We start from the raw sequence: 128,119 nt of genomic DNA on the forward strand, positions 1-128,119 counted from the left end.
AGGCCTACTATTTCTTGTTACTTTAAGTGAATTTTACATATAAATTTATGTTTCGCCTCAAAAGTAATGAATTCAGATAAACCCGCCACTAAATAGTTGTATTCATTCCTACCAAGAGTGGTATTTTTTTTTTGACTTTTGCAACTAAAATTCCCGTTTGAATCTGGCATCCAAATGGGCATTGTCATCCATCATCTTCACTGTTACTCTGTCAAACATGACCTATTGAATTTAATGCATCAGATGGAGAGGCAAAAATATTTACGTCATGTAGTTCAATATACAATATGATACATTATGTATTAATCTGGTATAAAATATATAATAATATATAAAAGATATTTATACTATACATAAAGTATGAGTTACATGGCATAAGTATTTTCAAAATAGACATAAAACGAAATTTATCCTTATATTTATTTTTATTCGGATTAAATAAAAAAACCAAATCGAACCTATCTTTATGATTTCTAAGTATGATTTCGGATGTTGATATTCAAAAAATAGAAATATTATAAAAGAATTAACTAGCATGGAATAAATAACTACATTTTGTTTTGGCTGTACTAACAAGCGTGTATGTTTATTCTTATTGACTTGTTGTTTTATGTATTTATAAGAGATTATGAGTGTTCTGGTTTCTTATCAAATATTTATTATTATATGGTATTATTTCAGTCATTACTACTACTCATTCGTTTTCATCATTTGATTAAATGTATTATTTGATCTATATTTTATCTTCTTTATATAATGAAATTGAAAAAAAATGAATAAAATAAAAAATAAATCAATTGTTATTGGTATCAATCGGTCGATATGTCCGAGTGGTTAAGCAGGTAGACTTGAAATCTGTTGGGCTTCGCCCGCGCAGGTTTGAACCTTGATGTGGACGATTTTTTTTTCTTCCTATTTTTTGAGTTTTTAATAAAGTATTGCACCGTCAAAGAAGGGTATTTCCGCCATTGGATGCAACAATAGGTACAACAAATAGGCTAGTATGATTTAATTCGACCTTATATATATAGCTTGAGCTTAAAATGAAATGATTGCACTGTTGACTTCTAAATTCATCCGTCAATTTAAAGTGAGGTGTGGGGAGGGGATTGTGTATGTCGACGTTACCCTTATCTTGGGATATTGCACCGTCAAAGAAGGGTATTTCCGCCATTTGATGCAACAATAGGTAGAACAACTAGGCTAGTTGGATCCAACTCGACCTTTTATATATATATACATGATTGTATTGTTGACTTCTAGATGCATCTATCAATTAAAAGTGAGGTGTGGGGATGGGATTGTATATGTCAACGTTATCCTTATCTTGATAGGTAGAGAAACTGATTCCGCTATATAGCTCAAGCTTAAAGTGACATGATTGTATTGTTGACTTCTAGATGCATCGTCCAATAAAAGTGAGGTGTGGGGAGGGAATTGTGTATGTCGACGTTACCCTTATATTAGGAGGTAGAGAAACTGATTCTGATGTTCCCTTGACTTTAAGAAGATAACAAGAATAAAGAAATCAAAGGCTAAATACTATCAGCTGCAACAAATTTGTTCTACAATTACTTTATGAAGCTACTAACTTGCCCAACATCATCAAGGCAAGCTGCCTTTTTGGTAACCACATTGACGTCTAAAACCACATACTCGATAAGCAACCTTTTTGGCTTATGTGACATTTAAACATTTTTCATGCGCTTTAATTATGTGTAGTCACGGAACGTAAGTCAAAAAAGGTATAAAATTACAAGAAAAATGAGTCCGGGGATAATAAGACCTTAGTTTAGTTGAAGCGTGCCTCTGAAATTTCGGTCATAGTTTATGGAGACTTGTGCTTTATCCCCCTAAAAGAAAATATAATCCACAACAAAACAAAAACAAATATTGAAAGAAAAAAATATTGAGCCCACTTAATGAACGGTATTTTAAAAATAGGGAAAATTGTATATAATAGCAAACTATTAATTCAAATTAAATGCTATAAATATAGTTTGATTTAATTGTACCTCGTAGCAAATTGTTGCTATTTCGCCTCTCTCCTGGTGAATCTCGCTCGCCACTCTCGTTCTCTCCCTCGCCTCTCTCGCTTTTATACAAACACAAATGTATAAAATGCGTTTGTGTTTTTATAAAGTGAGAAAAAATTGTATATATACGTATATTTTCGTTCCCTCTCTCCCCTCTCCCAGATCTCGTTCACCACTCTCCCAGATCTCGCTCGCCAGTCTCTCCCTTACCTCTCTCGCTTATACAAACAGAAATGTATAAATTGCGTTTTTGTTTGTATAAAGCGAGAGAAAATTGTATATACACGTGCAAATACATATATCTTCGTCCTATACACTTATAACTATACAATACAAATATTCCCCTGCCCAGTTCTCTTTTTGCCTTTCTCTCTTTCTCGCTTTATACAAACACAAATTATACAATTAATCTTTTGTATATGTATACCGAAACAGAACAAATTATATACAATTGCTTTCTTTTGTCTATGTATAGTGAAATATACATATTTATGTTTGCTATGGAGCACATTTATGCAAACTATAACTATAACATACAAATATGATTTTTGTGTTTGCTATAGGTGAAAGTTGCTCTTTTATTTATCTAACATTTTATATTCGATTAGAACAATAATGAAGTATATCGGTATTAACTAAACATTATAATTTATGAATCTGGTGATGACATATGTAATGATTTCACACCTTTAAAATATCAAAATATACGTTGATATATATCGTCCCTCATCTTGTTGCTTCTTAATTTACAAAGTAAAAAACAAAATGATTCACAAATAAATAAACAAAATGATCACTTTTAAACATTTATAATATACTTTTAACACATATTACAAAGAACAATTTATTATTCACACATAATACAAGTTTTATTGATGAATAATACATTTATCACACATTTTAATATACTTATAATACAATGTGTCAACTTCTTACCAAATATGCATAATATATTTTTAAAAACAGTTATAATACATATATATTGCATACTTAATTCACTTTTAATACATATTGCAAATTTAACATCGTAGTGTTGTAAATGGTAATAAATAAAAAATATTGCTAAAATTGATAATTATTTATTAAAAGACACCCAAGTAATTTTTCCATTTTAAAATATGTTAACGGATTTGAATTGAACCAATTTAAATTATCAACCCAACCCATAAAATTTTGGGCGGTTGGACGAGTTTAGTCCATGACCATTATAAAAGGGGAATTAAAATATGATCGGGCAGGTAAATGAAATTTTGCATCGGAAGCAGCTTCTCGTAATCGTAAAGTCTTTTCCTCCGCTTTTCAGATTTACCAATCCGAATGAGTATGTTTACTCATCAAATTTTATTAAGTTTTTCTTGATTAAATTCTTCCCGTAATTTTGTTGGAATTGTAAAATTCTTACTCAGATTTTATCAGTACTAAAAGAAGAATTCAAAGTAGACATTAGTGATGAACTCGATTGGCATGAATGGGTTGAATTGAAAAAAATGGAGATTGATTTGGAGATAAGGAATCTATGGTATATAAATTTTCCTTCTTTTATCTTTTGGTAGTTTTTTCCATTTTATTTTCTGATTTTTTACAGGGCAAAAGATGTTGATGGCCTAAACAACAAAGGCAAGAAAGTCTTGGAAGGAGAGGTATCTGAGAATGCAAAAGTAGATGGAGAAGGAGATGGCAGAAAAGACATTAGATTCATCATGAAAGGAAAAGGGAAACAGGTTATGAATGATCCGAAGATGATAAAAGGATTCCAACATTGTCCCTTCAACATGTATGACTTCTCTTTGGATGATTTATTAAGTCTAACATTACTTAATTTTCTATTTATTTCGAAGGCTGATAGTTTTTTATTTTATTTAGGGTGCAGCTATGGAATATGCTTGGTCCAACACTTCAATGTATCCAATTGAGAAGGAAAAGGAGAAGGTATATCTGAAATGTTTAGTAAATAATAGCTAATTTTGGGTCTAATAATTTATTTTTGTATTGAAGGATGAGTTATTTGAGGCAAAAGCTCATCTTGAACACAAAATTGCAAAAAAAGAGGCTAAGCTCGAGCATATTGAGTTGAGAATTGCCAAATCCGAGGCACATCGTCAGCGGATCAAGAATCGTATTGCTAAGCTGAAGCAATGTCACACAGATTTAGAATGACATTTTTTTCAAGTAGTCATTTGTAGCTGGACTGTAGCATGGTTTTAAATATAGTTTCAGTATAGTAGTAGTTCCATTTGGTGATAAATTGGTTGTTTTCTTCTGTTGATGATTTGATACCTAGTTTTCTGAGGGGTATCGTACTGCATGTCAGTTTTTTGAAAAGTGGGAGCTGTAAATACAAGGCCTTTGCGGATTGTTTCAAGTAACCTTTTACTTTCTTGTTTTGTGTGTTGATTAAAATGATAGGGTGTTGAGGCTACTGTTTCTGCATGTGGGCAATTATGCTAGTTAGTCTCTGAAGGGTTGACCTATGAGGTTCTTACTGTTTGTTTTATTCTTTTTTTTTTGCACTAGTGGTGGTTTGTTGTCTAGGCTTAGCTTAATAAGCGATTTATTGGAATAAATTTGCTGAGGATGTCTTCAGCTGACATAAATATCCTCTGTAGCATGATTAAAGTCACCGTTGGAAATAAAAAGATCGGGATAAGAAGTGCTCTTCTGGAAGAGAAAACCTTGACATGTCATATGTTATGCTGCTTTGCAGCTGAGTTAAAGGAAATGGTGCATTTATGGGTTAATGAGATCTGTCTAGAATATAATAGGTCATAACTCATGTTTATTACAAAGCTTACAAAGGAGCATGCATATTTTTACCTAACTTATGATTTGTCCAGGTTGTTAGTGCTTTAGTTCTGAATCTTACCTTTGAATTCAACGAAGAAGTAAGAATGGTTGCCATTTCTGGTATATTTTCTACAATTGTCTTTCTTCTAATCATTCATTTTCTGGTAAATTTTCTACAATTGTCTTTCTTCTAATCATTCATTTTCTGGTAAATTTTCTACAATTGTCTTTCTTCTAATCATTCATTTCCACATCATAAAACCAAATCTGATGTAGAGACCGCATTTTTTGAAGTTAATATTGGTGTTGTGTTTGAGTCTATGGTGAAGTTAGCTGAGAATTTGAAGTTAGGGGAATGAAAAGTTAAGACAACTTGCTATAGAGTTTGTTGTTACTGTGGCTGAGAATAAGGAGATTGGGTGTGGGATGATGGAGATTGTACCAAAAGAAGAAGTTACTAAGTTGCTTAATGTGTTGATTATGATGTTGATGCATATTGAAGATGACCCTTGCTGGGGAAATGCAATTAGTGACGATAAAAATAAAGGGGAGTTGAGTATGTGCAGAGGCATATCCAGAATTTTGAGATGATGGGTGCATTGTTATAAAAAGATTGATCTATGATATAAATTTAATCGGTTCGACATTTAGGTTTTTACTATTGAAAACCGTTAAAATTTTAAAATTATAGGTCTAAAATTAATTACCAATTACCACTTAGAGAGGTGTTGTCTAATTTTAGAAAAAAAAATAAAACAAGAAAAATATAAAATTCAAATTTCTAACCTCTCAAGAGAGGTGCAGCCATTCATAATCGCATTATGTGATACTTCACGTGTGGGTTCACACATTTATATTTCAATATATTTTTTAAAAATATAACACTACTATATATAATCTCGGGAGGGGACCATGGGTTCACGTGAACCCGGTGACCCCCCCTTAGATACGTGATACGAATGCTCCTTTAAGGACTTACTCTAGAAGAAAATATAGGCGAGCAACATGTGGAGATAATCTATCTTAGTTTATCTGTCTTACTTTCTTTGTATTAAGTAGGATAAAATATATAAGCAGTAATTATCTATAGTAGTTATAAAGTGTAAAAGTAGTACCAGCAGGCAACATCAGTTATTTATAGCAGTAACTGTTTCTATTTATCTGTCAGGAGTTATTTATGTTTACTACAAATATTTGTATTTTAGGAGAATTTTGGGAGGGAAAAATATTATTATTTCTTTATATCTGGAGATTTGTCCACTCCATACATACATTGTTATTGGTTAAGGCAGTGTTTAAGATTCTTGCACTTTATTTAACCAATAAAGTTTCATTTTCATTTCATTTCATATCAGTTTCTATCATTTTGGTATCAGAGCAGACTAATCCAATATGGTTAATACCAGATCTTCTACTTTGCAATCACAAGAAGACATTCGTTGAAACCCTTGCGCAACAACTATTTGCTATTGCATCAAAATTAAACACAATTGATTCATTGGCAGCAGATGTTGCTTCACTGAAAGTCCAGACTAGTAACATCCAACAAGAGGAAACCAATTATCGAACTCGTAACAGAGGAAAAAGTGCAAATGTTTGGCAAAAAGAGAAAGGAGACATAGATAATACAGGGTGGCCAAGAAATCCTCCCCGGAGGCCATACACGAAGATGGACTTTCCCAGATTTGAAGGAGGAGACCCTAGGGGTTGGATTTTGAAGGCAGAAAAATATTTTTGCTACTATCAAACTTCAGATGAACAAAAAGTTGACATTGCTGCTATGTATCTGGAAGGTGATGCGCTTGATCTCTTCTCTTGGATTAATCGTGAACGAACTTTGCTCTATTGGGAAGTACTTGTTAAAGCATTGTGAGAAAATTATGGGCCTGCAGAGTTTCAAAATCCGAACGAGCATCTGTGTAGCATCCGCCAAACTGGTTCAATACAGGAGTACCGTCAAGAATTTGCAAAACATTCATCTAGAGTCACAGACTGGCCAGATCATTCTCTTTTAGGGGTTTTCATGAATGGGCTTAAAGAAGAACTCAAATCAGATGTGAGAATTCATAAGCCTAGAATTGTTTATAAAGCCACGAGCCTTGCAATGGAATTTGAGTAAAAAGTTGGTTCTAATCATGGGCATAAGTTTCAATGGTCAAATTTGTCACGATCCAACACAATCCAAACTGGTTCTGCATGTGATGTTCCTTACCAATCAGTAGGCAACCAACACGTATCATGAACCAATCCGAATTCTGCACAGATGTCTCCTCGTCCTTCTCCGAATCGTGCTTGGGAGATAGAGACGCAAAATCGCATAGCAAAAGGACTCTGTTTTAGGTGTAATGAAAAATTTGCACCAGGTCACCATTGCAAGACATCATCTCTCACTCTTATGGAGGCAAATGACAACATTGAAGGTGGTGAATCCGGAGAACAAATGTCAAGTGACATTATTGATGGTGATGCAGACACAAATGACCTTGCTGAAATTTCATTCCACGCCTTTCTAGGTAACAGAACTTCAAGGGACTTTAAATGGACACAAGGTGCTGCTTCTGGTTAATAGCGGGTCATCCCACAATTTTATCTCGGAAAAGATTGTTGAAGAATTACCGTTACCTGCTCAAGTTGTGCCCTATTTTGGAGTTCAGATTGGCAATGGAGATATCATACGTTGCAACCGTTTGTGCCAAAATCTTGTTGTGAAATTCCCTGGATTAACTATTGATCAAGATTTTTATCCTTTCTCTGTTGGAGGAGCAGATTTGGTGCTTGGAATTAAGTGGCTTGCTTCTTTAAATATAGTTCAAGAAAATTGGAATGAGATGTTTTTGATTTTTAATTTAAATGGGAAGCGATATAAACTTCAAGGGGTTCCACAAGAATCAAATGCACTAGTTGCTTTTCAATATTTCTCCTCTCCAAGGAGGCTGATACTTCAGGTAATTCTCTACCCATAGATATTTAAAGCTTGCTTCATAAGTTTGAATCAGTTTTTGAAGAACCCAATGACCTACCACCTTTTCGTCAACACATTCATTCTATCCCTTTGATTCCTAACTCAAGACCACCCAACATCTGTCCGTATCGTTATCCGTATTTCCAAAAATCAAAAATTGAAAAACAAGTTTGTGAAGTACTCCAAAAGGGTTTTATAAGGTCAAGTACCAGTCCATTTGCTAGTCCCGTCCTTTTCGTCAAGAAAAAAGACAATACATGGTGTATATGCATTGATTATAGAGGTCTCAACCAAATCACTATTCTAGATAAGTACCCTATTCCAATATTGATGAGCTTTTGGACGAATTGCATGGAGCAACTATTTTTTTGAAGATTGATTTGCGTTCTGGTTACCACTACATACGTGTCGATCCAGTCGACATTCATAAAACTGCTTTTAGTACTCACTCTGGACATTATGAGTTTACTGTTTTGCCCTTTGGTCTCACTAATGCTCCTTCGACGTTCCAACGTGCTATGAATGATTTGTTCAGACCACATCTACTCATTCATGTATTCTTTGACGACATCTTGGTATACAGTCAGACCTTTGAGCAACATATCAGTCACTTGGAACTTGCTCTCCAACTTCTGAGAGACAATTGTTACTATGCCAAAACTTCTAAATGCTCATTTGGGTAAGTCCACATTTCTTTTCTGGGTCATGTGATTTCAGAAAAGGGGTTGGTGTTGATCGGGATAAAGTTCAAGCTGTGTTGGAGTGGCCAGTACCAATTAATGTGAAGGAGTTACGTGGATTTCTTGGGTTAACAGGTTATTATTGCAGATTTGTGAAGGGTTATGGAATGATGGCTCGACCAGTCACTGAACTTACCAAGAAAAATGCTTTTCAATGGTCGAACTCAGCAGAGAATGCTTTCCGATTACTAAAGCAAGCTCTAGAAACTGTTCCAGTACTACAACTTCCTGATTTCACTCAACCATTTGTGGTGGAATGTGATGCTTCTTCAGAAGGAATAGGGGCTATTCTTCTTCAAGATGACCATCCTATTGCTTATTTTAGTAAGAGACTTTCTTTTTCCAGTCGTTTGAAGTCTACTTATGACCGCGAATTGCTTATTTTTGTTTTAGCCTTGCAGAAATGGAAACACTACCTCCTGGGCCATCATTTTTATGTCCGAACAGATCATTGCAACCTCAAGTATCTCCTTTCTCAGCGTATTACTACCAATGAGCATCAAAGATTATTAATGAAATTGCTTCCCTTCGACTTCACAATTGTTTACAAAGCTGGGAAAGACAATTTGAGAGTTGATTCTCTTTCAAGGAGGCCATTAAATGCTGAATTTCTGGCTCTTGCTATTCTTGTGCCGATGGATTTTTCCAATTGGCAAAATGCTCTCCAAGCAGATACATATACTCGTGAGATTATTCAAGCTATTCACCATGATCCTTCTTTACAACCAGATTTTCATCTTGTGGATCAGAAACTTTATTTCAAGGAAAGGTTGGTCGTTCCGGATCAATCTTCTATTCGACAAAAGTTTCTTTCAGAGTCTCATGATACACTTTCTGCCGGTCATGGAGGATATTTAAAAACCTTGAAGTGCCTTTCCTCCAACTTTTTCTGGCCAAGGATGAAACATGATGTTAAGATCTTTATTCAGAATTGTTTGGTTTGTCAACAAGCCAAATACCAAGCTCTAGCACCTGTTGGACTTCTACAACCCTTGCATGTATGTACCTGAAAGAATTTGGGAAGATGTCTCACTTGACTTCATTGTAGGACTTCCCAAATCTGGTGGTTTTGATTCAATTTTGGTTGTCGTAGATCGTCTCAGCAAGTATTCTCATTTCATCCCACTTTCTCATCCATATACTGCCAAGATTGTTGCTAAGGTTTTTTGCAGAGAAATTGTGCGTCTTCATGGCATTCCTCGGTCAGTTCTATTTGATCGGGATGCTATGTTTCTCAGTGCTTTTTGGCAGGAGCTTTTTCGACTCAGCCAAAAAAGGCTAAGAATGGGTACTTCTTACCACCCACAATCTGATGGACAAACAGAGGTGGTTAACAGATTCTTGGAATCGTATTTACGATGCTTTGTTATGGAGCAGCCTCGCACACGGAGTCAGTATCTACCATGGGCAGAGTTTTCTTTTAACATGGGTTTCCACTCATCCACAGAAACTACCCCATTCAAAGTTGTTTATGGTAGGGACCCTCCATCCATTTCTCCTTATGTTCACGGAGAAACACGCATTGCTGAACTTGAAGAACAACTTTTGAATCGTGATGCCATGCTGAAAATTCTCAAGGATAACCTTTTAAAGGCTCAAACTCGAATGAAACAGCAAGCTGATTCTCATTGTCCAGATGTTACCTTTCAAGTTGGAGATCTTATCTTTCTACGTGTTCAGCCTTACCGTCAACGTTCTTTGGCTCATCGCAGGTGCGAAAAATTGTCACCTTGATTTTTTGGACCATATAAAATTGTACGGTGTGTTGGACCTGTAGCTTATGAACTAGAGCTTCCTGCTTCCTCCAAAGTACATCTGATTTTTCATGTATCTTTGCTCTGTCCAACTCATGGTTAGCAAGCTGTTATACCACCAGCCCCTCTTTCTCTTAATGAAGATTAAGAACTCACCATATCTCCTGCCAAGATTCTTGCACATCGATGGGTTAAATAAGCTAGTTCTTATTCTTTGGAACTGCTCATTCACTGGGTTGACCGTCCGCTTGAAGAAGCTAGTTGGGAAAACTATGATCTCATTGCAGATCGGTTTCCTTCTTTTCGCCTTGAGGACAAGGCGACTTTTCAGGGAGGATGCACTGATACGAATGCACCTTTAAGGACTTACTCTAGAAGAAAATATAGGCGAGCAGCATGTGGAAATAATCTATCTTAGTTTATTTGTCTTACTTTCTTTGTATTAAGTAGGATAAAATATATAAGCAGTAATTATCTATAGTAGTTATAAAGTGTAGAAGTTATTACCAGCAGGCAACAACAATTATATACACCAGTAACTGTTTCTATCTATCTGTTAGGAGTTATTTATGTTTACTATAAATATTTGTATTTTAGGAGAATTCTGGGAGGGAAAAATATTATTATTTCTTTATATCTGGAGATTTGTCCACTCCATACGGACATTGTTATTGGTTAAGGCAGTGTTTAAGATTCTTGCACTTTATTTAACCAGTAAAGTTTCATTTTCATTTCATTTCATATCAGTTTCTATCAATACGCCTCTGAGTATGTGTAGTTATGGTATGGAGAGTTTCTAGAGGTTAGCAATTGCATTAGGGGGAGATGCAACTCTGCCTAATTGCCCTGTGTGCTTGTTTAAGTTCTTGCATGATCAAGATTAGAGAATTCATCACACTGCCGTTACTGCTATTGGACTTATATCAGACGGATGCTCAAAGGTAGTACATAGTACATCTTAAGTTCTAGGATTACTTTTGGCAACTGAAATATGTTTTTTGAGTCTGATTTCTGGTTTGGAAATTCCCAGGCATTGTTAGTGGAGATGGTGAAATTTGGACAGTCTATTGTGAACCTAATGCAGGATAGCCACCCTCGAGTACGTTGGGCCAAAATTTGCACAATTGGTTAGCTATCAAACTATCTGAGCCTGCAATTTTGTTGGAATTGTAAAATTCTTACTCAGATTTTATCGGAATCGGGAAAGCAGTACTCTCGAAATTCGATTTTCTTGGAACACATCGTAAAATTCTTACTGATTTTAGAATTTACCATGTGTTTGTAGCTGTTGGATACAATTATTTTCATTAGGATTATATGTGTTCAGTTGTTGAACAGCATACCGATATCAAAATCGATTTTGAATTATTGCCCTTTGATTTATCATATTGTAAATTTCCTTAATTGGTTTTGTCATCTTGTGGGCTGCGTTTGCGTTTTGATATAAACTATGTGACACACTCTCATGAATTGAATTTGTGTTCTACTTATATGCTTAGTGATTATATTTAGTTCTGCATAGTCTTAATAATTAATTCATATCTTTTAGTTATTTAGATGCATGATAAAGGAATAGCTTCTGCATAGTCTTAACAATTAATTCATATCTTTTAATTACTTAGATGAATGATAAAGGCATAACTTTACTCTTTTTTCTCCATTCTGCCATTCATATGCATGTTCTTCGTTTACATATTATTCTAATTTCTTTTCCCAGGATTACATCTTGCATTCTCTCTCTTGTTTCTTTTCTTTATCAGAACCCTAATTTTCGATGGAATTCATATTTTATCCGTGCAACAATTCTGGACGTACTTGCAAGGATGTGTGTTATCACCGATATTTTATGCTCAAAACATAGAGGATTTTGAATGAATGGTTCGTTATTACGATGATTCTATTGTTTCTTTAAAACAGAAACTATGTGATATTCGTCCATATTTGAGGAAGGCGTGATTATATAATTCATGTAATTTTTTATTTATATAGTTTTTATTCTTTGTAGGCCTAAGCAGCAGGTTAGGCAGTCTGCCCTCTCCTGGCGAGACTGTTATCCATGCTGGCGGTTTGATCCGGATCTTGGCTGTGTACATTGTCCGTTAGACAGAGTATTCACTGAAAAAAATATCTTGGATTTTGAAATCCTTCTCCTTTCCCACGGAGGGAGTTTATCAGTACTAAAAGAAGAATTCAAAGTAGACATTAGTGATGAACTCAATTGGCCTGAATGGGTTGAATTGAAAAAAATGGAGATTGATTTGGAGATAAGGAGTCTATGGTATATAAATTTTCCTTCTTTTATCTTTTGATAGTTTTTTCCATTTTATTTTCTAATTTTTTACGGGGTAAAAGATGTTGATGGCCTAAACAACAAAGGCAAGAAAGTCTTGGAAGGAGAGGTATCTGATAATGCAAAAGTAGATGGAGAAGGAGTTGGCAGAAAAGGCATTAGATTCATCATGAAAGGAAAAGGGAAACATGTTATGAATGATTCGAAGATGATAAAAGGATTCCAACTGTAACACCCTGTATCCGAAACGGACCAAAAATGCAGATTTTGAGAAGTTGCAGGTGAAACTTACGGTCACCATCCACGGACCGTAGGTCAGACCACGGCCCGTGCTGGTGGTCCGTGGTTCACCACTGCAACCCCTCTCCAAACCAGCTCAGAAAATTGGCTAAGTCCTGACTCACGGACAGACCCACGGTCCGTAGATCAGACCACAGTCCGTGGTCTGTGTCTGTGGATCGAGACTTCCCTTACCAGCCTCTGACACAAACTACGGTTGACCAGCACGGACCGTCAATCGATCCACGGTCCGTAGGTCTGACCGTAGATGAGGATCAACAGCCAGTTAGCTGAAAATTTTGATGGGTCAATTTCAGATGGTCATAACTATTAGAACAAAATGAATTATGTGTCCCATGACCTATGATTAGATATATAATTGAATTATCTTTCCAACGCCACCAAGTTTGCTAAATTCCGACCTCCGAGTAAAAAGTTATGCCCGTTTTAGTGAAGCCCTATCGGGCAGACTCGACCTACGAACCCAATCGACGGACCGTCGATTGATTGACGGATCGTCAGTCACTCCGACAACAGCTAATTCAAGGGTCTTTTGGTCTTTTCCTGTTTCGTTTAACCCCTAAGATACGTCGTTTAGACCCTAAATCATGAGGTTTTAATTAGTTTAAGCCTAGAAACATAACTAGAACCTACCTAAGTCAAATTCATTAATCAAAACTTAGAAAATTAGAATCAAGAGAGGAGAAAAAGGTCAAGAACCATAGTTCAAGAACGCAGCGAGGTTTCTTCAGTTCCAGCCCCAAAATCTAAATATTTCTCCGTGGAATTCGTCACCAGGTATGTGGGATTTCACTAGTGGGTTCCTTTCGCCCATTAGGTCCCTAGAATTCAGTCAGATTCTTGATTTCTAGAATTTCAATAGATCATCATGAATTAGTTATTTAAATGTTCCAAATCAGATTATCATGTTATTGCTCAGTTTATCGCATGAATTTCAGAACCCTAGCTATGTATTTCTTTAGTTCTTGAATTACACATGCTAGGTCAAATATTTCAGTATTCAGTTATACATGCCTCAGTTTATGAATGCATCATTATCAGATTAATTGTTGCATTCTCAGTTTGCATGTTCAGTTCGAGCTATCCAGTATTTACAGAAATTCAGTCATAACCAGTTAACTACTTAATTCATTGGGAGTAGCATAATACCGAGTTGGACTAGGGTTTCAGCGTACCCATATAGTCCTAGAACTACGAGCCACGTAGGTGTAACTCCCCTCTGTGGGCAACATCAGTTTAGTGATCACGCCAGCATGCCTCTATACCTCTGGCAGGGTAAATTGGGTCCTCTCGATGGGGCGTATTCATCGGACCCCACATTTAGCTCATGTGGTTTTATGTCGGTTATTAGTAGCTCCCACAGTTCAGTCAGACTCTATTGCATTGACCACATTTACAGTTCATTCAGTATTCAGTCAGCATGTTATAAATTGGTCATTGCACTCAGTTAGCTCAGTATTCAGTATCTATATCATGTTCATATTATTTCATTGCTTTATTGCTTTGTTCAGTTATATGTTATTTCAACTTTACTCTATCTTGCATGCTTAGTACCTTTCAAGTACTGATGCATACGTGCGCTACATCTTCTCGTGATGTAGGTTCAGGTTCTCTGTATCCAGATCATGCTTAGATCGGTTCTCGATCTTCAGTTCAACAGCATTGGTGGTGAGTCCTCATTCTTTGAGGACTAGTGACATGCTTATCTTTATCGCTTTTAGTCTTTAGTTTCAGTTTTGCTAGATCTAGTTAGGGCATGTCCCAACATTTCTAGTCAGTTTAGAGGCTTATTTCAGACATAGTTAGATTCAGCTTAGTATCTTGAGTTTGATATTTCTTTTGTATTAAACTCTCAGATTTGATATATTCAGTTACAGTATATGGGTATTCCCCATCTTTTCAGATTTATTTATGATTTAGCTTCCGCATCAGTTTATTTTCTTTAGTATGCTCATGATCATGCCAGCAGGGTTAGCTTGGGATCACTTGTGGTCCTAGGTCCCGTGTCCGCGTCTCGGGGTAGCTCGGGGCGTGACACGGTTTGTAGTCATTTGTAGCTGGACTGTAGCATGGTTTTAAATATAGTTTCAGTATAGTAGTAGTTCCATTTGGTGATAAATTGGTTGTTTTCTTCTGTTGATGATTTGATACCTAGTTTTCTGAGGGGTATCGTACTGCATGTCAGTTTTTAGAAAAGTGGGAGCTGTAAATACAAGGCCTTTGTGGATTGTTTCAAGTAAGCTTTTACTTTCTTGTTTTGTGTGTTGATTAAAATGATAAGATGTTGAGGCTACTGTTTCTGCATGTGGGCAATTATGCTAGTTAGTCTCTGAAGGGTTGACCTATGAGGTTCTTACTGTTTGTTTTATCTTTTTTTTTTGCACTAGTGGTGGTTTGTTGTCTAGGCTTAGCTTAATAAGCGATTTATTGGAATAAATTTGCTGAGGATGTCTTCAGCTGACATAAATATCCTCTGTAGCATGATTAAAGTCATTGCTGGAAATAAAAAGATCGGGATAAGAAGTGCTCTTCTGGAAGAGAAAGCCTTGACATGTCATATGTTATGCTGCTTTGCAGCTGAGTTAAAGGAAATGGTGCATTTATGGGTTAATTCGATCTGTCTAGAATATAATAGGTCATAGCTCATGTTTATTACAAAGCTTACAAAGGAGCATGCAGATTTTTACCTAACTTATGATTTGTCCAGGTTGTTAGTGCTTTAGTTTTGATTCTTACCTTTGAATTCAACGAAGAAGTAAGAATGGTTGCCATTTCTGGTATAATTTCTACAATTGTCTTTCTTCTAATCATTCATTTCCACATCATAAAACCAAATCTGATGTAGAGACCGCATTTTTTGAAGTTAATATTGGTGTTATGTTTGATTCTATGGTGAAGTTAGCTGAGAATTTGAAGTTAGGGGAATGAAAAGTTAAGACAACCAGCTGTAGAGTTTATTGTTACTGTGGCTGAGAATAGGGAGATTGGGTGTGGGATGATGGAGATTGTACCAAAAGAAGAAGTTACTAAGTTGCTTAATGTGTTGATTATGATGTTGGTGCATATTGAAGATGACCCTTGTTGGGGAAATGCAATTAGTGACGATAAAAATAAAGGGGAGTTGAGTATGTGCAGAGGCATATTCAGAATTTTGAGATGATGGGTGCATTGTTATAAAAAGATTGATCTATGATATAAATTTAATCGGTTCGACATTTAGGTTTTTACTATTGAAAACCGTTAAAATTTTAAAATTATAGGTCTAAAATTAATTACCAATTACCACTTAGAGAGGTGTTGTCTAATTTTAGAAAAAAAAAAAAAAACAAGAAAAATATAAAATTCAAATTTCTAACCTCTCAAGAGAGATGCACCCAGTCATAATCGCATTATGTGATACTTCACGTTTGGGTTCACATATTTATATTTCAATATATTTTTTTAAATATAACACTACTATATATAATCTCGGGAGGGGACCATGGGTTCACGTGAACCCGGTGACCCCCCCTTAGATACGTGATACGAATGCTCCTTTAAGGACTTACTCTAGAAGAAAATATAGGCGAGCATCATGTGGAGATAATCTATCTTAGTTTATCTGTCTTACTTTCTTTGTATTAAGTAGGATAAAATATATAAGCAGTAATTATATATAGTAGTTATAAAGTGTAAAAGTATTACCAGCAGGCAACATCAGTTATTTACAGCAGTAACTGTTTCAATTTATCTGTTAGGAGTTATTTATGTTTACTACAAATATTTGTATTTTAGGAGAATTCTGGGAGGGAAAAATATTATTATTTCTTTATATCTGGAGATTTGTCCACTCCATACAGACATTGTTATTGGTTAAGGTAGTGTTTAAGATTCTTGCACTTTATTTAACCAATAAAGTTTCATTTTCATTTCATTTCATATCAGTTTCTATCATTTTGGTATCAGAGCAGACTAATCCAATATGGTTAATACCAGATCTTCTACTTTGCAATCACAAGAAGACATTCGTTGAAACCCTTGCGCAATAACTATTTGCTATTGCATCAAAATTAAACACAATTGATTCATTGGCAGCAGATGTTGCTTCACTGAAAGTCCAGACTAGTAACATCCAACAAGAGGAAACCAATTATCGAACTCGTAACAGAGGAGAAAGTGCAAATGTTTGGCAAAAAGAGAAAGGAGACATCGATAATACAGGGTGGCCAAGAAATCCTCCCCGGAGGCCATACACGAAGATGGACTTTCCCAGATTTGAAGGAGGAGACCCTAGGGGTTGGATTTTGAAGGCAGAAAAATATTTCTGCTACTATCAAACTCCAGATGAACACAAAGTTGACATTGCTGCTATGTATCTGGAAGGTGATGCGCTTGATCTCTTCTCTTGGATTAATCGTGAACGAACTTTGCTCTATTGGGAAGTACTTGTTAAAGCATTGTGAGAAAATTATGGGCCTGCAGAGTTTCAAAATCCGGACGAGCATCTGTGTAGCATCCGCCAAACTAGTTCAATACAAGAGTACCTTCAAGAATTTGCAAAACGTTCATCTAGAGTCACAGACTGGCCAGATCATTCTCTCTTAGGGGTTTTCATGAATATGCTTAAAGAAGAACTCAAATCAGATGTGAGAATTCATAAGCATGGAACTGTTTATAAAGCCATGAGCCTTGCAATGGAATTTGAGCAAAAATTTAGTTCTAATCATGGGCATAAGTCTCAACCAAATCACTATTCCAGATAAGTACCCTATTCCAATATTGATGAGCTTTTGGACGAATTGCATAGAGCAACTATTTTTTCGAAGATTTATTAGCGTTCTGGTTACCACTAGATACGTGTTGATCCAGTCGACATTCATAAAACTGCTTTTAGTACTCACTCTGGACATTATGAGTTTACTGTTTTGCCCTTTGGTCTCACTAATGCTCCTTCGACGTTCCAACGTGCTATGAATGATTTTTTCAGACCACATCTACTCATTCTTGTATTCTTTGACAACATCTTGGTATACAGTCAGACCTTTGAGCAACATATCAGTCACTTGGAACTTGCTCTCCGACTTCTGAGAGACAATTGTTACTATGCCAAAACTTCTAAATGCTCATTTGGGTAAGTCCACATTTCTTTTCTGGGTCATGTGATTTCAGAAAAGGGGTTGGTGTTGATCGAGATAAAGTTCAAGCTGTGTTGGAGTGGCCAGTACCAATTAATGTGAAGGAGTTACGTGGATTTCTTGGGTTAACAGGTTATTATTGCAGATTTGTGAAGGGTTATGGAATGATGGCTCGACCAGTCACTGAACTTACCAAGAAAAATGCTTTTCAATGGTCGAACTCAGTAGAGAATGCTTTCCAATTTCTAAAGCAATCTCTAACAACTGTTCCAGTACTACAACTTCCAGATTTCACTCAACCATTTGTGGTGGAATGTGATGTTTCTTCAGAAGGAATAGGGGCTATTCTTCTTCAGGATGACCATCCTATTGCTTATTTTAGTAAGGGACTTTCTTTTTCTAGTCGTTTGAAGTCTACTTATGACTGCGAATTGCTTATTTTTGTTTTAGCTTTGTAGAAATGGAAACACTACCTCCTGGGCCATCATTTTTATGTCCGAACAGATCATTGCAACCTCAAGTATCTCCTTTCTCAGCGTATTACTACTAATGAGCAGCAAAGATTATTAATGAAATTGCTTCCCTTCAACTTCACAATTGTTTACAAAGCTGGGAAAGACAATTTGGGAGCTGATTCTCTTTCAAGGAGGCTATTAAATGCTGAATTTCTGGCTCTTGCTATTTTTGTGCCGATGGATTTTTCCAATTGGCAAAATGCTCTCCAAGCAGATACATATACTCGTGAGATTATTCAAGCTATTCACCATGATCCTTCCTTACAACCAGATTTTCATCTTGTGGATCAGAAACTTTATTTCAAGGAAAGGTTGGTCGTTCCGGATCAATCTTCTATTCGACAAAAGTTTCTTTCAGAGTCTCATGATACACCTTCTGCCGGGCATGGAGGATATTTAAAAACCTTGAAGCGCCTTTCCTCCAACTTTTTCTGGCCAAGGATGAAACATGATGTTAAGATCTTTGTTCAGAACTGTTTGGTTTGTCAACAAGCCAAATACCAAGCTCTAGCACCTGCTGGACTTCTACAACCCTTGCCTGTACGTACCTGAAAGAATTTGGGAAGATATCTCACTTGACTTTATTGTAGGACTTCCCAAATCTGGTGGTTTTGATACAATTTTGGTTGTCGTAGATCGTCTCAACAAGTATTCTCATTTCATCCCACTTTCTCATCCATATACTGCCAAGATTGTTGCTAAGGTTTTTTGCAGAGAAATTGTGCATCTTCATGGCATTCCTCGGTCAGTTCTATCTGATCGGGATGTTATCTTTCTCAGTGCTTTTTGGCAGGAGCTTTTTCGACTTAGCCAAACAAGGCTAAGAATGGGTACTTCTTACCACCCACAATTTGATGGACAAACAGAGGTAGTTAACAGATGCTTGGAATCGTATTTACGATGCTTTGTTATGGAGCAGCCTCGTACACGGAGTCAATATCTACCATGGGTAGAGTTTTCTTTTAACATGGGTTTCCACTCATCCACAGAAACTACCCCATTCAAAGTTGTTTATGGTAGACCCTCCATCCATTTCTCCTTATGTTCATGGAGAAACACGCATTGCTGAACTTGAAGAGCAACTTTTGAATCGTTATGCCATGCTGAAAATTCTCAAGGATAACCTTTTAAAGGCTCAAACTCGAATGAAACAGCAAGCTGATTCTCATCGTCGAGATGTTACCTTTCAAGTTGGAGATTCTGTCTTTCTGCGTGTTCAGCCTTACCGCCAACGTTCTTTGGCTCATCGCAGGTGCGAAAAATTGTCACCTTGATTTTTTGGACCATATAAAATTGTACGGTGTGTTGGACCTATAGCTTATGAACTAGAGCTTCCTGCTTCCTCCAAAGTACATCAGATTTTTCATGTATCTTTGCTCCGTCCAGCTCATGGTCAGCAAGCTGTTATACCACCAGCCCCTCTTCCTCTTAATGAAGATTAAGAACTCACCATATCTCCTGCCAAGATTCTTGCACATTGATGGGTTAAAGAAGCTAGTTCTTATTCTTTGGAACTGCTCATTCACTGGGTTGACCGTCCGCTTGAAGAAGCTAGTTGGGAAAACTATGATCTCATTGCAGATCGGTTTCCTTCTTTTCGCCTTGAGGACAAGGCGACTTTTCAGGGAGGATGCACTGATACGAATGCACCTTTAAGGACTTACTCTAGAAGAAAATATAGGCGAGCAGCATGTGGAAATAATCTATCTTAGTTTATTTGTCTTACTTTCTTTGTATTAAGTAGGATAAAATATATAAGCAGTAATTATCTATAGTAGTTATAAAGTGTAGAAGTTATTACCAGCAGGCAGCAACAGTTATTTACAGCAGTAACTATTTCTATCTATCTATTAGGAGTTATTTATGTTTACTATAAATATTTGTATTTTAGGAGAATTCTGGGAGGGAAAAATATTATTATTTCTTTATATCTGGAGATTTGTCCACTCCATACGGACATTGTTATTGGTTAAGGCAGTGTTTAAGATTCTTGCACTTTATTTAACCAGTAAAGTTTCATTTTCATTTCATTTCATATCAGTTTCTATCAATACGCCTCTGAGTATGTGTAGTTATGGTATGGAGAGTTTCTAGAGGTTAGCAATTGCATTAGGGGGAGATGCAACTCTGCCTAATTGCCCTGTGTGCTTGTTCAAGTTCTTGCATGATCAAGATTGGAGAATTCATCACACTGCCGTTACTGCTTTTGGACTGATATCAGACGGATGCTCAAAGGTAGTACATAGTACATCTTAAGTTCTAGGATTACTTTTGGCAACTGAAATATATTTTTTGAGTCTGATTTCTGGTTTGGAAATTCCCAGGCATTGTTAGTGGAGATGGTGAAATTTGGACAGTCTATTGTGAACCTAATGCAGGATAGCCACCCTCGAGTACGTTGGGCCAAAATTCGCACAATTGGTCAGCTATCAACCTATCTGAGCCCGCGTTTTCAAGAGGAGTATCTTTGGCAGCTACTTCCAGCTTTGATAGAAGTATTGGATGATTTTGATTATCCCAGGTTGCAGGTACTGTTTATGACATTTGACCTTTGCATTAGTTAGCTTTTGAGCATCTGAACTCTTGACATATCAAAACTTGTCCGCTGCAAGTACATATAGTTGGCGACTGATATGCTTTCTGTATAGACACGTGCAGCTTCAGTGATACGGTTGTTCAGTGGCAATTGCAGAGCAGATGACTTGAAACTTTACCTGCACAAAATAGTGAGTAAATTAGTGTCACCTTTTACCAATCTACAACATACTTATTTGTTCACGTGTATTAGAGTAAATGATGTAAGCTTTTAACTTGCTGCATATTCTAGAGAGGACTGGCAATGACGAAAGAAGCAGCTCTTGAAACTTTAGCCTCTGTAGCTATTTCATCGCAGGTACTTCGCTTTCAGCAGCTCAAAAATAACTTCTTTTATTTAAATCTCTGGTGTTCTAAACTTCATTTTCCTGGGATACTGCAGGAAGACTCTGCTTACATATATGATTCTATAATTCCTTATCTGAAAGTTATCTTGGAAACTGCTACTAAAGATACAAGTCGCACGCTACTTGCCAAATCCATGGAATGCATTACCATGGTTACAATGGCTTTTGGAAATCAAGCAATCCATGGTTATGTTGAATAGGTGAATACATACAACTTATATCTTTCCATTAGTACTTAGCAGGCATTATATAAATGTGACACTATCAACATATCTGAAAATGCATTTACCTTATGTGATGTGCCATTTTAGGTCACTGCAGTACTCATTTCATTGCAAGAAACTCAAACAGAGATGGAAGATCCAATGAGGAAATTTTCGTTACTAGTATGTTGATACAACTTAGAATTTTGTGCAACTTCCATTTTCTTTTCAGTTTTTGGCTAATTTACACTTGATTCTATGACAGGCATACGGTAGACTATGCAAATGTTTGGGGGAAGATTTCCTTCCTTATCTAAGTCTTGCCATGCCCATTGTGCTAAAATCTGCTCAGCTAAGTGTTTCCAATAGTTCAGAGACAGATGATTCTGATGATGAAAGGTTGGATCTTCCTATAACAACTTGTACGAAATTTAATTTACATGGATGATGTAGGTATTAGTACTATGTAAAGATGTAGATGGTTGTGAGTTTTCGTATATTTGAATTTCATTTCACCATGTATTAAGAGTTCCACACATGCTATACCATATGAAACTACTATGTTGAATCAGAATGTAAAGAAAGTGAATCCGTTAAGTGACTTCTGCATATCTGCCTGTTTATTTAGAGACAACATCTCGTAGTCCAAGGAAAACATCTGGTCATTCCAGGCACTTAGGGTTTCACAGATGTTTTATGAGGTCATTAGTCACTGCACTTAAATAGCACTGTTTGATGAGATAAATTTCCATTACTAACCTGAAATTCAGTCTAATGGAAACAGCCTCTCTACCTTCAAAGGTAGGGGTAAGGTTTGTGCACACACTACCCCCCTCAGATCCCACAAGTGGGATTACACTGGGTATGTTGTTGTTGTTGTAACCTGAAGTTGGTTGCAGGAAAAAAGATCGGGATAAGAAGTGCACTTCTGGAAGAGAAGGCCTTGGCCTGTCATATTCTATGCTGCTTTGCAGCTGAGTTAAAGGGACGGCTGCATTTATGGGTTAATGAGGTCTGTCTAGAAAATTACAGGTCATAGCTAATCTCATTTACAAGGCTTACAAAGGAGCATGCAGATTTTTACCTAACTTATGGTTTATGCAGGTTGTTAGTGCTTTAGTTCCGGTAAATTCAGCGTAGAAGTAAGAATGACTGCCAGTTCCGGTAAATTTTCTACAAGAGTCTTCTTCTAATCTTTCATTTCCGCATTATAAACCAAATCTGATTGTTTTCTGAATTTCATTTATTCCTTTTGTAGCTATGCCGTTACTGTTAAATTCAGCTTCTTTTGTGCAATGAAGAAAGGGGTTCCTGTAACAGGTTATGGCAAGTCCCCAGTTCAAAAGCTATCTAACACTAATCATCCCAACTTTGCTTGACGCGTTAAAGAAGGTAAATAACCTAGTGTTGCAGCAAAAGTTTAATCAATATTGATACGATCCTAAGGAGGTTCTGCTTTTTAGGAGTCAAAGGTACATGTTCAAGCAAGACTATTGGAGGCATTCAACGAAAGCATTCAGGTCATTAACTCTTTTGTCTTCTGTATAGCTTATTTGTCTGTGCACTAAAAAGTACTTACTCACAGATTCCGGGTTCACGTCTAAGTAAACATCAAGCTGAAAAATTTGTTGAAGGCATATCAAAAGTTCTCTTAACTTGCTCATACCGCAAGACAGAAAGAGAGAAAAGATCTAAAGAACACACAGATTCAAGGGAGCAGGAACTACTTAAGGAGGAAGCTCAACAACACGTAACTATATGTAGAAACGTTAGTGTTTTATCTCAACGGAGCCTCTAATATATATATTACTTAACAGGATCTTAGACTTACCTTCGTTGGTTTTTTTTTTTTTTTTCCTGAATTCAGATTGGCATTTGCCTTGGAACGATGGTGAAAAAACTCAAGGCATCATTCTTGCCCCTTTTAGACAAGTTTTTGCCTTATGTATCACTTATGTGGGTAAGTGTCTCTCTCTTTATGATGTACTATACGTATAATTCAATTCATGACACCTCTTACTGAAGCATCAAAAGTGACTAAATTGATATAAACTGCTAATTCTACAGGGAATTGTTATGGTTTCTTTGGCCTTACACGTTTCTTTTTCACTTTTCTGTACAGAGTAATGATAGAACAGCAGAAGAAAGAAGAATTGTAGTGCACCTTTTCTGTGATGTTGCTGAGCAGTGTCGCGAAGAAGCATTCAGGCAAGTCTCTTATACATATTTTCAATGTCTTATTAGTCATGATAAGCTCAATTGGCTTAGATGAACGTCATTATTTATTATTATTTTAAAAATCAGGTACTACGAGGACTGGATACCTCTCCTGCATAGTTTCCTAAGGAAAGTAACTGGTGTGCCAACAAGATTTAAGCTTAAAGAGCTCGAAGAAGCAACCAATAACTTTGGATTGTTGGTAGGACGTGGATCATCAGCTTGTGTTTTCAAAGGTGTGCTTAGTGATGGTGCATCAGTAGCTGTGAAAAGGATAAATGGAGAGGAGCGTGGCGATAAGGAATTCAAATCAGAAGTTGCAGCTATTGCTAGTGTTCAACATGTTAATCTTGTACGTTTATATTGTAGTGTTCCTCCATCAGGACCTCGATTTTTGGTTTACGAGTATATAGTTAATGGATCACTTGATAATTGGATTTTTCGAAAAAGGGGAATTCGAGGATGTTTGTCCTTGGATTTGAGGTGTAGAGTTGGTCTAGATGTGGCTAAGGCACTTTCTTATTTGCATCATGATTGTAGATCGTGTATTTTACATTTCGATGTCAAGCCTGAGAATATACTTCTAGACGAGAATCATCGTGCTATTCTAGTTAATTTCGGGTTGTCTAAGTTGATGGGGAAAGTTGAGAGTAGAGTTGTTACAACGATTAGGGGTACTCGGGGGTATTTAGCACCCGAGTGGCTCCTGGAGAACGGGATTTCTGAGAAAAGTGATGTTTATAGCTACGGAATGGTGCTATTGGAGATGATTGGAGGGAGGAGAAATATTACTTTAACTGAAAATGGAAAGAGTATCAATTCAAAGAGTAAGTTCAGCTACCTTCCTAAGATTGTGAGTGAGAAATTGGAGCAGGGGAAGGTCATGGAAGTCGTGGACGAGAGGCTCGTCCACGAGGCAGCTATAGGAGGTGTAGCTGTAGAAATGCAAGTGAAAAGATTGGCGTGTGTGGCGTTTTCTTGCATCCAAGAACGGCCTAGTCTTAGGTCAACAATGGCACGAGTCGTGGAAATGTTGGAAGGTCGTGGGCCAGTAGAAGCGCCTAGACAATCGACAATGTTGATCCTCGATCTATTAGACGAGGGTGTGGATCATCATCCCGGGATACCTAGGGTTGCTGCAGCCATGGCAAGATCTGATACTAATTCGCTTCGCTCTTATACAATGTCTATCCTCTCAGGGAGGTAGTACCTACATAATACAAAAGGGATTTCGTATACTTTCTGTCAAATTTTTCAATATCAATAGGTTAATTGTTTCTCGAGTGTTGTATCCTGAATCCGAAAGAGAGTACTTGAATTCTCCCCATAACAAAAAAAAGTGTAAAGAATTTGCTTTTGTTTACACCAAAATATATAGATATATATATCTTTTCTACAACTCTTTTTGCTTCTTTTATTTTTTATTGCTTTTTTGGGATGCATATTTGCAATATTCTTGTTTACTTTTCCTAACCGATGTACATATAGATTATTTATTTTTTATTGTATTTTTTGGGATGCATAATTGCATCTAATGAGGATACAATATTCTTGTTTACTTTTCCAAATCGAGATACATAGATTATTTATGGATTATACTAGTTAAAAAGAAAGACGTTCAAATTAATTAGAGTTAACTTGAGTAACACCCCCACCCCCACCTCCACACACGGCAAGAAAACTAGAGTGTGGACAAGATAATATAGGGATCCAACATCGGGTGAAACAAGAATTTGGTAGGTCTAACACCATTATATTTTGTTATACATCTACTTTTACTCTCCATTATTAGAGACGGATTTAGAATTTAAGCTTTATGAGTTCAACCTTTAAGATTCTTAGCATTGAACTGATTATATTACTAAAGTTATTGTTTAGGCCTACTATTTGTTGACACTTTAAGTGAACTTAACATATAAATTTATGTTTTGCCTCGAAAATAATGGATTCAGATGAACCCGCCGCTAAATAGTTATATCCACCCCTACCCAAAGTGGTGTTTTATTGACTTTGGTGAGAACTTTCCTAGAACTTTTGCAACTAAAATACCCATTTGGATGTGGCATCCAAATGGGCATTGTCATCCGTCATCTTCACTCACTCTGTCAAACATGACCTGCTCAATTTAATGCACCAGATGGACAAAGCAAAAATATTTACGTCACGTAGTTCAATATACACGTGAAGAAAATTATTATATATAATGTATCAACTTTATATAAAATGTATTATAATGTATAGAAGATATTTATACACAAATATATAAGTTAAATCGTATGTTTATACATAAGTATGAGCTACATATCGTAAGTATTTTCAAAATAGACATAAAACGTAATTTTTCCTTATATGTATTTTTATTCGGGTTAAATAAAAAAAACCATATTGAACCTATCTTTTTGATTTCTTAGTATGGTTTTGGAATTTGAAAATAAAAAATTAGAAATATTGTAAAAAGAACTAACTAGAATGAAATAAATAACTATAATTCATTTTGGCTGGTACTAATAGGCGTGCAAGCTAATTCTTGTTGACTTGTTGCATTATACGTTTCTAAGAGATTATGAGTGTTCCGGTATCTCATCAAATATGTATTATTATTATTATAGGGTATTATTTTAGTCATTACTACTACTCATTCTTTTTCATCATTTGATTAAATGTATTATTTGATCTATATTTCATCTTATTTATATAATGAAAAATCGAATAAAATAATAGCTAAATAACAAAACTGATACAATACATTGGTATCAATCGGTCGATATGTCCGAGTGGTTAAGGAGACAGACTTGAAATCTGTTGGGCTTCGCCCGCGCAGGTTCGAACCCTGCTGTCGACGTTTTATATTTTTTTCCTATTTTTCGACGTTTTTCGTAAAGTATTGCACCGTCAAAGAAGGGTATTTCCGCCATTGGATGCAACAAATAGGTACAACAACTAGGCTAGTCTGATCCAATACGGCCTTATATGTATATAGCTTGAGCTTAAAGTGACATGATTGTATTGTTGACTTCTAGATGCATCCGTCCTTTAAAAGTGAGGTGTGGGGAGGGGGATTGTGTATGTCAACGTTACCCTTATCTTGGGATATTGCACTGTCAAAGAAGGGTATTTCCACCATTGGATGCAATTATAGGTACAACAACTAGGCTAGTTTGCTCCAACCTGACCTTATATATATAGCTCGAGCTTAAAGTGACATGATTGTATTGTTGACTTCTAGATGTATCCTTCCATTAAAAGTGAGGTTTGGGGAGGGGATTGTGTAGGTCGACGTTTCCCTTATCTTTGGGAGGTAGAGAAACTAATTATGCTATTCCATTTGCTTAAGAAAATAACAGGAACAAAGAAATCAAAGGCTAAATACTAAACAATATGAAAAAGGAACAATAACTACAACAAAATAATAAGATAATTAAAGATAAAGGTATATAGTAATAGAAATCAAAGAAACGTCGAAAAATAGGAAATAAAAATCGTCGACAGCAGACTCGGACATATCGACGTCATGACGCTTGAGTTTATTTAATCTTTTATAACATTTCTAATACTCCAAGTAATATCACAGAAAAAGAGGAGGATATACTATACAAATAATATTGTTGGAAAATATTTGTCAAGCATGTATTGTTTGAACTAAATCAACCAATTTAACCATATAGAAGAAAGTTGATGAACGAGCGAGGAGTCTTTAACTTAATCGGTCATGTGATCAGGAAGTCACGAGTTTGAGTTAATTATCAACAGTTGTTTGCAGAAATATAATGCAATATAAGGTTGCGTACAATAGAACCTTAAGGTGTTACCCTTCCATTCCATGTACCATGTGCATAGCGGGAGCTTAGCGCATTAGGTTGTCCTTTTTTTGGTGAATGGAGAAAGTCGTGGAGAAGAGTTTTGCCCGAAACTAATGATTCACTAATTGCCTTTCTAAGGCAACCTATACTTATTTAATCCATTCTTGAGTGTTTCCTTAATGATAGTCGCTACTAACAGTTAGCTAGTACTACATTACATGATCCAAAATTGACCAAAAATTAGGTCTATTGTGTTTAGCCTAGGAAAAGAGCTCTGCTTGAAACTAACGTTGTTGGATTAGAGTGTTTCCTTAATAACAGTCTCTACTAATAGTTAGTACTTCATTACTAGATCCAAAATTTGATCTATTGTGTTTATTAGAAATAGACAATAGAGTGATTATACTATATGTATTACAAGAGTAATCTTTTTCTCGAAAAAAATTGTTTATAAACAACTTTTATCTCACAAAGATTATCAATATTGTTCCAATTGAGAATCTTATTTTCCCATTTACCTTGTGGGTCTTTCATGCTTGTGAACAGAGACAAATGTAGCTTTTTTGCTATGAACTTCTTTGAATTCAGATTTTTCGACATGAGATATAGATATATTGATTCATATTAAATTTGTGTTCATGATTTCAACATGCAATGAGTTCAATATCGAAAAATCTTAAAAATTACACTCAAATCTGCCTATCTGCACCATCAAAACGTCCACTACATTAGATCGTAGAACCGATTTTAATGGATGGATACATGCATCTAGAAGGTTGCTTTAAGCTCGAGCTATGTATATAAGGTCAGGACGAAAAACATCGAAAAGTAAGTAGAATCAAATTAAAAAACCGTCGACAGCAGGGTTCGAACCTACGCGGGCGAAGCCCAACAGATTTCAAGTCTGTCTCCTTAACCACTCGGACATATCGACCTGTTGATGCTTAAGCTTGCCATTTTTAAGATAATAATCGTATCCACAAGTGCGGTTTGAGGAGTAGTATGTACGCGTATCTTATCATTACCTTCTGGAGATGAAGAGATTGTTTCCGATAGATCATCGCCTCAAATAAAGCAAAATCGAAGCAATTATATATATAAAAAAAAAAATTACTAAAGTAAAGAAGTCGAGATAAAAGATATGGAAAGCATTACATAACATTAAGACTCCATTCCTTATAGCCTAGTCTTATTATTTATATCAACGACAATTGACGTAATTCTCTTGATATATACGATTTAATGATGATTTCATAACTCTAACATTACACGTTGACTCCAAGGATGTACGCAAAAAATTTAATAAGCAATTTGATATCAACATTTAAAGAAGCATAAAACAAAAATGGACAATTTACTATGAAAGGAAAAAAATGAAATTATCAAGAAAATAGCTTTTTAAAGTAAAACATTTTCATGAAAACTATTTACTATGAAAGGAAAACAATTTTTCATAAAGTATATTTCGAAAAAACAAGTCATTTCCTAATGTTAGATTGCCAAAATAAACACCAACCAACATAATAAGATGAAAAATATTTTACAACATCATACTTAGACTAATCCCACAAATGACCTCAAGAGAGGGTGGTATGTACACAACCTTAATCCTCCTACCTTGTGAGGATAGAGGGATCGACCCTCAACTCAAGCAAAACATATAAAAAAAATAGTGCGAAAAGGAAATCAAGTAGAAAATAATGAAAAAAAAGAACAGTAGTAACAACATATTTTACGATAATCAAAGCAAAAATAATATGTACTAGTAGCACTGGGAAACTGGAATCAGCAAGCAAAAAAGAAAACCATTATACAAAAGATATTGAACCAAGTTTTCTTGTTAAGTACAAGATGATCTAACACTTGATAATTGAACTTTTACTAAAAATTTACAATCTTTTAATACTACCTGTCTATACCTTTTTGCATTTTTGTATCAACTAATTCGGCTAAGGTTGATGTAAAGGCCAAAAAAGGGGGACAATGATAAGTTGTCTTGTATGTCCCTTGACAATGGATTATGGTATGAGTATCATTCTTAAGATGATTCTGGCGTTAACTTCTAGATGAACGAGCAAATTGAACGTTGATCCGCTTCTTAATTGGCGTCCTACAAGAAGGACAGTCATTCATTCCTTGCTTTTCGTGAAGCACGTTGCATTGTGCACAAAGAACCTGATGAGCGCATGGGAGGAAAACCACTGTCATTTCCTCACTCAAACACATAACACACTCCCTCTCGATTTTCACACTACCAGAGCCAAGATTTTCCTCGAAGACTGCCAAGCTCTTTGTGAGTTTAGGAGATTGAGGCCTTGTGTTGTTGATACCTCTTCTGAGTGCTTCTATTTTTGAACCTTCAGACTGAAATCTTAATAGAGAGATTTCACTCTCAAGTTTTCGGATATCTTCTTTACATTTTTGCATGTTTCTCTCTGCCTTTTCTCTAATATTATCCTCCTCCATTTTACTCTGAACTCCCCGTTTCTCCCTTTCAGCTTTAAGGGAATCAGCCTGCTGAAGAACCCTTCGTTTCTCCCTCTCCTCCTGCTCCGACAGAACCTGCAATTCATGTTTTTATTGTGCAAGTTGAAAGCGTGCAGCACAGTATGGTAAAAATCACTTGAAATTGAATTAAATCAGTTCAAATAAAACCCTAACAGGTTTCTTCTTATGTGATAGCTTATACTAGAAAGAACATCAGATTGCAAATAAATTATCAAAAGCTGAACTGCTTGATACATGCTAGAGCAACTATTACAGGAAGTTATAAGTAAATCAGCACACCCAGTATAATCCCACAAGTCCACAAGTGAGATCTGGGAAGGGTTGTACACAGACCCTACCCCTACCTTTGTGGGGTAGAGAGGTTGGTTTATGATAGACCCTCAGATCAAGAAAATTAATAATACTTCTAATTGTATATCAGCAGACATTCTACTAGCTTTTGAACAAAAGGTATGTCATATATACTACTCCCTCCATTTCAATTTGTTTGCCTGATTTTGACTTGGCACGAAGTTAAAGAAAGTAAGAAGACTTTTGAATCTATTGGTCTTAAACTAAAAATATATAGAATGTACCAAAATCCTTTAATCTTGTGGTCTTAAACCATGAAAAATTGAAATTAAAGAGTTACCGAAAAAGGAAAGAGGCATTCTTTTGGAACATACTAAAAAGAAAATAAACCAAACAAATTGAAAGGGCGGGGGTAACAATATTTGTTAACAGTTACAACCTCAATCAAGCAGGCAAATAAATTTATTCCTACAAAAGCATACCTTCAACTGGTTCTGGCGCGTTTTGGCTCTCTCTAGCTCCTGCTCAAAATGAACTGCTTCTCGTTTCAGGGTTGAGAAATTATCCTGCAGTGAGCCCTTCTCCATCTCCCATGCTTGACACTTCTTCAGTATCTCCTGCTCCCTTGCAACGGCTTGGTGGAAGTTTGTAGCAGACTCCAAGGCAGCCAGCGTCGCAGCATCCATCTCCTTCTTTAGTGAAACATTCTCCTCCTTAAGTCTGTGAAGAGTAGAGTCGGCCATCTTACTCTGGCCACTGGCATTTGACAACGCATACTCCATTTCAGAAAGCCTCTTCATGTTGTTTTCTTCCACTATTTGCTTTTCCTTCTGTAATTTCTCGGCCTCTTCTTTCTCTTGCTTCAGCATTTTAAGCTCCCCCTGGTCCTTGCCAAGCCTCCGAGCAGCCTGCATAACCTTCTCATTGGCCCAATCAGTCCACCCTTGGAGCTCTTTCTGCAGTGTTTGTATACGGGCAATTCGCAACAAAACAATTTTGTCTTTCTCATTTTGTGGGACATGTTTCTCCAAAGACTCATCGTATGGGATACCAGCATAATAGTCTAGAACTTTAGGAAGGGCAGGAGTGCTGCCTGGGGTATTTGAGGAAGACTTGGGGTCCGGAGTCAGTGATGCAGCAATATTTGTGTTTACAGCAGGCAATGCACAAACAGTATCTTGGGTCGCTGGCACAGTAGCCGTTTCACTTGAAGGTGCAATGGAGGGGGAGGTGCTTGAACTATGAGAACTGCCTACTGCTAAAGGGCCATTGCTTTTAACTGTAGTAGTTACCTTAGAGTTAGTACTCTTCATTCCGAGACCAGAAGAACGAGATTCAGAGTTCAGCGTCTTGTCCAAAACCATACTGCTCCAGGTGGTGAGTTTTGCTTTAAAGGAACCCTTACCCATACGACCTTTATAGCTTTTCTCAAAATGAAATGTCTTTTGTCTAAGCATATCTTTCTTGGAGTTCAGAGATGACCCCCTTCTCCCAGTTCCACATTTTTCTTCTAAAATTGCTGCTTTCGTTATAGACAGTACACTCTCTCCGCTAACCCCTGCAGACTTGCTCTTCGCTACTGGAAGACGAGCTGAACTTCTGTTTGCTGTAATTTCCACTCCATGAAGATGTGAGTATATAGAATTAGACAATTGAGCGAATTGAGCGACTGGATCATCACAAGGAATTTCAGACTGCAAACTTTTAGCAATTGGCATTGAAGGTTTTGACAATTGTAGTTTATCCAGGCCCAATTGACTCACTACAAAAGCTTCCTTTGGTTGGGCAAGTTTTGAACCAGATGAGCTTTTTCTCGGACTTTCCGAACTGCATGAGTCAACCTGGAGATCTCTTTCTATGGAACATGCATGTAACAGGTTCAAATCACATATTAACAGACACCACATTGCTTCTGCAACAGTAAAATCTGGCTTAACCTCCCTCAGCACACATATCATCTCCAACATCGTGTACTCTACCAGGCTATTCAAATCCTCAAATATGAGAGACGTCGAAGTATCCAATTCTTTTTCCCTACTTAGTAAAGCCAAGGCACCATCCACGATAGTTGAGACAGCATCCTTGCTACCATGATAGAGGCCACTCCTCAAAAGGACCCGTTCAGCTATTTCCTCACTATATCCACATTCAACAATCCTCTTGATTGCGCTCTGGAAAGTTGCAGACAAGTTATGAAATAAAAGTTCCATTAGCTGACACGCTATTGTATCATCCCAGTCGGCTTGTTGTAAAGTTTCCACTCCCTGTTTCTCATTGGACTGATGACACCTGCCCTCAAGTGAACCGACCTCGTTAGGGGTGCTGAGGAGTTTTTCTTCTAATAGCTCATACCTTGGAAATTCTGTAAGGGATAGGACAGGTGTATCAATAGGAACGTCTAGAGGAAACTCAGATAAGAACTTCCTCTTGTTCCTACTACCTTTTTCCTGGGCTGAAATCACCAATGACTTCTCATTGGCACCATCACTGCTGTTATGATCACCTACATTCATTATCTTTTTAATGATAATTAAATGTTCTGCAGTAATCCTATTACTCGTATCTTTATCTGCAGTTCCAGAAGTTGCAGCGGAAGACCATTCAGAAATAATGTGGTAGGCGCAGGGGAAACAAACAATAAAAAGAAAATGTAGCAGCAAAAAGATAGAGACTATAGAATAATAGACATAAACAACTCAGGTCCCAACAAGTTGGGGTTGGCTAGGTGAATCACCACATCTTCATTTAAGCTCATTTCATAACGAATAAGACAAAGAGAGAAAACAAAGGGATAGATTTTTGCATTGACTGAACAATACTAGATTATTTAAATACAACTACACCTCATCCCAAAATTAGTTGAGGTCTACAAAATCATCCATATTCATTCCGCTCTATTTCAATACTCAACATTTGCTCTTTTAAGACAAACTAGGGGTTATCTATTTTAAAGATTCTCACCAGATGATCTGATTCTAGAAAAAAATAACAATTACGAGAAAAAAAAACAGAAACTTTTTTCAGAAACAAATAAATGAAGAGCAGGCATACCTCTGTAACACAGTACAGGTGAAGCTGCCAAAGAATCAATTTTCTGCAACAAAAAGCTCAAAATAATCAGAGGGGAAAATAGCCATAACTCAAGAATTTGCAAATAAGGCAATTAATCAAGCAGCAGTCAACCAACAAGCAAATCAAACATAAAACCCAATAAACCCTCAGCTCAAAATCTTGCACAGAACCCAAAAAAGTTCCAATACTTAGAAACCCAAAGTAACTTAGCTGAGAAATACAATCAAGGAACAAGAGGAAAATGGCCACAGTGAAATAAAATGAAAAGGAAAGAAAAAAGATTTTTCATACACCTATGTAAGACCACAGCTAGATACAGAAAAAATTCAATCTATAATCAAAAGGGTATTCAAAAAATACATTCTTTTGTGTATTTTCTGGTATTCTTCAAACATTTTAACAATATCATATTTCCAAAAAAAAAAATCTTTAATCAAAAGAACACTCACAAAGATGTTGTTCCAAAAGGAAAATCTCAAATGAGGTAAATTCTATTTCTTTTTGCTCTTGGTAGGCTATAGAGTGCAACAATACTGGTGTGTCTTTGCTATGCTTGTCCATCAGTGCGGTTTGGAGTCGTGTGGGATTGTGGGTTAACTTGACCCTCTGTCTTTGATTTTCTTTAACCAGGGTCAGGTCATTGTGTCTCTCCATTGATTTATGAATTTTCTTTTTATTACATATGAAATCGCGATCACTAAATGGAGGGGTAAGATGGTTGGAATCCTTTTTTCCCGAAAATTAAGAACTCCTTGACAGGAAATGTATCACCCTTCATAGGAAACTTATCCGACACAACTATGAATTAGTCGGGCTAGTATAAAGAGCATTTTACCTTCCATATTGAGCCTTCTCGGTGCACATCAATATTAGTATCACTAAACTATATGATGCTAATCTCAGTGTTTTTTAGGCATTGCTGATTTGTTAAGTCACCCTTTTCTTCTTCCAATTTATTTTAATAAGTTGCTACGAAAATAGCTTGACGTTCAAAAGTTCACATCGAATCATAGTGTATGAGTTTTTTATGTTAATTATTGTATATGATGGGATGGATGAAATCCTTTTCACCTTAACTAGAGGTATCGTATTTGCGATTTGGGAATAAAAAATCTCTCGTAGAGCCATAATAGCCGACATTTTTATTTTTATCTCCACTCACTCACCTCATTGTCCTACACATTTATAGTCCATGCCAATTAATTTCACAAAATTCATGCCTGAACAACATCAATTATATTTCATCTTCACTAGAGCCAAAGCCAGCATCCTATGTAGAATAAAGGGCAGCCCAGTGCATAAAGCTCCCGCTATGCACAAGGTCCAAGAAACGGCTGGAGCATAAGGGTCTATTGTATGCAGAATTACCCTGCATTTCTGCAAGACGCTATTCCCACAGCTCGAACCGTAACCTCCAAGTCACACGGAGATAAACTTTACCAATTACGTTAAGACTCCCTTTCTAAACCCAGCATCCTATTTACTTCTTAATCATCATTCTTTATACACTACTCAAAATTATCTACTGAATTGAAAGTTCTCAAAACAAGCATACCTCTATTACACAGTACAAGTGAAAATTCCAACGAATCAAATTTTCTGCAACAAAAAAGCTCAAAACAATCAAAGGGGGAAACACCCATAAATCAAGCAGTAGTCAACCAAGAAACAAATCAAGCATAAAACCCAATAAACCCTCAGCTCAAAATCTTTCACAGAACCCAATAAAGAATCCCAAACCCAAAGTAACTCAGCATAGAAATACAATCAAACAACAACAGCAAAAATGGCCACAGTGGAGTAAAATGACAAAAAAAAACAAGATTTCTCATAAACCCATGTAAGAACAAAGCTAGATACAGCATAAATTCAATCTAAAATCAAAAAGGGTATCCAAAAAACCACATTTTTCTGCATATTTTGTGGTGTTCCCCCACCCCCACACCCCCCAAAAACAACTTTAATCAGAAAGATCACTCACAGAGATGTTGTTCCTAACGAAAATCGCAAATGGGGTGAATTCTTTTCTACTTCTTTTGCTCTTTGAGAGGCTATTGAGTGCAGAATACTGTGTATCAGTGTGTATTTGTCTCTTTGCTATGCTATGCTCCTCTAATAGTGCGGCTTGGAGTCGCAATGGACTGTGGGTTAACCAACTTTAACCAAGGTTAGGTCATTTATGTTTCTTCCTAAAATGAAAATTAAAAAAACAGTTCGATACATTAAGTTCTTCAAAATTTCTTTTAATTAATATGTGATTTTCGTGACGTATATTCTTCTTCTACATAAAGTATTCGGTTTATTTCTGTTTATGTGATATTATTCCTACTTGAAGAGTTCAAAGTTTTTTCAACTATATTTCTTACACATTATTATGACTTGTATATAAATTTCTAAATAAGTAAATTGTATTTCAAAGAAGTTAAAGATCTATGTATCGGAATTCATTAAAAATATATTGTAAGTAGTTTGGCTTTCATATTTTGAATCTCGGAACATAAAATAAATGAAGGAAGCATCAAATTTAACTCTCTGAAATTCGTCTTTCATTTTAGGGAAAAGACATAAATTCACCCTTTAATTTGTTCCGAAAAATCAGTTACACATTTAATCTATCATGGTGATCTATTACACATCTATTCTTGTTAAAAATATAATTAATATCATCCCAGAACTGATGTGAAATAAAATTATATATCAAACTAAAATAGGCATGTCTGAGTCGAAAATAATGTCAATTTTTTTTTAACGCCCACTCCCTCTATTCCCCTTCTCTTATTTTCCTTCAGACTTATTCTTATTCATTTTTTTTATCACAATTATACGATTTATCACTCAATTTTCATTACCTAGAGATTTTTCACTAATTTTTCGCTAATTTGACTCATATTAACACAGAAAAATTGATCATATCAACGTGACTCACTAAAAACAGATAATTCTTTAATTTAAATTTTACAACGATTCAAAAAATCCAAAACTTTGCTCTCTAGGGGTGTGCATTTGTCGTTCGGTTCGATTTTATGTATTATCGGTTCGATTTATCGGTTTATCGGTTTTTGGTTTTAAATACATTAAACCAATAATCAAATCGATAAGATATTTTTTATCGATTTTCATGACTTATATTTTTCTTCTACCTAAAATATTCGGTTTGTTTTTGTTTATGTGAGATTATTCCTATTTCTTACATATTATTATGACTTATATATAAATTTCTAAATAAGTAAATTGTATTTCAAAGAACTTGAAGATCCTTGTGTCCAATTGATTCATAAAATGAAAAAAAGTAGTTTGACTCTCATATTTTGAACCTCGTTACATAAACAAATGAAGGAAGCAACAAACTCTCATAAATCTGTCATTCACTTTATTTAAACTTGAATTCATAATTAAAATGAAATATTTAGACCCTCCTACAATTTGAACCCCAATTCTCATAGATATATCACCATGTATCTCTAATTTTAGAGGTAAATTTCAGAATTTAAAGTTTTGAGTTCATCGATAATGTGGGTGATCTTATCTATATTAGTACATTTTAACATTTTTAGGATGTATTTACATAATTCGTATCATAAGAAATAAGTTTAGTTGAACCTGATGAAGGAAACATCAAACTCTCAAAAATCCACCATTCACTTTATTTATACCTGAATTTATAGTCCAAATAGATTATTTAGACCGTCATACAATCTAAACCCCAAATCGCATAGATATATCACCATGTATCTCTAATTTTAGAGATAAATTTCAGAATTTAAAGTCACGAGTTCATCAATAATGTGGGTAATCTTATTATAGATATATATATATACATATATTAGTACATTTTAACATTTTTTAGAATGTATTTACATAATTCGTATCAAAAGAAATAAGTTCACTTGAATCCGTTACACCCCTCTAGATTTGTTAGCTACGTCATATCTATTTAAGAAGGTTAATTTGAGTTCAGTTGAATCAGACAATCATTTTTAACACAAGACTTGTATATGTATGCAACAAATCCCTAAAATTTCAATAAAAACTAAATTATGAACCCCATAATTTTAAAAGTCCATACAAATGTTCTTCAATAGTAACAAAAACATAAATATTGAACCGTTCAAGTTAAAATTCTGAATTTGCTTCTTCTGTTAGCATGCATTATTCCTCGAAGGAATGCCTCGAGGAAGGATAGAGATCGTAAGGATCCCATAGATGATCAACAGTACATGGTTTTCTTGAATCCAATCTTAACCATGGTTTACCTGTAACACTTCAATGTAATAGACTAATAGGACCAGGATGCAAACTCCTACATTTTCCTTCAATATTATCACCAGCCAATTTAAACATTTTTTAGAATGTATTTACATAATTCGTATCAAAAGAAATAAGTTCACTTGAATCCGTTACACCCCTCTAGATTTGTTATCTATGTCATATCTATTTAAGAAGGTTAATTTGAGTTCAGTTGAATCGGACAATCATTTTTAACACAAGACTTGTTTATGTATGCAACAAATCACTTAAAATTTCACTAAATATTAAAGAGCAGTTTGACTCTCATATTTTGAACCCTGTTACATAAATAAATGAAGGAAGCATCAAACTCTCATAAATCCGCCATTCACTTTATTTATACTTGAATTCATATTTAAAATGGAATATTTAGACCCTCGTACCATCTGAACCCCAATTCTCATAGATATATCACCATGTATCCCTAATTTTAGAGGTAAATTTCAGAATTTAAAGTTCAGTTGAACCCTCTAGATCTGTTAACTACACTATATCTATTTAAGAAGGTTAATTTGAGTTTAGTTGAATCGGACAATCATTTATAACACAAGACTAGTATATGTATGCAACAAACCACTAAAATTTCAATAAATATTAAATTATGAACCCCATAATTTTAAAAGTTCGTACAATTGTTCTTCAATAGTAACAAGAACATAAATATTGAACCGTTCAGGTTAAAATTCTGAATATGCTTCTGTCTGCACATGCATTATTCCTCGAAGGAATGCCTCGATGAACGATAGAGATCGTAAGGAGCCCATAAATGATCAACAGTACATGGTTTTCTTGAATCCAATCTTAACCATGGTTTACCTTTACCACTCCAATGTAATAAACTAATAGGACCAGGATGCAAACTCCTACATTTTCCTTCAATATTATCACCACCCAATCCATGTTGATTCCATCTATGATCAACAGGGGTAATATCCCCAGCTAGGGTTAGCAAAAAAGGTGGTAAAGAACCTAAGTGATATATCCTTTTTTGCTTTTGTACAATCATCCAATCTTCAACTTTTTGTGTGTAATTCCCACACCTCCATTTATCAACATCCATAATCATAACACCTGTATTGAAATAACATGGTTTTCTACCATCAAATGTTTTAGGTAACTCAGAGTCATCCCAAAATGTGTTTGTGAAATAAGTTGTGAAATTTGCTTGACAATATTCAGGAGCAGCTAATACTTTGTCACCAAGATCAACTCTCCATAATTTAACAATGTCATCAACAATGACTATGTCAGAATCAAGATAAATTACGCGTTTTACGTCTATTGGAATTAAATCAGGCAAATAAATTCTTGCATAATTTAACGGTTGATCTAAAGCTTGACGAATCGACTTTGAAATTAGGCCACGGACCCTGTGGACATCAAATTTGTAGAGCTTGAAGTTGAGGTAAGGGAAAGTGGACTTAATGCTAGAAAATACCACAGGTTCATGTCTTACACATAAAAAGTGAAACATGACATCTTCTGGGCATGTTGAATGTTGTAGGATGGATAATACTGCAGCCATTGTACCTATACGAGACATAATATAATTAAGTAATTATATAATAACGTTTACTTTTATGTACTCACAAAATGTGATACATGGTATCGAGTAGGCACGAAGATCTCAAGTTCAAATATCGTCACTATACAAGAAGCTAAAAACAAAATATTTACGTGTTTGACACATGAAAAAAAAGAAAGATATTTTTAGTTATATACACTGGCAATGAAATTTTTTTTAGCAAACGAATGACTTTTGTGGCTAAACAACAAAAATCCACAACTTATATTATTTTACAATGGATTATCAAAAATGCATATAATTAGAGCTTCAGACTATTTATATAGCAACAGATTAGCGACGAATCTTATAGCTAACTCCTACTTTTTTTGGTAGTGCTAGTGACCTATTAATTAGGCCCAGACATAAAAAGACTTTTAGAAATGCAATATTTTAAAGTATTTAAATGAGGTGATCATACATTTCAACAGTACCTCTCAAGTAATTAGCATCAAGAGTCATGGCCACATGAATACGGTCCGCGGCAGATGAACCACAATCCCTCCCATTGCGAAAAGCAGGCGCCTCTCGAAAAACGGGAACATGTAGGAAAGTCGGTTTCAAGATAACGCCAACGCGGACATTGGTGGTGGTGATGAAGGAGATCTGATTGATAATAAGTAGAAAGAAAAACAGGAGGCCAAGGAGATGAGAAGTCCAAAAGGCCATCCTGCAACTTGCATTTAGAATAGTGCATTAGGAAAAAGGAAGTTGAAGCAGCCATTGGAGGCTAGGTTAAGAGAAGGTTTAGGAGAGGTTATAAATGATTGATTCATAAAAAATAAAGGATAAAGTTTGGTAAGATTGTGAGGGAGAGAATTCTATTTGTTAACTAATCTTATATTATCCTTTAAAAATGTAGTAATTAGTAACTCACTTTCATTGATTAACTAGAGTCAATGATTACTTTTGAGGGGCTAATCTTTCTTTTCCACAATTATAGCAACCCATCAATTTCTCTCATCTAAAAACATAATTTTTCTATTTGTAGCACTCATTATGATCATCATCGTCACTAATCAGTATATACAATCATCACTATCAATCATTATTACTACATTGTCAATTAATTATCACATATCAACAATCATACCATCATCAGTCATCACTATATATAGTCAACCATCGTTATCATTCACCATTGTTACTATATATATTACTAACCAACATTAGTAAATTATCATATACACTAATGAGGCATTCCCACAACATAAATGTGATTTTATAAAATAAAACAGAGATCAGTCTATCCACAACAACAACAACAACAACATATTCAATGTGGGGTCGAGAGAGGGTAGAGTATACACAAAACTTACCTACCTCGTAGAGATAGAGAGGTTGTTTCTAATCGACCCTCAACTTGCCTGCCAGACTTTTTATCAGTCTATCCACAATACAACAAAGGAAATTACAAATTATAGTTTGCTAGCTGGCTTTGTAATACTCCCCATAGCTTTGGCCCTCTGTCTCAAAACAAATTTTTGTGTCTTTCCTGTAGATGTTTTGGGCAAATCATCGAAAATTACTGTTTTCGGAGCCATGTAATGTGGTAAACGATCACGACAATACTTGATGATTTCATCCATAGTTGCATTGTTACCCTCCTTTAGTTTCACAAAGGCACAAGGTGTCTCACCCCAGTAATCATCTGGTCTTCCTACTACAGCAGCGTCGAGAACAGATGGATGGCTGAATAGTACCGACTCCACCTCAATTGTACTAATATTTTCTCCACCGGATATAATGATGTCCTTAGCACGATCCTTCAATTCGATGTAACCATCGGGGTACTTCACAGCTAAGTCCCCAGTTCGAAACCAACCCCCTTTAAAAGCTTCTTTTGTTGCTTTGGCATTCTTCAAGTACCCATTCATTACAGCATTTCCTCTAAACATTACCTCACCCATTGTTTTTGCATCGGGTAATACGCTCTTCATTGAAGCTGGATCCTTCACATCTACTTCCTCCATACCAATATGATGCAACCCTTGACGAGCCTTGATTTTCGCCTGCTCATCACGTGACAGAGAACTCCATTCAGGTTTCCAAGTGCAAACAGTTCCAGGACCATATGTTTCCGTTAGACCATACGAGTGAATAACATTAAAACCAAGGTCATCCATCATAAATAAAACTTGAGGAGGAGGTGGTGCACCGCCGGTCATCACTGCTACTTTCCTCGGAAGTGGCCTACGGATACTAGGAGGTGCGTGTATTATCATGTTTAAAACTGTAGGTGCACCACCCATGTGACTCACTTGGTGCCTATCTATGCTTGTAAAAATTCCTTCAGCAGTAACATTCCTAAGACAAATATTCGTGCCACCCTGTGCTGCCACTGCCCATGTAAGGCACCATCCATTGCAATGAAACATCGGAACTGTCCATAAGTAGACGGGCATTGAAGGCATTTCATTGAGAAGAACAGCTGACAGAGAATTAAGATATGCTCCTCTATGACTATAGACGACACCCTTTGGACTCGACGTTGTACCTGAAGTATAATTCAGGGAAATGGGATCCCACTCATCATTTGGCCATACTACCTCAAAATTAGGCCTTCCCGTAGCTAAAAAGGCCTCGTATTCCATAATATGAGAATTCGATGAGCATTTGTCACAGTCGGGGATTAGGATTAGATGAGGCAATTTAATATTTTCCTTCGAAAGAATCTGTAACGCCCCGTTAGCAACATCAAGGAACTGGTAATCTACAAGTATGACTTTTGCCTCTGAATGTTTGAGTAAAACCGAGACCATTGCTGAATCATGACGAACATTGAGAGTACAAAGAACTGCCCCAGCCATAGGTACCGCAAAGTGTAGCTCATATATTGCAGGAATATTTGGAGCCAAAACAGCAACCTGCTTATAAAAAGAAGAAAAAGAAAAACTATGAGCAACATGAGTATGAAGATGCACACTTCTAAACAAGAAGTTATTTATTTCTTAATTAGAAAGCATACGACAACAACAACATATCCAGTGTAATCCCACAAGTAGGGTCTGGGGAGGGCAGAGTGTACGAAAACCTTACCCCTGCCTCCTTTTGGTCGTGGAGGTAGAGAGGTTGTTTTCATAAGATGCTCAGCCCAAGTGCAGCAAATCAAAGGAAATACGGCAGTGGAGAAAACTAGTCAAAAAATACGGAAAGTAGTACAGGGTATCCAAAAAAATAACACTAACAACAACGAAATAATGTGGTAACTGAAACACAAAAGACAACATATGGTAACAACTATCTAGTTCTATTTAAATTCTCCATGCCATTAGTACTTGATAAAAGTTATCACTACTTAAACCAAGGTGTTTGTGTATGGTTTGGCTTGGAGACTAACCATGAATAAGTAATTTGAACAGATTGGTAAAGTTGTTGTCATGTGACCAGGAGTTCACAAGTTCGAGTTGTTGAAACAATCGCTTGAAAAATGTCTGTTAAGGTTGTATACAATAGACCTCAATTGGAGAAAGCAACTCCAATGAAAACATAAAAAAAATAAAAAATTTAAGCACAAAAGATGAAAGGAAGCATTTATAGCTAACGTTTGACATAGATTTTGCGAGTAGGCGTTGAAAATTTATCTTCAAATATGTGTTTTTCAAATGGGGTGTCACAACTAATTTGGATGGGAGAGGATAATCAGTGGCGTAGCCACATGTAGTGAAATGTGGCCAGTGTTCATCAAAAAATTAGTTTCTGCATATTAAAGTATATATACAAAATATATAGATCAAAAAATAATTTTCATACATATATATATATTTAAAAAATCCTTATTACAGCTAGTAGCTGCATTCAACTAATTGCCAAGTTGCTAGAGTTATTTCAGCTTTGACTCTGAGCCTAAACTAATTAGTGGGACTATGTCTAGTACAAAGTCCCTTTGCGTACTTAAACGAGCTTTTGACTATTAAAATTATAACTACCATTTTTGAAAAGTAGTAAATTCTATTTTCAAAGTTAAAAAAAAATAAAATTGAAAATTAGAATTGCGTTTTTTCCTTGTATTGAGTTTTTTTTTAAAAAAATAAAAATTGCAGTAATTTGAAGTGAAAGTAATTTTTTGGTATTTTTCTAATTTCATAACCAAAAGCCAAATTTCAACTTCAAAATGTATGATCAGATAAGCTATAATAAGCAGGGGCAAGTTCACAATGCATATCTAAAACACAACTTGAAAAATAAAAAATTCAAATTTCGAGGTTTTGAGTTCAAAATCTATGATAGAAATCCCAAATGTCAGTTTGGCCATCAAATATTTTCAAATTACCAAAAGACGATCTACTATATGATCAAACAAGAGCATATAATTTGTAAATTTCAACTTCAAAATCTATGATGAAACGGAAGCTAATAATAATAAGAAGGGATCGAAAGAGAACATACGACATCACCCCGAGAAATCCCAAAATGGGTAAAGGCAGAAGCAAGTTGTAAGCACCTTCGTCTTGTCTCCGCCCAAGTAAACTTAACATCGCCATAAACAATAGAAATTCTGTTGCTGTATACCACACCTGATCTTAACAAAAAGCTTATTGGACTCAACGGAACATAATTTGCAGAGCATCTAATCGTCCCCTCCATTTTCAAATTTCAAATTGAGAGCACTCAAGAAGAAGAAGAGAGAAAAATCACGACAAATAGAGTAATTATTATTTTAATCTATGGTGCTTGTACTTTTTATAGTGAACCCAATATTATAAACGGCACGTTTGGTAGTGGAGGTCATGTCATGCCTAAGTAATACAATATATAATTTTTTTAAAATTTTATGTGAATTATTAGTTTCATTTTTCAATTATTGATAGTGTTAAAAATATTTTTTTATTTAATTGATCGAACTTAAATATATTCATAATTTTGCAATATTAGTGAAATACAGTACCCCTAAGTTCTCGCGAAGTTTAGGGAGTTTAATAGCAACATGCTCTTATAAGAATTTGAGATCATTTGTTATGTCATGTGGCTGATCGGGATGCATCTAAGTTTGGTTACTCAAGTCAATAGTATGGGAGAGAAGATAATAACTTGCACCGAGTTGAGAAGTGCTTTCAATACTTCTCTTTAATATATATTATATTCGATAATTGATTGCGAGGTTAGTTATCATATATATATATATATAAAAGAGAACCTTAGGCCCGCCTACGTAGCGCCACCACAAATCAGAATTCCCTTTTAATTTATTTATTTACAAAATTAGTCTTCCCTTTCATGAAAAGTTGCGACTTTTATGAAAGGTTGTGACCTTTTCGAAGGGTTGCAACTTTTCCAAATAGTTGTAACCTTTCTGATAAGGCACAATAAATAATTGTTCACACTACCCTTTGTTGTCTATAAATAGAGGGATTTCCTCTTATTTGAACACAACGAAAATTCTGAACCTCTTCCTTCTCTTCTTCTTCCTCTTCCTCTTCCTCCTCCTCCTCCTCTTCTTCTTCTTCTTCTCAATTAAATATTTGTATACTTTGTGGATGTTGAGTGGCTCACTAACACTATGTTACAGATCCTGATATGTATTTTTACAATCATTAATTTATAATTTATGATTATGCTATTAAGGCAGGCTAAATAATAAGATGTAGTACTCCCTCCATTCCATATTAAGTTAATTTTTGAGGTGTTTCACACCCTTTAAGAAAAGTAGATTAAGACATAAATTCAACCTAGTTTTTCATTTTTACCCTTATTAATAATTGTCAAATTTATGATTAAAATAACTAAATATTAATTAATCACTAATTCCAATACTAACTAATGAAGGGTAAAATTGGAAGAACACTCTAAAATTAGTCTTGAAAACTGAACAATTAAGTTAATTTGAAAAATGGAAAATGTCTCAAAAATTAACTTAATATGGAATGAAGGGAGTAATAATTTTCATTTTCCTTTACATTATTAATGTTTGTTGCTACGTAATCTTGTATGTAAGATACTATAATGTTTTAGTTTTAATGTCTAATAGGTTTTAAGTATAATTTTATAAATTTTGTGATATTAAATTCCCGCGCGAAACGTGCGTAATTTTACTAGTTTATACATAAAAGTGAAAAAAATATTATTATTTTGATTTGTAATTTAAAAATTAACGTAACTGATATTCTATAATAACGACATAAAATAATAAATAAATTTCGTCGTCGAAAGAAAAAGAAAAGAGAATCACGAAAACAATATTGTCCTTATAGCACTTTCGGCAACCGTATTGATTATGCAGTAGTCCTATTTTAGTATTTCTTTTAAACGTGTGTTTTTAATATTCAACTCAATATTTTCTTTAGGAGAAAATTATATTTACGTATTTATGGTATTTATTGAATTTCTTTTTTTAAAAAAATTATGTGGTTATTTTTTTTTTGATTTTTTTAAAGTGAAAACTATGACTCTATCAGCGTTATGAAGAGTCGTTTGATAGTTGATTTGAAGTTTTGCATGAGTAAAATTATGTTTGATAAATGATTAGGAATTTAGTTATTTATATAAAAATTAATATAATTTTATTGGTAATTTCGTAATCTACATAAAAATATATGTATAAATTACGAAATACTTTATGTATTATTTTTATGTAAGATAAAAATTAAAATAACTAACTAATACATAAATAATAAATCTCTATATTTGTACAAAATTATAAATAATTTTTATGGGGTATCTAGCGATGGAGGAACAAGACAGTTACAAATAAATGTTGTTTTGAGATAATGGACCACAAATATTTGCAGAAAAATAATAAATGAAAGAAAAGAACTTTTATGTATAGCTGTTGGTTTTTGTAGATAGAATATTAAGTTTGCTAGAAAATTTTGTCACTTTATGCATCAACAAATTGTATGTATAAGGACATTATATTTATTTATATTATATTATACAAAATTGAAGAAGAATGAAATTCTTTTATATTCCTTTCTAGTATTTCTCTCTACTATTTTTTTCAAATTTCTTTATATTTAATTTGTACATTATTAATTTCTGCATGGCTTGAATCAGCTATTAAACAACTTCTTTCATGTTCAATTTCGAGTTGATTTGAGAAGAGTGGAAGAAAAAAAGAGAGAATCAATAATTCAGTGGTAGAAGTACTGTTTCACATCCTTAACTAAAGGTCTTAAATTTGAGTCATGAGTATGAAGAAAATTATGTTTAAAGCGTCATGTATGTGTGATCTCAATTAAATTAAAACTCCAATATAGATATCGAATGTCGAAAAAAAAAGAGAGGAGAGAATGACAAGACAAATTGAGTAGGTATAGCACTTTTTTCATCTAATGTATTGATTATGTAGTAGTTGTCCTATTTATGATGCAGGTCCATGTTATAATTATGGCACACCTTTAAATTAGAAGAGGACACATGATTGGTATTTGGCACTAACATGAACGTCTGTTGATTGAATTATATTTTAATTATAACATGGTGCATGTCCATGTAATAATTGTGGTTGTTTTTCACGACATAATACATAAATATGTTATTTAACTTAGTTTTAATTGATATTTATGTCTTTTTATTTTGTGTATGCACAAGTGTTGGTTTGTTAGCATTTTAATATATTAATTTGCTTTGTTTTGGAGTTAGAAGAATGTTGATTGTTTCAGCAGTAAGTGGGCAGTTTCATTCCTACCTTTGAATACGTTTGTTGACTTTCATTTGCAGAACATGGGGAGTAATGGCTTTTGGCCGTTGGTGGCACTTAGTGCTGCTTTACTCCATTTGGAGTTACTCTCTGTTTACAATTCCAATTCTTGAAGTAGCTCTTAGCCGTTGGTGGCCTTTGCCATGACTTCTCCATTATTCTTCCTCCATTATACCTTGTAATTTATGTAACTTCTAGGGCCATTTATCTTCACTATTTACCACTCCATTATCTTCCTATTTATTTCTAAGAAGACTTTTTTTAGTATAAATAGTGATGGTCTTCATTTGGTATGTTACATGCAACACACAAGGAAAGTATAGAGTGAATAAAGTTTGTGAAAAAGAGAGTTCTTATTAGTTGAAGGGATGTGTTCTTTTTTGTGGAGCTTTGGACTCAACTCTTGTCCAGAGTTGTCGAGTTATACTTTGTGAAGGTTGTTGTATCCTGGAGGGGACAAGTCAAAGAGGACTGCTGCTGGACCGGTGAAATAACATTTGCTGCAGTGGGCTTGAATCTCATTAAAAAGAGCGAGATATCCGCGACTCAGCCAGATTTTTGTTTCTTCATTTTATTTTTCAATTGTAATCTTGCAATTTGTTGTTATCTTGTAAGTTTTTCACTAACATAAATACTTAAATATAAAATTGAACGAGTAGACACATGTGTCCGACGTGACATAATACACGTAGGACGCCACATAGGGCACAAAATTTCATGTAAGATATCATGTGATACGAATGTGTCTATTTTTTCAATTTTATACCAACTTAAGTGTCGATTCACACACATTCAAAGTTGAAGGGAATAGATACAAGCTTAAACCAAATAAAAGGGCATATTTATGTATTACACGTTTTCCAAAATTTGATTTTTTTATGGACAAACACTATTTTTCAATATAAAATAATATTTTGGAATAAATAAATAATATGAAATATAATTTTAAAAAATTATGATCAAACACGTGTTGAAATGTCCATTCAAACTTTTCCAAAATGGTTCAATAATTACACAACCAATCAATTCACACTTGTTTGTTTTGATTGTTTTTTGCACACACTATTAAGAAATAGCTAGTAGTATTGATGTGGAAGGACTACGAGAAACAAAAAGATGAGCAGTGACAAGTAATCGGTGGGAATTGAAGAGTATTTGTATATAGTGGCAAAGTTAATATAATAAAGGAGATTTAATTACATTGTGTAGTAAGCAAAAATACAAAATATTTTGTATACATATAAATTATTGAATAAAAAAAAAACTTCTAATTTAGTGATGAAAGTGGGGCAAACATACTTAGATATGATATTGTGCAATTTTCGATTATTTTTTAAAATTTCTAACCCTGTCACTAATTACATTAAAGGGTGAAATATAATATCGATAGGAGGAATAGATCAAAATATTATAACAAGAAATAGGGTAAGGTGTGTTCATATTTGAATCCAAATATGTGATTATACAACATAATCATGTCAAATACATTAGATTAAACATTATTTTCACGACTTCAATACAATACTATATATTATAAAACAATATATTATTTATGATCGCTACGACTAACAATTGTTGTAGTTCTAATCTTGAGCTTTGCGCGATTGATGTAATGAGAAATTGTATCATTAAAACTATCTCTTCTTATGGTAGGCTTTCTAGAACCACCATCATCAATCATATCAAAATTTGATGTTGTTGTTCTCATCTTGTTCTTCACTCGATTAATATAACCAGAGAAGTATTTGTCATTATGATTTTTGTCACTAGACTTACTATCTGTTAGAAAATTTTGAAGAAATGTCAACATTCAAAGATTGATCACTATAAATATAAATAAGTGTAAATTCTGACATTTGCTTCTTGCTGGCAGAATGACATACAAAAATATATGAAGATCGATGAAAATTTCTGTCTTATTTTTTAAAGTCTTTAAACAAAGATGTTGATACAATCAAGGCTCGAGAAAGACCTCAAGTGTAATATATATTATATACTATCATCACCTTAAAACAAAGATGTTGATATAATCAAGGCTCGAGAAAAACCTCAAACGTAATATATATTATATACTATCATGAGAAAGATTTTAGTTCAAAACTTATTAAAAGAGAATCTATTATGGTTTTTTCTTTCTTTGGTGATCAACATCATTGTATTTAGCTCACTCTATATGCATTTTCATTTCATTTTAGAATCTTATTTTTAAACTCCAAGTACATAAACAGAGTTACATGCCACAACATAGGCATATCCAGAAAGGCATTTCGAAAATAGATCTAATTCTATCTCTTTTAGTTTCAAGAAGGAAGAATGAAATAATATCAATTCATATATAATAAAGGTTCTCTATTGATTCAAATAATTTGTACTTATGGCCTATGGGATAGTGAGGAAGGGGAAGCACAAATGACTTCACATAGTATGTACTTTTATCTATCTGATTTACTTCATAGTTTTCGTTCGTTAAAGAAATGAGTCAAAATTCTACGAGCTCAAACTTATCGGATTTAAGGAATAATATAAGAAAGAACAGGGAAAATATTCATATTAAATACACTGATACAAGCATATATTAAATCAATTAAAAAGGGCAATCCAATGCACTAAGTTTTTGTTATGCACAAGACTTGGAGCAGGATCGAATCACACTTGAACTATCATATATGCATCCTTAATTACTTCTCATTATACCACAAGAGGCTATTTTCATGACTTAACTTTTTTTTTTCACTGGCTAGAAGTAAATTCATTATTTGAATTTTATGAATTTGAGTTCGAAATTCTAGACAAGTCATTTAATTAACCTATTTGATCAAAATCAATTATTCATACTTATTAAGTGAGTTTTTTTTTAACACATATACAAATTTCGAATTAAAACTATTGAATTCTGATAAACATGTTATTAACACTCTGTATCTACCCCTGCACATGACATGATGACAATACAACAACAATAATAACATATCAACTGAAATTTCATAACTAGAATCTAAACAGAGTAGAGTGTACACAAACTTTACCAAGATAGAAAAGTTGTTTCCAAAAAACCCTCGACTACATGATATGATGACTAAGTAATATTGGAAAGCATGAATAAAGATAAAAACATTAACAAAAATCACCTTTAATTTCCTGCTTTTGATGAACTTTTCCTGGAGCATGATTGTATTCTATAAGCACCATGTTTGATTTTGATTTCCCTTTTATTTCATCAGAACTTTGGCTTTGTTTCTTTCTATTATCCCACTTGAAAATCTTTTTATATTAGGAGTCTTTGTTGATCTTTGCCATTTTGATTCTTGAAATTTCAAGAAAACACTAGGCAAATATTACTAGTAATTTGTGAGTATATTGTTGAGAAGAAAGAGCTTGGATTAGAGCTTATTAATAAGAGGAGATTAATGATTATTGAGGAATTAATATTGTTCCTTTGTACATTAACCAACATGTGACACTCATGTTCTCTGTGGAAAAGACTAATTACTCCCAGGATATTCCACATAGTATATAATATATGCCATTAAGAAATTATTAATTACTCTATCATTTTCGATTTACACAAAGGTATGAGATGTAGAGAAGGACTGAATCATAAGGGTCGATTGTATGCAATCTTCATGCATTTTTGTAAGAGGCTATTTTCATAACTCAAATCTGTGATTTACTGTCACATAACAAGAATTTTACTCGTTACGTCAAAATTTTTCTTATAAAAAAATAATATTTTGAAATTATGATCTCAAATATGTCATAAGTAGTTAATATACAAATAATATAAGTGAATTCAACTTTATTATATATATATATATATATATATAATATAATTTTTCGAGAAGTCCGGAGGAACAATAACCTCCATAATTTTTGTTAGTGGCCTACTAGGGGATCATATTCGTGACTTTCAACATGTTTTCATGACTTTGGATAAAGATAAAGACATTTACTATTATGAAAGCATAATTAGTTGTTAAATTCTGCAAATTATATCTACGCATTACCAGAATAATAATAATAATAATAATAATAATAATGATGATGATAATGATAATAAAAAAAGTGGAATCAGGTTCTTTAGGGGGTTTAGGTGGAGTAGGGTGGCCCAAAGTTGTCTAGAGAATATTTCACTTTTGGTGTATTTTAATAAGAGACTCTATAATCAACACATTTTAAATTAAGTTTCAACTATTGATAAGACGGTTATAGTTTTAGCAATTTTTTCTAAAAGATGTGAATGCAAGTGAAAATGTCTCATGAATAAGCTTTATGATAGGACGGTCTTTGTAGACATTTGACGATAAATTTGCGCTTGTTTGAAGATATCATCATAAATGAGGCATTACTATATTATAGAAGACTCTAGGAATGACTACCATTGTGCCAATAAGATTACTACTAATGTCCAATATATTTATAAAATATATAAGTGGGCCCCACAACCTTCCACTTAAATACTACATATTATATATTATTAATTACTATACTATAAATCACTACTAATATCCAATATATTTATCAAACTATATAAGTGGACCCCACCACCTTCCACTTAAATACTACATATTATATATTAATTACTATACTATAAATGACTTAAATACTCCATATTATCTTTTACAATAATTAACAATTATTTGACACTTTAAATTCTATCAATGCCATGTAAATTAGGATAAAAAACCTAAGATATAATATTTAAATATATTTAAAAATAATATAAGTAATACCATACATTACAATAATTAACAGCTTAATTATTTAAAACTTATCTAAAAAAATAAATTGACTCTCTAAATTCTATTGGTACCACATAAAATGAATTATACAATAAACATATATTGTTTGAAATTGATGAAAAAGAAACAATAAATTACAATAATTAATAAAAAAAATAGCCACTCCAAAAAATCTATCGATTAACAACATATATTGTTTGAAATTGACGAAAAACAAATTATAAATTACAATAATTAACAAAATAAATCTCTCAACTCCAACAAATCTATCAATTAATGTCACATAAATTGGGACATGGCAAATAACATATATTATTAAAAAATTAGGTTCAAAATGTACTAAAAAATACAATAATTAACAACTTAATATATTAAAGAGACATATAAAAAAGGGTTAATATTTGAAATTCTGCATTTGCCACATAAATTAGAACAAATAGAGTAATAAATATTATTTTCAAAATTATGTTAAAAAAAAGTACTACAAATCACAATAGCTAACAATTTAAAATATTTTTAAAATCATATAAAAATTTCAATAACTTCTCAAATTCCATAGTATGACATAAATTAAAAAAAAAGTGTTATAAATCATAATAAAAAGTACAATATTTAAACTACTTTAAAAGCATTATAAATTGTAATAAATAATACAACAATTTAAATTACTTAAAATTTAACGACTTAAATTTTTTTTTAAATGTATTAAAATTTTGGTTAATTGTCAAAACTTTACATGTGCCACATAAATTGAGACATGGACAGTCACACATATTTTTAAAAAAAATTACATTAAAAGTATTCTATCAATTAACAACATATATTGTTTGAAATTGACGAAAAAGAAACTATAAATTACAATAATTAACAAAATAAATCTCTCAACTCCAACAAATCTATCAATTAATGTCACATAAATTGGGACATGGCAAATAACATATATTATTAAAAAATTAGGTTCAAAATGTACTATAAAATACAATAATTAACAACTTAATATATTAAAGAGACATATAAAAAAGGGTTAATATTTGAAATTCTGCTTGTGCCACATAAATTAGAACAAACAGAGTAATAAATATTATTTTCAAAATTATGTAAAAAAAAAAGTACTACAAATCACAATAGCTAACAATTTAAAATATTTTTAAAATCATATAAAAATTTCAATAACTTCTCAAATTCCATAATATAACACTTAAATACTACATATTATATATTAATTACTATACTATAAATGACTTAAATACTCCATATTATCTATTACAATAATTAACAATTATTTGACACTTTCAATTCTATCAATGCCATATAAATTAGGATAAAAAACCTAACATATAATATTTAAATATATTTAAAAATAATATAAGTAATACTATACATTACAATAATTAACAGCTTAATTATTTAAAACTTATATACAAAATTTAATTGACTCTCTAAATTCTATTGGTACCACATAAAATGAATTATATGATAAACATATATTGTTTGAAATTGACGAAAAATAAACAATAAATTACAATCTATATATCTATATAATAGGAGAGGTGATAGTGCCTACGTGTCAACGCCACAATTAATCTCTAATTTTTTATTTTAAAATTATAAACTAATTAAATAGAATTAATGTAATTTTTTTATTTAAGGGAAAACAGTTACTGTTTAAGAAGACAAATTAGATTTTTTGTTTTTTTGTTTTTAAAAAAAAGGAAAAACGTTGAATTTTAACATACAAGTTAGATTCTTCAATTTTGAGTTTCAAAAAAACAATTAAATATATATAATTAAAAACTTATTAACAAAAAAGCATTATCTAATCTATATATATATAATAGGAGAGGTGATAGTGCCTACGTGTCAACGCCACAATTAATCTCTAATTTTTTATTTTAAAATTATAAACTAATTAAATAGAATTAATGTAATTTTTTTATTTAAGGGAAAACAGTTACTGTTTAAGAAGACAAATTAGATTTTTTGTTTTTTTTTATTAAAAAAAAAGGAAAAACGTTGAATTTTAACATACAAGTTAGATTCTTCAATTTTGAGTTTCAAAAAAACAATTAAATATATATAATTAAAAACTTATTAACAAAAAAGCATTATCTAATAATAATAATAATAATAATAATAATAATAATATAATCTTCTATCTATATATATCTATATATATATAATAGGAGAGGTGATAGTGCCTACGTGTCAACGCCACAATTAATCTCTAATTTTTTATTTTAAAATTATAAACTAATTAAATAGAATTAATGTAATTTTTTTATTTAAGGGAAAACAGTTACTGTTTAAGAAGACAAATTAGATTTTTTGTTTTTTTTAAAAAAAAAAAGGAAAAACGTTGAATTTTAACATACAAGTTAGATTCTTCAATTTTGAGTTTCAAAAAAACAATTAAATATATATAATTAAAAACTTATTAACAAAAAAAGCATTATCTAATAATAATAATAATAATCTATATATATATAATAGGAGAGGTGATAGTGCCTACGTGTCAACGCCACAATTAATCTCTAATTTTTTATTTTAAAATTATAAACTAATTAAATAGAATTAATGTAATTTTTTTATTTAAGGGAAAACAGTTACTGTTTAAGAAGACAAATTAGATTTTTTGTTTTTTTTTTAAAAAAAAAAAGGAAAAACGTTGAATTTTAACATACAAGTTAGATTCTTCAATTTTGAGTTTCAAAAAAACAATTAAATATATATAATTAAAAACTTATTAACAAAAAAGCATTATCTAATAATAATAATAATAATAATAATAATAATATAATCTTCTATCTATATATAATAGGAGAAGAAAAAGTGCCACGTATCATCACCACAAAATTTCTTAATTATTTAATTTTGAAAAATAAAATTTAAATTTAAAAATAAGTTAAATTTTAAAATGTTCTGAAAAATACTACAACTGCGTTATTTTTTTCAAAATATTTACCATAGTTTTTACATTTTAAAAAGTCAAATAAAAATAGAAAACGATAAAAATAAATAAATAAATAAATATATATATATATATATATATATATATATATATATATATATATATAAAAGGACGGTTGAAACTTGAAACCACTTATCCCGTTTTCTTCCTCTCTTTTTTTAAATTTAAAAAATGCAGTTTATTTTTACATAAGAGTTTGCAGTTTTGATAATTAAAAAAAGTTACATAATTTCAAAAAATAATAATTTAAAATTTTGAATTTCAAAAAATAACTAACCTTATCATTAGAAAACACCATCTCAAAACTACTACTCCACACCCTCTGAAAACTAATTCTTTAAATCAGTACAACAAATATTCTAGAATTTTTAGTTTTTAAAAATCTAATAATCAATATTAATAATTAATATTATTAATAATCTCTTATAACTTCCCACACGGTTGTAACCGTTCGGAAGTTTTATCATAATTTGATTATTTCATTAGATGATTGAAACAATTCATCATGGACAACTACGAATTGGAGCAGGAGGTACTCAAAAGAAGATTTTAATTTAAATGCTTTCCATGATTTCTTAAGTGCCAAGGTATTAAATTGTCAATGTGTCTTTTTGGTATGTATATCAATTATTTTCTTTAGTTCTACATATTTCTTTGGTATTTTTGATATGTAATTCGATTTGTATTTTTGTTATTCATTTTTTAGAATTACAACAATCCTCGAAATCTATATATGTAGTTCGATTTGTATATTTTGTTATTTAAATTTTAGAATTGTAACAGTCCTTGAGATTTTGTAAGTTATATGGGATGAGGCATTACATAAATGTTTCTGAATAGTTTCACATTACCCGTGGGAAAAAGTCCATTCGAAAAATCGTTTGTGGAGGAGAGCATAAGCGAGACGAAGTAAAATAGGAAAATATAAACGTTTCTTATCCACATAATTAATGTCATAGTAGAATATTAAATATTAAATATAATGAACAATGAAAGAAAAATACAAATACTGTGCAAGCTACCTTAAATTAGATCTATATATAATAATATAAACAAAATAAAATTACATATACATATTATTGATAATAGATTAAAACAATTACTAAATTCACAACAATCTAATGAAAATTTAAAACTAAAACAAATTCACTATAAAAAATAACAGTATTGTATTAAGGGATAGTAACAGACAAAAATAATTTTAAAAATAGAGTAACAATCATATGAAATTTAAATTTAAATTTTATTCAAAATGAAAAAGATTAGTAAAATTTAATTGCTATTTCTCAAAATATAAAAATTAATTATTAAAAATTTGCTATATCTTAAATCAATACTGAATAATGAAATAATTCACCCAAAAAAGTAAAAGTACCAAAATATATTTAAAGTTCTCATATGTGAAATGTTTATTTTCAATATTTAACTCAAAACTCCGTATAGAAAATAAAAGAGAAGGAAAATTATTATTTTAAAAAAATATATTTATTGATTTTTTTAGAGTATATAATAAAAATATAAAATGAATGATGACTTGCAAAATGTTATTTTCAGATTTTCATTTTCATTTATATTTTAATTCTCCCATATAAAATTTGTCTACATGTATTTGAATTTAAGATAATAATTAATATTATTGCTTTCAAAATATTGGATTAAAATTGACTTAAAATGACTTTGTTATGTATATTTTTACGGTTTACTCATAATAGCATGTTAGAGGTGCTTATAACGCTACAATTCTATTTTATTAATATTAAAAATAATAATTAATAATTAATTATTTATATAAAATTAGTTCAAAAAATTTTAAATTAAATCCTATATTATCTGTAATTGTTAATTTATAGGTATTACTAAAGAACATAATTTATGATATATTTTAGAAAGGCTAAACAAATAAAAAAAAGTTATAAAATAAAAAAAAGAGACTCATAGTAAATCAAAGGAAAAGAAGATGATCCCTTTTTTTTCATCTATCAAAATAAATTTTTGCATTGAAAATAATTTAATTTAATTGTGATTCTTTTTAATTTGTCGCTGAAATTTTTTTTTTTTGCATTTTTATTTAATTAAATTATATTTGATTAAATGAAAATAGTCTTATTTTGCAGGATTGAACAGAGAGGAGTGTGCTAAAGAGGTTGCAATATGATTTGTTAATTATATTTAGATTTTAGTTCAAACTTCAAAGTAGAATCATTATTTTTAATACTAGGTTTAAATTTAAATTTGATACGTGAATTTAAAATCAATCAATTAGTACAAATATCAAGTGCACGCTACATATGGTATTGATCTTCATTATACTAAGAGAGGGAGAAGTTAATTAGAATTGTTTGATTTCTTCGAAGAACATTATTTCACTACACATAAATTAGGGTAAAATTATTTTTATTAGCATCAGGTGTTTTTAACATATGCATTTTTATTATTCAATAATAATTCATATTAATTATTTTTAAATTATAAAATTAATACATTTTAAATATCCGCGCAACGCGCGGGCACGTATACTAGTAATTAATAAAATAAATAGTCGACGAAATTGACGAAAAACAAATTATAAATTACAATAATTAACAAAAAAAATCTCTCGACTCCAACAAATCTATCAATTAATGCCACATAAATTGGGACATGGCAAATAACATATATTATTAAAAAATTAGGTTCAAAATGTACTATAAAATACAATAATTAACAACTTAATATATTAAAGAGACATATAAAAAAGGGTTAATATTTGAAATTCTGCATCTGCCACATAAATTAGAACAAATAGAGTAATAAATATTATTTTCAAATTTATGTTAAAAAAAAGTACTATAAATCACAATAGCTAACAATTTAAAATATTTTTAAAATCATATAAAAATTTCAATAACTTCTCAAATTCCATAATATGACATAAATTAAAAAAAAACTGTTATAAATCATAATAAATAGTACAATATTTCAACTACTTTAAGAGTATTATAAATTGTAATAAATAATACAACAATTTAAATTACTTAAAATTTAATGACTTAAAAATATTTATTTAAATGTATTAAAATTTTGGTTAATTGTCAAAACTTTACATGTGCCACATAAATTGAGACATGGAGAGTCACACATATTTTTTTTTTAAAAAATTACATTAAAAGTATTCTATCAATTAACAACATATATTGTTTGAAATTGACGAAAAAAAAACTATAAATTACAATAATTAACAAAATAAATCTCTCGACTCCAACAAATCTGTCAATTAATGCCACATAAATTGAGACATGGCAAATAACATGTATTATTAAAAAATTAGGTTCAAAATGTACTATAAAATACAATAATTAACAACTTAATATATTAAAGAGACATATAAAAAAGGGTTAATATTTGAAATTCTGCGTGTGCCACATAAATTAGAACAAACAGAGTAATAAATATTATTTTCAAAATTATGTTAAAAAAAAGTACTACAAATTACAATAGCTAAAAATTTAAAATATTTTTAAAATCATATAAAAATTTCAATAACTTCTCAAATTCCATAATATGACATAAATTAAAATAAAAAAATAATATATATTAGGCCTCATGCTGGCATGGGGTCCTATATCTAGTTCATATATAAGGAGCAATGTATTGTAATGTAGTAAGGAAATACATCATTTTGACTACCACAATAGTATATTCCATCGCTCCTCCTTTCTATAAAGTAATTACTATCTGAATCACTAAAGATGTTTTTTGTTCATTAACTACATAAGCACATATTACATTTTGATCTTATTGATTAAGAATCCCTACGATTAGGGGTGTATATTGAATTTTACATATCTAGTATCGACTATCTATTTCATAATTCATTAATATACAAGTTTAAATTTGAGGTTATGGAGTTTTAATAAGAATTTACTTCTATTATTACGAATTAGTTTTACTGGTGATCATCTAATTTTGAATTTGTTATATAAAAGTTGTTTTTCTAAAAAAAAATTATCGTATAAAAGTTTTTCAATTTAAACTATATCACACACAAGTTATTAAATATAACTTTTCTCCTATAAAGACCATTCAACTTTAGCCAAATTAATAAATAAGTAAATCTCATTTGTTAATATTTTATGCTAAAGATATGAAGCGACTCTCCATTATATGTTATTATGGTACAAGTGATTGAAATATGATATAAATATCGGAATTTCAATCATATAAACCTTAAATTCATGCAAAAATACTTCAATTTTAGTCATATGCAGTGGCCTTCTAACTTCCGACAACATTTTTACAATTTCAAAAGATGTGCATATTTGAATTTGTCCTAAAATTAGTAAACCAAACTTGCAAATTTCCATGCATTGTGAATTTGACTTAATGATGATCTCGAAATTGATTACTCGTGTGCTCGATTAGAGTATAACTTAAATTTTCATACAAGGTTTGATACATTGCAAATTAGATTCAAAAACTTTTAATATAATAGTTAATGCACCACACAACTCTTCATATATTAGAACATGTACTTATTTGAAGTTGGACCTTGCGTGAACTTATACACAGAAACTTAATCCGTGGAGAAGCTTCTAACCAAACTTTGTACTAGAGTTTCACTTGTGACCTTAATTTCACATCCAACTCACTTTCTATACTCAAACTTCGAAATTTATTTTTTTATTATCATAGTGTTTGAGCTAAAATTCTCGCCCCTTGATGAATTTCCACATGATACTTGCCACCTCTCACTAGCAACATACATCAGGTACAATCCGAGACCTCATAGTGTTCAATCCACGTCTTTAACCACTAAAATCAGTTCTTGATCATTATACGTAAGTACAACCAAATTCAAATCTAATTACATACGTCTAACCATTCAAATCATATTTCAAAGGTACAAGGTGTTACAATAACGCCCCCAAAAATAGATCTTGGTGTACATCACCCAACAAATGGAGGTCCATTTAACTAAACCCGACCCATAATATCCATTTGAGAGGTCATTCAATACGTCGTCGTTTCTCTCTCGATTAAACCCTAAACCCTTGTAAAATCCAAAACATTTCCACTTCCCATTTTCATTTTATCTCAGCTCGGCGTCTTCTTCAATGGCGTCAGTTGCTTTCAGAAGCTCAAATTCGAAGCGATTGCTTGCAGTTTCACCTCAATTATACTCTTCATGCTGTAGAGGATCGGTGCCAGCTCAATTCTCGCTCTCCGAAACCATAAATTCAAATGAAGCTCCCGCATTTTGTAACCATCCATGGTGGAGATCCATGGCTACCTTCACTCGAACGTAAGATAATTTAATTTTTTTTAGAGATTTTTATATCAGTGTAACGATTCGCATTACGAAAATCGGGGGTTTTAAAGACAAAATGTTGTGTTAGTTGAGGTGTAGTTGATTGATTGATCAGAGTATGCAAGCACTCATTTTAATAATTTGCTTGTTGATCCAGGTAAGATGAAATTTTTCTTGTTTAGAGATTTGTTATGATAGGAATTTATAAAAAAAGACGCCTTTTTACAAAACTGTGTTGTGTTAGATTGAAATGGAATTATGTGGTGTTAGTGGTTGATATGCCCAACCTTGTCTAGCTTTGGATTGAGGTGTAGTTGGTTGATTGATCGGTGTATGTGAGCACTCATTTTTATTATCTTATTGTTGATCCAGGCAAGATGAAATTTTTATTGTTTAAAGATTTGTAATGATTGACATTTATAAAAACCACCTTTTTGAAGGCAAAACTATGTTGTGTTAGAAGAAAATGAAGTTTAAATAAAACAGAATGTATACAAATGGTTGATGTGCTCAACCTTGGCTAGCTTTTGAATAGAGGAGTAGTTGATTGATTAGAGTATGGGAGCATTCATTTTAGTAAGTTTCTTGTTGATCCATTCAGTTCTCACTTAATGAAAAGCTAAATGCAACTCACACTTCCTAACACATGGTGGAGATCCATGGCTACCTTCACCTGAAACTAAGATTGATTTTTTTTAAAATTGTTTAGAAATTTAATTTGTAATGATACACATTTATAAAATAAGCACTTTTTGAAGGCAAAACTGTGTTGTGTTAGGATAAAATGAAGTTCAAAATAGAGCAGAATGTATATAGATGATTGGTGAGCTAGCTTCGGATTGTGGTTTAGGTGATTGATTGATTAGAGTATGCAAGCACTCATTTTAATAATTTGTTTATTCTCCATTCAGTTCTCACTTAATGAAAAGCTCAAATGCATATTAGACTCTCACCCTTCCTAACACATGGTGAAGATCCATGGCTACTTTCAGTCGAACGTAAGATTAATATTTCATACTTTAGAATCACTGTGCAGATTACGTTTATAAAAACGCCTTTTTAAGGAAAAAATTGTTTTGTTAGAATGAAATGAAATTCGAATAGAGCAGAATATATTGTTCCTGAAATATGGAGATTTTCGGGTTTCTCTTTACTGGTTGGATGGAAAGATAAATATCAAGGAGAAATGCCACGTCAATCAAACAATTAACAAATTATGAATCACTCCTAAAGTAGCTGGGGTCATCTATATGAATCCGTGATATCTATTCCGCTCTACATAGGCACATATTTCTGTCCTCAGTCGACTATGCTAAGTTGGAAATGTTGGACTGAAAATTTCACCATCCAATTTTTGTTCTCATCTAATAGCATCTTTTAGGTTCCTGCAGAAAACCTCATGTTAACGTGGGAACTATCGGCCATGTTGATCATGGAAAGACTACTCTCACAGCTGCAATTACAAAGGTAAGGTTGGTTAGTCTTGGTATTTGTTATTTTGTTTTCCTCCGCTGTGACCTCATTCAGTTATCTAATCAAGCCGTGACATGAGAAGAACCTGTGCATTGTTTAGGTTCTAGCAGAAGAAGGAAAGGCAAAGGCTGTTGCTTTTGATGAAATTGATAAAGCCCCTGAAGAGAAAAAGAGAGGAATTACTATCGCTACGGTGGGGATGTTACACCATTTGTGTTTACTCCCTCTTTTTAAAAAAAATAATAAAATTTTAACAATGGAGCTGATGCTTTATAGGCCCATGTGGAGTATGAGACGGCTAAAAGACACTATGCTCATGTTGATTGCCCAGGGCACGCAGATTATGTTAAAGTAAGATGCATAACCTACCTATTTTGATGCTATTATCTCATTCATCGTACTTTATGATTTTAATTTTTAAGTGCTTATTACATAGGCCCTTTTGGTACTTATTGAAGAAAGTCCTTATTACATGGGGAATACTTATTAACGGCTACCTAGGGAATGCTTAATATCAAGCTTATCTAAGCTTGAAAAAAAAAAACAATGTGTATGCAGTTAATTTAGTCCCCACTTGTGGGATTATACTGGGTATGTTGTTGCTGTTATGTATGCAGTTAATTCTGTATCACAGGGCCGTTTTCTTTTTAGGGTATTATGGCCTATAACAATAACATTAAAGGAGAACTGTAATTGGTTCCCCAAGATTTAAGTTGTAAGGTTTGAGCAGAAAGATAACACTCGGAGATTCCTGTTAATACATTGAAAGTGGTCATTTTCTCTATCTGCTGTAGAAAACTAGTATAGAAGGTATCATATTTGGATTTTCTTTGTCTAAATAACTATTTTTTGAAGCACCTTTTGTTGTTGCTGACTCCCTTTCTGGGCACTAGCTGTAGAGCATAGGGTAAACCCTTTTTAAATGTTCTTGCACAATAGAGGTAGTGTAATCCTTGAAGTGGGGTTTGGGGAGGGTAGGATGTACGCAGACTTTACTCCTACCTTTGTGGGGTAGAGAGGTTGTTTTCTGATAGACCCTCTGTTGGTATGCTTTTCAATATAGTTTCATAGTTGATTGAAAATGTTTGGTTTGATGTGATTAACATTAAAGCACATACATGGAGCTTACTTTGTATAAACAATTACTATTACTGTTTAAATGTGGCATGTTATTCTTAGTTTGCAGTTTAGTTGGTCAGACTCTCCAAAAATGTTGCCTCACCCCGTGTCGGATCCTTCAAAAATACACTATTTCCAAAAATGTTGCCTCACCCGTGTCGGATCCTTCAAAAATACACTATTTTTGGAGGATCCAACACACACCCGTCGACATTTTTGAAGAGTCCGAGCAACATAGGTTTGCAGATTTCAAAGGCAATTAATTATCTATTTGTTTCTAGGTATTGCTCTGACCAACCTTCGAAATAAATTCTGTGATGTTTGAGTCTTTTGCCGATAAAACTTATATGTTTTGGATGTATATGAAAAGTACAAGTTGAGAACTTTTGCTGTTCAAAACATAAAGAGTGCTTATTGCTTAATTAGTCCTTAGTCAGGAAGAGGTGCAGTCTAGTAGGAGACACCCCCCATTCTTAGCTATATGATCAAGAGTTCGAGTTACTAAGAGGAAAAGGGGGAAATCCTTTTTTAATAAAAAGGGAAATCCATTGTTGGATCCTGGGAAGAGTGGTTCTTGGAGATGTGGGATTTACCATATCCCCAAAAAGTAGTCATTAGTCAAAAATGAAATTAATTTGTCTCTTAAGAAGCTAAAAGTAACAATGTTTTGGAGGTTGAGGATGTGCACACTCAACAGAATTACAATGGAGAGAGAATGAAAGATGACTCTTCGCAGTAGATGCCAGCTGTGTGAAAAGAGCGAAGATGAAACTTATCACTTAATTTTGCACTGCAGCTTTGCGATGAAACTATGTTCCTTAATCTCTTCTAGCTCAGTTGGGTTATGTCAAGAACCATTAAACAACTGCTACAATGCTGGACTGGCAAGGGCATAGGGAAGTGCAAGAGGAAGATATGGGAGACCATCTCTGAGGGTGTTTGGTGGGTGATTTGGAAGGAGAGGAAGCAAAGGTGTGCTGACAGCAAATATGATAATATTTACACTCTGAAATACAGATGTATTTCCTTTTTGGGTTTTTGGTGTAGACTAGAAGACGTTAATGCAGTTTATAGGATGTCAGATTTTCTCAGCTTCCATCAGTAGTTGTAAAGAAACTAATCTGTATGTAATTTTTGGCACAATCTGTGTGCTTCATTTATACAACCTTACCATTTTTAAAAAAGTAACTAGGTGTCTTTTGGGACAGTATGTGATAGTTAAAGCATGTCAGCTAGTAATGTATCTGTTTGAAGTTTGAACTGCCTCTTTAGATATATTTGTCTGGTATTATAGGTTATGCTTGTCAATGTCAAAAACTTGATTTCCAGTAGAAGATAATAGTTCCTTTTTTTCCCTAATATAAACTCCCATTTTGTCTACTTTCTCATAAATTCTTTTTCCACAGAATATGATTACTGGAGCTGCCCAAATGGATGGTGGTATTCTAGTCGTATCTGCTCCTGATGGACCCATGCCACAAACAAAGGAGCATATTCTGCTTGCACGCCAGGTGGATATGTGTCAGTTTGTGGATAGACTAGTAAACTAACTGAAAGCTTTATGTCGTGATTCTAATTTTACTCTGTGCCTACATTTCACAGGTAGGTGTACCATCACTTGTGTGCTTTCTGAACAAGGTTGATGCTGTTGATGATCCAGAACTCCTGGAACTTGTTGAAATGGAACTCCGAGGTAACCAGCTTTTTCGGGCACATGTGAATTTTGTTGCATTTTGAAGTCTTGGTAACTGCCATAATATCTTTGCTAAATTTCCTTACACGAGCTTTCTTGTTTGCAGAGCTGCTTAGTTTCTACAAATTTCCTGGGGATGACATCCCTATCGTTCGTGGTTCAGCTCTTTCTGCATTACAGAGTACAAATGAGGAAATTGGGAAAAAAGCTATTCTGAAGTTGATGGAGGCTGTAGATGAATATATCCCTGATCCAGTGCGTCAGCTTGATAAACCATTCCTAATGCCAATAGAAGATGTTTTTTCGATTCAGGTATTTAGATGTTCTTTAACTTTGTGGTTTTCAAGAGTTATTTTTCTGAACTGTCTTTTAAAATTGGCATAATACATAAACATGACCCTTAACTTGGCTCCAGCGCACAACTATGCCCTCCAACTTTGAGTAGGCACTTAAACTTGTATAAAATTGAATAAGTAGACACACTTGTCCTACATGACATAATACACATAGGACGCCACGTAGGACACAAAATTGTCATGTAGGGTGCCATGTAGGACGATTGTGTCTATTTATTCAATTTTATACAAGTTTAAGTGCCTACTTGTGCACATCCAAAGTTAAAGGTCATAGTTGTCCGCTAATGCCAAGTTAAAGGTCATGTTTATGTATTATGCCTTTAAAATTCAACTTCACTTTCAAGTTTCTAACTTTTTCTTATTTTTATGTTTTTAATGCCTGAACAAATCCTTTGCTGCAAAACTGAGGAAAAAAGTCTACTTGAATCGAAATAGCAAATCAATGCTTCTTAGTTGTTTGACTCTGTGGTATTCGTTATTAGTTATTCTTTTTGTTGATTATTTCCTCTTTATTCATAGGGACGTGGAACTGTTGCTACTGGGCGTGTTGAACAAGGAACCATAAAAGTTGGAGAAGATGTGGAGATTTTAGGACTGATGCAGGTAACATGTAGTCCTTTTGTTTTTATTCTTCATTTGGGGAGGCAATTGTTATTTCATAATTTGACTATTAATTTCCGGGGCAGTTATCTGGATTATATCTTTTTGTTCTCCTGTTTCGGTTGAAACAGTCAAGGACAACTATAACATGATTGTCATCACCTGATTAATAAGCAAGTAACTTTTAATTCATCTTATTGGCGTTATGGGCTACTGGATAGAATTCTAGATAATCTTATCTGTTAAAAGTAAAAGCAAATGGTTAGATGGTTGTATTATATAATTGTCAGGTTTGACGACCTGTTCTATTCATAAGCTTTGGTTGAGGCCTGAGTTTATATGTTTTTCTGATGATTACGATGCTTGATCCAAATGACAATCTAAGCTGGCTTTGAAGTTTTAACAGCTCTGATTCCTTTGTTAAATATCTGGTACTTGATAAAAGTATGTAATTCTGCTATTTGTAACACATGCTCCTAACATCAATTTTCTTTTATAGGGCACTTTGAAATCTACAGTTACTGGTGTTGAAATGTTCAAGAAGATCTTGGATCATGGACAAGTAAAAATCTAACCTAATCTTAATCACTTTTGTAAGAGTTTCTTACAGCATTAACTGATCGTCCCCCCCCTCAATATTTTTAATTAGGCTGGTGATAATGTTGGCCTCCTTCTTCGTGGCTTGAAACGAGATGACATTACGCGAGGAATGGTACGTTTGAAATTCTGTTACAACTAGTTGGACATTTTTGTGGCCAGTTTGTGGCAAGCTGCTGTTACTTCCTTCGTAGAACTTCTTACCTGTCTTCATCTTTATTTTCCATTTATTGCTTGCTCTACTATTGTTCTATTCATGTTGTATCTCTACTGTCTGAAATTTAAGAAAAGATTAAAAGCAATTAGGAATCAGGTTTCTTTTTGCAATTTAAGGTGCACCCCTCTATCATCAGCCTAAAAAGAGAATTCTTGGTTCGATTTCCCACCTTAATGACAGAAAATAGGAGTAATCTAGTTCTATTTAATATCTGGTGATTGTATCAAGCATGTACTGTAATTCATGATGAAATCGGAGTCTGAAATCTTAAGAAAATAAATTTCTTTACGGACATATCTTGCAAACGTTTATAGGCCTTTTGTTTTGTAGGTGATTGCAAAGCCTGGCAGTGTGAAAACATGCAAGAAATTTGAAGCAGAGATATATGTACTTACAAAGGATGAAGGTGGTCGACACACTGCCTTCTTCTCAAATTATATGCCTCAATTTTACATGAGGACTGCTGACATCACCGGCAAAGTGGAGTTGCCTGAAAATGTCAAGATGGTTATGCCCGGGGATAATGTTACTGCTACTTTTGAGCTGATGTCTCCAGTTCCCCTTGATGCAGGTGAGTAAATTATTCAGGTTTTTGGTTTTATATGGAAGCAATATTCTTGTAAAATTTTCTGATTCTTATTTTACTCCCTTGAAGATGGGCAATGATATATTGAAAATGTTCATAATCATTAGAGAATTACAATTAGTTCTAGTGGCAGAAGATAATTTTACAAATCACCTCGCTTGGGGTGGCTGATGGTGTCACTTTTACAAGGGATTTGCTTTTACTGATTGTCACGGTCTCACTACTGATGTGATAGTCAATCTTATTCTCAAATTAATTAGATTCATGGCCGTCACACACCTTGTGCCCCATAATGCTGCTATTACATCTTAATTAACATGATACCATCTCACCGGCCTATTACTATGCAAGATAACTCAATGGGGTTGATGAATTTGATTATCGAATAACTTTGATCAGTCATGAAATCTCTTTGATGCACTTGTGATGATTAGGTCAGGAAAGAGATATTCTTTTGGCTAGTAAATCCAAATATTTTTTTTATTTATAACATTGAGCTTGTACACTTCTCAACTAATTCCACGGAGTACTTGCTACTTATTGCTAGTGTATGTACCGGGTAATTTTGTCCACCAAGGCTTGGACAAGATGGAAAGAAATCACCTATTATTTATGTCGTCTTTGCATTTGAAAAGAATGAAATAGATGTTCACTATCATGCAGGCTGTGTTATCCAGTCAAGTGAATTTATATTTTAGACATGATACTCAGTTTATGTGTTTTTATTTATCGTAGAACGGATATGATTGTTTCGATGCCATTTTATGTAAAAATTTGCAGGACAACGATTTGCTTTGCGAGAAGGTGGTAGAACAGTTGGCGCGGGCGTTGTTTCAAAAGTAATAAACTGAGGCTTCATGATTTAGATGATTTTAGGTTCACTATTGTTTTCTCTCTAGGCAGGTTGATGATAGGAAATACTTTAATTTGTTCATTGTGGAAATACAAGACTTGATAATTGCTGATGCATTTTTTTTTTTTTTATGAAAGTGTCAAAAGAAATTCAAGTCTTGTTAATTGTGCCTATAAATAATTTTTTTTGGTATTACTAATAATATATGTTCTTTGCATTTATTTGAATCTCTTTGCTAATTTGTTAAACGAGTTTATTTGCTTTTGTTATTCAACTGTGTTGTATATGATCTGATGAATTACTGTTGAGGGTGATTTTAATACTTCTTTGGGCATATGATAGCATCATCTTCAACCTTATCATTTGTCTACGCTTACCTTGATTAATTTATCTACTATATTTTTTTTAATTATAATATCACACATGCTATGAAAAATACTTGTTATCGCAAGTCAACTCAACTTGATAGTGTAGAAATTTATACACCAACAATACACATTACTTAAAACTCTTTTTCAATATGGTAAATTAAATCGTCAAATTTATTATAGACAATTACTTGTAGTAATCTTATTATGTAAAGTTCTTTATATTATCGATGTAAATAATCATAATCTCGCATTGGATTTAGCGTGACTTTTTTGTTCCCCTTGTCATAATAGTCTAGGGGTGTGCACTATTTGGATTAAATCAAATAACCAAACCAAATTTTTATTTGGATTGATTTTTTGTTTTTTCGGATTGGTTTTGGATTAATAAATTACTTTGTTTGGTTTTTTGGTTTGGTTTCGGATTTTAAAAAATAAAAACCGAAAAACCGAAAAAAATTGAATTATATATATAAAATGTTTAGGTTTAGAATTAAGTTGGAGTTAACCACTTTTGTCCCTTTTTGGTTATTGTCTTTCATGATGATTACGTTTATATTTTATGTTTGAATTACATCTATAATAGGTATACTTATAAGTATTGTGTTTCAAGTTTTACTTATGATTTATATTAGAAAGAATATTTAAGGGATTAAATATCATTACTTTGGTTATATATGTTATTAATTATTGACATAACCGAATAACCAAACCGAAAAAAGCCGAACCGAATAGAGGAAAACCAAACCAAATTTATTTTGGATCGGATTGGGTTACACTTTTACAAAACCAAAAATCGAAAATCCAAACTGAATAGTGTAAAACCAAACCGAAAAATCGAATGCACACCCCTACATAATACTATTCAAGTAACAAATTTGAAAAATAATATACTTAAATGTATATTGATAAGATATTTGATTTCTTCTTTTAATCACTACATTTATTAGCTTCCATTCTCAAAACAATTTCCAAAAGGAACAAATCTTTATTTTACCATTTTTATCCATAAATAAAATCTTGGAAATTATATACATCGTTTGCATAATCTCATTATTAAAAACCTTATCATCACTCCTCTTAATCATAATATCTTCCATTTTGCAATTTCATTATATTCTAAGGTTAGTTTTCTCATACCTATGTTCGAATATTCCCTCGATTCTTGTGCAAAGTCGGAGTCAAGAATTGAAACTTACAAGTTTGAGTGATAATTTGTACATATTCAATAGATTTAATCGAAGTCATTCAATTTTATTGAACCCATAAATTTTAAGCTCTGTCATTTTTTTAGTGGTGAACTAATTGTAAAAACATTGTACATAATTACATAATATTGAATATTAGTTGTGTGTATATATCACTGCTCGCGCTGATTTCTTATTAATTTTTTAAACCAGTTGTTTAGACACCAATAATTAATTTCAATGGAGCCCATTGCAGACGTGGTAAGAGAAAAAATATTTCTATTTTTTTTTGTATATTTGACTATCTGTATTACCTTTTCAACAATTTATTTCATGAAATATTTTTAAAAATAAGCAGATTTTAGAAGTTTGATCAAACGTCGTACAAATTGTTTTTGTTGTTGTAGAGTTGCAATTTGAAAGTGAACATCCATTGTGATACCTGCAAAATGAAGATGATGGAAGTGTTGCACTCTGTACGAGGTAATTAGTATAAATTTGTTTAATGTAATCTAATATGTTATATAGGTAATTAGTAATCAATTTTATTAAGTTTTGAGTTATCAATATAATTTTACTAGGTTCTCAATTAATACTTATAAAAGAAATTTTACCTATTTTATCTTATAAAGAATTTGATTATATAAAAAAAATTTATATTGTTAGTACATAAAATTTAAATTCTTCGTAAATAAGTTTGACATGAAGAAAATAAAGTCAATAGGTTTTGAGGCGCAACTTGTTATGACATGTGTGGCTTGAGTATGATAAAATATTTATTCACGCATAACTAAGTGTTTACTTATTAGGACAAATATTTCATATCGATTGACTCTTGATTCTGAATTCGCTTCGGTATAGGAGTGTATGCATTGACTATAGACGCAGAAAAAGGAATAGCAAATGTTTGTGGAGAGGTGGATCCAAACAGGTTGTTATTAGCATTGTTAAAGTCAGGTCAACATGCAGAATTAATAAATGTGAAATTGAAGCATCCTTCTCTTAGTAATCCAAGAAATCAATATGGACACAATAATTATGGCCATATTGGACATGGCTATAATAACTATAATTCACTAGATGGACCTTATAGCTACAATAATCATGCACTGGATGAGCCAAGCTCTTACTATCCTACTAGAGGAGCCATGGTTGATCAACCTTATTATGGTTCAAGTTACCACAGCTCTTCTCCTTATGTTGGCTACGAATCGACTTCGTACTTGAATCGACCTCTAATCACGGATCATGTCATCAGAGAAGAACCTATGAACTGGTGTAGTATAATGTGATAAGGAAGTGGATCTGAAATGTAGACTTGATAGTCTTGACATTTTAAGTTTATAGTATTGGACTCGTCAAACTTTTAAAATGACGAGTTCAAAATCTATTGTTGGTTGAAATTTTAGTATTGGACTCATAGTATATATGCCAATAACATAAAGTGAATCTTTCATTTATTATTTTATAATCACCACATTTATGGCCATGGCTATAACAACTACTTCCAATAATAATGCACTAGATGGCCCTATGGCTACAACCATATTCAAATGCATTGAATGATCCTTGGTTGATCAACTTTACTATGTACTTTACTGGCACTAGTCGAACACCATGTTTATTTATTATTATTGTATTTATATCGATTTTTACTTGTGGACCATATCATCAGAGAAGAATCCATGAATTGGTGAAGTATTTTTTGATGAGGATGTAAATATGAGACGTAAACATTACAATTTTAACCTTTCATGTTTTTATCTTCATTCATCGTACTTTTAGTATTGTAAATATGTTAATATCTACATTGATTGTACTTTTAGAATTATAAATTTAGAATTTACTATTTGTTGGAATCTTAAATATATTCCATATGTATATCTATGTTATTTATCCAAAATACGTGCTCGATTTGATATAACGAACGATTTATTTAACGATTTGCGTACATGGACTTCTCTTACGCTAGTTATTCTAATTTATAGTTCTTTTGTTTAATATAACTTTTCAAGAACTGATTAATCGAATAAGTATATAAATAAAATTTCGTTTTAACAATTCTTTTTCAAATATGCTAATACGAGATGCTTTATGCAACAAATTACCTCTTTTTTTCCATCAAAATTTGCCTTATTTATATTTTCAGAATCCTCATGTAATTAAACAAGTACAATAGTGCAACTTGAGGTTTAATTTGTGGAAATTAAAAGTTTAGATAGTCAACTGAAATATTTTAAGTACTACTACTAGCATTATCACGAGTACTTAATTATCATAGTCAAGTTGTAGTTGAATAAATTAGGATACATTTATTAAAAAATAAGATGGAACTAGAATATAGCATACAAGTACAATTAAAATAATAGTGTCGATTCAAATATACTTTTATTAAATATCCACAAATTATTAGTTGTTTAAAAAAACTCAAATTCGAAACTCATGAATTTTAAATCTTGACTCCACTATTATTAATGTACTATGTATTTTAGGGAGTCATTATAAATTAATTAATTTTATGTCAATTGTCAATTTATTGTAACTCTCCATTTTTATCCAATTTAAACTTCTTGTCCTTTCTTTTCGTATAATTTAATTGAACCTACATTTATAGGATCAGTAATATGATAAGCTCACACGTATAATTTTTTAAATGTTTTATATAGTCAAATTTAAATAGAATAAAAAAAACTACAACTAGCAAGACTTTGTTTTTTTTAATGTACACTTGATAAAATACACTTTAATAGTATATTTTATAAAGGGATCAAATCCATTTTTCAACGATTAATTAATGACTAAAGTAGGGGTAATAGCTAGTTATTTACTCACAAGTGAAAGCTCAAAATATTTGATTACCTACGGACCTTTTATCTTAATTCTCGATCTTCATATTTTTTTGTCATGTCCTCGATCAATTGCAAGTGAATCATGTCTTGTCTAATCACCTCCTTCATTACTTCTTCGGCTACCTTTCCCTCTCTAATTCCCCCTATAGGCAATCTCCCACATCTCCTCAGTCCTCACTATAACATCTGTGCATAATCTCTTCATATGTCAAAACTATTTCAGTCCCGCATTTCTCATTTTATATGTCACATATGACCATCTTTCATTATTTTGAATATAGCTTATTCTTGATCCTATCTCGTTTTTTGTCTACAAATCCATCTCAATATTTTTATTTTAATCATTTATAAGTTTTTAAGCGTGTGAATTTTTGATTGATCAACATTCATTTCCACCCAATATAGCTAATTTGACCATCGTATTATAAAGCTTACTTTAAATTTTTCTATTTTTAAAATTTTAGTCCGAATTTTTTTACCCTAAATACTTATACCCGGGACTGTGTTTCCAGCAAGCCAACTTACTCTGCGATCGACATAATTGCCGGCGTAACCCGCCGGAATCCAATTTCCTGACCGGCGAATCCATGGAAACGGTAACCGTACATTCGAGCCAATGGGACAGAGTGATGGAGCTGACGAAATTGGCTCAGGAAAGAAACACCGATCCATTGGTATGGGCCATGGAGCTTTCCTCCAGTCTCAACTCCGCCGGCATCTCTATGCCGTCGACCGACGTTGCCGAACTTCTCGTATCTCATATTTGTTGGTCCAATAATGTTCCTAATGCTTGGAAGCTTCTAGAGAAAGCTTTGGTGTTTAGAATTGTCCCTCCTCTGTTCGTTCTCGCCCTTCTCTCTACAAGGTCATTTTCTTCCTCTTCAATTTTTCAAATTTTGTACTTTTCGTTTATGAAATTGATTTCATCACAAATTGAAAAAAAAAGGAGAATTGCATTTAGGGGTGTGCAAAAACCGATTTAACCAATAAACCGAACCGAAAAAAACACTATTGGTTTATTGATATTGGGTTATTGGGCTAACGGTTTTTAAACGGTTTTGCAAATTTTTTTATTGGGTTATTGGTTCGGTTTCCGGTTTTATAATTTTTGTTAATGGTTAAACCGATAACCCAATAAGACTATACTAAATTTACTAGTCTTATTGTTAATGGTTAAACGATTGTTACTTTCACACTTTTTGTTAATGGTTAAACAATTGTTAATTTCACACTTTTTCCTTTGAATGTGTCTAGTGTCTAAACTTGCAAGAAAAATGATTGTTACTTTTATGATTATTACTTTCATGCCAAATGCTGGAAAAATCATATGGTTTATTTGAAAAAAAATTTATTGTGTATATAATATATATGAGTATTTTCTTATTGGTTAAACCGAAAACCGAACCGTTAAGTACCATAAACCGATTAACCAAAAACCGATAAGAAATATGTTATTGGTTTGGTTATCGGTTTGAAGTATTTACAAACCGAAAACCGATAAACCGAACCAATAACACCTAAAACCGAACCGACCGATGCGTACCCCTAATTGCATTAGGTTGATTTCTGAATTTGATCAACAATTTGAAAATGGAGTTGAATAGAGCTGGCAGATGGGTTAATATGATCCTCATATAGTATAGGAGGGTAAGTAATATGTAAGAATTAAGTAGGTGTTTGGCTATGTTATTGTGTTTGGCCATGAATACAAATTGGAATTACTTTTTACTCTTTGTGAGTAATTTGGAGTGAAAAAAAGAAGAGTATAAACACCTTTTTGTTGTTTATCAAATTCTTGAAAATTCTGGAATTCAATTTCAAGATGAATTTCAGAGTTCTATGGCCAAACGTGAACGGATCCGGAAAAAAGGAGAAGGAGAATTGCATTAGGTTGGTGGAATAAAAAAGGTCTAACTTTGATTACCAATTTGAAATGGAGTTGAGTAGAGCAGAATGAATATTGGGGGATTTGAGGCATAATTAATTGATTTATTCATTTAATCTATTTTGTTGTATTGACTTTATTTCCTTGTGATTTCGTCCCAAATATAAAAACGAGGAGAATTGCATTAGGTTGATGGCTGGCATTTGATCAGCAATTTGAAAATGGAGTTGAATAGGGCTGAGCAGATGGGGGATTCGAGGCAAAGTTCAGGGGGTTAATATGATCCTCACATAGTTTAGGAGTGTAAATAATATGGAAAAGTTAGTGAGCGTTTGGCCATGTTTCATTGTGAAATTTGAAAAAAAAAGTAGTTTTTTTTTCAACGCCAGAAAAAAGTGAAAAAAATTCTTGGCAGCTAAGAAGACCATTGCATAATTTAAATGTGTAACTAACAGTTTCGTCATATTATTTACACTGCTGGGTCATTTTCTTGCTCTTCAATTTTGTGCTTTTTACTAACAGCCTGGAAATCGAGGAGAATTGCATTAGGTTGATGTCTGGCATAAAAAAGGTCTAACTTTGATTACCAATTTGAAATGGAGTTGAATGATAGTGGGGAATTTGAGGCATAATTAATTGATTTATTCATTGAGTCTATTTTATTGTATTGACTTTATTTCCTTGTGTATTATAGAGTAATTCCTGCTCGAAGGAGCTATCCGATGGCATACAGGCTGTATATGGAACTTCTAAAAAGATATGCTTTTTCATTACCATCTCTAATTAATGGTCCAAATTATCAAAAGTAAGTTTCATTCTCCTATTTCAAGTCATTTTCTTGTATTCTTTTAGTTTGATCCATAAGAACTTGTTTTTTTTTCTTTTGTTAGGTGCTTTAGACTATATTTTTTATTTCTAGGATCGGTAGTTTGATGTTCTTCTACCTCTCAAGGTAGGGGACAAGATCTGCGTACAGCCGTACACACTACCCTCCCCAAACCCCACTTGTAGGACTACACTTGGTATGTTGTTATTGTTGTTTGTGGTGGTGCTAGCGGTTCAATGTTTTGGAAAAGGCTTCTTGGTACTGAGACTTCATGGTTCATACCAGTCCTACTATCAAGTGCTATATAATGGCCCAAAATCTAAAAAAATGTAGTTTGTGTAATGTTTTACTGTTTCAACTCCACACAAGAATGGAAATGAACTGATAGATTGGATATCACTTCAACTAGACTACAAAATATAGAATCAATGGAACAGTAAAAGAAATGGGATAAGAGGAACAAATTTAGAAGGGGCTCTAGATGGAACTTCTAAAAAGATATGCTTTTTCATTACCATCTCTAATTAATGGTCCAAATTATCAAAAGTACATTCCATTCTCCTATTTCAAGTCATTTTCTTGTATTCTCTTTAGATTGATCCATAAAAACTTTTTTTAATGGATGATGGTTTGATGTTCTGTAAAAGCCTTCTTTGGTACTGAGACTTCACGGTTCCTCTTGGTCCTACTATCAAGTGCTATATAATGTCCCAAAAACTAGAAAAATGTAGTTTGTGTAATGTTTTACTATTCCAACTCAACACAGTAAAACGGAAATGAACTAATAGATTGGATTTCACTACTCAACTGGATTTCAAAGGAAATATAGCATAAGTGAAACAGTAAAAGAAAAACTCAGCATACTACATTTCTACTGCTACTTCATATTTATAGCTAGGTCTTGCTTCTTCCAAATCCTTCTTCACTCTTCACGTACTCCTTATCCAGGCTGCCAAACGAGATCACTGTTGGAGGTTTGTGTATTCTTGTGCTTTGCCTTAAAATTTTGTTCTCCCGGAAACACATTACCTGGCTGCTGACTGTGTTAGTTGACTGGACCTCTTCTGTTAAGGTGTTCATAACAGTTTGAATTACTTTGGACACAGTGGCTCATGTCTCACTGTATAATAATTTCCTTGGACACTCATTGAATCTTCAAACTGTAACAACATAGTCTATGATGTGTCCCAGAGTATTACCTTTTTTGCTATTGAAGTATTAATTTGGCACAACTCTTTTTTCCAATTATCTCTTTTTGTCAATGGAGGTTCTTTTGTTCCTTTTCTGGTTTTCAATATCTTCTCCTTTTCATTCAGAGTGAGGTCCCGTAAATTTATGCCTCAATCTGTTGTGCAAATGCTATCTCAAGTGAAATTTCTTGGAGATAATTTTTTCTTTTTATGGTCCGGTGAATGTTTGTCCTCCTATTTTTCCTGGGAGGTAAACAGATGTCCATGTGGATGAAGACCAATACTAATATTCTTGACTGATTCAAATTTCCCAAATTAATTTTTGTTTTGAGCTAGTTTAATTTTTGTGGATGAATTTCAGTAGAAGCATTAACATGTCTGGAGGTGCTATTGCAGGATTATGGAATCGATAAATGATACTCTTCATCTTTCCCGGATATTTGAACTCCAGGGATCTGAAAGTGGAATGCATGTGATTGAATATGTTTTCACGGTTGTATGTCAGTTACTGGATGCCTCACTTGATGATGAGGGGCTGCTGGAACTGACTGCTGAAAAGAAGTCTAGGTGGTCAGTTGCAACTCAAGAAATGGAAATCAGCAATCGTGATGGCTTTGCTGGGAAAAGAGTTGAACATCGTGAAGGATTATGTAGAATGAACACTGTACTGGCTATTGAAATAATTGGCGATCTTTTTGGGGACAAACTGACATCCATGATTCTTTACTTGGCACATAGGAACATGTAGGATGAGTAGATGACAGAGATTCCTTCATTAAGTTGTGTGCTGTATCAAATATCAACATGTCTATTACTAATGCTTTGTTTTTTACAATTCTGTCGAGCTATGAGAGAAGTAGTGCTTAACAAAATGTTCATTTTCTTTCTTTAGGCCCACACATTGGGATTCTTTCATGCAGCACTTACACCTTCTAGTGTCAAACTCGTCAGCTTTAAGAAACTCTAAGAATATTTCTCCGGAGGCTTTGGTACTGTTGATATCCAAAAACCGTGGAGTTCTCTCCAGAGAATGCAAAACAAGCTCAAGGAAATTTCTTCATGCTGTTATGGCTTCTGGATCACTTGCACTTTCTGCTAGTCGGTTTGATGATGCTAGTACATCAGTTCTCTGGCTACCAATTGATCTCTTTCTTGAAGATACCATGGATGGATCAAAAGTGGCAGCTACAAGTGCTTCTGACACCCTTACTGGTAAATACTGTAGTCAATGCTCTAAGTTCAATATTGAATATACCCTGTTGTGTTTTGCTAAACTGGAGTTATTGTGCAGGTCTGGTGAAGGCTCTGCGGGCAGTTAACTGTACATCATGGAAGAACACATTTTTTGGGTTGTGGATTTCAGCCCTTAGGCTTGTTAATAGAGTAAGAATCAATTAAGATATCCCTTCTTTCATCAGCTTTATCCAGGTTGCTAGATGGCAGAAAAGTATGCTTCCTATCCATCCTGCCATTTTCCTTCTTCAGCTCTAGGTCTTCTTTTGTAACACGTTTTTCCTTATGAGTGCTTGCAAGTTTCAAAGTTCTGTAAACCACGCTAATTTATTAGTTAAGGACTAACTATAGGGTTTCCTTCTTACTCTAGAATTTCATTCCTTTGTATAGAATGTTAAATGAAACTATTTATCAGAATTGAAACTGCAGTCGTATTTGAGCTGGTCAAATTTAATGTTAGCTTCATTTCGATATTGAAAATATACTAAATAACTGCTTTTGGTCAATTTAGGAAAGGGATCCCAGTGAGGGTCCAGTACCTCGTCTTGATACTTGCTTATGCTTATTGTTGTCTATTACACCGCTAGCAATTACCAACATTATTAAAGAAGAGGAAAATGATAGCTGCACTAGTGATCAAAGAACAGAGTCCACAGGAAAACATCGTCAGGCCTTGGTTTCTAGCTTACAGCAACTGCATGATTATGAAGGCTTGTTGACCCCACCACTGCCTGCAATTCCTTTGGCAAACCAAGCTGCTTTGAAAGCAATGATGTTCCTCTCAGGGCTAAGTGGGGGAAGTGAGTATTTTGATGGGATGAGATTGAATGACATGCCTGCCAATTGTGGTGAGTCCAGTAGATTTCAGGAGAGGCTTGTGTCAGCCTTGTATCACTTGCTGCCTGGATTCCATCTTGTATTCTTTTCAATTTAACCAAGTTCTAGAATTTGCTTCCTCTTTATTCCCACAACCCCATCCAAGTGGTTGGTGACCTTTTCGAGAATATTTTTACCTCTCTCAGCTATTCCTCTGTCCTTCACCCTCACCTTTGTTTTACTTTTTAAATTTCTTACCTTTAACTTTTGGGCAGATTTGCTTTTAGACTATGTTGGGAACTCCTAACCAATCTAGTGCATCTCTTATTTAACTCTTATATGCATAAGTATGTTATATTGGTAGTGTATGCTAATCATCTGTAATTATTTCTAGCTGGAAGCTTGTGGCACCTTATTGTTGAGGCTTGCATTGCTAGAAACATTTTGGATACGTCTGCTTATTTATGGCCGGGATATGTAAAAGGTCAATTCAATCAAGTGCCTCGTAACATGTCAGGCCCATCGCCTAGATGGTCATCATTGATGAAGGGGTCTCCCCTAACTCCTCCAATGGTCAGTGTATTGGTTTCAACACCCGCTTCAAGGTATTAGAAGTTGACAATAAGAATGTTTTTCTTTATTTCTGGTTTGCTCACTTCATCCCATCATTTGCCAAGGTTAGTTGGTCCATGCAGTAGTGGTTGTTCCCCAGTGGCCGTTTTTGATTTCAAATTAGGAGTTTTCTACATATTCAGAGCTAAACGATATAAAATCTGTTTGTAGCTGGAAAATAGCATGATTCTTAAAAAAAGCCTCTATGGATTTAAGCAGTAAGTATATTCCATGCCACTGGTTTGTGGTTTCTTTTAAGGTCGTATTTGGAGTTCTCAAACATATTCAGAGTTAAAAGATGTGTTATAAAAAACAGTTTATAATTAGAAAATAATGGGTTTATAGTTTTTACTTAAGAAAACATCTGCAGATTGTAAGTATTCACATTTGGTGCACTCCAATTGAAAGAGAAGCTGACCTTTAACATCAAATATTCCCAGTGGCTAAGCTCTTGAAACTGCATCTTCTGGGGCTTTGGAGCAGGTTTAAGGATAAATCAACCAGTTGGATTTCTGTTTTATCAATCTAAATTGCTGAGAGTATGCATGTCGGTGGTCATATATTGGGAATTGCAGTCATATCATTAAGTAGAATTATTTTCCCTTGTTTCTCTTAGCTATAACCTGGTTTTCAGTTGAAAATCCTTCTCTTTTGAAGTCTGGGAATATCAAATGCTCTTTCTTGAAATTTATGTTGTATGACAACTGAATTTAAGCTCATGGATTTGATGGAAGCTTAGCAGAAATAGAGAAAATATATGAGATTGCTGTCAATGGTCCAGCTGAAGACAAGATTTCTGCCGCTACAATTCTCTGTGGGGCTTCTCTTGCTCGTGGTTGGAATATACAGGTAATATTGAACTAGTATTATGTACTTTAGTAGCAGTAAAACCTTAAAACTATCTTCAGCTCCGGAAACCTCTTTGAGAGCCTGCATTTTTGCTTGATTTTTTTCTAATAAACCTTGTTTCTTGTTTTCCTTTTCCTACCCTCCCATAAACCCATGACAAGAAGGAAAAATTTCATGACCTTAGCACAAGTGTCCTCCCAAACAAACGATTATTGCACAGAGGAAAGAACAACCTTAACTTAATGAATAAAAAAAATAAAATAATATTAATCTTTAGTTTTTTTTTTAAAAAAAAATAACTGCCATAGTTAAATGAATAATGTAATTAGTAAACAAGGCTGAGAAGCACTGCCAAATGGGTTGGATACGCAACCCCCTGATAAGGTTAAATTAAAGAAAAATTTTAACAAAGTTGGAGCAGAAGAACACTCACCTGTCCACCATCACTAATCTTGTAAATGGCAATGAAGAGGCTGAATGAAGGTATTGATCTCCATATCATCTCTGGTGGGTGGGGTGTTTGTGTGACTGGGAGAGAGTGTGTATTCTCTACAAGAGCTGAATTAGATAAAGCAGGCTGCCCACTTCTAGTGGCTCACAAGCAGTGTTATGAAAAGCGAAAAGTGCAAAAAAGCTCTAAGGTCCATTGGGGCCTTAATCGCAATACATATATATATATATATATACCAAGACTAATAATTATAAGCATGAATAACAAATATATGGACAAAGAAATTGTTTGTTTTTACGAAAAAGTGAAATATCATTGGCTTAACGTCGCCTCTTCAGGAGATGCTCATTCACAAGGAAAAGTATGTCTTAGAACCTTGATGATGACACTAAAGTGCACATTAAGTGAGGCGAAGCTCTCAACGCGTTTTGAGTGTCGCCTTAGGGCTTAAGTGCGCCTTTAATAACACCGCTCACAAGAGTTTTTAATAGAGAGATATAGAAGAAGGGAGCAGCTGTGATCAAGTGTTTGCTGGTAGAAGTGAATGGTAGATGATGAAGATTTTTTTATTTTTTTTAAATTTCCAGGATTGCAATCCCTTATGCTAGGTAATTGCATCTTGTCTAGCAAATAAGCAGTGGGAATAGCAAACGCAAAGATAACTCTCCAGTGCTGTCCCTGGCTATGCCTCCTATTCCAGCCTTTCCGTTATGCTCCAGAAAACTTCCATCTGTGTTAAGTTTAATCGTTCCAAACCTGAAAATAACATCATTAAAGGGTAGTTTAGATTTAATGAGTCTCCAAGATAAGAAAGACATTTTGAATGAAGTACTTTTATGCCAAATGTTTTTCCATATAGGATCTGACACTCTAGTTTCCCTTATGCAATTCCAAGCAGAGTTATTTGAATAGACGCCATCACTAGTAGCCTCCCAAATCAAGAAATCACTTCTACTACTGGAACCAATTTTAATATTGGTGATATGCTGAACCAGCCACGCGGCAACACATCTTGTAGTCTCTGTACATCCCAAACCTGATTGTTGATGAAGTTTTTCACTTGAATTTTGAGAGAGTGACTTTGGTCAGGAGTGCAAGTTGCTAAAGATCCATAGCCTGTCCAGTTGTCCCACCAAAACTACAATCTCCTTTTTGGATGTTCCAGATCATATTGTGCTCAACTTTTGATCTGGTTTGAGTAAGATTCTTCCAAATATGAGAGTTACCAGATACCCAAACTTTAGCAACAAGATGAGATTGGATACAATACTTGGCCTTAGTGAATTTAGCCCACAAAGTATCTTGACACCTGAACCTCCACCACTTCTTGATATTGAGGATATCACAAATGTCTTTCATGTTTCTCATACCTAATCCACCTTCATTTCTCGGGAAACGCATGTTCTTCCACGAGCTCCAATGATATTTATCTTTATCTGTTGTGGAGCCCCAAAAGAACCTATTGAAATGTCTCTCCATGAGCTTGATAATACCATTAGGAGGAGTTAAAACAGTAAGAGTGTATATAGGCAATGATTGGAGGACATGTTTAATGAGAATGTATTTTTTTTTTGGTTTCCCACCCGGTGTCCGGTACCCACATTGGAGCCCGACTAAATTCGGATTCGCGCCGGGAAGTCCCACATTGGGGGGTAAAGTGCTCCCTAACAAAGGCGACTCCGTACTCAAGGGGGCTCAAACCCGAGACCTCTTGGTTAATGAGAATGTATTTGCCTCCATATGAAAGCATGTTTCTTTGCCAACCATTGAGTCTTTTGACAACTTTCGATAACAACTTCTCAAAATATTCATTCCTTTTCTTCCCAACATAGATAGGGCATCCAAGATAATCAAAAGGAAACTCCTTGTTAAGGAAACCAGTGGAACTTCTGATTTTGTTAATCCTACTAGGTCCTGTACCTGGAGCAGTAAGGAAAAAACATTTATTTTTGTTCATTTTCTGGCCTGAACTTTTTCCATACCAGTGAATTTGCTTCAAAATCATCATAATGGATTTGGTATTCCTACTAGTGAATATCACAATGTCATCAGCATACGATAGATGATTAATAGTCGGCCCCTTCATGGGCATAGTAAAAGGTAAGAAATGATTATTTTGAATAAGTCTGCTAAGCAATCTAGCTAAAACTTCAGCACCAATGATAAAAAGAGAAGGAGAGAGAGGATCACCTTGTTTGAGTTCTTGTGAAAAAGTAAAAAAAACCATTTCTTGTGCCATTAAGAATGATGGAATACCAAACATTAGATAATATGCCCATGAACAGTTTAGTAACATCTAAGGAACCCTCCAGTGTAGAGATGGTGAAGATTGAAGAAGAGAATAAAGCAACATTTTCTGTTGAGATGAAGTGCTATCTGTTTCTGAATGAACCCTCCTTTTAGATGTTGAGAAAAAATAGTTTCCTTTTGAGAAGCTCTCGCTACAATTAGGACTGCTGAAATTTATTTGGATCTGAAAACTACACAATATACTCTCCTCAGGGATGAGATCATTTTTCATATATCTATAGTATATTTGGTTTTACTTTGCAAATAAATTCAGATGAAGGCACCCTGTTCAAATAACTGGTGTCCTAAAGTCATTCTCAAGTTCAAAACTGGTATCTTGTATGTTTCATTTCTTGTCTATCACACCCATTTCACTGTGTTTTCATCTACATGCTTGCAGGAACATGCGGTTCTATTCATCACTAGGCTTCTTTCACCTTGTGTTCCTTCTGATTATTCTGGAACTGATAGCCATTTGATTAGCTATGCTCCTTTTCTGAATGTTCTTGTTGTTGGTATAACATCTGTAGACTGTATCCAGATATTTTCTTTGCATGGATTGGTAGGTAATTCTTCAGCTGTACTTTTCTTTTTCTGAAATATGTTTGTGCCATTCATATGTTAATGTCGGTGAAAATCACTTTGGCACATATCAGATACTGGCATATTGTTGCACTACTGATCTCTCCGATTGACAAATGTGCAGAAGCAATTTGTCCTCTGTGCACCATTTCAACATTTGTTGTTGGTTTCACTAATGAATCAATCTGTGCACCATTTCAACGTTTATTGTTGGCTTAACTAATGAATTGAAACATAACCATTAGTTACTTCCTGTTCTACATGTTGAAATCTCTGTATGGAAGACCTATATAACATGTTTGAAAGTTGAAACTACACCAACACCGAAGCCTGGGGCCCTGGACATATTGCTAGCATTTCTTATTGATTCTGGGCCAGAAATGGTTGTTAGAAGTGTCTTCCCGTCAAATCCTGATGCTTGCCTCTTTAATGTACTTTTGCTAGTTCTATAGGCAATTGATACCTGAACAATGATTTGAAGAACTAAATTCTGTTGACAATAGGTTTCGAAAAAAGTACACTGAGTAGCAACTGGGCTTAAGATACAGATGGAGAAACCAACCTATGTGCTGATGTTGTACTTAAATTTCTTTCAGGTTCCACAGCTTGTTGGTGCATTGATGCCAATTTGTGAAGCCTTCGGTTCTTGTCCACCCAATGTGTCATGGACTCTTATGTCGGAAGAAATTACTTCACATGCCGTTTTCTCGAATGCATTCACACTTTTATTGACATTGTGGAGGTTTGATCAGCCACCGCTTGAGCATGTCACCAGAGATGTTCCTGTGGGATCCCATCTAACTCCTGAATACCTATTGCTGGTTCGCAACTCCCAGTTGGCATTCTCTGAAGATTTGCTGATAGATCAAAGCAAAAGCAAGCAATTGTCTAGAGTTGTCAGTCAATTACCTAGAGAACCCATATTTATGGATTCGTTTCCTAAACTAAAATGTTGGTACCGGCAACATCAAGCATGTATTGCGTCACCTCTCTCAGGTCTCGTCCCTGGAACTCCTGTTCATCAGATAGTTGAAGCACTGCTGGACTTCATGTTCCGAAAAATAAATAGTGCTGGTCAGTCCCTTATACCTCCAATTTCAAGTGGTAGTAACTCATCTGGGTCTGGAAATGAAGAGATATCTCCTCATCTTAAGCTGCCTGCTTGGGATATTTTGGAAGCTGTTCCTTTTGTGCTTAACGCTGCTCTCACGGCATGTGCTCATGGGACCTTGTCACCACGTGAACTAGCCACAGGTTAGTCATTTGACATAATGTCTACAATTAGGCTTCAAGAGTAATCGTTAGCTTGATAGGCACACATCTAAAAATGGTATACACTAGAACACCCACACAAATGGACACTTAAGCCAGTTGTCAGAGCTACAGCCTACAAGGCACATCGTACAATGCCTGAATGCTGCTCCCCCCCCCGACCAAAAAGAACAAACAAAATAGAAAATAGAAAGAGGAGGAAAATTCACATGACACACTTGAACTTTATCTCATAGCTGATGTTGTATTTTTTTTTATGAGTTCTATGAGTTGGTATATTGAGCGCTGCACTTTCTCTATCTCAGGTCTTAAGCATCTAGCTGACTTTCTTCCTGCATCTTTGGCAACGATTACAAGTTACTTTTCAGCTGAAGTGACGCGGGGTATTTGGAAGCCTGCTTCTATGAATGGAACTGATTGGCCAAGTCCTGCTGCAAATTTAGCAGCAGTGGAACAACAAGTTAAGAAAATCCTAGCTGACACTGGTGTTGATGTCCCAAGTCTCTCTGTAGGTGTGCACTTATCTGATTTCACCTGATCACCTAATCCTTTTAAGACGAGGAACTATAGGCATAAGAGAATACTTCTCCTCCTCTTTTCTTCTAACCTATGGGCTAAGTTACCACAGTGACAAGTTGATCACCCGTTAAAAATTTCTCAAAGGAATGGTGAGGAATCAGACAGTAGTAGACTGAACGTGAACCTACTCCCACCCCCTTCTTTTTCCGTTCCTTTTTGTCATGGCATTGATGTTTGGTTTTGGGGGATTAGATCTCTGATCTCCTGTTTTGACATATTGAATTATATTGCCTGAGCTAAATAGCTAACAAGGGTTGTCTGTCGATTCTAACATTGATGCATCAGTTAAAAAAACCGTCCTGGCTTGCTATGTGATAGACCTGGACTACCATATCTATCTAATATATACATCTGTGTGTAGGAGGAAGTAGGTGCAGGGAATTTAACTATTCATTCATTTATTTCGATGTTTAGCTAATGCTATGTGTTTGTAGGTGGAAGTTCTCCAGCTATTCTTCCTTTGCCTCTGGCAGTCCTTGTGAGCCTCACCATTACATATAAACTTGATAGAGATACTGACCGCTTTCTGAACTTGATGGGCGCAGCAGTGAGTAACCTGGCTACAAGTTGTCCTTGGCCGTGTATGCCTGTTATGGCTGCTCTATGGGCTCAAAAGGTTAGACGCTGGAGTGACTTTCTTGTTTTCTCTGCATCCCGGACTGTTTTCCACCACAGCAGTGATGCAGTGGTTCAACTTCTTCGGGTCTGCTTTACAGCTACACTAGGTATAGGTACATCTTCTATAGAAAGCAACGGTGGGGTCGGTTCTCTTCTTGGTCATGGATTTGGTTCGCATTTTTCTGGTGGCATATCTGCTGTTGCCCCTGGTATACTCTACTTGCGTGTTCATAGAGCTGTCAGAAATGTCATGTTTATGTCAGAAGAGATCGTCTCCCTTTTGATGCATTTTGTCAGAGATATTGCGGATAGTGGAGTCCCTGCTAAGGATTTGGAGAAACTCAAGAAAACTAGAGGTGAGATAAGGTCTCTCTCTAGTCAGAAAACAGATAGTGGATTCCCTGCATCTTGTCACGTCTCTCTTGCTGCAGCTATGGTCCGTGTCAAGCTTGCAGCTTCATTGGGTGCTTCATTAATTTGGATTACAGGTGGTTTAAGTCTAGTCCAATCTTTACTGAAAGAAACATTGCCATCTTGGTTTATATCAGCACATAGGTCAGAGCCTAACGGTGGTGTTTCAGAAGGAATGGTTGCAAGGCTAAGGGGTTATGCCCTTGCATACTTGGCAGTGCTGTGTGGAACATTTTGTTGGGGGGTGGATTCCTCGTCACCCACATCCAAATGGCGACCAAGTATGCTCGGAGCACACTTGGAATTTCTCGCGAGTGCATTAGATGGCAAAATATCACTTGGTTGTAACAAGGCTACATGGAGAGCATATGTGTCGGGTTTCATAAGCTTGATAGTGGGATGCACACCAAGCTGGCTTCTGGAGGTGGATCTTCAAGTTTTGAAGAGGCTGAGCAAGGGATTGAAACGGTGCGACGAAGAAGTATTAGCTCTGGCGCTTTTGGAAGCTAGTGGTGTTGGTGCTATGGGTACTGCTGCTGAAATGATTATAGAGGGGAGCTTGAACTTTGCTAGATGAGCATTCAAGGAGGACTGGTAATGTAACAGTCTTTTAGATTATCAGTAAAGCTTTGTACAATTTTTTATTGTGTAAATGTTGAGAGGACAGATATAGAAGTTAGCAACCCTTCTATAGATCAGTTGAGTTTTGATTGGACTATCTTACTTTTTTGTTTCCTGACATGAGTTCAAATAGAGTTGGTCATACATATTTCGGAAAATTCATTGATTAATATACACAAAAAATTGAGATAATCCTGAATTTTGGTTTTATGAAACATAAGCTCCAAAAAAAAGTGACTTGTGTCTTTTTAAAACAATGAGTATCATTCAATAGGTCCATTACCAATGGATGCAAAAAATTCGAGCTCAAATAGAGTAGGTCATGCATGTTTAGAAAAATTCATGAATTAATACACAAAAAATTGAGAGAATTCAAAATTTTTATTTTTTGTGAGACAGACTCTAAAAAAAAAGAAGTGACTTCCGCATTTTGAAAATAATGAGTTTCATCTAATAGGTTGTTATCCAAGGAGCAACAAATTAGAGCTCAAATAGAGTTGTCCTACATATTTCAAAAAATTAATTGACTAATATACACGTAAAGTTTAAAATAATTTAGATTTTCTGTTTTGTGAAACATAAACTTCAAAAAAAAAGTGACTTCCGTCTTTCTAGAACAATGAATATCATTTACTAGGTCGTCACCCATGAATCCACAAAAGTTGAGCTCAAACAGAGTCGGTCACACATATATTGAAAAACTTATGAATTATAATACACATGAAAAATTGAGATAATCCCGAATTTTGTTTTGTTACACATAAACTCCAAAAAAGACTTGTCCTCCTTTCGAAAATAATTAATATCATTTAATAGGTCCTTGCCAATGGATCCACAAAATTTGAGCTAAAATAGAGTCGACACACATATTTCAGAAAATTCATGAACTAAAACACATGAAAAATTGAAATAGTCCTGAATTCCTATTTTGTTACACAAACTTTTAAAAAGTGACTTATGTCTTTCGAAAATAATAAGTATCATTTAATAGATTGTCACTAAGGGAAGCACAAAATTTAAAGTCAAACACAATCACTTACACATATTATACAAAATTCATAGTTATTAACACACAAAAGAAAGATAATCTTGAATTTCCATTTCGTGAAACCTAAACTTCAAAATTCTTGTTCACCTTTCACAAACTATAAGTATTAGTTAATAGGTCGTTACCAAATGGACCCCAAATTTGAGCTCAAATAGAGTCAGTTACACATAATCTAAATAATTGATATATTAATACACACAAAAAATCAAGATATTCATGAATTTCTATTTCATGACACATGTATTTCAAAAAAACAACTTTTGCCTCTCGAAAATAATGTGTATTATTTTATAGATCGTCACTAATGAATACACAATTTGAAATCAAATGGAGTCGGTCACACATATTCCAGAAAATTCATGAAAAATCATTGACTAATACACACAACAAATTGAGATAAAGCCAAAATCCTATTCGTAAAATATAAACTATAAAAAAACAATGCTCGTCTTTCAAAATTAATGAGTATCATTTAATAGGACACTACCAATAGAGCCACAATTAAGCTCAAACTGAGTCGTTCACACGTATTCTAGAAAATTCATGGATTAACACATGAAAATCGAGATAATCGTGTATTCCTATTTTGTGACATATAAACCAAAAAAAAAAATTGTCCGCCTTTTCTGAAAAAACTATATAAGGACCTCCGTAATGAGCTGGGGAAACATTACGTATAGTGCCACCATTTTTTCACGCATATTTTTGCATTTACGAGCCAACTTTTAGGAATTACTCAACTTTCACCATTTTTCATGTGTATTAGCCCACAGATCTTGGAATTTGGGGAATTCGGAATTTTTTCTGAAAAAACTATATGAAGACCTTCGTAATGAGTTGGGGAAGCATTATGTATAGTCCCGCAAATTTTTTCATGCATGTTTTCGCATTTACGACCCAACTTTTAGGAATTACCCGATTTTCGTCATATTTCGTGTGTATTAGTCCATAAATCTGGCACCTTCAGGCACATGGAAATTTTTTCTAAAGAAACTATATGAGGACCTCTGTAATGAGTTGAGGAAGCATTATGTATAGTCTTGTTATTTTTTTCACGCATATTTTCGCATTACAAGTAAATTTTTAGAAATTACCCGACTTTCGTCGTCTTTTATGTGTATTTGCCAAAGAATCTGGCGACTTTGGGGAACCTGGAAATTTTTCCTGAAAAAAACTATAATAGAACCTCCGTAATGAGTTGGGGAAACATTATGTATAGTCCCGCCATTTTTTTCACACATATTTTCGCATTTACAAGCCAATTTTTAAGAATTACCCAACTTTCACCATTTTTCGTGTGTATTAACCCAAGAATCTTGCGCTTTTTGGCATCCGATTTTTTTTTTAAAAAAAACTATATGAGGACCTCCGCAATGAGCAAGGGAAGCATTACGTATAGTTCCGCCATTTTTTCACGCATATTTTCGCAATTACGTGCCAACTTTTAAAAATTACTTGACTTTACCATTTTTCATGTGTATTATCCCATGGATCTAGCGCTTTTGCGACACCGGAAATTTTTTCTGAAAAAAAACTATAAGGACCTCCATAATAAGTTGGGGAAACATTACGTGTATTTCAACTATTTTTCACGCATATTTTCGCATTTCGAAGTCAACTTTTAGTAATTACCCGACTTTCATCATTTTTCGTGTGTATTAGCCCATAGATCTGGTGCATTTTTTGGAAATTTTTCTGAAAAAAACTATGTAAAGACCTCCGTAATGAATTGGAGAAGCATTACATTTAGTACCACCGTTTTTCTCAAGCATATTTTCGCATTTACGAACCAACTTTTAGAAATTACCTAATTTTTGTTGTTTTTCGTGTATTCTAGCCTTTAGATTTGGAGCCTTTGGGGTATCCAAAAAAATTTCTTGAGAAAATTATATAAGGACCTCTGTAATGAGTTAGGGAAGCATTACGTATAGTCTCATCATTATTTTCGCATATACGAGCCAACTTTTAGGAATTATTCGAGTTTTGTCGTTCTTCGTGTGTATTAGCCCATGGAACTAACGCCTTTCGGGCACCTAGAATTTTTTTTGAAAAAATAATATGAGGTCCTCCGTAATGAGTTTGGGAAGCATTACATATAGTCTCATAGTTTTTTTACTTATATTTTTGAATTACGAGCTAACTTTTAGAAATTTTCCAAATTTTGCCTTTTTCGTGTGTATTAGCCTATGGATCTAGCTCCTTTGGAGCACCAAGAATTTTTTTCTGAAAAAAACTATATGAGAACCTCTGTAATGAGTTGGGAAAACATTATGTATAATCTCACTATTTCTTTCACGCATATTTTTCACATCTACGATCAAGCTTTTAGAAATTATCCGACTTTTCCATTTTTTTATGTGTATTAGCCCATGTATCTGACGCCGTTAGGGCACTTGAATTTTTTTTCTGAAAAGACTACATGAGGAAAATCGTAGTGAGTTGGGGAAGAATGACATATAGTCCCGCCATATTTTCATGCATATTTTCGTATTTATGAACCAACTTTTACAAATTACCCGACTTTCGTCGTTTTTCGTGTGTATAAACCCATGGATCTGGCGCCTTAAGCCAACTATTTTTTTCTGAAATAATTATGTGAGGACCTCTATAATGAGTTGGGGAAGCATTATGTATAGTCCTGCCGTTTCTCACTCATATTTTTACATTTACAAGCCAACCTTTAGGAATTACCCTATTTTCGTTGTTTTACATGTGTATTTGCCTATGTATCTAGCGCCTTTGGGGACTTAGAATTTTTTTTCTGAAAAAAAATATATGAGGACCTCCGTAATGAGTTGGAAAACATCACATATAGTCCCGCCATTTTTTGCATGCATATTTTTGCATTTACGAGTCAACCTTTAGAAACTACCCAACTTACATCATTTTTTGTGTATATTAGCCCATGGATCTGGCCCCTTAAGGGCACCCAGAAATTTTTTCTGAAAAAACTATCTCAGGACCTTTGAAATGAGTTGGCGAAGGATTACGTATAGTTCCACCGTTTTTTCATGCATTTTCAAGCCAACTTTAGGTATTACCTGACTTTCGCCATTTTTCATGTGTATTAGTCCATGGATTTGATGCCTTTCGGGTACCCAAATTTTTTTTCTAAAAAAACTATGTAAGGACCTCTGTAATGAGTTGTTAAAGCATTACGTATAGACCCATCATTTTTTCCACGCATATTTTCGCACTTTCGCGCCAACTTTTAGGAATTACCGATTTCACCGTTTTTTGTGTGTATTAACCTATGGGTCTGGCGTCTTGGAGGCACCCATAAACTTTTTCTGAAAAAACTATATGAGGACCTGCGTAATGAATTGGGGAAACATTATGTATAGTCCCGCCATTTTTCATGCATATTTCGCATTTACAAGCCAACTTTTAGGAATTACCGACTTTCGTCGTTTTTCATGTGTATTAGCCCAAGGATCTGGCGCCTTTGGGCACTCAAAAAAATTTTCTGAAAAATTTATATGAGGACCTCCGTAATGAGTTAGGAAAGCATTACGTATAGTCTTGCCATTTTTTTCACGCATATTTTCACATTTACGAGCGAACTTTTAGGAATTACTCGATTTTTACTATTTTTCGTGTGTATTAGCCCACGAATCTGATGCCTTTGGGGAACCCGAATTTTTTTAAAAAAATTATACGAGGACCTCCGTAATGAATTGGGAAAACATTATGTATAGTCCCACCATTTTTTCACACCTATTTTTGTATTTACGAGCCAACTTTTAGGAATAACCCAATTTTTATCTGTTTTCGTGTGTATTAGTTCAAGGATCTGACGTCTTTGGGACACCAAAAGTTTTACTGAAAAAATTATATGAGGACCTCCGTGATGAGTTGGGAAAACATTATGTATAGTCCTGCTTTTTTTCAAGCATATTTTTGCATTTACGAGCCAACTTTTTGAAATTAACCGACTTTTACGATTTTTCGTGTGTATTAGCCCATGGATTTGACGCATTTGAGGCACCCATAATTTTTTTCTGAAAATACTATATGAGGACCTCAGAATGAGTTGAGGAAGTATTATGTATAGTCCCGTTAATTTTTCACCCATATTTTCGCATTTACAAGACAACTCTTAGGAATAACTAGACTTTCACCGTTTTTTGTGTGTATTAGCCCATGGATCTAGTGCCTTTAGGCACCAGAATTTTTTTTCAGAAAAAACTATATAAAGACCTCCGTAATGAGTTAGGGAAGCATTATGTTTACTGCTGCTGTTTTTCACGCATATTTTCCCATTTTAGAGCCCACTTTTAGGAATTACACGATTTTCACTGTTTTTTGTGTGTATTAGCCATGGATATGGCGCCTTTGGGGTACCATAATTTTTTTCTAAAAAAACTATATGAGAACTTCCATAATGAGTTAGGGAAGCATTACGTATAGTCCTGCTATTTTTTTACACGCATATTGTCGCATTTACGAGCTAATTTTTAGAAATTATCCAACTTTCATTGTTTCTTGTGTGTATTATCCCGTGGACCTGATGCCTTTGAGGCATCCATAATATTTTTCTAAAAAAACTATACGATGACCTCTGTAATGAGTTGGAGAAGCATTACGTATAGTCCCGTAAGTTTTTACACAGATTTTCACATTTAAGAGCCAACTTTTAGAAATTATCCGACTTTTATCATTTTTCATGTGTATAAGCCAATGGATCTGGCGTCTTTGGGGACCTGGAAACTTTTTATGAAAAAACTATATAAGGGCCTTCGTAATGAGTTGAGGTAGCATTCGGCATAGTCCCGCCGTGTTTTACACGCATATTTTTGTATTTACGAGTCAACTTTTAGGAATTACCCGACTTTCATCTTCTTTTTTTTGTATTAGCCCATGGATCTGGCGCCTTTGGGCACTTGGAAAATTTTTCATAAAAAAATATATGAGGAGCTCCGTAATGAGTTGGGGAAGCATTACGTTTAGTCCTGCCTTTTTTTCACGCATTACGAGCTAACTTTTATGAATTACTTGACTTTCGTTGTTTTCGTATGTATTAGCCTATGAATATGGCGTCTTTGGGGCACCCAGATTTTTTTTGCTGAAAAACCTATATGAAGATCTCCATAATTAGTTGGGAAAGCATTAGGTATAGTCTTGCTACTCTTTTCACGCATATTTTTGCATTTAGGAGTTACTTTTAGGAATTACCTGACTTTCACCATTTTTCGTGTGTATTAATCCATGGATCTGGTGCCTTTGGGCCACCCAAATTTTTTTTTCTTAAAAAACTATATGAGGATTTCCGTGATGAGTAGAGGAAGCATAACATATAGTCCCACCGTTTTTTCACAAATATTTTCGCATTTATGAGCCAACATTTAGGAATTAACCGACTTTCGTTGTTTTTCATGTGTATTAGCCCATGGATCTGGCGCCTTTGGGCACCCAAAATTTTTTCTGATAAAACTATATGAGGACCTCTATAATGAATTGGGGAAGAATTACGTATAGTCCTGCCATTTTTTATACACATATTTTCACATTTACGAGCTAACTTTTAGGAATTACTCGACTTTCACCGTTTTTTGTATGTATTAGTCCATGGATCTAGCGCCTTTGGAAACCCAAATTTTTTTTCTGAAAAAACTATATGAGGACCTCAGTAATGAGTTGGGGAAGCATTACGTATAGTCTCATTGTTTTTTCACGCATATTTTCGCATTTATGAGCCAAATTTTAGGAATTACCCGACTTTCACCATTTTTCGTGTGTATTAGCCTATGAATCTTGCATCATTGGGCACTCAATTTTTTTTTCTAAAAAACTATATGAGGTCCTCCATAATGAGTTAGGGAAGCATTACGTATAGTCCTGCTGTTTTTCACACATATTTTCGCATTTACGAGACAACTTTTAGGAATTACCTCCATTTCACCGTTTTTCCTGTGTATTAGTCCATAGATCTGGCGCCTTTGGGCACCTGAATTTTTTTTCAAAAAAAGTTATATGAAGATTTCTGTAATGAGTTGGGGAATCATTACATATAGTCTCATCGTTTTTTTCACATATTTACGAGCGAACTTTTAGGAATTACTCGACTTTCACCGTTTTCATCTGTGTTAGCCCATAGATTTGGCGTCTTTGGGGAATCCAGAAATTTTTTCTGAAAATATTATATGATAACCTCTGTAATGAGTTGGCGAAACATTACGTATTGTCCCGCCATTTTTCATGTATTTACGAGCCAACTTTTAGTAATTACCCGACTTACGCCGTTTTTCATCTGTATTAGCCCATGAATTTTGCAACTTTTGGACACCCTTTTTTTTTTTGAAAAAAACTTTATAAGAACTTCCGTAATGAGTTGAGGAAACATTACGTATATCCTGCCATTTTTTTCACGCATATTTTCGCCTTCTGCTTCTCCAAACAAAGAATATCTAATTGATCATTCATAATTAATGGACCCACAAATTTAAGCTCAAATAGAATCTATTTCTTTTTATTTCTACCTGATATCTAATACTCATATTAGAGTTGAACTAAATCCGAGTTACCATCAAAAAGCTTCCATCTACAATAAGATATCCAATATAATTTCATAAATGAAGTCTGAAAAATGTAAAATATACACACGTAGAGAGACTATTTTCAATACTCTCGACTCAAGCAAAGAATTTCAAAATAGGTAGAAAAAGAAATACAATAATGAAGAAGTCATTATTGAAATAAATATGACAATTTAAACAAATAAAGTAACATATAATAATAATAATAATAATAATAATAATAATAATAAATGTATATAAGAAAAAAAATATACAATGTGTTAATCTTCTACCCGATCATCGATCTCGTTATTCTCCTATCAAGAAGTCCAAATACATATATACATATATAAGCCGCCACACAATGAACATAAATAGTAATAATATGGACAAAAACAGCAGAAGATAAAAATTACAACAATGTAAGAGTACTCCATAAGTGAAATCATGAGAGGGTAGGATATACGCTGACCTTACCCCTACCTTTGCAGAATAGGAAATCTATTTCCGATGACCCTTGACTTGAAAGAAACCGAAAAAGATATCAGTAATAGATTATATTAGCAGTAAACGATAGGTCTATTGTCCATACATTTGAAACATATGCATAACACATTTTCAAAATGGATTCATCAAGTTATCACTTGAGGTACACTGCAATTCATAATCGATAAACAAAATTTTCATTTGCCTACAACTGAGAATCAAACCATAAGTTGCCAGTGATACATTTTTGCATGAACAGACTTCGCGACAATCAGCTTATGTAGAAAATAAATGCATCCTTCTACGCCAATAGACAAGCAACATCCATGTTATGTGAACTTGAAAAAAAAAAACCTATTCCGACTTTCAAAGAACCAAGAAAGTCTCAGTGATTCGGAAATGTACAAGTTGCATTAAATTCCAATGAAGTCAGCTCTAAACGTAGCGAAGTCGCCCAAAACTGAAGGTTGCTGCAAATCTTTAACAGGAATCAGTTCACTTCAAATTTTAACTGATGTAGTAATCGTGCTGTTCCACATATAGAACACTGTGAATTCTGGGGAACAAACTGGCGAAAATCATTTCTCACTTAGTACTGGCACTTAAAGCAACATTTCCCCGTCAGGGCCAGTGATCATATTCTCCAAGTCTTCTTGTGACAATAGAGTTTTTTTACCCAGCGCACCGTTCTTATCATATGGTTGAGCCATTTTTCTCAAAAACTGCATTCAGGGGAGTAGAAAAGATTTAAAATTAGAAGTGCCAGTTTCTATTAATGCAATCAAATTGAGGCTCATGTCATCATCAAAACAACAACTCCTCGATTCCAAGCGAGCTGGGCTCAACTATATAAATCCTCATTGATTCATGTCGATCAATTTAAGTTCACATCAGTCCACTATTATACGACAACATACCCAGTGTAATCCCACTAGTGGGTCTGGGGAGGGTAAAGTGTACGCAGACCTTACCCCTACCTTGGGACTAGGTAGAGAGCTTGTTTATGATAGACCCTCAGCTCAAGGATCAGTCCAAAAAAAATATAGCACTAGAAGAGTAGTTCTCTATATTTTCCACTGCTTGAGGCTTCTATCATAGAATGTACAGAAATTCAAACCTAGCTATCTTCACTAGAATAGTCCAAGCTTAACATCCGAACCCCTGCCCACTTCCCTGTACGACCACTGATACGGACAAAACAGAACTATTTTTTTAATCAAACAGGATGAAAAAGAAGATCCTCCGAAAGATGCATAGCACATTTGATGATCCTCAGAATGGTTTTCTGATGCATCTGACTATTAATGGCATGCTGGAAACAGTTAACAGCAAAACATAAAACTAATACCACACACCTCTTTTGCTATATACACGGCCATGTCTGTACTTAAGTTCAGGTGAGCATCCCGTAAATGTGAAAGTATCCATCCAGGCAATTTGGAGCGCTTATCATGACGGCTATATCTGATCACAGGATACAAGAGGCAAGGCATCATAAGCATCTTGATCCAATACTTTTTTGGTGTGTGTGCTGTGGGGGGGGGGGGGGGGGAGAACATATTCAAGACAATAATTTCTTGGCACATTGTAAATTTGTCAATAATATAGACTGTAGGTTAGTATAATAGATAAGAAGTTGGATAAAACATCACCAGTTGCTTGTGCATCATTTCTAAATTTTGTTTCACTTCCTAGTTTTTTCTATTAACATTATACAACTGACACGACAAAGAAGCAAAAACCTTTTATCAGCAAAAATCATCATGCCATAATCTGCCTTTGAACGAATAACTCGACCCACACATTGAGCAGCTTGCCTCTGGAAATATATGGTAAGTAATTAAATAACGGAGAGAAAAAACAAATACAGATTATAAGGACTATAACCGAGTCTGGAAGTACCAAAGCATCAAAAGTCAGAAAATCGCCCTCTTTTATCTGGAAGGTCTCCCTCAGATATTCCAACCGTGCAAGCAATATTCTGCAATTTTAACACAGCTCAAGGTGCAATATATAGCATAAAAGATAAAGTTCACGTGTCTCTATCCGTGAATGGATTATCTGATCAAAAGAAGACAACATTATTTTGATATTCCATCAAAAGGATGTGCCTTTGAAACTTCCTTCTGATTAAAAAGAGAACCACTCTTTCATCATTAGATCATAAGGGAAGTGAAGCCTAACACATAGTTATACTAACCTGCTTAGCGTGTATTGGAATGGAACGCCAAACATGATAACAAGCCTGCCATAGTGTCTATCAAAGTCTATACCTTCAGCCACTTTTCCCCTGCACAGTAACACATGGACATCATTAAGTCCAATGTCATAGGGGTATACCAGATCAATTTGCACAGGATTTCACATCATCATTGCTGCAAAAAATGATATATGCACTTTTGCAGTTGATACAAAAACTGAATTAAGTAGTCTTATGGAAACCTTACAAAGTTATGTTTCAAAACAACAACTCTCTCTATAAGTTTAAACAACTTCCCTACTAGATAGATGGCAACAATGTCGTCAAAGGTGCGGTTAAGCACTGAAGCGAGGCTCTCAAAACGTGTTGAGAGCTTTGCCTCACTTATTGTGCACTTCAGTGTCATCATCAAGGTTCTAAGGCATACTTTTCCTTGCCAATGAGATTCCTCTGAAGAGGCAATACTATCCAATTGATATTTTGCTTTATCGTGATTTTCTTTTATATTTACTTTGTTCATACATTTGTCATTCATGGTTATAATTATTAGTTTTGGACTAAACATATATAATTTTTTTGTATTGTTTCTCCCTTTGAGCCTTTTTTATTTAAGTCAATGTTGTATTTGCGCTTTACGCTCAAAACCCCCATGGACCTTAGAGCTTTTTTGCGCTATTTTCTTTTGATAAAATTGGTTGACAACCATTCATAACTTTCTGAATTTCCCTTATAGAGAGAGGAATCAAAAGAAAGGAACTAAAACTACATCAGCAATAGGCATTTTCCCTTAAAAGGAAGCATGGCAAAGTGAAAGATCGGAAGTAATTATGCAATGGTAGAATTTTCTCAGCAATTTGAGCTAAGAATAATTATATAATAGAAGTTCTATTCAAGAAGTGCACGTTATACAGTTTACTGAAACTACCAATCAAACTTTCTGTTCCACTTTTTCTTTACTTGGTCAGTTTTGAATACCTTTACAAAATCTTGAACTTCCAGTCCAGTTTCAGTTTGAAATTATTTTTACCATTAACAGATACATACAGATGCGCAGCAGAGAGCTGTCTTAGGTTTCATGCATCTTTATTTTATGCCAAAAATGTAATTGTCTAATTGAAGCAGCTTAACAAAAACAAAGCAGAGAGAGAGAGAGAGAGAGAGAAGATGCAAAACCCAAAAATAGATTATGCAAAATGAAAACCTGGTACACAACAAAACTGGAATAGCTTTGAACTCATTTTTGTTCAAATATCATTTTCTCATTTTCAGAAGTATGAGTTGACTCAATTGCTGAACAGAAGTAATGGAAACTGGCAGAAACATGTGAAACGCTGACCCCCTAGTTTCTATGATGGTGAAGGAATAGAATGGTCAAAGTTAGGAGAAAGAAAGAATCATAACACATAAATATATCAAACAAAAAAAGTCTACCAGGTTAATTAAAATTGAAAAAAAAAAACTACAAAGAGCTCTGAAACTATGAATTAAGCCAATGTAATTCCTATATCTGTTACAACATGGCAAACTTAGCCGAGGTAACCTAAAAGTTGTCTTCCAATTTAAAGAGAAACTTTGAACAAATCCGGTATCATCATTTGAGAATTAATCTAGCCAATTAGCTTTGGAAGCTAGTCCGACAATAAGATAGACAGTAACAAAGAATTAGGTATAGAACTCAAAATATTACTCTCTCCGTTCCAATTTGTTTCTTACTTTCCTTTCTAGTCCGTTTCAAAAAGAATGCCTCTTTCCTTTTTTGGAAACTCCTTAATTTCAACTTGCCACATGGCATGTTTAAGACCACAAGATTAAAGGGCATTTTGGTACATTCTACATATCTTTAGTTTAAGACTACAAGATTCCAAAGTCTTCTTTACTTTCTTAAACTTCAGGTCAAGTCAAAACCAAACCAGACAAGCAAATTGAAATGGAGGAAGTACAACTTTATCACTTATTCTATTACATTCAAAAAGAAGAAGAATATCAAATACAAAGAATTTAGTGCATGTTCAAACCTAAAACAAGTCATTCACTCACTTGCACATTTGAAAGAAATTTAAGACTGATAATTTGTGTTTGGCACATAAGAAACAAGGCATGGAAATACAAAATTGTTAAATGCATAACCTCAAAAAAAGATTCACCTAGCAACTGAGAAGAAAACCGCACCCCTCCCACTATCACAAGCCTTGCGATAATTATCCAAAGCCAATGTAGTCTCTACAACATCCTGGGTCTCGATAAATACGAGTTTATGTTGCATTATATCCTGCATCATATAATGATGATAAGAAAAAACAACAGAGAGAAGTAGCGACATGTGTGATAAGGCATTGTTGTTAAGCTTTAAACATTCTCAATTAGTTCATTGAAAAGAGTGGTCTATCTGAAAGTTGAGAGGAGAACAAAATAAAAGGTGTAGTGGCACCTTTAATATTCCTGATTCATGCCAACTATTGACAATTCCGTCCATATAAGAGTAACTGACAAAAAAACAGACAACCCCATCTGGAACAACAGAAACCATTTCTAGCAAAAGCTTCCCATAATTTTTCTCGACGCCCGGATCGCTTCTCAGGTCATACTTAGTGCTTACAGGAAGCTGATCACTGCAGTTTAAGAGAAATACAAAACAGATAACATGTACCAAATTCTTCAACATAATCAAGCTAAGAAACACTCAAACAGGATATATGCTCTCCTTCTCATCCACATCTTGTGAGTGGGTTGGGAGTTGAGATAGGTATAGTCATGAGGTCAACAGCTAGTCAGATGTTTACCTTCCCCGTGTAAGGACCATTGGGCATATGCAATCCCTTGTCAATGACATCTTGAAGCTTCGACTAACTACCGGATTAAAATTGAGAAGACGAGGATAGAGATCAATTGGACTGAGGGTCCCCGAGGTAATCACAACAGATTGGAATCGTTCAAAAACAGGCTTTATGGCAAGAGAGGCATCGTGACAGGTAAGCTGGCATGCCAAAATATTTCTGACGTAAGAAAATTGAGCACTAATCGTAAAGCAACTTAAAAAATATCAACGGCAATTTAGATATCTTCCCAGTAAAATGCATTTCAAAACAATATAGCAATATTTTTATGGACAGATTTGCATTACAGAACACATGGACTATGATTAGACTAATTAGAGGCAATCATTACAAAATGATCAATATAAAGAAAGACAAATTGACTCCCCACTCAGGTAAGAGGCATCACAATCGTAAGTGTCTTGAGAACAAATAAAAGACCAGCGCACTCGAAAATCCAACATCTGAATGGTAAAATATTTAGAAACTAATAACAATAATTTCCAATATATACTATTTAACTCAAGACAGATAAATCACAAAGCTAGACTAGTAAGAGGTATTATAAGACAAATATGTCCCAAGAGAAGCAAACACGCACCTGCAGGACAGGATCAGGAATATGTGGCATCCTCTCGTCATATGGTTCAATTATAATGGAAAAGCCCCGAGAGTACGTCCCTACCAACGTGGCAAGGTCACAAACAGTTTGTATATGCAGAAACTCATCTGTATCAGTAATCTCCAGGGTTAACATAAGGGAGTGAAGCCTATCATAACAAAATTTTAACATCTTTTGATCAATTCCAACTTGTGTATTAATAGAAGCAACAAAGGCAACAGGGCCCTCTTTTTCTACATTATCAGTCTCCAGACGCCCATTAAGATACTGGACAAATCTTCGCAGAACAGACAAGAAGTGCTCTGCTTTCCTTATATTTCCTGGCACTGCTTCCTTCATGATGTCATCAGGCAAGGCAGGATTAGCAAGCCATACATCCTGAGCTGTACAAAGAAGATAGACGAGCAAGAACCTTGGTTTACTATCACTAGCGCAAGGTTAGAAATACATCGTCAACAAACACTTTAATCAACATACCAGGCAGTCTTTGTGCTAGACCCTCAACTAGACGATTATACTCAACCCGCAATCGACCAGCATCAGTAGCCTTCAGCCTTCCTACCATGCAAGATGTTAGCCAAACGTGGGTATCTCACCATCCTTTTACTTTTCTTTTCTTCTTTTTTTCTTTAAATATTTACCTTTACAGGGCTTGTCCAAGAGAGGGTTATAATAAATCATTACATCATATATACTAGATTGAACAATCTCCAAGGTATTTCAAATCATTTTTAACCCAGAAAACTACAGCATGAAACATAAATCAAATGCTATTAGAAAATTTATACATCTGTGCTCACAAGTAAGAATATGCAAACCATGGTTCAGCATGAAAGGTACTACGGACACAATGTCACAGAAGATAAATCATAGGTGTCCTTTTGATTATGAAATGCTTTATAATGTTTTTTTAATGAAAAATATTTTATAATGTTTTGATTTGCTTATATTCCATTATTGTATTCAAAGTCTCGCGTCATCCTTGAATTAGGGAGTCAATGATACTTACTAAGAGAATAAAGAAAGAAAGGAGAAAGGTACATTCTGGTGATCAGAAGGATCACCAGAGAAGAGGAGAGAGGGAAATATCGAGCTAGACTATAAACTCGATATTAGTGCCTGAGAGAACTTTTTCTAACAGGGTTTTTGTTAATCCTATTTTAACTTCTTATTATATCAAAACTTGATTCTTACCATGAATTCTTGAAACTAAATATATTAATAATTGGGAGAAATTCACAACTCAAAAACAATATTTTTTGAGTCATTGTGACAAGAAGAGGTAATTATTTTTTGCTTGGTTGTTAAAAGATTGTCATTGACAAGAAGAGGTAATTGTCACAGAAGATATGTACCTTTCAATTTCATTAGACATCCTACTGAGATTCCTTGTTGCCCCTTCAAGTGTTTGCTTCCTCACACTGACACTAAGTGCCTCGATACATACATTGTCTATATTATGGGCCTCATCAAACACTACAACACACTCTCTCTCCATCTCCTTTGATATGATACCAGCAACCTTGGGATCAAGCAGGTATTGGTAGCTGTAAACCACAACATTTGCCTGCTGCACCATATGCCGCGCCAGAAAGTATGGGCACCAGCCTTTCTCCTTACCATACAATCTTAGCTCCTACAAAAATGCTTTAATCATCGCACAAGATCATATGCAAACTTGAGCACCTCCATTAACAGAGAAGAATATAAACAAGAAAACTAGATGCATATAAAAGCGGGAAAAAATTTATGGTCAAGAATCAATCTCCAGAGCATATAATGCAATCACTGAAAGTACAAGAGCTTCCCTATAACCCATTCTCAAGCCAAACTACATTAGATATAACAGATGTCTTTGTATCCTCCAGAAATACAACAGAAATCCTGCACAAATGCAGTCTAACATCCTTACAGATATATATGCAAACTTGAGCACCCATGTTAACAGAGAGATGTATGAACAACAAAACTTGTTTCAAATATAGACAGAAATTTCTAGTCAAGAATCAGTCCATATAGCATGAGATGCAGTGAAAAAAACAGTTATATCTCTTCACCACTGAAAATTTAAGCTCTTCTTTATACCTGATTCTCATTCTAACCATCTTACAGGAACATATGCACCACCCACTTTAACAGAAAAATATAAACAGATGTTACTGCATACTTCACAAATGCAATGCCAGGAATAACCAATTTTAATTCTCCACGGGTGCAAGAAAAAATGTGTCTTTCACTTAACTCCACCTATGTGAGCTGAAGCATAAGCATAGTCTAAAAATGAGCAGGGATTCAAATAGCTAACTCCAACAAAATTGGGATTGAGACATAGCTAAGTATACATTGACTCAAAAATTACAGTAAGAGTTCTAGTCAAGAATCAATGCAGTGAATTAACTAAGTCATATATCTTTTCAGCACTCAAAATTCAAGTGTGTCTATATAATCCTTCTCAAACCAAATTAGATTAGATATAACAGATTTCATTGTAACCTCCACAAAAGCAATCTCAAGAATAAGGTGCAAGCAAAAAATGTGTCTTTCACTTACTATAACCAGCAGAAGCATAAAAATAGTCTAACTATGAACCAGATTCATAATAGCAGCTCCAACTAATTTGCGATCAAGGATGGTTAATACTCAAACTCAGTCACCCACTTTAACAGAAAAATATAAACAAGGAAACTCAACTTAATCATGACAGTAAAAGTTCTAGTTAAGAAACAGCCTTTACAACATAGAATGCATAAAAACTCTTCAATGCTGCACAATCAATTGTTTCACTATAACCCCTTCTCCAACCACATTAGATTATAGGCATAATACATACACGGACACTCAAACTAAGTAAGCACTCCAACTTTGAATATGCATATCTAGTCACCTCAACTCATCTCCACTGTGTCAGTTGAACACTCCAACTAACAAAATGATCATCTAGACACCTCCAAAATTTATGTGCCACGTCAACATCAAGTGTCCACGAGACACAGTAGAGACGAGTTGGATTGTTTAGGTACCAGTTGAGACCAAGTTGAGGTGTCAAAATATGCTCTATCAAAGTTGTAGTGCTTACTTGTTAGTTGAGGCCAAGTTTGAGTGTTTGTTTATGTATTATGCTTAGATTATATAACAGATGTCATTGTACCTCGACAAGCAATGTCAAGAACAACCAATTTATGTTTATGTATTATGCCTAGATTATATAACAAATGTCATTGAACCCTCCACAAGCAATGTCAAGAACAACCGATTTATTTCCACATGAAGCAAGCAAAAAAAGCTATCTTTCACTTAACTATAACCATTTAAAGCATAAAAATAATAAACCACATTCATATAGCTAACTCCAACTAATTTGGAATCGAGGCATAGTTAATCATACATTGATTGAAGGGTGAGAGATATACCTGCAAAGTATAAACACCAGCAGGCAAAGTGGAAGTACCAGCCTTATCAGCAGCATCATAATTCTCATAAAAGGAACAAGTAGGAATATTTGGATTTTCAACAGCAATTGCTCTAACCCAACTAGCAGTAAGTTTCCTACAACCAGCATCAACAGAATCCCTATTCTCAGCAGAAACCACAGATGGGTTCACACACAAATTCTTTCTTGATGACAACCCAATTGCCAGCATTCGGGCCCCCGGCCCGAAATGCTGTAACTGATAATTATACAACAATTTAAGCTCAGCTAATGTTTTCTCCATTTCATGTACAGTTCTTGTACAATAAAGAAGCTTAATTGGATTTGATGGTTTTGAAAGTCTGTAACTTGTAATTAAAGAAAGTAAAGCAATTGTTTTACCAGTTCCTGTAGGCATTTCAAGAAGACAATGCCCTTTTGCATCTAAAGCTCTTTTGAGTTCTAACATGTATTGATACTGTTCTGGATATATGTTATCATATGGAAAATAGATTGTTACATCTTCTAATTGGAATTTCATCTTCTGGGGTTTGCTAATTTTCTTGTTTTGTGATGAAAAAATTGAATCTTGGTGAGTCTTTTTGAAGAAAAATTGAATCTTTGTGAGTTTTTTTGAAGAAAAATTGAGACCCAAATGGGAGTATAGAGAAATTTATGAAAGTTCTTTAGACCCTAATGTTGTATAGGATTTAACAGTGAAGCGGCAAAGAGTGAGGGGGGTTGGGTTTGGGTTTGGGGGTTGGGGCCGGGGTCCTATATTGATTTGTTCCAATTATGTACACTTAAATAAGGTTAATAATGTTTGTTCCAATTTACGTGAAATAAGAATTTTAAAATTTAATTTTTTAATTTTATCATATATTTAGAAATATAATCTTTAAAAAAAATTGAAATACTAATTTATATATTTTTAAAAAAATTAAATTGCATCAAAAAAATTCTTATTTAACTTTTGAAAAGCAAAATGTCATATAAAGTTTGATAGAGAGAACATATTTTTTGTGGAGAAGTGTTATAGATTTAGGAGGAAAGGAACATTTTTTACTAACATAATGATGAAAAAATATTTTCTTTAATTATGCAATAAGTCTCAATTAAAATAGATTAGAGGTGTCACAATTTATAAAGATTGATATGGGCAGACATATTTTAAGTGATGTCGTAATTGTTTAGCTTCGTTTTCTTGAATGTATTTTGTTATTCTTTTTCTACATTTGTTTTGTACTTTGTTATCTTGTCTTGCTATTATGCTTGGAATACTTTTACGTTCTTTCGAGTTGAGGATCTATCGTAAATAGCATCTCTAACTCATAAAGATAAAGGTAAGTTATGTGTATATCTTATTCTCAGACTCCACTCGTAACATTACATTAGATATGTTATCATGTTATTTTTAATTTATTTACGTAATAAACACTTAAAACACACGCAAAACCTTAAATTCAAGTTGAATGAGAACAAACATGTAGTTAAAGTGTCTAGTTTATCTCATATAAAAAATGAGATAAAATAATCTCATGTTAAACGAGATAAGGTGCAATGTCTAAAGACTAAAATTAATACTTAGATTTATATCATGTTTGATTGACGGTATAAAGAATGTAGCACATGTAATTGTGTTGCTTCTTCTTTAACCATAAGTCTCGAATTCGAGTCTTGAGTATGGAAGAACCTCTGACACGAATCTGAACTAATTGAATTCAAATACAAATATCAAAACAACCGCTTACAAAACAAGTCAACAATAAATGCAAAGGCAAGACAACTTTGTGCTATTTATAACGTTGGTGTCTGTATACTCTCCTATTTAAAGACAACCTCATCAGCTCCTCCAATACTAGCCGTTACATATTCAACTTTCTCTCTCTAAAACCCTCTCTCTCTCCAAATCCAGAAAGCTCAAATGACAATCTCAGTAGAATCTTCATCCCCTGCTTCCCTTAACAAGGTACTTTATTCATTAAAGATTGCAACTTTAGATTTGTTTTTATGGTATGACAAGTTCTGTTGATTCTTTAGCCTCGATTATTGTATGTTACAGTTCATGATTGTTGTTACTGTAGTCTTTTTTTCGTCTATCGGAAACAATTTTTCTACTTTCTTGTGCAGATTTTTTATTAAAAACCCAACATTAAAGATTGCAGCTTTAGATTTGTTTTTTTATAAAAAATTGAATTTTTCCACCATTTCAGGGTTCATCAAGCTTGATGGGTTCTTCACCAATTTACAGTCCATCATCAGATAAACGATTCTGGAGTAATCTTCGCAGTAGGGTAGATACTCTTCTTGAAAAGCGTGAAAATCACAACCCTGCTCAAAAGGTAAATTGGGCTTAAATTATTTTTCAAGATTTTATTTTTGGTAGTTTTATTGTAGTTTGCTTTTTGCTACTATATGTTGTTCCTTGTACCTCAATTATTGTTATTGTTGTTGTTGTGTGTTGTTTCTTGTACGGACTGGTTTAACTTGAGCCGAGAGTTTATCAGAAACAATTTCTCTACCTATGAGGTAGGGGTAAGTTGTGCGTACACTCTACCTTTCCCCGACTCCACTTGTGGGATTATACTGGGTTTGTTGTAGTAGTAGTATTTGCTTTTGGGTCTCAATTTTTGTTTAATTTTGTGTGTAAAATGGTTTGTAGCAGCTCGATGGAGCAGAGGATCGATCGAAGAGGATGAAGGAGGATGCTATGCTTTTACTAAGAGGATTTGATTCAGTATCTTCCTCTCTTTCACTGTTATCTGACAATCTGGAAAATGCCCTTCAGGTATCCCTTGTTTTAATGTTTGATTAAAGCTCATATAGGATTAAATCTATGATTTTTCAAATGTTGGGATGCATTTTTGGTTTGTAAACTGAGTTTTTGTACCTTAATTTGGATGAGCATTTGTGTTTGTTAATCATAAATGGAGGGCACGGAGTAGGGTAGTAAATTAGTAGGTAGTAGTGTGTTGTCTAAAATATCAGTCAATTCTAGTAGTCGTAGTATTGTTCCTTTAGTTTCATATCATTTGGTTTCTGTTACTATTTGTTGTTTCTTGTACTTCGATTATCAGTGTTGTAGTGTGTTGTCTTAATATCAATCAATTCTAGCAGTCGTAGCATTACTATTTTATTGTAGTTACTGTTTAGAATGTCTTGATATGCTTTCACTTCCATTACTCCTTTTCTGGACTTGCTTTGGATTGTTTTCCTTGAATCAAGGGTCTACCGGAAACAACCTCTCTTACCTCCGAGGTAGAGGCAAGGTCCGTGTACACTCTACCCTCCCAGAGCCCACTTTATACTGGGTATGTTGGTGTTGTTGTAATCATAAATAATTGATAGATGGGGTTAGAAGAAGATGCTGCTTATAGATACTCTTACACTTCTGGAATGTAACGTTTCAAGGCGTACATAAGTCATAATGACTATATTTTGTTGAAGTTGAAGCATAAGAAGAGTACTTGGGAGTAAATGCACTGCATAATATAGTTGAAAAAGAAAGCATACAAGTTGAAACTGTGTTTGCCCGTGCATCATGGAGTTATTGATCATGCATCCTGTAATTTTCTCATACAGGGAGCAAGGGATCTAGCAAAACCACCCACATTGACAGATATACTTCATTGCACAATGGAGAAGGCAAGTCGAGAAAACCAATCAAAGGAAGGTAAACATGAGGGAGACGAAGAAAACGAAGAGACTGAAGAAGGAAACAAAGGATTGAAGAGGAAATTGGACGAATGCTCGGAGGATTCACAACAAGATGATGATACCAAAAAAGAAAATGGGCAGGTCTTGAAACATATTGGGAAGTTCAAGAAAGCCAAAAATGTTGGTACCCGTCTCTCTCATTTTATTTTTGTTGGTGTTACATTATAGTTACTTTTGCATTTGTGTTCACAAGCTAACTTGACATTATTAACTCTGTGAAGCTTGCGATTTCCATGGCGTCAAAAGCAGCCACGTTAGCTCGAGAACTGAAATCAATGAGATCAGACTTGCGCTTTATGCAAGAACGTTCTGCTCTTTTGGAGGAGGAGAATAGAAGGCTTCGTGATGGCTTTGACACTGGGATACCACCAGAAGAAGACGACCTGGTAATACTTGACATCCTCGCTCAAATTGTTTACTACTTGATCTGCGATGCAATGTGAAATAGATTTAAGTTGTATAAACTGACAGTATAATATATCACATTGAGTGATACACTACTTGAAGCATGACACTCAAAATGTTTACTACTTGAATCGTCACACACAAATTGCTTACTACTTGAAGCATGACAGTAAAATTGTTTACTACTTGAACCATAACAGAATGTAATTTACTTTGCTGTATAAACTGACAGTTTCATATGGTAGATAATAGAGAGTGATACTACTTGAACTGTGACACTCAAAATGTATATTACTTTGAACTGTGACACTCAAAATGTTTATTTTTGCCATGACACTCAAATTGGTTACTACTTGAAGCGTGACGCTTAAATTGTTTACTACTTGAAGTGTGACACTCAAGTTGTTTACTGCTTGAACCGTGACTCTCAAATTGTACTTTGTGGTGAACTGTGACAGAATGTAAAATATATATTATGCTATATGAACGGACAGTACCATATGGTTGATAACATAGAGTGATACTAGTTGAATGTGACAGTCAAATTGCTTACTACTTGAACCGCGTGACACTCAAACTGTTTACTGTTTGAAGCACGTTACACAAATTGTTTACTGCTTGAATCATGATAGAATGTGAAATATACTTTGCTATAAACTGACAGTATCATATGGTAAATATACTACTTGAACTGTGACACTCAAATTGTGTACTGCTTGAACCGTGACACTCATTCGTTTACTACTTGAACCATGAAACTCAAACTGTTTACTAGTCGAAATTGTCTGTATCTAACCTACTGTTTATCTTATAAATTTACTTAGGTGAGGCTCCAAATGGAGGCACTTCTAACTGAAAAATCCAGGCTTGCAAATGAAAATGCAAACTTGAATAGGGAGAACCAGTGCCTTAGACAACTTGTTGAGTACCACCAGTTGGCCTCAGAAGATCTCTCTGCGTCCTACGAAGGCTTACTTAGAGGAATGGGATTGGATATTTCATGTTCACCTGAGGAACATACTGAGGCAAATGATGGATCCGGAGCACGTGAAAAAGATCTGTATGGAATTTCCAAATCCCTTGATGATATCTATGATGATGAATGAAGAAATAGTGAATTTGAGTAAAATTGTTTTTTGCTCCTAGTGTAATCGCACCAGTGGAGTCTGTGCGCCATGTTGTAGTCTTACCTATATCAAATATTGTAAAAAAAAATTGTACCCTATGTTGCAAGTTGATGGAAAACAACAATTTTGTTGTTTCCTTTATACTTCTTCCTTTTCTGTTTCTTCTTCCCTTGGAATATTTGATAACTAGATTGGAGTATTTGTAATAGTTTAAAGATGAACTCTGTATCTATACGATTTCCGTATGTTTCATGACAGTGACGTATTTCAGTTTGTATTTTTTGTTAGTTTTTATTAATGCCACAAATCAACATACTAAACACACCAACTTTGAGGATGCACATTTAGACACTTCAACTCATCTCCACTGTGTCGGACTGTGTGCCCCATGGTATGCTATTGTTATTGTTGTTGTTGTTATTGTGGCTTTGAGTGTGAGGTAAACACTTGAAGCTCACTAGTCACTTGCATAGAAGTAAAAGCAAACCCTTTATGCTTAATTATAATTAATTAACTAAATGCAGTTTAATTATTCAACACAAATATATGGCCCTTACTCATTTCTTTATAAAGTATATTATTTTTTTGCTCTTTCTTTTTAATTTATTTTTTTCTATATATTGCAAAATTTCTCAGCCTCAAACTTACCAAAAAGGTCAAATTGGAATGGGAATTCCCTCTAATGCAAATCTTGTTCATGTCCCATTCATAGTATTCTTGTCCCTTTAACACCTCACCATATAAAAGTTAATGGATTCATATAAAATAATAATAATAATAATAATAATAATAATAATAAAGCTAGTGGATAAATTATATATATGATTGACACACCCAACATGCTATATATTTGAACTTTTAGGGGATTTTATAACGTTTTCAAGTTAATATACAGTCATTGAATTTAAAAGCGGAACTAAAGGTTAATGACCAACCCTTTTTTATTGAAGTTCATTTCTTCCCACAAGTGTAACTAAAGCTATACGTCATTTGCTTTATTGAAGAAATGAACTTCAATAAAAAAAAAAGTGTTTTTATAATTAAATACAAAAGTAGACACACCACAAGAAATTGTTTGGATTTCTAAGTATCTATATGGCACCATGACCCCACCCCCCCTCCACACCCCCAACCAAAACCCTACTCCTTCATGCCTATTGATAAGTGACAAAATTATATATGTATAGAGAAAGACAAAAGTATTGCCACTACAAGATATATAATTCCAAATAGAAGTCATAAATACTACTCCTAAGATTCTAAGAGAATAAATTGCATAAATAACATAAAATATTTTAATTATATAAAATAACATATTCAGTATAATTCACATGTCTAGTTCGAAGAAAATAGAATATATACAAATTTTACTTCTATTTCTATAAGGTAGAGATGTTATTTCAATTAACTCCTGGATCAGAAGAAATTTTTTGAAGTAGAATGAAAAAATATAATAACAAAATAGTAATAGAAAAAGTAAATGCATGGAGTAATAGAAAGGAATGAATAATGTGGAATAAGAAATTACGCAGTTACTAAATAATTACTAAGGCTAGTCCCCTCCCTCCCAAACATGACATGCGGCACTACTCAACTACCGGCTAATATTCTATCATAATGCTCAATTTTTATAACATTTTTTATATAAGGACAAACTTTCAATAAGTTGAAGTTGTATCATATCATCTTTAATCACCTGTTTTTATATACATTTATCGCTTTAAATCTACTATGTATAACACATAAACAAATACTCAAATTTAGCCTTAATTGGCAATAAACACCTCTAACTTTAAAAGTGTACATCAACTTGATCTTAACTGACAGCTAAAATATTGAAACTTGTCCTCACTATGCTTCGCGTGGACACCCAATTCTCTAAATGTGTATATTAAAAATTGAAGTATTTAATTATCAATTAAGACTAAATTAAAATATATATCTACATATTACGCCTAAAATGTATAATATTTTTAATGAATGTGAATTATTTGCTAAAATCACATTATATTAAGAATATGGTTTAATTGATTCAAACCCAAACACTATGTGATGCCTTATCCATTTATGGACAATGACACAAACTTTTACCATTTGACTAGATATATGGACAAGAAGAGAATTATATATAATTAAAATTAAATATTCAATTCAACTTTTTGAGAACATTAAATCTATGACACTAATGAGGAACCAATCAAACTTATTCTTATGGGGTTTCTTTCTTTTCAAGCTTTTAATTTCTTTTTTTTCTTTCAACATCCATTCTAGCCAAGGAAAATATTAATTTATTTTCTTGTTCTTCTTAGTAATTTTCTTGACCTAGCATATTATTACAACTTAAATAAAATCTAGTCATCCATAAAACTTATCCACATATATATTTTTTGCTTCCTATGTATGTTTCTGTCTGTTGGGAAGGTTGTTCTATGGACACCTTTGTCAAGTTGATGTGATTGGGACCAAATAAATCCAACCAATAATTAGGTATCTTTTTGTTTTTAGTCTCGTAGTTCATATCTTCACAAATATATTTATTTTATCAAAGTTTTTTTGAGACAATATCTAAATCATTACATTTTTCGTGTGGATCGAAAAGTGATCTTTTATCACTTTAACCATTATGTTAGTAGTAAAGATATTGATATGCCAAAATCTTAATGTCATATATATTTTTAGTACGATAGGTGGCCGAAAGAAATGAGAAGTAACATGTTATAGCATGTCCCTATATTGTGAATGGATCATTGCTCATGCATGTGATAGAATTTTAAATATTAATCGTTTTGATAAACTGGATTTGTTTCAAATATTTAATGTATATATTTTTTTAAAGTCATCCTCGCTATATAAATTAGTAGAATATTAATCAAGTAAAAGAATATAACTTTTTAAGAAAATGTATTACTATATAAGAAGAGTGAATAAAATTCACTCTTCTTTCGACACGTGGCACCAAGATGGCCCACCTACTTTTATATTTGGTTTTTGAAGATGGCCCACCTATCACAAAGATGGCCCACCTACTTTTATACACTCCTCTTTCATTATATTTTAATTTTTTCCTTTTTAAATAGTACTAAAAAATAAATTTAAAATATCACAAATTCGATTAACTCTCAAAATTTTACGCGAATTCTATAATTAAGACGAAGGGAATAACATATATTATTTGAAAAATTACTATATAATTACTACTCTTCTTATATAGTAATATTTTAATTTTTTCCTTTTTAAATAGTACTAAAAAAAAATTTTAAAATATTACAAATTCGATTAACTCTCAAAATTTTACGCGAATTGTATAATTAAGACGAAGGGAATAACATATATTATTTGAAAAATTACATTAAGAATACCATAAACCACAATAGTTAACAACTTACAATATTTGAAAAACATATTAACTCTCAAAATTTCACATGTGTCACATAAATTGGGACAAATGGAGTAACATATATTATTTGAAATTACGTTAAGAATATTATTAATCACAACTTAAAGTATTTAAAAATACATAACATATATTATTTGAAAATAATGTAAAAAATATTATAAATCATAATAATTAACAATTTAACGGATATTGTGCCCGTGCTTCCATTTAGAAGTGAGAATGTTTAGGAGCTTAGGGTTAGTCAGTCAATTGACCGATTTTCCCTTCTTCAACAACTTCCTCTATTTACTACAAAAATAATACTAAAAATCAATTTAAAATATTAAAATTTTGGTTAATTCTTGAAATTTCACATGTATTGCATAATATAATAAAGTGAGTAACATATATTATTTGAAAATTATATAAATAGTACTAAAATATAGTTTAAAATAGTACTAAGAATTTGATTAACTCTCGAAATTTCATATGTACTGTGTAATTGAGATTGAGTGAGAAATATATATTATTTGAAAAATAGAATAAATATGTGATATTATTAGAAAGAGCTTTAATATATATTTTAAAAATTATTTTGTCTTCCGTATATGATTTTCTGCATATATGTGGAGTTTTAAAGTTTTTAACATTTTAATATAGAAATATGATTATTTGAAAATTTTAGTACTTTCTTCATTTAAATTTTTCCTTGTTTTTCTTTTAATTTGTTCTAGATTTAAAAGTTACATAAAAAGTACTTAAAATCACAATGTAATAATATAAGATATTAAAAAAACATAATTAAAAATCATAGAAGAAATTTTATTGACTCTTTAATTCCATATTGAAACAAAAGAAGTTTGTTTGAAAATAACATAAAAAGTAACGTAAATTAAGGTAAAATAACAACTAAAAATATTTAAGAATCATATAAGAAATTTAGTTGAGTTTCGTAAAAGTACCTACGTCACATAAAATGGAACAGAAAGAGTAATATATATTATTTGAAAATGATATAAGAAGTGCTATAAATCACAATAAATTAACAACTTCAAAATATATTTAACAAAATCACATACAAAAAATTATATAACTCTCCAAATTTCATTGGTGTCACATAAATTGAAACAAAGAACTACTCCCAATTTATGTTATTTACTTTCCTTTTTAGTCAGTCCCAAAAGAATATCACATTTCTATATTAAGTAACAATTTGATTATAAAATATTTATTTTACCTTTAATGAAATAATTTACAGTCATACAAATTTATATCATTCATTTTGGACCACAAATTTTAAAAGTCTTCATTTCTTTTTAAACTCCGTGGCGAATCAAACTACCTCACATAAAATGAGACGGAGGAAGTAATATACATTGGGCCCGCGCTGGCGCGGGAACCTGATAACTAGTAAAACTATAAAGACAGATAATATGAATAGGTCAAGATAGTACTGAATTTTTGACAGGGAAGTAGCCACTTGTTGTGGCAAGAATTTTTTTCCTTTTCAAATGATTAACACATGCAACAATTATAGGATGAATGTGACCCTTTAAAATTTATGAGATATAGTAACATTTCCACCAAAATAAAAAGAAATTGGGAGTGTCATCCTAAAAAATGAGTTTTGTTGTGCATGAAATCAAATTAGTTGAGTCTTTAGATATTGGACATCGAATAAAGAAAACAAATATTTTGAACCAAAACCCCTTTTATACATTTAGTGACAAATTTAGTAATGGATTTGCGAATTTGACATAACTGATAATTTTAGGTTCAAAGTTTGTATATATTTGTGAAAAATATGTATAAATAAAATGAGATATGCATTTTGAGGTATATAGTCTCTCAACTCAAATTTCACAACGTTTGAACTGAATTTTGCACTATGAGCGCGCTCCATATTCATAAATCAAGTTGTACTTATCATTGTAATTCATCGTATAAACAAGGTTTATGATATGATGTATACGACTTTTTTACGATGTAAATTCAAATTAATCAAAGCTTCAAAATAAATATTGAATATTGAGTGGAAAAAAACAAAATAAATTAAGTTGAGATACATTCTCTTAGAAGAACAAAGAATAATTACACGCAAGATGGTTCGAACATCATCATTACAATATACTAGTATTTTAGGAAATGGCCACCCAAAATTGGCCCCAATTTGCAATCCCTTTAATTCTACTTCCACTTTTTTCTTTACACCTTCTTGGTATCCCAATTTCACTAGTTAATTTTCTACAACTATTTGCCTCTTCACCATTTTCAACTTCAGCCATTTGTGCAACTTTACTACTAGTACCATCATTTCGCCATGAAAGCGTGAGCGTGCCATTGGCACGCTCTGCTTTAAAGTAAGAGCTGCAAGCATGTATGCTTACAGCTCTTAACACTAAACGACCGCCTTCACGGTGAGATCTTATTCTAACCCTCTCATTTCCGCTGATTGAAGTCAGCGGAGGTGGGAAATTCACTGTCCTTTTAATTCTTTTCTTGAATTCTCGACATTTTGATCGTTGAACGCCATGAGAAATGTCCCTTTCCTCCATGCTTTCGTTGAAATAACAGCCCGTCTCGTTTCCTAAGCTCTCCGTGCACATCTCCAAGCTTTTCGTGCTCATGACGAGAGAAGATAGGTGAATGTAGACGTCGTTATCGTCTTCTTTATAATAGAGTTGATGATGGTAGGTAGAAGGATTGTTGAGGATTTGTATGAAGCTCCAACTACTCACATCTTCAAGATTTTGAGACATAATGGAAGTTTTGTTGTACTAAAAAAAAACAGAGCAAAAACAGGGGATGAATTTATAGGAGTGAGAAGGTACCACTTGGGGGTTTCGTGGGAGGGGCGGGTCTATCGCAGATTTAGAATAGGAACTTTTTAGATCCGATCTTTAAAATTTTATCATTAAATTTGTTGTGACATTTTTAGGATTATGAGTTTATAATTTAATATTTTTTAAAATTAATGAATTCAGTTAATTCATACCACGAGTATTTATTTATAAAAAAAAATTGCAAGAGGAGGGAGCAAAAAGTATTGATGCCACTAGAAATATTCAACCTTCTATTCTACCACATATTTTATAATAATGAGGAAAGGAACAAGAAAAAGTTTAAAAGAAAGTGGGAGGCTAGAATTATTTGAAATGTTTTTTTTTTTTTTCATTTTCCTTTTTTTTTCTTGCATTGGTAAAAGACACTGATTTTGCTTGGCTTTAATAGTTAATTATTCACTATTTTCTTTGCCATTTAAACTATCACTCTATTGATATTAAAATATATTTTGATGTTGAGTTAGCCAAATATTTATTTTCAATCGATAACAAGTGTGTATAGGCCAATTCAGAATCGGGGTGTGTGTTTAAGGAGTGATAATTAAGGTATGAAATTCATGAAAAGTTGAAAGTTTAGTAATTAAAAAGAACCATGAATAGTTGAAGTATGAAACTCGCGAAAAAAAATAATTTTAAATGTATATTTACTATTAACTCTAAGTTTTTTTAGAAAAAAGGAATTAAAAAACGTGTTGATTGGTTAATTCTCTTTTGTGTATACAGAACGCCAACAAAATGTGACATTTTTGTTTAGCAAATGGGAAAATGACGCTTTAGTCCCGGAGTTATCGGCCAATTTGAGTCTTTCTAATATCCAATTAAACATTTTTGACCTGCAGTTAGGGTACTTTGGACATTAAAGAAATTATGCCTTTTGTGACATACAATTGCAATATACATCATTCATCAAAAAATTATAACTAGGTTGAAATTTTAATTTTATGTATAAATATTATATGTTAATTCCCCCCCCCCTCCCCCCGGCTTTAATTTTTGTTACGTGTATTTACTTTTTTATACCTTTAACATTCCTCAGTAAAATTTCTGATTTCACCGTTGTTTCTTATCCCTCGAAGTATATTCAAAGGACTATTTTAAATTTGCCTTCAACCATAAGGTACCATTTGTCTTGCATTAACATAGATTGAAAGAAATGTAATAATTGCTCTATGATTAAGTTTGAAATGTCTTTTAGAAAAGTCGATTCAATAAATAATGATTTCCACTAATAGTGATTAGCTAAGGAATATGTTGAATTAGCAATTAGCTAAGTAGTATGTTGCATTAGCAAATAATTAGGAGTAAGAAGTTATTTGCACCAAATGTTTACACCAAGTCAACTTATACAAGCTTTTAATCATTATAATTAGTTAAATAAGGTCACATAAATGAAACAAAAGAAATATTTTAACTTATTATGTAGTTTGAATTAACGGGAAGAAATGTTTGGTCACCATTCTTAATATATAAATGGTAGAAGGTAATAGGCACCCCGTAAAATAGTCAATGTACACTCTATTCGACTCGAACACCATTGTAATTAGAACAAAGTATAGTAACATGATGAAAATTATCTAACAAACATGTTCATTTTTTTAATCAGTAATGTGAACTAACATAATCTACACCTTGAAGAGTTGAAGTAACACATATCAATGTATCTATAGCCACATAGCCACTTTGAAAGATGCCTCTGAACCCTTGTTGGATCCTCCTAAAATGTGCTATTTTCGAAGGATTCGACATGCACCCAATTGTATATTTGAAGAATCCGAGCAAACATAATACTTTGTGGCTAATCGCAGGGTTCAACAACCACCAAGATACTATTAACCAGTCTAAACTGAGATATAGTTGAATTTTACCATGTTATTGCCTTGAACTATGTTGCTAGGACTTTCGAGAAATGTTGCCATTTCCCATATCGGATCTTCTTTTGGAGGATCCGACAAGCACTAGGGACAATTACGAAGAGTCCAAGCAACATAGGAGTCGACAATCATCGCATAGACACAAATAAGGTAATAAATGAACAGGCAAAATCAACTACAAAGAAGAGATCTACAGTAAGTCGACAATCAATGTAAAAATAGTCTAAGAGCGGAATCGATCAGATGATTCATATAGTCAACCCCAACGCAATTATTGAAAGCAAGGAGATAGACCTCGATCATTCAAACTCATGTTGACCAAAATACATCCCATTGCAGGATGAGCCACAAATAAGTAGAAGAAAACAAAAGAACAACATATCCAGTATAGTCCCACAAAGTAGGGTCTGGAGAGGGTGGAGTGTACACAGACCTTACCCCTACCTCACAGGTAGAGAGACTGTTTCCGATAGATCCTCTCTCAAGGAAAATAATCCAAAAAAGGAAAGGAGTCCTAGCAAAAGACACAAAATATAAGGTGATTTCTTTCTAGTTACTGTCTTTTTGAGATGTAATAGAGGGATAATGCAGGTAATAGTAGATAATCCGAGCTGTATGGTATAACATTACAAAGTGTAAAAGAAATTCTGAGACCATTAGATGAACTATATGTCTAGTATAACATTACATGTTGTTTCCTTTGCTTCAATTATCGTATTATTTGTTATCGCTACTGTTCTTTCCACCATTATTTTCAACATGACTTCTTCACTATTGTATTTCCTGTTCGTACTTGATTTGATATGCTCTAGTTGAGCTGAGGGTCTATCGGAAACAACCTCTCTTACCTCACAAGGTAGGGGTAAGGTCTGCGTTACTGCATACACAACACTCTTCCCAGACCCTACTTGTGAGATTTCATAGGGTATGTTGTTGTTGTAACAAACAAGCAGCCTGAGGCATGTGATTTGTGATCATGAAAAATTACTGAAGCTATATATGGTGTAGGAGATAGACCTCAGATAATCAACTATGCATATCTATAGATAGCAACTGGGGATCAAAAAGCACTAAATTTGATGACGTATTAAGGGAAAGACAAAGTAAGAGCATGCTATTGGAGGTGTTGCAACATGTACGAGTAGGAGAATCACAAGTACAGTTATGCACAAACTGATCAGATATCATTGTTATTGAAAAGAGATTTAGCTTCTATAAACTGACTATGTAGATATATGAAACATTGAAGCTGGTTACCTACTAAAACAAGTAAAAGTATATTGATAACGTAAAAAATCTTTATACTATTAGTGTATATGAAAAAGGATTATTGTTACAAGAATAAGGTAACCAACTCCACTAACATCACTTCCTCCTCATCTTCTTCACTATAAGAGCCACTAGCCAACATCGACAAAGCTGACACCAAAAGCTGGCATCGCTACAAGTCAAACTATAACACAATCACACACGAACCCCAAACATTATCCCCGAATGACAATATTGATTACACTTGGATAGATCTCCTCTTTATGGTTTCTAATGTTATTACCTATATCATTGGTCTGAACAATGAAACACAAGGAGTCCAAAGGTTTCTTGTATCAAACTATCGGCATCATAGAGGACAGTTCCTTTAAATTGACTACCATCCAAGACGATGAATCTCAAATATGAAGTGTGCTCCAAGTATATAACAGCGAAAAGAGACTCACACCAAAATTATTACTTCTCAAACCCAGCACCAGCTTAGCCATGTTGCTGAAGCAAATGTGGAACCGCGTCATTGTTGTGTGATAATTCCAGAAATTTGAGTACCAAACAGGGTTATGGGAGTGAGTGGCATTAAATTTCTGGAATTATCACACAACAATGACTCAGTTCCACATTGCTTAGCTATTAGTGCTAGATTTGGGAAGCAATAATTTCAGTGGGAATTCTCTACAGTTATGCACTCGGAACACTTAATATAGAAAACCATTTTTTCTTGAATGGTAATCAATTTGAAGATACTGTCCCTATGTCTATAATCATTGATAATCAAGGCTTCTTCTACCTGCAAAACATAGTGGTTTTCGGAGAAAAACAGCATCGAATCGTAACATGATGTTATGCTTACTATGCACAGACACCCTTTATGGCAAATTTGAAGGAAAAGATACAATTTTGATTAAACAGAAGTAGTTACTTTGAATTAAAATTGCAGAGAAATCCCAGATCAAGAACCCTTATTAGCAAGATATGATTGTGACTAAACAGAACTTAGTAACTTTATATCAAAATTGCAGAGAAATACCAGATCAAGAACCCTTAATAGCAAGATATGATTTTGACTAAACAGAACTTAGTAACTTTATATCAAAATTGCAGAGAAATATAATGTTTAAGCTAAGATATCCCAAATCAAGAACCCTTTACAGCAATTTGAGTAAAAAAGATACAATTTGGATTAAACAGAACTAGTTATATTCAAGATCTGAGAAAAGGGTATATAAATAGCAAAGTCTAGTACTATTTAAGCTTAACAAACCCTTTTTAGCAATTTAAAAAAAAATACACAAATTTGATCATAAAAAATCATACCATAGAGAACAATGTTGTGTGTGTGTAAAGTGCATAGAAATTGTATGGATGCAAATGCAAAGAGAAAGAGGAGCTATAAGAAGAGATAAGGAATGGGTTCATTGCATTGGTTCTTCTTGTTTAGGGGTCATTTGGTCATAAATAATTTTCAGCATAATACATAAACCGACATTCAAATTTGGTAACCAACCGACAAGTAAACATTTTACTTATATATCTAGACCAACTTGACTTGTCTTTTATTATATCAGTTTAACACTTCAACTACTAAAATAATCATCTAGATATATTCACAATCTATATACCACACGCATTAAAATGTTTTATTGTGAGATCAAATTGAGAATATATTTATATATTATGCCTGCCACATAATACAACAAGGACTAATAAGTCAAGAAACACACTCCAACAAAGTCACGTTATATTTGATGGAGCAACAACCTTCATTTTGGTCCACCATAGTCATGACTAATTTGTCAAAAATTGGAAAATTTGATTTCATTCATATCCACTTCTAAAAGATGCCAAAATTCTTTGTTAAAGTGACCAAAAAAACAGATTAGGATGAAAAAAAAGAAAAATCACTATAGTCCTCCATTTCTTGATTCATCATCCCCCCTTGATTTATGGCTTCAAAAGGCCCTCATAATCCTGTAGGAATAAAATGGGTGAAAATCATATATTAAGAAAATAGAAGAGAAAAAAATATAGTAAGTAATTCCTTCTCATTCGTCTAAAATCATGAAATATACATTGCAACATATTATGGTCGTTTAACATTTTAAAATCCATATTCAAAAAGTATTGAGCGTAGCCGCTAACAAAATGAATGAACGTTATATGAAAGATCAAAGTTCAAATCTTATTAAATGAGCTAGAGAAAAATGACATACAAATGTTAAGTATAATTGAGATACGAATAAGTAGACTCAAAAACACAATAGAAACATGAATTTATGTAAATTCTTTTTACTTGTGTAAGTCTTGATATAAACAGAATTACAAGTGCAAAATATGCAAAGACCTCTCATATAGACATTGAACATTTAAAGGTGTGACTTATCGATTAATAAAATGATTGAGCATTATGAGAGAGTAATACGCTTCAAATCTGAATATATATTGGTGGAAGCTAACACATACATATTAAAATAAACAAAGTACATGCAAACGAAATAACGACAGTGAAAATGAACTCGGGAAATTTTTTTTTATCAATACCACTAAACTCTAAACCTTTGATTCAGAGGTATAAGCTAAAACAAACAACAGTATATTTAGTGTGGTCTCATTAAAATTTGTCATTGAAAAAGATTCAATAATTATTTTCACAGATATTTTAATTGAATTGGTTAAAAGAAATAATAGTAATATTTTCATAGAAAAAAAATTTAGGAAACTTTCTGAGAATCTATATGCATTTTCAAGTGAGCTAGTTCGGTAGAAAATGACTAAAAAACCATATTCTACCTCTAGCTCTACTTTAAAGAGGTTATTTTCAATACATCCTCGATTCAAGAAAAAAGGGTCCAGAAAATACTATAAACACACAAACCAGAAAAAGAAGAATTTATTTCTCATACATGTACTTACATATTAGATGCCTTTGCCCTTTGTATGATCAACTTTGCAAGAATTCTCCCTCAACTTTCTAACTCCACAAGAGCTCTCAATAATGCAATTATCAAATATATGAGTTGTTTTTGGATTAGGACCATGAGTAATCACACAAGTATAGTCCTCTGAACTCTCCATTTCATCTAAATCCCCACAAGTACTATTTTTCACCTCAATTGAACAAGGGATTTCAACTTTTAACTTTGCTCCAAATAAGACATGGAATTTTTCACTAGTTACTTTTGGATCAATAAGAGCAAGTCCAATGCTTTCTGATTCCATCTTGTTATTTGAATGCTTTTTAGTGATGGGGTTTGGTGGTTTTCTATCATAACCAAAAAGGTTCCCATTCTGACTTGTTTGAAACTGAGACGTAGAAGTAATTTCTGATTCCAGCTTGTTATTTAAAGGCTTTTTAATGAAGGGGTTTGGTGGTTTTCTATCATAACCAAAAGGGTTTCCAAGATTGTGATTTTGCATGCCATCAAGTGTCGAATTTGAGCTAACAATGCATTCAGCATCATACAGTTGATCCTGACTTGTTTGAAATCGAGGCACATTGTTTGGAGTTGTCTTAATGATTGGGGCCTTTTTATTGATGGGGTTTGGTGATTTTCTATCATAACCAAAAGGATTCCCAATATTAAGATTTTGCATGTCATCAAGAAGGGAATTTGGGCTAGTGACAATTTCAGAGTCATATAGTCGATCTCGACTTGTTTGGATAGTTCCAATGTCAGATAGACTTCTAGTCAAAAGGCCATTAAAAAATCTTGGAGAACCTAAGAAGGATGAAATTGGTTTATTTGTGTGATTTTGTGTGGAATTGTGAGATGGATAAGTTGAACTCTGATCAGCCATATATGAACCTTTGTTTGCTAATTAATTAGCAGTCATGATCCCCTCTTCTTGATTTGTAGACTACTGCATATTAAAAGCAAGTTATGTCAAAAAAGAAATTAAAAAAATTTGATAGGATGTAGATTATATAAACTTAAATGAAATGACATGATAGAAAACTAATGGAAAGAATATAAAAAGGTAGACTCATAAAGATATAAAAAAAATTAGCATATAATATCAATCAAATTAACTCGAGATAAATGAAATGAATTTATCTCATGCTGAATACAAAAACTTAAATGAAATAACATGATCGAAAACTAATCAAAAAAATCTAGCATATATTAATAAGTAAATTCGAGATAAATGAAACATGACAACTATTCTGAAACGGGAGATTAATAAGAAATTTACCAAAAACAGCAACCACTATTGCCTTCCATGAACTTCTTAAAAACAAAAGAACAAAGAGAGAGATTTTTTTGCTAAATAGTAGGCCCTTTAATAGCTAGCTAGAGCTCCAAATTTATATCCAAACAATCTATTTCTTAAAACATTATTATATATCAATGGTATAAATTCTATTTTTATATTATTAATTAGTGAATTTTAATTTTGCTATTTAGAAAAAGGTGTTTGTGTATTTTGAGTTGATTTAATAATGTTTGTACTTATCTCTTGTCATCATTTCAAGCATTTTTGTACTCATTCAACATTTGTCTGCTTTCGTGTGCCGATAATATTTAATGGCGGATTCAGATCATGTATAAATTTTAATAAAATTTTATATTATTATCAAGAAATTTAATAAATATTTAGATAAATGTAATTTTTATTAAACATATTATATTTTTAATAATTTTAATTTAAAATTATTATTAAATTAAATTTTAAAATTTCGATTTGACAAACAATAGGATAAAGATGCAAAAATTCCCCATCTCCAACTGCTCTTTTCTGCCACCCATCTCACTTCTCTTGTAGGCACGAAAAAAGCACTGTTTATTTTCTAAAATAAATAAATAATTGAATTTAATATTTATTATGTGTATATATAAAAAATAATATTAATCTTATATTATAATTTTTTAGTGAAATCAAATGAATCCTAAACTCCATAGGTTCTCCCGTTAATAAATAGTTGTGTATTGTTTCACTATTTGTTTATATTTATTTAATAAAGTTATTGTATTGTTTATGTGGTTTTTATGTTTGATTTATATTGTCTTTTATCGTATTTTGTATTTTGAGCATCGTATTATTTGATTATAATTATTGCTCAGTATGTTTTATCATGCTTTTACTTCTATTACTTTTTATGAACTGTTTTTTGTTGAGTCGAAGGTCAATCAAAAATAATTTTTAATCTTTTAAACAAAAATAAGGTACATTTTACTCCATTTTATGAGGCTACACTATATTGTTATTATTTTGAGTTGAACTGAGCTCAAGTATAATTATGGAGTACTTTTTATTGGAAAAACTTATACATTAATATTTGGAATACATATTTTATAGCATAAGACCATTCTAAATTTACGTACTCTACGTCATAAATTTATTTTAGAAAAATGAAATGACTGCGTTACTTAATTCATTCTTGTTATTGTTACTTTCTTATAGAGCCGTCAATGGGCTAGGTTTGTTGGGTCGGTCTGATCTAATTCGTAATTTAATAGGGTTGGGTTACGATTTTTAGAGCCCATTAAAGAAAAGGAATTTTTAGCCCGACATGTATAAGCCTGTCGATTTGTGGGGCTTGAGAAATATGGATAGGGTCGGCCCGTGGGCCAAATAAAAATAAAATAAAGTATTAAAAATAACAGGAGTCTACACTCAAAATCTGTTTAAAATTAGAAATATTACAATTTAAATACAAATTTGTTTATAAAATATGTACTACATAAAATAAAGTTCCTAAAATTTCTAGGGAATCACTACATAGGCCATAGACTATTGAATATTATCATAGTTTTTGTGTTTTATTATGATAATTGGAAAATAATTAGGTTAATATTTCTATTTAGCTATTTATGTTTTTACTTGAAATCAAACTTAATAAATATTATATAGATAATTTTATTTGTGTATTTGATTAACAAGTAGTAACACTAGTCGATAATTATGATAATATTTTTAAATTATAATTTAATTTAAAAAATTATAAAAAAAAATATACTTTAAAAAAAAAGAGTTGGGGCCGGCAAATCCTGTAGCCCACTCACTTGTGGGTTGGGCCGACCATTTTCTAGCCCACATAAAAAATGGGCTAGCCCGGCATGACCCGTTAAATTGCAAAGTCTATATGGGTTAGCCCGGATGGAATGGGTCAACCCATATTGGCAGCTCTACTTTCTTATAAGAAATTCTCATTTTTCGAATTTATCTATTGAGCGCAACTCTTGCTTGGATAGGTCATCTAATCTTTTATTATTTGCAAAGTTTTTTTTTTTGTAGTTGTTTTTTCTTAATTGTAATTGGTTAAATCTAATTTTCATATGACATATTTAATAATAAGATTAAAAGTATTTGTAATGTTCAACATGTATTTAATTTGATTATAATATTTAAATTCTTATTTATTTTATCCTTAAACTCTATATTAAATCAAAACCTATATTAAAATGAAGAAAATATTTGTGTTATGTGTTATGGGCTTACTGCTGAACATGACAATGGGCCGGATAATAGGAAGATTACAATGTATAGTATGTCAAATAGCCCAAACTAATCAAAATTTACATTGGGTAAGGCCTATGCTCTAAAAAGGGGAAATTATGCGGAATAATAATATTTAGTATATACTAGGTACTATAGCTACAGTTTAAGAAAATTATAATTCACAGCTACAGTTTTTCCAATTCTTATTATTCGCTTGATTTGTATAAATTCAGAATTTGTATAATTCGATTCTTGATTGTATAAATTCAGAAATATACAAACGTAGTTCTGAAAAATTCCTAAATGTATAAATATAGTATTTGTATGTACTTACCCTATTTGTATATTTGCGAGCAAAATATACAAACGGGCAGAAATATACAAATTGCAGTGTTCATAACAAACAGAACTATAACTATGAAAAGTAGTTATCAAAACTCTAGTTATAGTGTCTTATGATCCTATTATGTTTGTTATTTCTAAAATTTTCTAATATTAAAAACAAAAAAAATACTAACAAACAGATTAATTTATAAGTAATAGTAGCGATTGATCACCACGTTATTTTTTAGCGTTTCGGGATCATAAAATAAAATTTCATAATTATTGGTGTTTTTATGTGTACTAATGATTTTCTTGAATTTAATTGACGGGCTCCAATTGACCTAAGATTTGGTTGATCCATCGTGAATGGCTGGTAACCAATACTCACCATAACAAATGTTATTTTTATGGTGTTTCAGGTCATGAAACACGACTTTAAAGTCATAGACTCTTTATGTGTTTGATTTTTCTAAATTTGATTGACGAACTTCAATTGGCCTGATATTTGATTGGTCTATAAAAAATGACACGGTGATTAATATTCACCATGACAAATATGGTTTTTTTGGCATTTCAAGGTCATAAAACATGAATTCACCAATCACTTACTATAACAAAAACATCTTTTAGCGGTAATAAATAGACACATTAATAAAGAGTGTTAAAGTCTTTATCGACATTAGTTAAGTGCCTTTAGATCTAGTGTCACAAAAGGCTTTAGGGACATATACAAAGAGTGCTAATTGTCGCTAAAAATACATATTTAGCGGCAATTAATCTATTGTCGTTAATTAATTACCGCTAAAGATTATTTTTGACGTAGTGACTTTTAATATTCACCAAATGATGATAGGCAACCCTAAATATGTTTTTTAAATAATTTTGCCAGCTCATGCAAAAACACATTATAAATCTTCAGTATATATATTTAATTTCTAAATCCTTTTTAAGATTGACATCAAAAGTCATGTTTCATTTGGATAAACTATTGAAATCACAGATACATTGTAATTTTTCTTTATTTGTCCCTTTCAATAATATTATTTATTTTGTTGGTCTTTCCACCTATGAATCTATCCAAGAATGCAAAATCCTCACTTGGAGGGAGTGAAAACACTTCTTTTAATTTAATATAAGATTTGAAAAGAAACTTTGATAAAGACTTTAATAGTGACAAACTAAGCATATTTAGAATAACTCAAATTTGTGGTCCTGGATTCTAGGGTTTCAAAAATGAAAACTTTGATGATGCCATTTTACATGCCTAGTTGGCTAGTTGATACCTTTATTTTGTGTGTTTGTCAACTTTTATATTGTGTCTGTGTCAATTTGTGTGCATAATAATTATTTTATTCAGTATGTGCTAAATCTCTTACCAGCATGAGCAACAAGTAACTCTGTCAACCAACATTTTTAGATGAATGATAAAAAAAAAAAATTACTTAACCCTTCTATCGCTTTGCTAGAATTTGAATCCTATCTTCTCATATTTTTTTTAGTTATTTTATTAATTGCTAGGTCACACCTTTTAATGTAAGTTTCATCCTAGTATTATCAACTTAGGAAGGATATATAGAAAATGAACAATAAGAAGAAAAGACACAAGAACTGAACATCAACAAAATCATGATCAACTAGAAATGCAAGTTAATTTACTCATCAAAAGACAAAAGTAGATTAACATTTCATAGTGTATATGTCATAACTTAAAAAGAAGTACCAAAGGTCTCATGTTCGAGCCTTATTAAGAATAGACAACCTTTCAATAGAGGAAACATTTCTCCAACTCTATGCAGCGAGAATCCAGATTAATAGGGTCAGTATGTTTCACACACAAGATGGTTAAACCCAAAGATAAAAGAGAGAGGAAGAAGAAGCCTAAAAGATAGAAGAAAAACTTGACCCAAGTTTTTTTGTCTGGACCAGAAACTCTTGATAAATAGCGCTTCCCTTTAATGAACTTCACATGGAGCAAATCCAAATTACTCAGATTAGTAAATTCCAGATACTGAACGGTTAAACAGAGAAAAGAAGAAGAAGAAGCCTAATAAGGTCTTGTAGGGAGAAAATTGTTTTCCCCCTTATGATCCATGATGGTGATTTTGAATGGAATTGTAGATCCCCTTTGTGTTAATTCATCATCTCTTTCCCTTTGATTATCTTCAATATTATTTCCAAGCCCAACACCTTTACTTTGATTAATTCTTTCACCTTCTAACTCTCTATGCTTGTGCAAATACCTCTTCAATGGCTCAACATAATCATCAAAACCTAAACTTCCCAAAGCCCAACAAATATCATCACCATTCAAAGTCTTTCTCTTCTCATTGTGACACTTATCAGATGCTTCACCAGTCACAAAGCTAATAAACTCACTAACACATTCTTGCATAGTCTCTTTGGCTTCTTTTGAAATCTTAGCATTTGGTGGAAGAATTTGCTTCATAATTCTCCCAACATTTGCTATTGGCAACAACCTCTCTTGCTCCTTATAAATCAATCCATCTTCACTAATTGAATTGTAATTAGAGCTTTCTCTATCATATTTAGACCCTAATTTGTTGATATTATTATCAACCATTTTTTTTTTCTTTTCTTTCTATAAGAAGAAACCTATAAGTACTTTGCTCCATTATGTGTAGGGTTTGTTTCTTTATAAGCACATATCCCTAATTTTATTATGTTTAAACAAATCGTTTTAATTTTTATATACTGACAGTGTAAACTATTTACATGTTGACGTGTGCTAATGATGTATTTTTTTATACTGTTTGTGTATATAAGTTAATTAGTTTTTTAAGTATTATATTGGAGTCGTGCAAAAGTTTAAAACCTGTGATGCATATCAAAGTCATACAAAAGTTAAAACTTTATGAGAGATATAAAATTTAAGTAGCATAAATACGAAATGTAATGGCAGGCAGATTCTCGATATTGGTACAAAGTTAGGTAATATTTCTTATATGAGTATGTTTTTCAAGGATGCTAAAGATGGTTTTCTAGACTTTGTTATATGTGTATATAATATTGCTGTCATCAATTAGTGATAATATGGTCCCCTCCCCCTTCCCTCTTCTAATTACTTGCTAATTAATCTTTTAAGTTGAAACACTATAGTTTGATAACCTACTTCTAAGTAGGTTTTGACAGGAAATTGTCACTTTGGTTTCCAAGAAACAAGGGAGGCTATAAATTATATTATAACATATATAGGTTTAGCTAGGTGGCATCCATGTGTTTGAATGTGGCAGGCAAAGTTGTTTAAATTAATGAAAAAATAGGACACTAATTATTGATGTTGATTTAATGAGTTTATTACTCTCTTTAACCTAAAAAAAAAAAAGTTAATTACTCTCTCCCCTTCCTTATTACTACCTCCGTCCCATATTAAATGGGCATCTAATTACTAAAAGTGTTTGTCTCATATTACTTGATCACTTATTAATTAGGATATAATTAATTAATCGTTTTTCATTTTACCACTACAATTAATATGGCTTTGAAAGTTTAAA

General features: G+C 33.2%; 12 protein-coding genes, 1 long non-coding RNA gene, 2 other non-coding genes and 1 pseudogene across 18 annotated transcripts; 7 read left to right on the forward strand and 9 right to left on the reverse strand.

The window, feature by feature from the left end:
• Positions 1-23,307: 23,307 nt before the first annotated feature.
• On the forward strand, positions 23,308-23,849 carry LOC125812966 (uncharacterized). Its single transcript, XR_007442029.1, has 3 exons — positions 23,308-23,408; positions 23,508-23,600; positions 23,763-23,849. It is a non-coding gene; the product is annotated as an uncharacterized LOC125812966 (long non-coding RNA).
• Positions 23,850-23,872: 23 nt separating this feature from the next.
• On the forward strand, positions 23,873-25,064 carry LOC125812859 (probable receptor-like protein kinase At5g20050). The gene is made up of 2 exons (XM_049492315.1): positions 23,873-23,883; positions 23,978-25,064. The coding sequence occupies exons 1-2, from the start codon at positions 23,873-23,875 to the stop codon at positions 25,062-25,064; spliced, it is 1,098 nt and encodes a 365-aa protein (XP_049348272.1).
• Positions 25,065-26,617: 1,553 nt separating this feature from the next.
• Positions 26,618-26,699, forward strand: TRNAS-UGA (transfer RNA serine (anticodon UGA)). Its single transcript has one exon. It is a non-coding gene; the product is annotated as a tRNA-Ser (tRNA).
• A 1,810-nt stretch (positions 26,700-28,509) lies between these two features.
• TRNAS-UGA (transfer RNA serine (anticodon UGA)) lies at positions 28,510-28,591 on the reverse strand. Its single transcript has one exon. It is a non-coding gene; the product is annotated as a tRNA-Ser (tRNA).
• Positions 28,592-29,711: 1,120 nt separating this feature from the next.
• LOC125812949 (putative E3 ubiquitin-protein ligase RF298) lies at positions 29,712-35,663 on the reverse strand. Its single transcript, XM_049492428.1, has 4 exons — positions 35,510-35,663; positions 33,508-33,550; positions 30,939-33,025; positions 29,712-30,219 (listed from the first exon to the last, which is right to left on the reverse strand). The coding sequence occupies exons 3-4, from the start codon at positions 32,967-32,969 to the stop codon at positions 29,713-29,715; spliced, it is 2,538 nt and encodes an 845-aa protein (XP_049348385.1). The 5' UTR covers positions 32,970-33,025; positions 33,508-33,550; positions 35,510-35,663; the 3' UTR covers position 29,712.
• Positions 35,664-38,525: 2,862 nt separating this feature from the next.
• LOC125812955 (probable galacturonosyltransferase-like 4) lies at positions 38,526-40,063 on the reverse strand. Its single transcript, XM_049492435.1, has 2 exons — positions 39,814-40,063; positions 38,526-39,345 (listed from the first exon to the last, which is right to left on the reverse strand). Exons 1-2 carry the CDS (start codon positions 40,046-40,048, stop codon positions 38,528-38,530), a joined length of 1,053 nt encoding a protein of 350 aa, XP_049348392.1. The 5' UTR covers positions 40,049-40,063; the 3' UTR covers positions 38,526-38,527.
• A 584-nt stretch (positions 40,064-40,647) lies between these two features.
• On the reverse strand, positions 40,648-44,043 carry LOC125812951 (butanoate--CoA ligase AAE1-like). 2 transcript variants are annotated; one of them, XM_049492430.1, is made up of 2 exons: positions 43,769-44,043; positions 40,648-42,246 (listed from the first exon to the last, which is right to left on the reverse strand). In XM_049492430.1, the coding sequence occupies exons 1-2, from the start codon at positions 43,964-43,966 to the stop codon at positions 40,798-40,800; spliced, it is 1,647 nt and encodes a 548-aa protein (XP_049348387.1). In that variant the 5' UTR covers positions 43,967-44,043; the 3' UTR covers positions 40,648-40,797. The 2 variants fall into 2 exon arrangements, with proteins under 2 accessions (XP_049348387.1, XP_049348388.1); XM_049492431.1 differs by having other exon boundaries at positions 43,824-43,926.
• A 4,491-nt stretch (positions 44,044-48,534) lies between these two features.
• Positions 48,535-50,372, reverse strand: LOC125812965 (uncharacterized). The gene is made up of 2 exons (XM_049492445.1): positions 50,147-50,372; positions 48,535-48,797 (listed from the first exon to the last, which is right to left on the reverse strand). Exons 1-2 carry the CDS (start codon positions 50,205-50,207, stop codon positions 48,565-48,567), a joined length of 294 nt encoding a protein of 97 aa, XP_049348402.1. The 5' UTR covers positions 50,208-50,372; the 3' UTR covers positions 48,535-48,564.
• Positions 50,373-59,769: 9,397 nt separating this feature from the next.
• LOC125812953 (elongation factor Tu, mitochondrial-like) lies at positions 59,770-67,727 on the forward strand. The gene is made up of 12 exons (XM_049492432.1): positions 59,770-60,006; positions 61,404-61,479; positions 61,586-61,678; positions 61,762-61,836; positions 64,011-64,115; positions 64,207-64,297; positions 64,404-64,609; positions 65,173-65,256; positions 65,753-65,815; positions 65,903-65,965; positions 66,398-66,638; positions 67,434-67,727. The coding sequence occupies exons 1-12, from the start codon at positions 59,819-59,821 to the stop codon at positions 67,502-67,504; spliced, it is 1,356 nt and encodes a 451-aa protein (XP_049348389.1). The 5' UTR covers positions 59,770-59,818; the 3' UTR covers positions 67,505-67,727.
• A 1,574-nt stretch (positions 67,728-69,301) lies between these two features.
• Positions 69,302-70,353, forward strand: LOC125812963 (heavy metal-associated isoprenylated plant protein 32-like). Its single transcript, XM_049492442.1, has 3 exons — positions 69,302-69,322; positions 69,469-69,544; positions 69,923-70,353. Exons 1-3 carry the CDS (start codon positions 69,302-69,304, stop codon positions 70,351-70,353), a joined length of 528 nt encoding a protein of 175 aa, XP_049348399.1.
• Positions 70,354-72,448: 2,095 nt separating this feature from the next.
• On the forward strand, positions 72,449-86,238 carry LOC125812948 (mediator of RNA polymerase II transcription subunit 33A-like). Of its 2 annotated transcripts, XM_049492426.1 has the most exons (12): positions 72,449-72,775; positions 74,490-74,600; positions 76,208-76,555; positions 76,704-77,023; positions 77,103-77,194; positions 77,556-77,892; positions 78,255-78,465; positions 79,207-79,321; positions 82,462-82,623; positions 83,240-83,897; positions 84,221-84,427; positions 84,929-86,238. In XM_049492426.1, exons 1-12 carry the CDS (start codon positions 72,498-72,500, stop codon positions 86,098-86,100), a joined length of 4,011 nt encoding a protein of 1,336 aa, XP_049348383.1. In that variant the 5' UTR covers positions 72,449-72,497; the 3' UTR covers positions 86,101-86,238. The 2 variants fall into 2 exon arrangements, with proteins under 2 accessions (XP_049348383.1, XP_049348384.1); XM_049492427.1 differs by lacking the exons at positions 72,449-72,775; positions 74,490-74,600 and adding an exon at positions 75,095-75,167.
• Positions 86,239-94,346: 8,108 nt separating this feature from the next.
• LOC125812950 (general transcription and DNA repair factor IIH helicase subunit XPD) lies at positions 94,347-103,848 on the reverse strand. Its single transcript, XM_049492429.1, has 12 exons — positions 103,239-103,848; positions 101,184-101,464; positions 100,306-100,382; positions 99,808-100,211; positions 99,174-99,367; positions 98,822-99,002; positions 98,538-98,662; positions 96,394-96,483; positions 96,096-96,174; positions 95,936-96,012; positions 95,549-95,657; positions 94,347-94,915 (listed from the first exon to the last, which is right to left on the reverse strand). The coding sequence occupies exons 1-12, from the start codon at positions 103,776-103,778 to the stop codon at positions 94,796-94,798; spliced, it is 2,277 nt and encodes a 758-aa protein (XP_049348386.1). The 5' UTR covers positions 103,779-103,848; the 3' UTR covers positions 94,347-94,795.
• A 1,249-nt stretch (positions 103,849-105,097) lies between these two features.
• Positions 105,098-108,741, forward strand: LOC125812956 (uncharacterized). Of its 2 annotated transcripts, none has more exons than XM_049492437.1 (6): positions 105,098-105,206; positions 105,451-105,579; positions 105,903-106,025; positions 106,820-107,074; positions 107,176-107,340; positions 108,184-108,741. In XM_049492437.1, the coding sequence occupies exons 1-6, from the start codon at positions 105,162-105,164 to the stop codon at positions 108,463-108,465; spliced, it is 999 nt and encodes a 332-aa protein (XP_049348394.1). In that variant the 5' UTR covers positions 105,098-105,161; the 3' UTR covers positions 108,466-108,741. The 2 variants fall into 2 exon arrangements, with proteins under 2 accessions (XP_049348394.1, XP_049348393.1); XM_049492436.1 differs by having other exon boundaries at positions 105,105-105,206; positions 105,900-106,025.
• A 5,258-nt stretch (positions 108,742-113,999) lies between these two features.
• LOC125812959 (protein FANTASTIC FOUR 3-like) lies at positions 114,000-114,621 on the reverse strand. Its single transcript, XM_049492440.1, has one exon. It carries the CDS (start codon positions 114,619-114,621, stop codon positions 114,001-114,003), a length of 621 nt encoding a protein of 206 aa, XP_049348397.1. The 3' UTR covers position 114,000.
• Positions 114,622-120,758: 6,137 nt separating this feature from the next.
• Positions 120,759-121,640, reverse strand: LOC125812957 (uncharacterized). The gene has a single exon (XM_049492438.1). The coding sequence runs from the start codon at positions 121,638-121,640 to the stop codon at positions 120,759-120,761; it is 882 nt and encodes a 293-aa protein (XP_049348395.1).
• A 5,011-nt stretch (positions 121,641-126,651) lies between these two features.
• LOC125812962 (nuclear transcription factor Y subunit B-5-like) lies at positions 126,652-127,240 on the reverse strand (annotated as a pseudogene).
• Positions 127,241-128,119: the final 879 nt, after the last annotated feature.

This window comes from Solanum verrucosum, unplaced genomic scaffold (genome assembly GCF_900185275.1).
Source record: "Solanum verrucosum unplaced genomic scaffold, falcon-dt-bn FXZP01000144.1, whole genome shotgun sequence".
NCBI classification, from domain to species: domain Eukaryota; kingdom Viridiplantae; phylum Streptophyta; class Magnoliopsida; order Solanales; family Solanaceae; genus Solanum; species Solanum verrucosum.

What these genes read in the sequence shown, in the direction of transcription:
- LOC125812949 (XM_049492428.1), bottom strand. Translation starts at nt 32,969, where the DNA reads ATGAATGTAGGTGATCATAACAGCAGTGATGGTGCCAATGAGAAGTCA. An exon ending in CGCGCCAGAACCAGTTGAAG is followed by an intron (nt 30,220 to 30,938) that starts GTATGCTTTTGT and finishes CATGAATTGCAG; the next exon opens with GTTCTGTCGGAGCAGGAGGA.
- LOC125812963 (XM_049492442.1), top strand. Translation starts at nt 69,302, where the DNA reads ATGGAGCCCATTGCAGACGTG. An exon ending in TGGAGCCCATTGCAGACGTG is followed by an intron (nt 69,323 to 69,468) that starts GTAAGAGAAAAA and finishes TTGTTGTTGTAG; the next exon opens with AGTTGCAATTTGAAAGTGAA. An exon ending in AGTGTTGCACTCTGTACGAG is followed by an intron (nt 69,545 to 69,922) that starts GTAATTAGTATA and finishes GCTTCGGTATAG; the next exon opens with GAGTGTATGCATTGACTATA.
- LOC125812948 (XM_049492426.1), top strand. Translation starts at nt 72,498, where the DNA reads ATGGAAACGGTAACCGTACATTCGAGCCAATGGGACAGAGTGATGGAG. An exon ending in TGCTTCTGACACCCTTACTG is followed by an intron (nt 77,024 to 77,102) that starts GTAAATACTGTA and finishes GTTATTGTGCAG; the next exon opens with GTCTGGTGAAGGCTCTGCGG. An exon ending in TATTTTCTTTGCATGGATTG is followed by an intron (nt 82,624 to 83,239) that starts GTAGGTAATTCT and finishes AATTTCTTTCAG; the next exon opens with GTTCCACAGCTTGTTGGTGC.
- LOC125812951 (XM_049492430.1), bottom strand. Translation starts at nt 43,966, where the DNA reads ATGGAGGGGACGATTAGATGCTCTGCAAATTATGTTCCGTTGAGTCCA. An exon ending in GGATTTCTCGGGGTGATGTC is followed by an intron (nt 42,247 to 43,768) that starts GTATGTTCTCTT and finishes TTTTATAAGCAG; the next exon opens with GTTGCTGTTTTGGCTCCAAA.
- LOC125812956 (XM_049492436.1), top strand. Translation starts at nt 105,162, where the DNA reads ATGACAATCTCAGTAGAATCTTCATCCCCTGCTTCCCTTAACAAG. An exon ending in CCCCTGCTTCCCTTAACAAG is followed by an intron (nt 105,207 to 105,450) that starts GTACTTTATTCA and finishes CCACCATTTCAG; the next exon opens with GGTTCATCAAGCTTGATGGG. An exon ending in ATCACAACCCTGCTCAAAAG is followed by an intron (nt 105,580 to 105,899) that starts GTAAATTGGGCT and finishes AATGGTTTGTAG; the next exon opens with CAGCTCGATGGAGCAGAGGA.
- LOC125812957 (XM_049492438.1), bottom strand. Translation starts at nt 121,640, where the DNA reads ATGGCTGATCAGAGTTCAACTTATCCATCTCACAATTCCACACAAAAT.
- LOC125812953 (XM_049492432.1), top strand. Translation starts at nt 59,819, where the DNA reads ATGGCGTCAGTTGCTTTCAGAAGCTCAAATTCGAAGCGATTGCTTGCA. An exon ending in AGATTTTAGGACTGATGCAG is followed by an intron (nt 65,257 to 65,752) that starts GTAACATGTAGT and finishes TTTCTTTTATAG; the next exon opens with GGCACTTTGAAATCTACAGT. An exon ending in AGATCTTGGATCATGGACAA is followed by an intron (nt 65,816 to 65,902) that starts GTAAAAATCTAA and finishes ATTTTTAATTAG; the next exon opens with GCTGGTGATAATGTTGGCCT.
- LOC125812950 (XM_049492429.1), bottom strand. Translation starts at nt 103,778, where the DNA reads ATGAAATTCCAATTAGAAGATGTAACAATCTATTTTCCATATGATAAC. An exon ending in TTCCAATACACGCTAAGCAG is followed by an intron (nt 96,175 to 96,393) that starts GTTAGTATAACT and finishes TTAAAATTGCAG; the next exon opens with AATATTGCTTGCACGGTTGG. An exon ending in CCGTGTATATAGCAAAAGAG is followed by an intron (nt 94,916 to 95,548) that starts GTGTGTGGTATT and finishes CCCTGAATGCAG; the next exon opens with TTTTTGAGAAAAATGGCTCA.
- LOC125812959 (XM_049492440.1), bottom strand. Translation starts at nt 114,621, where the DNA reads ATGTCTCAAAATCTTGAAGATGTGAGTAGTTGGAGCTTCATACAAATC.
- LOC125812955 (XM_049492435.1), bottom strand. Translation starts at nt 40,048, where the DNA reads ATGGCCTTTTGGACTTCTCATCTCCTTGGCCTCCTGTTTTTCTTTCTA. An exon ending in TGATGCTAATTACTTGAGAG is followed by an intron (nt 39,346 to 39,813) that starts GTACTGTTGAAA and finishes TGTCTCGTATAG; the next exon opens with GTACAATGGCTGCAGTATTA.
- LOC125812965 (XM_049492445.1), bottom strand. Translation starts at nt 50,207, where the DNA reads ATGGTGCTTATAGAATACAATCATGCTCCAGGAAAAGTTCATCAAAAG. An exon ending in TCAAAAGCAGGAAATTAAAG is followed by an intron (nt 48,798 to 50,146) that starts GTGATTTTTGTT and finishes ATTTTCTAACAG; the next exon opens with ATAGTAAGTCTAGTGACAAA.